Source organism: Electrona antarctica (genome assembly GCF_951216825.1).
Source record: "Electrona antarctica genome assembly, chromosome: 11".
Lineage (NCBI taxonomy): Eukaryota > Metazoa > Chordata > Actinopteri > Myctophiformes > Myctophidae > Electrona > Electrona antarctica.
Window position 1 is genome coordinate 52,369,534 of NC_136792.1, and position 144,179 is coordinate 52,513,712.

The window sequence follows — 144,179 nt, forward strand, 5'->3', positions numbered from 1 at the left end:
CTCCCGATCCCGACGGCCTTTATACTGCATGTCTTCCCCCCCCCATCTCTCTCCCCATGTCCTGTCAGCCTACTGTCTGTCCCTCCATAAAAAAATAAAATAAAGGCGAAAGCCACAAAAAAAACATAAAAAAAAAAAAGAATGTTAGGGAACCACTATAGCCTCTAGGTCTGGGTGTACTGGTATGTGTGTGCGTGTGTGCGTGTGTGCGTGCGTGCGTGCGTGCGTGCGTGCGTGCGTGCGTGCGTGCGTGCGTGTGGTAAGTAGGAGGAGGAAAGGGCTTAGTCTCCGTGGTGCAGGGGCTTGGGGGACAAAGCGCTCCATTCTCCTGTAATGGGTGGAGGAGGACGGGGAGGTAACGTGAGAGCTGCTCTCCACGCCAAGGAGAGGGATAAAGGAACCATGCATGCACCACCGCTCTGGAAGACCACGCTTTGTTGGGCCTGCCTCCATCCACTGTATCCACCAATCTCTCTCTCTCCCTCTCTCCCTCTTTCCCTCTCTCTCTCTCTCTCTCTCTCTCATTCTCTGAGGTTCTGGCCAGGTAAGCCGATAGGAACATGGACTGAGTCCACTCTCATGGGCGCCGCCGAACAACCGCTTTTATTCACACAAGACGACAGAGGAGCAGGAAGAGCAGTGTCCAATTAAGAGCAAGTCTGGAGGAGGAACTGAGACGACACAGGGGAGTGAGAGTGAGAGAGGGGGAGAGAGAGAGAGAGAGAGAGCAAGAGGGGGGGAGAAGAGAGAGAGCAAGAGGGGGGGAGAAGAGAGAGAGAGGGGAGGGGAGGGAGGGAGGAGAGAGAGAGAGAGGGAGGAGAGGGGGGGGAGAAGAGAGAGAGAGGGAGGGAGGAGAGAGTGAGGGAGGGAGGGAGGGAGGAGAGAGAGAGGAGGGAGGAGAGAGAGGGAGGGAGGAGAGGGGGGGAGGAGAGAGAGAGGGAGGGAGGGAGGGAGGAGAGAGAGGGAGGGAGGGAGGGAGGGAGGAGAGAGAGGGAGGGAGGGAGGAGAGAGAGGAGGGAGGGAGGAGAGAGAGGAGGAGAGAGAGGGGGGAGAAGAGAGAGAGAGGGAGGGAGGAAAGAGAGTGAGGGAGGGAGGGAGGGAGAGAGAGGGAGGGAGGGAGGGAGGAGAGAGAGGGAGGGAGGGAGGAGGAGAGAGAGGGGAGGGAGGGAGGGAGGAGAGAGAGGGGAGGGAGCACTCTTGAGAGCTGCTGCTGGACATCATTGCTTGCATGGTATCTGATGACAGAAAGAAGCACCTTGCCATGTGGAAACCCCCTGCCTGCCCCTCCCCTCCACACACTATACACAGTCACTGACTCACTATACACACATATGGCTCCATTTATTATTATTGTTGTCACTGCTGTTGTATCCTATACTGGCTCACCTGCCAGTGAGGAGCCCCCACCGGGACGACGTACTGTTGTATCCTACTGACTCACCTGCCAGTGAGGAGCCCCCACCGGGAGGACGTACTGTTGTATCCTATACTGACTCACCTGCCAGTGAGGAGCCCCCACCGGGAGGACGTACTGTTGTATCCTATACTGACTCACCTGCCAGTGAGGAGCCCCCACCGGGAGGACGTACTGTTGTATCCTATACTGACTCACCTGCCAGTGAGGAGCCCCCACCGGGAGGACATACTGTTGTATCCTACTGGCTCACCTGCCAGTGAGGAGCCCCCACCGGGAGGACATTACTGTTGTATCCTACTGGCTCACCTGCCAGTGAGGAGCGCCCACTGGGAAGATGTAGAGCATTCGACCTACTCCTCCCATTCGACAACTCCGTGCTGACAGACAGGTGCCGTCCCGGCCAGTATGTGCAGTGACAATATTGAAAAATACACAGGGAAGACACTTGAATATTATAACCACACCAGGGGGTCTAGTAATGTTAACGCCATATACAAAACAGAAAAAGTACAAAAAAAACGCGGCACTCTTTAAATTAAATTAAATGGCTCAGCTTTATAATCGATTATGTCACATCACTGCATCTGTAGCAGTGGCTCAGAGCCTATACCTGATGGCCTCAAAAGTATAATATCTCCCCCAGTCCATAGGGATATCCCTTTGGTCTAGTGGTTAAGATGTTGGACTTTCACGCGGGAGGCCCCGAGTTCGAATCCCGGGTGTTACACATCAATGCGGAATCGAGCGTGGCATCGCGAACCGTGATGCATTGCAGAATCAATGACCTTGCACACCTCTTAAAACATTGCATCTCTACAGCTACAATGTTCCCTTCTCTCTTCTTACACAGCTGGTTCCCTTCAACACAACCCTCTCTAATTAGGCTGCTATGTACTCCATCCAATGTCTGCAGTGCACACAGGCATGTGAACTGACACACGTATGTCCCCTTGGTTCCGTCTATATACCAGTTCAGGGCTGATGTCACATGTCTGCTCTTCAACCAGGCGGAATTCTCACATGTCTCTCCCCTTCTCCACTCCCTCCATTGGCTGCCGGTTGCTGAGTACAAAACTCTGATGCTGACCTTCAAAGCAACCAAAAAAGGTATGGCACCCCCATATCTTCAAAGTGTGATCAGAACCCTACCACCCGCCCTGTGTGCTCAGATCAGCCAACCCAGTCCCAGTCCCAGTCCCAGTCCCTGTGACTGGGAGGCGGGCAGAACATTCACTAAAACCGGGGACAACGCTCGCACACGTCCCAGACTCTTCTCCCTTCTTGCTCCAAAACTATGGAATGATCTTCCCATTGCAATCAGAACTGCAGACTCACTCCCAATATTCCGCCGTAGTCTGAAAATCGATCTCGATCAGACTCCATCTTAGCCCGCAGCACTATACTTGCACTACGGCCGGCCTTTTGCAGGGTCGTTACAATACTGACCTGGCTCCACATACCAACCTTAGAGTATATATGAATAGAGACGGCACCCGAGTTCTCCTCCCATCCACTTGCATTAAGTTGCTCAAAAGCGCATGAGGCGATTTCACTGTGCATTCTGGGTAGGAACAGAGTGCATTCTGGGATGGATTGGGCCCAAACACATGACGTGCTGCCGCTGACTATCATTGCAGGCATTCAGCGTTCACGTGTCATCGTGAACGTGCACAATGATAGTCAACGGACCAGCGCGTTCATGTGTTTGGGCCCACGCTGCAATATCAAATTCGGCCACTATGTCCATTTCGCCTCAGGGTTTCATCCGGGTGCCGTCTCTATTCATATATACTCTAAGATACCAACCATCCCTCCCTGTCAACGCTCACCCTGACCACATCTTTAACTGTCAATGTTTCACTGGAGAGCCACGGTAAAAACATCCACTGCTTTCATACCTCAGACCCCAAATGATTTACTTCATTTCGTATTTAGCATTCCATGTTCTTCAACCGAGTCGTAGTACGGCCCCGAGTTGGAACTGCTCTGTTCCCCCCTCTCCACACCAAGGGCAGTATTATGCGTGTCTTAAGTACCAGGTCTTATTACTTAACTTAATACCTGGAGGCGTGATCAATGCCATTTGGCTATTCTGAGTGGCCAAACAGCATTGACCACGCCTCCAGGTCTTAAGTTAAGTCATACGACCTGGTACTTAAGACACGCATAATACTGCCCAATATCTCTTCGCCAAAATAGCCGATCGACAAGCCCACAATGCATCGCAGCTAATGTTAAATTGACAATAAATAGGAATAAAACTTTTTGTTGAATAAACATTAAATGTTTATTCAGTATAGGTCAAATTTTGACCTATACTCTTTCTAATAAACATTTTAATAAGTTATTTTGTACCATTTGGAACCGAAATAAGGAACCGTTATAGGAACCGGAATCGATAAGCAGATTCACAAAAATCCCAACATGTGTGTGTGTGTGTGTGTGTGTGTGTGTGTGTGTGTGTGTGTGTGTGTGTGTGTGTGTGTGTGTGTGTGTGTGTGTGTGTGTCTCTCTCTCCCTTGTGGCTCTGAAAGCGCCTCCGTGTTGTGCTGTTGTCTTTGACATGAGGAAAGGAATTCTCCGGGCCAACAGGCTGGTACTGATCCAGTCTGTAATGCCAGCAGCAGCGAGACATGCTCAGTGCCGCTGCGCTCAACTGGATTTAGGGCACGGAACAGTTCTTAGCGGAGCTAATCACTGGATTAGAATCATAAGGTCTGCTTGTGTCCTTCACAAAAAAAACAAGAGTTTGAGCAGGAGAATATGGGCTGAGGAACAAGCACAAGTCATCAAAATGCACTCACTGCTGTCATTAGCAGGCAACAGTGCAGCACTATCTCTCTCTCTCTCTGTTTCTGGCACAACAGCACCACTTTTGCCCCTATTGGTACTCATAGTCACACACATAGTCAGGTTAACACGGACATTGCTGTTCCTTGGAGTGGTTGCACCACTCAAAAAAAATAATCACTTTTGATACAGTATCTCATTTGGAGATTGAAAATAGCTATTGAAGCTTCTGTTCTTGTAAGATCCTCTCTCTCTCTCTCTCTCTCTCTCTCTCTCTCTCTCTCTCTCTCTCTCTCTCTCTCTCTCTCTCTCTCTCTCTCTCTCTCTCTCTCTCTCTCTCTCTCTCTCTCTCTCTCTCTCTCTCTCTCTCTCTCTCTCTCTCTCTCTCTCTCTCCGTTTGCCGTGCGCTTTGAATAATCAAATGTCCTCATGATGAGGCTTTGCTATCAGAGCGCCTAGCGGTACGGAAGCAGCGGGCTGTCATGCAAAGCCGCTCCGCTAAACCGTACGATGCAAATCATCACACCATGGAATGGAGAGTAAAAGAAAAAATACAGTCACATACAGTATAGAGTGCAGAGGAAAGCAGTGTTGCCAGATTGCGTGAGAGAAATAAGTAGTCGGGTCCAATTTGAAAATAGACGATCTACAAGCTCACAACGCAATGAGACGCGTTCAGGGACGGATTAACCCCCCCTGGGCCGGTAATATTTGCAGGGCCCATTTTCGTGTTTTATCATCTTTTTAACCTAAATTTAACAAAATCAACAGCCAATGAAGGGCCCCAGGGGCCCTTCATTGTGTCAAACCTAGTACCTCACGGTCTAATTCCCCCGAAGGCCCCCTGAGAGCCAAGGGCCCCTGGGCCACGGCCCAATGGCTAATTTGTCCCTGGACGCGTTGTGAGCTTGTAGATCGGCCTATTTTCAAAACAATCGTGGAGAAAAAAAAGACAAAAATGTGGAATATTCTTTGAAACATTTTAAGAACAACCCTAATCTTGTATGGGGGTTCCTTCCTGGCACAAAATATTTAGGATGTAGGGTCCTTAGTTGTGACAAAGACATTAATATTCTGGAGGTCCTTGACGTGAAAATGTGTGAGAATCACTGGCGTAAACGACATTAGGAAACATGAAGCCCAAATAAGCAACACTTTAGGAATAAGCCCAAAAAAACCTATACCAGCTACCAATATTTACAATCTAATACTTTACAGAAGAAGAAGCCCAAAGGCGCTTATAATAAGCACACATGGCAACACTGGAGGAAAGAGAAAGCAGAGGTAGAGAGATGTGCGTGCGTGCGTGCGTGCGTGCGCGAAGGGGGATTTTTTTTTCACAGGTGGAAATTAAGCATGCTTGAGCTCACCGTTTGAATAACAGACACGGCGGTTCCCTTCGGGGGATTAATAGATAAAATATTTATCGCTGCGAAGCGAAGCCCGCGTATACAGTAGGGCCTTTAGTTTGACAGATTAGGCTGTTGATCCAGAGAGGGCGTGTCGTCACCACGCAGTGTGCCAAAGCGTCGGCCTGATAAAAGGTGTGGATTGTTTCCATGTAAGAACATCCTCCTCCTGGCCTGTGATTTGTCATTTTGTTGATGGAGTAAACTTTAGTCATTGAGCAACAACACCGGTTTTCACCTGTGTGTTGTTGTATGATAATAGAGCAGGGGTGCCCAAAAGGTAGATCACGTCACAAAGGCTGTGCAGGTAGATCACATGACATGTCCCTAAAACATATATCATTTAAATAAAATAATATATAATTTGGCATCTGACACTTGAATTAATTAAGGTGACTTGATTGATTGACATCAAAAAGGGCAAACATCACAAAAAATAAAACTATTTCCATTTCCCCCCCTTTATTTCCAATTCCAAGTGTGTTTGTCATGTTATGTAACTCCAGCTCAGCTTTTCCAAAGCCCCCTCAGGTAACAATTTTCAGCAATGAGATCATATCTTTTTGGTGGGTAGATCTTGTTGAGATGGTCATTTTGAAAGTAGCTCTCAAGTACAAAAAGTCTGGGCACCCCTGTAATAGAGCGTCGAAGTCTGACGTCAATATCGGTATAGAGAGAGGGTTCACGGGTTCATGTACTTTTTATTTGCATTGTAATCCCCATAGGGGGATTTTTAGACCGCCTCATGATATAAGAACTGTGTTTGAAAAATAAACATGTCATCCCGCCCGGTTTCACTCATCATCAGAATCAACTGCTGAATTAGTTAAATTTTCGCTAGAAACAGACCGATTCATATACGAGTGACTGACTGTCGCAAACGATACAGAGACACCTCCCTGACAATAACACCGAGACAGCTTGTTTATTTTTGTACCACAATGCTTATATGAAACGATTTTTAAGATGACCCCATGTTATTCTCCATAGAGAAATTACTTCCGTGAGCCAAGGGGATGAGCAAGTGACGTCAGGACCGTGAACCAGGGGATGAGCGAGTGATGTCAGGACTTCGGTGCTCTTTAACCAGACATAATAACCAGACAGTGGCCTTGTGGTTAAAGTGTCCGCCCCGGAAACTGGGAGGTCGGGGGTTCGATTCCCGGCCGGGTCATACCAAAGACTGGGACCCAATGCCTCCCTGCTTGGCACTCAGCATCAATGGGTTGGATTGGGGGGTCAAATCAACTAATCAAATGATTCCCGAGCTGGCTGCGGCTCATACCGCTACTTGGCTGCGGCTCATACCGCTACTTGGCTGCGGCTCATCGCTCCAAGAGATGGGGAGAACAAATTTCACTGCGGTAACGTGTGACAAATCGTACGACTTTGATAATGGTTGAGGGGTTAGGATGTCACAAAAAAGGTGTATTTTCAATTGGGCCTTTTGACTCATTCAGCTTTCAGGAAGAAACCAAAAATACACACACAGGGAAGACATATTTTAATTTTCTATAACCACACCTGGGGGTCGATTAGAGTAATGTTAATTCCGTAGACACTTAAAAAAAATCACGGCACTCCATCTTTAACCAATTACAGTAAACCATACTGTACTTAGTTGACTGGGTTCCCCCAAGGCCAGGGCTCTATATCAGGTCTGCTAGTATTTTTGCTTAAAAGATGTGGTGTCGAGGGAAACAATTAAACAAACCTCAACACCAATCCCAAGACAGCTGCTCTACAAGCTCACGACGCATCACGTTGTGATTTACCTACATGGCGTCGTACGACACCGTGTCGAGCGAATCGATGCAACGTGTTTCGGAAAAACGGCTATTTTCGGCGCGCCATGAAAATCTGACATTGGAGACATCGGTGACCTTCGGAGACACGGTGACCTTCGGAGACACGGTGACCTTCGGAGACACGGTGACCTTCGGGACTTTCGGTTGTAAAATGCAGATTCTAACGAAGTCCCGGACGGAGCCTCAACAAACTGGGTTGTTTTCACACACAGACAGCACCACCTTGTTTATCACACGGACTGAGCCTTTATCTGGACGATCAGGACCTACCATTAAACTACAGTGTGTGTGTGTGTGTGTGTGTGTGTGTGTGTGTGTGTGTGTGTGTGTGTGTGTGTGTGTGTGTTACATGTACAAGCGAGTGCGGTAAACAGGAGGTGGTGTGCAAGATCTCATTCCCAGGGCTGGTCTGCTTCTCCAGGGACACAGAGATAAAGAAACAGCCTGTTCCACAACCAAGCTGGAAACAATGGCTCAGGCAACTGTGTGTGTGTGTGTGTGTGTGTGTGTGTGTGTGTGTGTGTGTGTGTGTGTGTGTGTGCGCGCGCACGCGCTCGATGGCTAATATTTCATTTTGTTGATTCCCGACGTCTTCATTACCACTAATTGCAGATTTCCTCTGAATTCCTTCCTTTTTTATGCACACTATGGGCTCTATTTTCCTCCATGCTAAACCCTTTATCTCTAAACTACTTTGCCTTTTTTTTTTTTTTTTTTTTTTTTACAATTTTGAAAAACATTTTTGAATACTTAAAATAATAGACAATCTACAAGCTCACAACGTGTCAATGTAGATTGGCTATTTTAACTATTCAAAAATGTTTTTCAAAATAGTAAAAAAGAAAAAGAAAAGGCCAAGTAGTTTAGGGATTAGGGGTTTAGCATGGACGGATTAGGGGTTTAGCATGGACGGATTAGGGGTTTAGCATAGACGCAGTAGGCCGTCATGTACTGCAAGCAGACGGACACAAACCGATGGATACCGGAGAACTCGCCAGTCTTCCAACTCGCCGCAGCGACAATTCTTCATCAATGTCTTCATCGTTATATGCTAACATGCGGTCTTCATCAGTGTAGTGCAGTATATGTCAAACCCACAGATGTTATGGTTCATTTCCAAAGTCATCACATTATTTTGTGCAATATTAAATGGTCAGCTAGGTAATGATAAAGGTAATTGAGTATGTGAATACCAATGATAGTAGGCCTACCAATTCAGGATATTGTTTCGGTACTTTGGTGTTTAAACTTTTAGCATTCCTACTTCATCTAGTGTAAACTCTAAACAACTATCCTCTCTCTCTCTCTCAATTCAGTGCAATTTAAATGAAGGTGAAGTCAAACTAAAATGCACTAAACCCGCGGCGAGTCGGAAAACCGGCGAGTTCTCCGGATACCAAACTGATTTTTTGTGATTGGGCTCAGTGAGACTCACTGGGATATGATGCAAGTTCGTAAAGTTTGTTCAATGCTGACGTTACAAATTCAAATGAGAAAATTCTATAAAAAAAATTCTATAAAAATCTATTTGATAATGGTCTGCACAATATGGACACAATTGCACGCACACACACACACACACACACACACACACACACACACACACACACACACACACACACACACACACACACACACACACACACACACACACACACACACACACACACACACACACACACACACAATGAATATGGGTTAGGGTAATTGACCATTTAAGTGTAAATCTACACATAAATGTTATTTTAGAATATATTTGATTTGATATAAGTCAATTCTTATTTTGAATTACGCGGACCATACGCTTAAAACACTTCCTAGGACTTGAGGAAAATATTTTATTTTGAAGGCCGATGGGAAGTCAAATGTACCATTATATCATTTCTGATTGGGCGGGCAGGATCTTTAGAGAAATTTAGACCAACCTGAACACCGTTTGCCATCAGTGCCGATAACCGACAGGGTGCTGATGGAAATTGTGTTACTGTTGGTCATAGAAGGAGAAGATAGATGGATACATAAACTGACATGATGTTATCATAGTCAGTCTGTATTTCAGGGTTTATGGGGAATTGACCCGCCAAAACATTTCGGTCGCGCCACTATGTGGCGCGTGCAGGGACGCACCCCGCCCCCCCCATAGTCCTGTCCACCCTAGTGGGGCAGGCTAGAACCGGCCATAACAAGCTAACTTTGTTTTATGGTCAAGGAAAATCACAGCTCGTTCAATAAACAAACTTAATTAGCCTATATACTGGGTTAAAGCTGCATTGAGGACAGCAACAGGTTAGTGAGCAGCAGGTAAAGTCGCCGGTTTTTCTACAAATGTATTTTTCTTCTCGGACATTTTAGATTATATGTTCAAAAATACAGATGCTTTGAGTTAATGGCCCAAGAAGAATGAAGACGAGGAAGAAAGAGGGCAAAGAGAAAACGGTAAGGAAACAGGACGGAGGCGTACGAGTGCAGGAATTTAAGATTGCGACACATTACAAGTTTACACCAGGTATTAAAGGCCGAGACAGAGTCCGTTCTTGCCTTACGGAGGGGAGTCAAACTCACACAAAAAAACGCAAGCTTATTTTCAGTCCTTACAGAGTGCCTGCGTGAGTTGCGGATCACGTAACTGACGCAAGGGGAGACATTTCTCTCACCCTCCGTTGCGCTGGGGCTTATTGCGTGGATTACGTTCGACTCTGGAAGGTACTGTGTACGGTATAAATTCATTTGAGCAAGACAGAGGATGAGGAAAGGCCACGGGGAGTAGGAGGAGGTAGGTGTTCCTCTCACTGTAAGAGGAAACAGATGCCATTATCCCTCGTTATCCCTGGGACAATAGACTGCTGACATGACTACACAGGAGAGGAGGAAAAGAAAGAGGTTAAACGAAATAGGCTGAAGCAGTTGCAGGTTTTCAACCCTTTTCAACATCACGGTCCATTATTTATTCGGCATTTGAGCCACGGACCACCATTGTTTTGATGAGATTTAGCCTCTCAGACCCTCATACTAATATTATATTATATTTTGTTGTCGTACATTAACATTTTGTCCACAATTCCATGCTGTATTGATGTGGTACCATAGGAGAGATAACAGGCAAACGTTGATAATTATTATTCTACATTTTCCAATTGTGTGGACTTCTTGTAAATCAAGTAATGCAGATGTTTAACAATAATTTAACTCTTGAGAGTGTAAAGGTAAACCAAATGGACCCTTTTCATGTATAAGGGTCCATTTGGTTACCAACTCTCCATGATTTAGCTGGGGAGTGGGGACCACCTGAAGGTGGAACCAGCTCAAGGACCACTTGTGACAAACTGACATGTTGAACCATACAACACAGTATGGCAGCCCCTAGTACCCCCCTTCACATTCAGTAGATCCTGTGATCTTTTGTGGTCAGATGTAATTTCCTGGGTTCTAGTAGGACTATAGTAAATAATAAAAATAATAATTCGCTATAAAATGGTGTACAAAAAATACATATTTAGCCCCATGTTCGAATGTCCCCACCCCCCTGTCAAATATAGCTAAAATCTCTAAAACGAAAGAAAAAACATGAACCTTGGTTGAAAAAAACTAAAGTTGTCCTTTAAGAACTTGGTTAAAGGATCAATTGGTCTAAGAACGAGTTGCCTGAAATGTTCAGTTGACTTAACAGCAAAGCCATTGCATAAAGAAATTAAATAGAAGATATTAAATCAAATCACATTAAGTGAACGATGAAACCGAATAGTGTGGACGGGTCAGAGTAGGAGGGCACACTGAGGTAAGTGATAAACAAAATGACAGAATGAATCAGAGATGCTTCATGGCGGGCTGAACGGAGATAGAAAGACTTAACCCATTTTGGACTGAGGTCGATTAAAAAAAAAAGGCTTCTAAATCCTAACATTTTTCTGAAAACCCCATGTTTCTATGTCAATAGTGCTCAACCTTTTTCATGTCAAGGACCCCCAGAATGATCTCTATTGGGCCACGAACCCCCATCTCAAAATATGTAGTTCCAGGGACCCCCCAGAACTTCCAGAAGCCAATATTTGAGTTAAAAATGTTCGCTCTGAAATATATATTCAAAGATTTGTGCCACATTTTCACGACTTTTCAAAAAATAGCAGACCTACAAGCTCGTAGCGCGCCACTCGGTGGTGCGCTATGAGCTTGTAGATCTGCTATTTTTCAATAGCTAAAGTAGAACAGAATGCTTAAAACACCAAAAGGGGTTCTCCTCCCAGAAAGACTTCAACTGTCGACAATAAGCTTCTGAGCCGACACACACAAGTTTGGGGGATAACCAGCGCATATGCACATAGACTTTGCCTAGCATGTTATAGGTGCAAAAGCTGGGACTGAACCCAAAATAATTGGGTTCAGCGCCGGTTGCTGGGAGAGAGTGCGCTGAATGGAAAAACGTGTCAGTGGAACACAAGGATGGAGCCTGGGTGAATAAACAGCGTGGGTGACTCACCCTTCTAGTGACGAGGGGAGGGGGAGGGGGGAGGAATGGTGACAACACATGCCAAACTGCATAAACTTCCCCTGATGCGCACGCACGCGCACACACACAATACAACTCATACAGTACGATGCCAAGCTGTGAGTTCAATAAACTTTTGGACAATATACCCATAATTTGTTTTAGTCAGGCCGTGTGAGAGTGTGTGTATACGTGCGTCTATTTGTGTGTGTGTGTGCGTGCAGTATGTGAGTATGTGAGAGAGAGAGAGAGAGAGAGAGAATGGTGTGTGCGTGCATGAGAGCATGCTTTGAGATGAACCCCTTACATTTAGTTGACCATCTACTCCATATACAGCAGTGGTTCCCAAACTTTTCATGTCAAGGAATAGAGGGTATGCGTGTGACATCATCATCAAACCAGGAAGTTATGCAGGAATGCCTAATGAGTGTCAACTACTTTCTGGCCTTGGCAGCCCATGAATCCAAAGTCCTATCTGATTTCATTAAACAACATTTAACAATGTTTAACTCACTTTGCCTATTGCTTTGCCACTCGATTTGCCACTCGATGTGCCATTCACTTTAAGCATGCGCATACCCTCTATTGACACTAATCAAACCCGCGGACCCCCCATTTGTAAAGACATGCCAGGGACCCCCCATAAGAGAAGATTTTTTACGGCTCTAGCAGTGATTCTCAACCCGTTCAATTTCAAGGACCCCCCAGTTTGACATGCATTAGTCAACGGACCCCCATTTAATGGCATTTCTATCTCTGGGACCCCCCAATTTATATTGTAAAATCAATGTTAATTTAACTCTGAGTGCACAAATGAAACGGGTCCATTTGGTTCCATTTGTACACTCTCAGAGTTACAGACCCATAAGGGTCCATTTGGGCCCAAGCTAATCATTTAGCTTTTTATGCAAAAAAAATAAATGAATACAAGAAACTGGCGATTATCTCAAATACTTGCTGATTAGGTGATTATGTAATTATTGTACGAGGCCTGTACTGTATGTAGACTTACTAGACTAGATCACCCCACGAGAGGAACTCATGTTGAGGGAAGTTAGTTATAGTCCTGTTTGCAACAACAGCTGAAAGAGATCAGCTCGACTGATATGATCTAAGGTACTGTACTTACTGTAACTGACTTGTAACCTGGCTTAAGAATCTGAATAATTTTATTTTCCTCCACTTCTTTGGTAGCCTGGCTAATAAGCCAGACTCAGCCAATTGTTTTTTTTTTGCCAACGGCAGATTGGTGTCTGGCTTACACCGGGGCTCCACCGGGCGCGTCAGTGTCGCGTCTCCGTCACCGTCAGGGAATGTTCCCTTTTTAATCAATGAAGGGTGGCTCCACTGCCCGCGTTGCGTGACATTAACGCGTGCATTAAAATTGAACCGGTGCGTTTTTTGACGCACGCGACGGAGACGCAACGCGTCCGGTGGAGCCCTGGCGTTATTAGCCATGCAGGCTACTTCTTTGGAACATTTTAAGGTCAAAACAAAACAAAAAAAACAATAACATTAACTTAAAAAGCAGATGACCTGCATAAAATATACACCACGGTTAAGCCCTATAACCACACCAAAGGGTCACAATGCAACTCCTTGGGTCCAAACGGTTGCAAGGAGTTAACGCTAAAACCGTCTCGACCCTTGTGGTGTGGTTTGGGGCCATTGCATTCCATGCGTTGAATCACTAGGGTCAACGTGGGTCAACGTGCAACAGGACATACCACACCGCAGGGACAACGCTAAAACCGTCTTGACCCTTTGGTGTGGTTAGGGCAGTAGAGTAGAGTGGCTCATAAGAGGATCAGTCTAAAATGTATGAATTTGAGACACTATCTAGAAATCTACAGCCGTTTCGACCGAAAATCTACCGATAATTCCCAGTAGGTTACTTATTAAGCCGATCTTATCTAGCCGGTCGGCTCGTCTGGAGCCTACTGGCTGCGATTGGCGTTGATGACACGTTAACCGATCTTATCGGTCTATTCAGGTCTACTGGACATGCTGGGAGCCTACTGAAAACGACAAGCCTCCTCATACCCTCCCCTAAACTTAACCGCAAGCATGTCGCAGCGCGGCCCTAATATTAACGCATGTTCGCCAACCTTAACCCTGTGTGGGGGCCTTAACAGTATATATATATCCTATGATATTTAGTCGCGCACACATACACGCACACACAGATTTAACCCATTTTGGGGCGGGAACCCCTTTTGGTGTTAACATTATGTTATGCTTTAGCTATTGAAAAATAGCAGATCTACAAGCTCATAGCTCATAGCTCATTTTTTATTAAACGTGAAATGAAATGAAATGTTTGAATATATTCTTTCAGAGCAAACATTTTTAACTCAAGTCTTTGCTTCTGGAGGGTCCCTGGGACAACATATTTTCAGATGGGGGGGGGGGGGGGGGGGTCGGTGGCCAATTTAGAATTGTTGGGGTCTTTGACATGAAATAGTTTGAGAACCACTGACATAGAAACAGAGGGTTTTTCAGAAAACTGTCAGGATGTAGAAGACATTTTTAGAATCTGATCTCAGGTCAGAATGGGTTAAGGAAGGAGGGTAGTGTGTGGTGAGTAGGTGGGCAGGGCAGGTATAGGACTAAGGGTGGTGTTTCCTGGAAGCACGTACGGCCAGTTTGGAGAGGTTTACAAAGCAGCTCTGCTTATTATCCTCCTCAGGCTCCAGGACCCATGCATGGAATGGAAATCTGTTAATCTAATAATTTTAGTGGCTAATTGGCTGGCAAAAAAACGCAAAGCGCCTGCTGACTCAAACCACCACATGACCTGGAGCCATGGGATAAAACACTGGATTGCCGTGAGGAAATTGCAATTACATACATATTTGGGGTTGAAACAAAGCATGGACAGGTAAATGGAAATGGGTTGTGGGGGATTGTGATCAGTGCTGGAAACATGTACTCAAGTACTGTACCTAAGTACAGTTTTGAGGTACTTTTACTTTACTGGAGTATTTTCAATCTTCAATACTTTTACTTCTTCTACTCTCCACTATACATCTCAGAGGCCAATATTGTACTCCAACTAGAATTATCTGAAAACTTCAGTTACTATAAGTTACTTTGTAGATTTTGATTGTAAATCCAATCCAATCACCCTCGTAATTCAGGGCAGGCTTATAGCCTGCATGGGCAGCATTCCTTTTCGGGTATGTGATCCGGTCGGGAGCGGATGATATCGCTACGTCATGTTGTAGTCATTGTTTTGTAGTCATCAGGATGATATCGCTACGTCATGTTGTAGTCATTGTTTTGTAGTCATCAGGATGATATCGCTACGTCATGTTGTAGTCATTGTTTTGTAGTCATCAGGATGATATCGCTACGTCATGTTGTAGTCATTGTTTTGTAGTCATCAGGATGATATCGCTACGTCATGTTGTAGTCATTGTTTTGTAGTCATCAGGATGATATCGCTACGTCATGTTGTAGTCATTGTTTTGTAGTCATCAGGATGATATCGCTACGTCATGTTGTAGTCATTGTTTTGTAGTCATCAGGATGATATCGCTACGTCATGTTGTAGTCATTGTTTTGTAGTCATCAGGATGATATCGCTACGTCATGTTGTAGTCATTGTTTTGTAGTCATCAGGATGATATCGCTACGTCATGTTGTAGTCATTGTTTTGTAGTCATCAGGATGATATCGCTACGTCATGTTGTAGTCATTGTTTTGTAGTCATCAGGATGATATCGCTACGTCATGTTGTAGTCATTGTTTTGTAGTCATCAGGATGATATCGCTACGTCATGTTGTAGTCATTGTTTTGTAGTCATCAGGATGATATCCCTACGTCATGTTGTAGTCATTGTTTTGTAGTCATCAGGATGATATCGCTACGTCATGTTGTAGTCATTGTTTTGTAGTCATCAGGATGATATCGCTACGTCATGTTGTAGTCATTGTTTTGTAGTCATCAGGATGATATCGCTACGTCATGTTGTAGTATAACAACATAGTATATACCGGTAGTCAACAATCATCCGGAACTTCCTTTTCCCTCAAACTGATTTTTCTCAATAAAAGCCGCAGGCTATGAGAGCTTTTATTGTTATTCTTCCGGTTTGAGGGAAAGGGAAGTTCCGGATGAGTCGATCTACCTGCCTGATGACTACAAAACAATACTACAACATGACGTATCGATATCATCCACTCCCGACCGGTTCACACGGCAATTTCGTAACACAGACCAGGCTTTCCCCCGAGGTGGAAAGCCTGGTGACGCGAGGTTAGGGCAGGCTAGTCTGACAATTCCTTTCCTCACCATCAGCTCATGTGGTACACATGTATTTGTGATTACAGCACCAGTAAAATGAACAATTCTGATTATAATGAAACTGGGCAAATACATTCTAATAATGATGATAATAATAATAATAATAATAATAATAATAATAAGTATTTAAAACAAATACAATACATGTACATGCTTCCATTTGTACATGAGAACTTGAAAAAGGTAAAAGTTTGATCTTTTTAGCTGTACACTAAATGGAACAGCACCTTAATTAGTATCATCGGTAACACCTGGCTGTGAAGGAAGTCGGAAGAGGCCCCGGCCCCCGGATGTAGGACATGTCATTTCCAAAATGACATATACAGTATGTGCATAGAGCCTAAACTGGACCGCAGCAATTAAGTAAGCCCATTTATGATTTCTAGTCTTTAAATTGCATGTTTTGAGGCATTTGTGCAGCTAAACATAAACAACCATGGCCTGTTAGGAACTCCTAAGAGCCTCCTCTCTCACATAAAGCACACGTCTGTTCTCCCATGTGTGAACAGACACACTGCCCTCTCCAGCATTCAGACAGGAGACATTAAGATGTGGGCATTTAAAAAGACTAATTGAACAGAACACACGTTCCAATTAATCCAACTGTGTGAGAATTGAAACCATGGTGATTAATAATAGGGCTAAACGGGGGTGGAGGACACTGCACCAAGCAGGCTGGGATACTTTAAAGCAGTCGTTCTCAAAGTGGGGTCCGGTCCGGTGACCCGCAGGGTTCCATGACGGGGTTTCACATGGACCGTTACAGGGCTGTGTAACTCTTGAGTGTACAAATGGATCGCATTGCATAGAAAAGAGTGGTTTAAACACGTGTGTGTGTGTGTGTGTGTGTGTTGGGAGGCGTCTTATTGCTAGTAAAACTGGAATGAGGAATGTCCATTTACATTATTTGTGTGTCAATTTGCCTCTCAGCCTCACACTCTCTCTCTCTCTCCCTACCTTGGTGTCAACAATGGAGCAGGCGATCTGTTTAACATAGGCCAGGTCAGCATTCTGAGGCAGCAGGACGGACTCCCTGGTCAGGCCGATCTGGATGATGAAGGAGACCCCCGCCGGGGTGGGGTTCACGGGGACCATGGCGGACCCTCCGGGGCCCGGCCCCAAGCCCAACAAGTCCACGTGAGGAAAGCCCCCCTGGGTGGTGGGGGTAGAAGGCATGGACATCGGAGTCCCGTGGGGCATCACCACCGAGCCCGGGGGAGAGGGGCCCCCGGGCGGGAAGAACACCTGGGTCAAGGGTCCCGAGGGCATGCAGGGGCTGGCGTTGGCCATTGAGTGTCCGGTCTGGTGTTCTATAGCCCCCCAAAAAACTGGAGTTTATAGCTCACTGCCGGGCACGCAACGCTGTCAGGTATACACGCACACCAGTGCAAAGTCTGGAGTCCAAAACAAGACCTGCACACATACACAAATTCTCTCAGTGAGCAAGAGAAGAGAGTAAGGGTGTGGACAGGTTGTATGTCCAGACACACAGACACACACGCACGCACAAGCACAAGCACACAGGCAAGGAGTCCGGATTCCTCTGTATGTCCTATGTTCACCCCCTCCTGGAAGCCGACAGATCCCAATCCAGGAGGCAGTGACTCCTGTGTTCCTCTCTCCCTCTTCACACTTGTGCAGTAGTCATTGCCCCGGCATGGCACGGCACGGCACGGCACGGCAGGAGCAATGTGTGTGAACGACTCCTGAGGGCAATGAGACAGACTGTGGGGAAAGGAAGACAGAGAGAAGAGAAGAGCAGCCCGCCCGCCTCCTGCTTCCCTCCTGCACCCACCTCCTCTTGTCCAGAGAGAGTTGAAACTTTCTCAGCCAGAAGCAGAGAAACAAACAAAAACAATGTGCCACCTAAACTTCTTCTGTTGTTGTTGTCCTCCTCCTCCTCCTCCTCCTCCTCCAGCCCCCAGACAGACAACGTTACAAGATGGCCTCCCTTTGAGCAGGAAACTGTGAGAATGAAGGCGTGCGAGAGAGAGAGAGACTGCAGTTGTTTTCTTTTCAACGTATCTCCTTCAGCCCTGTTTCAGTTTCAGCCCCAGATCAGTGTATTCTGTAGGAAAGAGAGGCAGAGCTGTGTGTGTGTGTGTGTGTGTGTGAGAGAGGTACCTCCCCCTCCGCCCTCCGCCCTCATGCTCTCTCATCTGTGAACTTGCCATACAGCCAAAGAGGAAGTGAAGTGACTGACACGGTTCGCCGTCCAATAGAATGACACAACAAGTCATTCCTCCAACAGCAACAGGAAAGGGTTCGGTGATGTCATGAACCCTCCCCTCCACCTCTCCTAAACTAATCCCTCCTCCCCTTCCCCTTCCTCTTCCTCTCTCTCTCTCTCTCTCTCTCTCTCTCTGCTTTATGCTGGGGTAATTTGGCATGTTTACCCACCCTCCTCTGTAACAGTGAGTCAGGCTCTTCTTACATTGCCTGAGGCCTCCTAAGGGCCCACACCTCCACACTCAAAAATCTCTCTTGTCTGTGTCTCAGATTCCATCACACATAATTCCACACACACACACACACACACACCACTGCCTATAGTGGAATACCAACACGCTTGCCTTAAAGAGTAGCCTCTGCTGTAAAATCCGGCGGGACGGGGGAGGCATACTATGGTCCGACGGAGCATTGGTTCGATATGCGTCCGCACCTCGGACTAGCGCCTGCTCCCGTGCTTGCGGTTATGGTTAGGTTAGGGGTTAGGGGTATCGGATCAATGAATCGTCGGACCAAACACATGTAACCGTGGGACGGTATAGAGAGTATGCGCATGCTTAAAGTGAATGGCACATCGAGTGGCAAATTGAGTGGCAAAGCAACATGCAAAGTGAGTTTAATGCAATCAGATAGGACTTTTCTGTGTGTATGTATGGGCTGTCAAGGCCAGAAAGTACCCCCTGGAATCCCCTTAAGGACCCCTGCGGGTCTGGAGTCCAAAACAAGACCTGCACACATACACAAATTCTCTCAGTGAGCAAGAGAAGACAGTAAGGGTGTGGACAGGTTGTATGTCCACACACACACACACACACACACACACACACACACACACACACACACACACACACACACACACACACACACACACACACACACACACACACACACACACACACACACACACACACACACACACACACACACACACACACACACACACACACACGTAAAATAGGGCTAAAGTGATGCTTTATTAATACATTTTACTGGGAGGGGGGTGGGGACCCCCTGGAATCCCCTCAAGGACCCCTGTGGGTCCTCAGACCCCACTTTGGCCCCTTTTCAAACCACCAAGGTTGAACCAGTCCGGTTCTTTTTCCCCCGCCTAAATATTGAACCAGTTCAGAGTGCGCTTCCACCGAAAATGAAAACCAACCGTGTGTTACCGTGAAAGGTTCCAAGAATGTAAGAGTTAACGGAACCAGTTCTAGGAACACCAAAGTCCTTTTGGTGTAAAAAGGGGGCCATTGAGAACTATGAATGTCTTCTGTCCATCAAAATGTTCCACCTTTTTTCTCTCAAGCAGACACGCCTCTCCTAGGTTACAGAATAGGTGCCACACCTACTGTTTAAGTCTATTCATGCAGTGTCTCGGTGAGAAAGGCTGCTGGAATTGGGGAACTCCGCTTTAATAGCGTTGGACAGAGGGAGTGGATATGGCTCCAGGCTGTCCGTGTTGTTACGACACTTTTTAACGCTGTTACTCACATGTTTACTTTAAGTAAAAGTACCAATACAATATAGAAATACTCTCTGTTACACATTAAAGTTCTTGTATTCACATTTTGCTTGAGTAAAAGTACAAAAGTATTGGCATTAAATAGTACTTAAAGGGGCATTCCACTAATTTTCAACATTTTACTATGTCATTAATATACCTTAGAGCTGTTGTGTGGAAATAATAATAAAAAGTCCCCCCCATTCTGAGTTTCCTAGAACTAGAGGTCTGAAAAAAAAGATTCTTTTCATAATTACAGTTCTGGGAAACACAGAATGGGGGGACTTTTTTATTATTTCCACACAACAGCTCTAAGGTATATTAATGACATAGTACAATGTTGAAAATGGGTGGTTTTCCCCTTTAGCCCATTTTGACCTGAGATCAGATTCTAAAAATGTCTTCTCTATATCAGTCGTTCTTTGATTTTTCAAAAATAGCAGATCTACAAGCTCATAGCGCGGCACTCGGTGGCGCGCTATGAGCTTGTAGATCTGCTATTTTTCAATAGCTAAAGCTTAACATAATGCTAACACCAAAAGGGGTTCTCGCCCAAAATGGGTTTGAAAGTACAAAAGAAAATATATACTCATTACGCAGAAAGTCCCATTTCAGGTTTAAACATGTATAACAATCTTTTGAAAAGAGCAGATCTACAACAAGCCCACGTGTCACAGAGCGACTCATTGTGAGCTTGTAGATCGGCTGTTATCAAATAGCTGAAGTACAAAATAGGCTTAGTTGGTTAATATAAGGTATGATTTGGTCTTAGGCCTCACTCACACGGTCGCAACAGATTGCTGTATGCTTGTTGTATACAAAGGGTGTGACACAGCTTGCCCCAATGCATTTCCAATGGGAGTCACATGGTTTGACACAACATTTGTGACTAAATTTGACTGAGGGACTGCCATTGGATTTTTTAGAATTTTCGTTTTTTCATATCATATGAAAGCAGGGAACCATAGCTTCAAATTGACATATTGGTTGTTCAGTTTGACCCACCAGTTTTGGAGATATGGCTTATAGAGTAATGTCTTGCAGAAAACAGCGAGTTGAGAAAACAGGCTTGAAAGGTTCACTTCTGTGGTCTCTAACATTACACCTAGCTACATGTTTAAGCATTTATTTCATATTTACATGTCGATATCAGCTTATTTCAGACATGCTCTAGTATGTGAAGAGTCTGCCTGTGCTATTATTAACTCATTAACCTCTGGTGAAAAGCTGGAATGTGCGCGATGGCAGTCTCTCAGTCAAATCTGGTTTGTTGTTGTATGAGGGGGAGGGGCGCAGTCGAAACAGCCGAAAGCCATACAACAGCTTGTAGTCCAAAATGTGGACTACAAACCATGTGACTTCCATTGGAAATGCATTGGGGCGGCCATGACACTCACAACATTCATACAACAAGTATGTATCAATGTTTCAAAGGTCTGAGTGAGGCCTTAACAATCAAATTAAGTAATCTGTAAAGTAACTAGTAAAGCTATCAGATAATTGTAGTGGAGTAAAAAGTACAATGTTTACCTCTGAGATGGAGTAGAAGTATAAAGTATAAATTGGAAATACTTGAGTAAAAGTAAAAAATATAATTATACCTACATATTTTCAGATGGGGGTCCGGAGCCAAATACAGATCATTCTGGGGGTCCTTGACATGAAAAAGGTTGAGCACCACTGACATAGAAACATATAGGATTTTCAGAAAACTGTCAGGATATAGAAGACATTTGTAGAATTGTCCTCATGGTCTAACTGGGTTATATTAACCCATCCTGGGCGGGAACCCCTGTTGGTGTTTTAAAGCATTATTTTAGCTATTGAAAAATAGCAGATCTACAAGCTCATAGGTCTGCTATTTTTGAAAAATCTTGAAAATGTGACGCAAATCTTTGAATATATATTCTTTCAGAGCAAACTCAATTTATTTGCTTCTTGGGAAGGTCCCTGCATGGAACAGCACGTTTTCAAATTGGGGTCGCTGGCCAAAAGCCAAATACACATAATTCTGGGGGTCCTTGACATGAAATATTGAGCACCACTGATATAGAAACATGAGGTATTTCAGAAAACCGTCATGATTTTAATAGAAGACATTTTTTAAATGTCAACATCAGGTCAAAATGGGTTAAAGGTATTCATATTCCAATGTGGGGCTGTAGAACAGGGTTGTTCTACAGTAATGAATACTATATTTAAATGGGTAGTTTTACCAGTGTACTGTACTTACTATTCCATTAAGGCATTTCTACATTACCTCATCAGTATCCTCCATGTTTTGGAAGGAGAGAGAGAAAGATGCAACTGATAAGTGTTCGTCAACTAAAACTAAGACGAGAAATGTTCGTCGACTACCTTTTTCCACTGACGAAAACTAAATGGAAACTACATCAAAACTAAGCTATGATGACTAAAACTAAGACTAAATACACTGACAATTTAGTCAACAAATAAAAACTAGACTAAAATGTTAGGAAGGCACCAGTGGAGTGGAAGAGATCCAGTATAAGTCATTTTACAATTAGTTGTATGCTGAAAATAGACGATCTACAAGCCTGCAACGCGTTGTGGGCTTGTAGATCGGCTATTTTCAGCAAGTGAAAATACGACGGCATCAAGGCCCGCCAAAACACATTTTCGACTAAATCAACTGCAGATCTAGTCGACTAAAATAATATATTTAGTCGACTAAAACTAAACTAGCACTAAAACATTCCAGGTGACTAAAATGTGACTAAGACTAAATGAAAACCATTCAAGAGACTATGACTAAAACTACAATCAAAATTTGCTGCCGAAAAACACTGACTGATGAGAGTACAAATCATGCATTAAAAAACTAAATAAAATCTCCTCTCTCTCTCATTAGCAGGCAACAGTGCAGCACTATCTCTCTCTCTCTCTGTTTCTGGCACAACAGCGCCACTTTTGGTACTCATTGGTACTGGTGCTCATTAACATCACACACACACACACACACACACACAGTTGAACGTCGTGGTTGCACCACTCAAAAAAGAACACACACACACAACAGGCTTGTTCACTGTACAAAATCCTTCTTCGTTTTTGCGTGTGTGTTTTGCTCCTTTTAATAATGACAATACAGCAGGGGACCCGTAGAGTAAACAAAGAGAGGGGAACTGTCATTTGATACAAGCTAGAATGAAGTCCAAAAAAATATATATAATAAAACAAAACTAAATAAAAAGCAGGTCTCTTATCCCTTGAAGTTAGAGGAAATATTTGAATACAGCTTAATATGATGTACAAAATATCACACAGTGATAAGTTGCTATTAAAAAAATAAAAACACAAAGAAATGAGTCCTTTATCTTGGCCTCCGACTGGTTACTTTTGTCTTTTTTTTTACTTTTTCAGTTTTTTTTTAACCCATTTTCTTAACTTTTTCAGGTTTTTTTTCATTGTTTTCTTTTTTTTACAAGTTATAGTTTTGCCATTGTCAATCACAAGCAGTTTCTATGCCTAGCAAGGAAGAATGGTTCACTTATGATACTACAGTATTCTTACATTTTAATAATAATAATCATAATCATAACCATAATTCAGAATCAAAGAAAAAACAAATAGAAACATGAAAATGGACATTTACAGCACAACATGGCCTATCCAGTCTCTCTTCATCTACAGCCTCTTTTCTCACGGTTCGCCTCTTCTTTCTTTTTTTAGTGTCATTGATTTGTCTATTCTCAGAAAGGGAACATAGTTTATAATATATATATATAATTATTATTTAAAAAAAAAAAAAAAAACATCAATTAATTTGCAGTAAAGTGAAAATAAACATGAGCCACATACAGCCCATGCCAGATACCCTTGTGGCATTTTTATTAACACCAGATAAGAAATATCTGCGAAACATTTCTTGCACCCTGTTTTCTAAGGCCTGCTTTCTACTTGGTCGCGTGTCCCAGTGTCTCGCACATGAATTAAGACCATGTGGACATCAACCAGTGGTCCTTGAGGGGGTTCCAGGTGGTCCCCCATGCAGCTAAATGATGGAGAGTTGGTGACCTGAGATCAGATTCTAAAAATGGCTTCTACATCCTGACTGTTTTCTGAAAAAACTGTTTCTATGTCAGTGGTTCTTCGATTTTTCAAAAATAGCAGACCTACAAGCTCGTAGCGCGCCACTCGGTGGCGCGCTATGAGCTTGTAGATCTGCTATTTTTCAATAGCTAAAGCATAACATGATGCTAACACCAAAAGGGGTTCCCGCCCAAAATGGGTTAACTCTTGAGAGCGTAAAATGAAACCAAATGGACCCATGAAGGGTCCATTTGGTTTCATTTTACGCTCTCGAGAGTTACATTATTGTTAAACATCTACATGACTTTACAAGAAGTCTACACAATTCTGAGAATGTAGAATTGTTATTTTGATAAACGTTTGCCAAAAGCATGGAATTGTAGGGGGAAAAAAAATTGAGTTTTGGGTCTGAGAGGCTTAATCTCATCAAACGGTGTTCCATGGCTCAAATGCTGAATAAATAATGGACCTTGAAATTAAAAAAAGGGTTGAAAACCACTGAATTCGCCAGATCCACAGGCCTCCCAGGGCCTGTGGATCTGGTCTAAAGGCCTATTCATAGTCTGGATTTTCGGTGATGAGGTGACCACCGCTCCGGTGATGAGCTGACCACCGGTGCTGAAATAACATTGAGCGGGTGGTGAGTAAAAACAGAGAGAAGGGCTGGAGCGGTGGTTTGCTCTTCACCGCGGCTCGTGACGTCATGTTGTAGTTCGGTGGTCACCTGACCACCGTAAATCCAGACTAAGTATGAGCCTTAACTGTTGTTCAAGACAGGACGTGCGACCGCGCAGAAATCAGGTGCGACAATAATGACATGTCTTTTACCATCAATGAGATCTCGCTCCTAACTTAAATAATCTGAATCCCATCTACGGTATTAAACTAAATGTAGTGCAACATAATAGCCAAGACAGTATAGGCTACTTTTTACTGTGAGTATCATAACAGCATATAGCGTTGATGACAAAGCTAAAATATGTAGAACTTTATTGGATCTGGTGTAAGATTGCACCAACGGTACACTGTGTACTCCCACCCTGCTTTGAGGAGAAGAAAACAAAAAAAACGTAAAAGTTAAAACTGACAAGAGAACACCAGTGTCCCCAATAAGGAGGGAGTGGGGTTCGCTCTCTAGGCTACTTTGGAAACCTTAACCCATTTAGGCCTGACCTCGAAATTAAAAAAGAAAATCTTCTAAATCCTCCAGTTTTCTGAAATAAATATTTTCACAATTTTTCAAAAATAGCAGACCTACAAGCTCGTAGCGCGCCACTCGGTGGCGCGCTATGAGCTTGTAGATCTGCTATTTTTCAATAGCTAAATTATAACATAATGTTTAAAACACCAAAAGGGGTTCCCGTCCCAAAATGGGTTAGTGACCCTGTGGCCTCGTATTGTTGAGAGGTTAAAAGTTGCTCCTTGGCTAAACTGATCCAATCCATGCGATCGATCGGAGCTCTGGACTGTATGTAAGATCAACCGTTACGGGGTGGCAAATTGTACCTATAAGCTCACTCAGATCCCTTTTCCACCGGTATAAGTTCCCAATGGGAACCGGTTCAGTTCTTTGTGGTTCTTATAGTCCATGAAGCCAGAGCTCCAAAATTGAAATTATTGAATTGAATGGGCAAAAAACCATACCGATATTAGATTGTTATCACCATGAAACTTCCCCAGTTGATTACTTACACGAAGACAATGCTTTATTGTATTACAAATTAAAAAATATATATATATATGCAAATGAGGCATTATATAGGAAAATATGCAAAAAAATAGAAAATATGAAAAAGCTACTACTGTGGAAGGGTTATCATATATTAATTTACTTATATTGATCCTATAAACAATTTCATATTAGGTATAGTTTTTTTTTTGCCCACTCAATTCATAATTAACGTTCCAATTTTGGAGGTCTGGCTCATGGACTAGGAACCAAAAAGAACCAAGCGGTGGAAAAGGGGTCACAGTGATCAGTCCATTGGTGCCAGGGAGGTGGGTGAGACAGCATCGGTGCCAGGGAGGTGGGTGAGACAACATCGGTGCCAGGGAGGTGGGTGAGACAGCATCGGTGCCAGGGAGGTGGGTGAGACAGCATCGGTGCCAGGGAGGTGGGTGAGACAACATCGGTGCCAGGGAGGTGGGTGAGACAGCATCGGTGCCAGGGAGGTGGGTGAGACAGCATCGGTGCCAGGGAGGTGGGTGAGACAACATCGGTGCCAGGGAGGTGGGTGAGACAGCATCGGTGCCAGGGAGGTGGGTGAGACAACATCGGTGCCAGGGAGGTGGGTGAGACACAACATCGGTGTCAGGGAGGTGGGTGAGACACAACATCGGTGCCAGGGAGGTGGGTGAGACATCGGTGCCAGGGAGGTGGGTGAGACAACATCGGTGCCAGGGAGGTGGGTGAGACAACATCGGTGCCAGGGAGGTGGGTGAGACAGCATCGGTGCCAGGGAGGTGGGTGAGACAACATCGGTGCCAGGGAGGTGGGTGAGACAGCATCGGTGCCAGGGAGGTGGGTGAGACAACATCGGTGCCAGGGAGGTGGGTGAGACACAACATCGGTGCCAGGGAGGTGGGTGAGACACAACATCGGTGCCAGGGAGGTGGGTGAGACATCGGTGCCAGGGAGGTGGGTGAGACAACATCGGTGCCAGGGAGGTGGGTGAGACAACATCGGTGCCAGGGAGGTGGGTGAGACACAACATCGGTGCCAGGGAGGTGGGTGAGACATCGGTGCCAGGGAGGTGGGTGAGACAACATCGGTGCCAGGGAGGTGGGTGAGACAACATCGGTGCCAGGGAGGTGGGTGAGACAACATCGGTGCCAGGGAGGTGGGTGAGACAACATCGGTGCCAGGGAGGTGGGTGAGACAGCATCAGTGCCAGGGAGGTGGGTGAGACAGCATCGGTGCCATGGAGGTGGGTGAGACAGCATCGGTGCCAGGGAGGTGGGTGAGACAGCATCGGTGCCAGGGAGGTGGGTGAGACAGCATCGGTGCCAGGGAGGTGAGACAAGTTACTGACTGAAATCCTTGCTACTACTCCGTCTAGCCCAGTAGGTCCGGGGACCACCGGTGGGCCTCGAGGGGCTTCCAGCCAGGTGGTGGTGGTCCATAACCTGACTCCGCCAGATGGGGCAGCAGAGAGTACACTGGGTTCCCCCCCCCCTGCTCCCATCTGAGAACTCTCAGGCCTAGTTCACACCTACACAACAAATGTTTGGTCCGTGTGTGATGCCTGATTGCTTTTTGATTGCTGCTCCAATTCATTTTCAATGGGAGTCACATGGTTTGACCAAACATTTTTGTTTGATGAGGGGGGAGCAATCATTAATCAGCGATCAAACACAAATGTTTGATCAAACCATGTGACTCCCATTGGAAAAGCATTGTGGTGGCCCAAAAAAACAAAAAAACGACCAAACATTGCTTGATTGGTGTTTGGTACGTGTGAATGAGGCCTCAGGCAGACTTGATGCTCCGGCCACCAAACGGCCTGGCCAATCAGTGGCAGCTAGAGGCGGGATCAAGGCAGCACTGTGTATGCCGTGTATTGCCTACTCTCTGCTGCCCCATCTGGCGGAGTCAGGTTAGGTGGTCCACTCCCCAGCTAAATGATGAGAGTTGGTAACCAAATGGACCCTTATAGATCTTTAACTCTCGAGAGCGTAAAATGGAACCAAATGGACCCGTTTCATTAACAGCAGCGGCAGCAGCATTCTTACTTGTCATCTTATAACAACATGACAACGCTACCTCGGTGACTTCGTAGTGCATACTCTGTCGGAGTCATTTAATACACTGTAGTGGTCCCCAAAGTGGACGTCCTTGAGGGAGTTCCAGGGGGTCCCCAGCTAAATGATAGTTTGGGACCTGAGTAACTCTGAGTGTACAAATGGATTCCATTTGTACACTCTGAGTTAAATGTACATTGATTTTACTATATAAATTGGGGTCCCAGAGATAGAAATCCCATTAAATGGGGGTCTGTAGAGACTAATATGCATGTCAAACTGGGGGTCGTTGAAATTAAACGGGTTGAGAATCACGGCTAGAGCCATACAAATCTTCTCTTATGGGGGTCTGTGGCATCTTTTCAAATGGGGGGGTCTGCGGGCCAATTAGTGCCAATGTGGGGGTCCTTGACATGAAAATGTTTGGGGAACCACTGATTTAATAATAAGTAAAAGGGGGGGTGAATTTATCGTGGGTTCCATTCTCTTGCCCTGGAGGCAGAGCAAATATCAAACATTCTTGATGTTGATCGGGCCGATCCCGATCGCGCTTTGAGCGGTCGGGCACCCCCCGAGCGTCAAAAATGCCCGATTATCGGCTAGTGTAAGGCCACCTTTATTCTTATGTAGTGTCTGATTTTGATGCTACATTATCGGTAACCTATTTTTGCCGGATCCCGGAGCCCACTTTGGGAACCACGCTTATAAATCCTGATTATCGCCAACTCCACAATCAATTAGCCACCAGCACTGAAATGATAAAGGCTGACTTCATACACACATCTCCGAAATGATAACTCGGCACCACCATTGTCATTATGAAATGTACGTCGACTTGTATCTCAGTCATGAAATTGTTTGATTACGAGGTGAATAATAGCCTAATGATAAAATAAAATGAACAAAAAGACATTCACTCAATATGATCTATAGCTCAGTGAGTGTGAAAAACATACTTGACACACACACACATCCCTGATTCTGACTCAAGACTAACAAGGTTTTAGCACCGAGATTTGACTAGTGCACAACACTCACACACACACACACACACACACACACACACACACACACACACACACACACACACACACACACACACACACACACACACACACACACACACACACACACACACACACACACACACACACACACACACACACGGTAAAAAGTGCCAACTTGCAAAATCTTCAGCGTGTGCCGAGACTAGAGTGACTTTCTACCGTTCTAGTCGAGAGAGTTGAACTGTTCTCCTATGATAGCTACCTCACAATTTGCAGTGGTTCTCAAACCTTTTCATTTCAAGGACCCCCCCCATTAACCCATTTTGGGCGGGAACCCCTTTTGGTGTTAGCATTATGTTATGCTTTAGCTATTGAAAAATAGCAGATCTACAAGCTCATAGCGCGCCACCGAGTGGCGCGCTACGAGCTTGTAGGTCTGCTATTTTTTGAAAAATCGAAGAACGACTGACATAGAAACATAGCTTTTTCAGAAAACTGTCAGGATGTAGAAGACATTTTTAGAATCTGATCTCAGGTCAAAATGGATTAACCCCCTCAAGGAATCCTGAGGGTCCCCCGGACCCCACTTTGAGAACCACTGTCCTATATTGATTAATACTGCATGAGTGAACGGCAGTCTAAAGTTTAAAGTACTGAAACTAACAGTGCTTCCTCAATTAGTGGAGATTGTGTTCCCCCGGCTCGCACCCACCGGTACATAAGATACATACATACTGTACATACACACACACACACACACACACACACACACACACACTGTGGCACGCACACAAGACAAGCAAGACATGTGAACGACACCAACTCTCGAAACAGGAGACCGCATTACACAAGACGTACAAATAGCGTGACTTTAGTGTCCTGGAAATGAGGTTGAAATTAAAGCTATTTGTTGTTAGGTGACTGGGCTAGTTTTTATGTCTCTCCGGCACCCAAACCAAACCCACGGCGATCTCTAGAGCCCCCCCCCCCCCCCCCGGCTGCTACTTCCCCAGAATCCCCACATACACTCCTCCGGGGTCTTTGGAATGAAAACAAATGGCTCTTTTCCGACTATGAGAGGGGGGGGGTTGTTAGCCAAGAACCTCCCATAACCTGTTTTAACTTTCCATTGTGACCAGAACCACCCACTGGTACGTCCTAAGAAAAGAGAATCAAACTCATAAAAAAAGAAAGAAAAAAAGCATACATTTTAAATTATGGGTTAGAACTCTGGGTTTAGTAAAAACCTCCTGAGCAGGGCCCCCAAAAATGGGTTTCCGAGACCCTTAACTGAAGCCAAGTCGTAGCCGTTTATATGGACACAAATCCCAGAGAACCTGGGAATAAGTTGTTTCACAGCACGGCAATGGTTCGCTTGGTTCCTGTTGTAGTGAAAAAGAGCCCAAATTGTTCTCCTCCGTCTGTGTGCAGCGGCTGGTTGGATGGATGGATGGATGGATGGTCTCCCGACTGGCCCTTATGACGGCACCGTCATCAGGCCGTGTCCACAATCATGTTAGCAACAAAGTGAATGAAGCGTTGTGTCTACAGTACTGCGTCAACATTAACCCATTTTAGACCTGACCGATTCTTTAAAAACATCTTCTAAATCATGACAGTTTTCTGAAAAAAACTCAGTTTTTATGTCAGTGGTTCTCAAACTAATTCATGTCAAGGACCCCTAGAATTATGTGTAATTGGCCGCTGACCCCCCCATCTGAAAATATGTTGTTCCAGGAACTCCCCAGAAGCAAAGATTTGCGCGACATTGTCGCGCAAAAATTTTGCGCGACAAATTCATAGCGCGGCACCGAGTGCCGCACTATGAATTTGTAGGTCTGCTATGAGCTTGTAGATCTTGTAGATTTTTCAATAGCTAAAGTATAACATAATGCTTTAAAACACCAAAAGGGGTTCCCGCCCAAAATGGGTTAATTAAGAGTATGTGTGAACGTCGTGTGGAGGCCTGTCACAATTATTACATCATCGCAAATTGTTTTGCATAATCGTCATATAATCGTTTTGTGTTTTGAAAAAAGGTTCAACATGGAAACAAGCTTACACGTGTTGTAAGCTTGTAGATCTGCTATTTATTTATTTTTAAACTGAAGAAATGTATTATAAAATTATAATCTGCCCTGTGCGATTTGTGATTATGAAGCCTAAAAAAAACGGAGAAAAAAAATGAAAATTTGTATTCACATGTTCCAATGTCAATGCCAAAAAACACAATGAAATCGTTAATCGCAATTATTGGTGTGACAATTAATCGCCATCTGTAATCGTGACGATTATATGTGCGCTGTGCATATGAACGTGTGTGTGTGTACAAACGCACACACGGGTCTCCTTCTGCATGCCCTGTGAGTGTGTGAGCCGCTCCGAGCACACGACAAACGCATTCAGTACATACACACAGTGTCTCGTAACCGTTGGCGGGCAGACCGGGGGGGGGGGGGGGTCCAATCGAACGTGACTCATTGTAGTGTAGAAAAGTGTTAATCCCAGACGTCAGAGAGTTGAAAACAGAGCAGCCGAGGAAGGTTGAAGTTAATATAAAAAAAGCGGTGTGATTAGTATCGCAGCGAGTCACTGAGGCATCATGGGAGCAGCCAAGGAATCCAGAGAATTGTCGGCGTCCGTCCTGTGGTGGTGAACCCAGCCAGTGGGGTGCAGGACAACGTGTGTGTGTGTGTGTGTGTGTGTGTGTGTGTGTGGATGAGGTTTGTCCATTGAAGTCTTCAGTCTTTTGGCCCAAGTATAGGATGGTTGTAGGACTCTGTGTAGTAAAAACAAAACAAAGAAAATACAAAAGGTAAATAACTGCTGCTTTGCTTTACAATTCCACTTGTTTAAAGGACCACTTCACCACTTTTCAACATCTCTTCATATAATTGGTCCTCACTAATGTTCATGATAAAACACCACCATAATTGTCTCCACCAGGCCGAAGGCATGGGGAGAGAGTATGTTTTGCACTCCGTCCGTGTGTGTGTGTGTGTGTGTGTGTCCGTCCGTGTGTCCTTCCGTCCGTCCGTTACCAGCTAATCTCCGGCACCGTTAACCCGGTCGATGCCAAACTTTGCACACACACTCCCTGGATGCCAACGATGAACCTCTGCCCCACATTTTCCAGAACGGCCTGTTATAGCGCCACCATGAGGCAGCTTTTCACATGTTTTACCTAAAACTGCACCGATCTGCGTGAAACGTTGCATGCACACTCCCTAGAGGCCAAGGACAAACCGTTGACCTGCATTTTCCGCATCTGCCTTTTATAGCGCCACCAGGAGGCCAACTTTTGTAAAACACATTTTTTGATATTACTCCTCCAGATTCTGTCCAAAAATCTCACAAATCGTTACACACTATCTCTATGGTCATGTGCTCAAGTCGGATCTGTCCGATATTTCATATTCCATCCTAATTGGCTATAATTAGCTTTCACAGTTTGCAAGATTGCCCCGTTTTGAACAAAAGCCTCAAATCATGAACGCAGCATGCAATTTACGTGAAATCTTTCACACATTTTCTTACTAGGCTGAGGAATATATCCCACCCTTTTCACATTGGCCTGTTATAGCACCACCAACAGGTTGATTTTTGCAAAACACATTTTTGGAACAAAATGCCTCAAAAACATGTTTATATTAATCCTAAACATTTTGCCAAACATCTCACACAGTCCTATCCTCCTGGTGGAGACCTGTGCCCAGAAGGGCACTTTTTCTAGTTTCCTACTCAGTCTGTGTCTCATAGGAGGGCTTTGGGCAGTTCGGACACCCGTCCACCAGTGACATCATCATTGTCTCCACCAGGCCGAAGGCATGGGGAGAGAGTATGTTTTGCACTCCGTCCGTGTGTGTGTGTGTGTGTGTGTGTGTGTGTCCGTCCTTCCGTCCGTCCGTTACCAGCTAATCTCCGGCACCGTTAACCCGGTCGATGCCAAACTTTGCACACACACTCCCTGGATGCCAACGATGAACCTCTGCCCCACATTTTCCAGAACGGCCTGTTATAGCGCCACCATGAGGCAGCTTTTCACATGTTTTACCTAAAACTGCACCGATCTGGTGAAACGTTGCATGCACACTCCCTAGAGGCCAAGGACAAACCTTTGACCTGCATTTTCCGCATCTGCCTTTTATAGCGCCACCAGGAGGCCGACTTTTGTAAAACACATTTTTTGATATTACTCCTCCAGATTCTGTCCAAAAATCTCACAAATCGTTACACAGTATCTCTATGGTCATGTGAGCAAGTCGGATCTGTCCGATATTTCATATTCCATCCTAATTGCCTATAATTGGCTTTCACAGTTTGCAAGATTGCCCCGTTTTGAACAAAAGCCTCAAATCATGAACGCAGCGTGCAATTTACGTGAAATCTTTCACACATTTTCTTACTAGGCTGAGGAATATATCCCACCCTTTTCACATTGGCCTGTTATAGCGCCACCAACAGGTTGATTTTTGCAAAACACATTTTGCCTCAAATCATCCAATTGCCATCAAAGGCGTATGAAGAAATGGCACCCTTTTCACATTGGCCTATTATAGCGCCACGAGGAGGCCACAACCTGACCTGCCCTGGTGGAGACCTGTGCCCCGAGGGGCACTTTTTCTAGTTAGGCAGATGTTTTTTTTAAACAAGATTTGTTTTAAAATATATTTAGATTTTTATTATCATGAGAACGATGGCTTCAACTTTTGCATTGCAACTTTTCAGGAAAAGAAAGCCTGCCGTTTCTATTAGCTTGGATTCACCATCGATGATGTCACTGGTGGACGGGTTTCTGAACTGCCCACAGCCTTCCTATGAGACTGAGTAGGAAAAAATGGTGGTATTTTACCCTAAACATTAGTTAGGACCAAATATAGGAAGAGAAGTTGAAAAGTGGTGAAGTGGTCCTTTAATCTGTATCCTGACTGCGTTCGATATCCTGTTTGGATGAAATTGGTATGCCGGCGTGAAAAAAATATTTTCTGTATGCCAACGACCTACCTCCAACCCTATTGGTCCGACAGTCATTAGACCAACGACCTACCTCCAACCCTATTGGTCCGACAGTCATTAGACCAACGACCTACCTCCAACCCTATTGGTCCGACAGTCATTAGACCAACGACCTACCTCCAACCCTATTGGTCCGACAGTCATTAGACCAACGACCTACCTCCAACCCTATTGGTCCGACAGTCATTAGACCAACGACCTACCTCCAACCCTATTGGTCCGACAGTCATTAGACCAACGACCTACCTCCAACCCTATTGGTCCGACAGTCATTAGACCAACGACCTACCTCCAACCCTATTGGTCCGACAGTCATTAGACCAACGACCTACCTCCAACCCTATTGGTCCGACTGTCATTAGACCAACGACCTACCTCCAACCCTATTGGTCCGACAGTCATTAGACCAACGACCTACCTCCAACCCTATTGGTCCGACAGTCATTAGACCAACGACCTACCTCCAACCCTATTGGTCCGACAGTCATTAGACCAACGACCTACCTCCAACCCTATTGGTCCGACAGTCATTAGACCAACGACCTACCTCCAACCCTATTGGTCCGACAGTCATTAGACCAACGACCTACCTCCAACCCTATTGGTCCGACAGTCATTAGACCAACGACCTACCTCCAACCCTATTGGTCCGACAGTCATTAGACCAACGACCTACCTCCAACCCTATTGGTCCGACAGTCATTAGACCAACGACCTACCTCCAACCCTATTGGTCCGACAGTCATTAGACCAACGACCTACCTCCAACCCTATTGGTCCGACTGTCATTAGACCAACGACCTACCTCCAACCCTATTGGTCCGACTGTCATTAGACCAACGACCTACCTCCAACCCTATTGGTCCGACTGTCATTAGACCAACGACCTACCTCCAACCCTATTGGTCCGACTGTCATTAGACCAACGACCTACCTCCAACCCTATTGGTCCGACAGTCATTAGACCAACGACCTACCTCCAACCCTATTGGTCCGACAGTCATTAGACCAACGACCTACCTCCAACCCTATTGGTCCGACTGTCATTAGACCAACGACCTACCTCCAACCCTATTGGTCCGACTGTCATTAGACCAACGACCTACCTCAAACCCTATTGGTCCGACAGTCATTAGACCAACGACCTACCTCAAACCCTATTGGTCCGACAGTCATTAGACCAACGACCTCCAACCCTATTGGTCCGACTGTCATTAGACCAACGACCTACCTCCAACCCTAACCCTAACCTAACCTCAAAGGTATTCACACTTTAACCCATTTTGGGCGGGAAGTCACCTCTTCACCGCAAAACCATGACTATAGGGCCTTGCAAACGGGGAGCGAGGAACGCACGCGTTGTTGCCTGGATCAACGACAGGTCTGGCTCAAGAGGGGCGCGACAACGCAAGCGTAAAAAAAAAGAAAAAGCTAAACCGAATTCAGGTCTGGTGAGTCGCGGGCATGTGCACGAAACGAGCACGCGCGCAACAAATTCACGGGACCGCGCTCACGTAAATACACCGCGACTTCTCCGAGCAAAAAAACGCAGGCCTCATTGAAAATGAACTATAGGCTGCGTTTTATCGCTCCCCGTTTTCAAGGCCCTTATATTCATAAGGGCCACTTTCAACTGCATCTCACCAGAGCGGTGTGTGTGTGCGTGCGTGTGGTCAGACGAAGATCTTGGCGAGTGCGTCGGCTCCGGCGCTGGCGATGAAGGGCTGCGAGGAGTGGAAGGCCACGTCGTGGATGGCCTCGTCGTGCTTCTTCCTGTGGGCCGTGATCTCCTGCACACACGTCCTGTTGTCCAGCATCCACAGGCGCACCGAGCAGTCGTGGCCTGCAGGGGGGGCAAGAGTGCCAGGGTGAAGATGATGGGGGAGGGCAGATACAGAGATCAGCATGGAACCATAGAGTTATAAAGGATGGAGGGACCCTCCAACCCACGAACAATGGTTGAATAAAGTAAAAGAAATTAGAGACATGGAAGAAATTACTTATTTGGTGAGGCTACAAAATGAGCAATTTATTAAGAAATGGACGCCCTTCGCACGCATCGAGATTTAACATTACAAAGATGTATTTCTATTTTCCCTCCTTCCTCTGTGTGTTGCGCTGCGTGATGACGCTGAAAACGGGACTCGGCGCTGATTGGTTGTTCGTTAGACCCACGCCCACCACCGATTCTCATTGGATAATACATTTTTGTACCGAAGAAATTATAGGTTCACAGTGCAACACCAGACCAAGAGACGGAGTCCACTCAGAGAGTGGGCGGGGTCTTTGGGCTGGATCCAGGCTACTCCAGAGGGCCACTGTAGTTCCACACTCACTCCAGAGGGCCACTGTTATTTATGTAGTTCCACACTCACTCCAGAGGGCCACTGTTATTTATGTAGTTCCACACTCACTCCAGAGGGCCACTGTTATTTATGTAGTTCCACACTCACTCCAGAGGGCCACTGTTATTTATGTAGTTCCACACTCACTCCAGAGGGCCACTGTTATTTATGTAGTTCCACACTCACTCCAGAGGGCCACTGTTATTTATGTAGTTCCACACTCACTCCAGAGGGCCACTGTTATTTATGTAGTTCCACACTCACTCCAGAGGGCCACTGTTATTTAGTTCCACACTCACTCCAGACTGAGGGCCACATTGTGTATACTGGCGTAGCAAAAATAGCTGATCTACAACACTGAGACACGTTTTGAGCTTGTAGATCAGCTATTTTTGTTCTTATTTGAATTAAAATCCTGAATAATGTTTTGCTATTTTTCAATTGGAATCCTGAAAAGTAACCTTTTCATTTAATTTCAAATGCATTTAGTTATAGTTATTACTTTATGAACTAAATACAAATACATTGGACATTAAAAAATACAATAACATTTTAATACTACTCATTAAGCTACATAAATAGACTGAAGTAATTAAAGCGGGTCATGTTTGCATGTTTGGAATTGTAACATCTGAAATCTAAATTATATCAGTATTGTGATATTAACCGTTTCCGTCCGTAGGACGGCTCCACACGTCCTAGGGAACCCAATCGGCGCGTACAAAGGACGTGTGTACACGTCCTAGCGCGTCCTCAATGATGTCAGGCGAGAGAAGAATATTCTGAATTTTTTCCTTTTTTAATTTTTGACTGAGACTCTCAGGCACCCGTCGCTTCGCTCTGCCTTCATATTAGCTTACCGTTCGATTAGCTGTTAGCGCGGCAGAAAGAATGCCTCGTCTCTCCTAATCCAGGGCTTCATTTCTGACTTTCTGACATGCCTCTTGTTCAAAATATGAATGCTTTGGAGCTTCTAGCGATATAATAGACTCGACTCGAGACCAAGTAAAGCTAACAAAATATTTCTCCGGTTTTCTTCCGGATTGTTTTAAAAAAAAGAAAGAAACAAGTTCAGATCAGCAAGTTTCCTATTACTGTGTGGAAGCCAGTCAGAACAATTTAGGCATTTAGCAGACTTAATCCAGAGCGATGTAGGGTCTGTTGTGAGACAGGTAGCCTGGAACTCACCTATGCTTTTTATGGCATAGGCAGCTCCCGGCAGGATCCGCCGGGAGAAACTATGCGCAGCTGCTAGACATGAGACTAATTAGAGCGACAGAGAGAGAGAGAGGAGTGTGTGGTGTGTATGTGTGCGTGTGTGTCAATTTAACAAAGGTGCAGACGATCAGAAATCAGCAGAGAGTGAGTGATGTTTGCGCTACTCTATGCCAAATTGAAGTGGAAGTTTTTTTTCTCCCTGCAGGAAATAAAAACGTCTGGGTTTCCGAGGCTATGAGACAGGTGACTTACTGCCAGAGATGAGGTAAGTGCCTTTAGGGTCTGTTGTGAGACAGGTGACTGCGTCGAGGTGGGCCACCATTGAATGAACCACTTTTCCTGCATGGGGAAACAACACATGAAAGCGGTTCAGGATTAGGATTAGGACTGAAACTCTCCATTCTTTTCTGAGCGATGACCTCTTCGAATAATTGTTTAACCCAGTCTAAATCCTCCAATTTTCTGAAATAAATATTTTCACGATTTTTCAAAAATAGCAGACCTACAAGCTCGTAGCGCGCCACTCGGTGGCGCGCTATGAGCTTGTAGATCTGCTATTTTTCAATAGCTAAATTATAACAATGTTTAAAACACCAAAAGGGGTTCCCGCCCAGAATGGGTTAAAGGTATATTCAGTGATTTCACTTAATTCAAATATCACTTCTTTTTTTGTTTTGTTGTGATAATTCTCCCAACTATAGAGTGTGCTGACCATATAAGATAAGGTGTTCCTCCCTGTCCCCAGTGAGACCCTGGGATCAAAAAACTTTTTGTTTCGTTTTTTGGCTAGGTGGCCAAGTCTTCATCCAATCAGGGCCCCCCCCCCCCCCCCCCCCACTGTAGAGCGTGTGCATGTGCACATCTTGTTAACGGGGCGGACTGTTTTTTTTTCCAAATCACCCAAATCACTGAATTTAAATCGAAAAAGCATATATTCTTTTTTAAATATACTTTTATATATCGTGCCTGAAGAAGGTCAATAGACCGAAATATTGCAATAAATGATTGTGCACAGATTTGAGTGTGACTCCAGCACCTCACCTAAACCTTTCAGCAGATGGCCTAAAAATGTAATATATATATATTTTTTTTTTACATATATCAATGAATCAATATTTGTATTTTTGCCTTATCTGATTAACCAAAACAGATAACATTCCCGATCTACAAGCTCATAAAATGTTTTTATTTTGAAAAATCAATAACTGTTGCACCGCTAATCCAACCCTAACCCACGCCGAACGCACCCCTAATCCACCCCTAAGGGTCGATTCATACTCCTATTTCACCGCTGTTTCGGCGCTGTAGTGCCGAAATGATTTCGGCTCGTCAGAAATTTTCAGTAGCACCGAAGAGCCGACTTTAGGACGGTACCCGCCCCCCCGAACCTCAAATTACGTCACATTGTAGGCTCTACAGAGCCGAACCGACTTTTATTCGGCTCTAAAAATAGGAGTATGAATCGGCCCTTACCCACCTCGAACCCACCCCGAACCCAACCCTAACTCACCCCTAATCCAACCCTAACCCACCCCTAAACCCAGGAACAAACTGATGAAAGGCCATGGACCTTAGAGAAACACGGATGAGCAGCGTGCACACCAACACACACCTTATAGAAACACGGATAAGCAGCAGCGTGCACACCAACACACACCTGTCTTGTTGTCGAGGAAACGGATGGTGCGGTTCTCATGTGCTGTGATGGAGACGGCCTCTAATGGATGGCTGACCACTTGGTTTATCAGCTCGCTGCCTACAGACCCCCACACACACACACACACACACACACACACACACACACATGAGCCCTGAAATCAACAACAATACCAGATATTTGAGGACCATGACGGGCATTCAATGTGTCCAGAACCTACCGTCCTTGGTCTGCGTGTCGAGGACCATGATGCTCTGCTCCGTGTTGAGGTCATACAGCAGCGTCTCGCCGCCATCGTACGACACCACCACCTGGCTGGGGTCAGTGGTGACGAAGGCCACCGAGGTGGGCGTGCCATGCTCTAGGAGAGGAACACAGAGAGACCAGGGGTCAGGACACGACACCGTGTAGACCAGAGAGAGAGACACACACGGGATGGAGGCCCTAAGGCAGGGTTCCCCAATAAATTTTCCTCAAGGGCCATATTTTTACCAGGCTGGGGGCCGAGTCCGTGCGCGCAAAATATTTGGGTATTTTATTTTTTCATTTTTAAGCTTAGAATAGGATGTAGAACTGTGGTTCTCAACCAGTGGTCCTTGTCCTTGAGGGGGTCCCAGCTAAATGATGGAGAGTTGGTAAACAAATGGACCCTTATAGATCCATAACTCTGAGTGTGTAAAATTAATTCATTTTCAAGGGCAAGACCCCATTTGAAAAGATTCTCATCATTTTAATTTGAAGGATGCCCAGTTTGACATGCATAGGCTGCTGCTACTGAACCCCATGTAATGCCATTTATATCTGGGACCTCAATTTATTATAACTTTTAATTATTTATTTATATATCGTAAGATCATTGTCAACTTAACTCTGAGAGAGCACAAATGGAACCAAATTATGGACCTGTTATGGTTCCACTCTCCATTTGAGTGCCAAAAGCCCTTGAACATGATTAAGGATTACTGTCATTATGGTAATCTCACACACGGTGCTTTAAAAGTCAATCAATATCACTTTGCATCTTTGTGACAGGCCGAAAAATTGTTGGAAATATTCAACATTTTCCCCTTAGGCACAAGATCGGTATCGATCGTGAGAAACATAATCGGGTTCCATCCCAAAAAACCTGATCGGAAGCACCTCTAAGTTTTTAAGTCAACGAAATCAGCACGGCACACACAGTGTTGTTTTTGGCTGCAAATTTCTATTTTAGTTTTAGTCATAGTCTCTTGAATAGTTTATTTAGTTTTAGTCACCCGGAATGTTTTAGTGTTAGTCTAGTTTTAGTCGACTAAATGTCATAAGATTTTGGTCGACTAAATCTACAGTTGGCTTAGTCGACTAAAACGTATTTTGGTGGGCCTTGATGCCGTTGTAATGGCTGATTTTACACTTGCTGAAAATAGCTGATCTACAAGCTCACAACCGCTTGTAGATCGGCTATTTTCAGCATGCAACCAAGTGTAAAATGACTTATACTGGATCTCTTGTTCACTAGTCCCTTCCTAACATTTTAGTCTAGTTGTTATTTGTTGACGAAATTGTCAGCATATCTAGTCTTTTTCATTCAGTTTCCATTTAGTTTTCGTCAGTGGAAAAAGGTAGTCGACGAACATTTTTAGTCTTAGTTTTAGTCGACGAAATCAACACTGGACGACACACCACCACCACACAGACACCTGGTACCTTTCTCCTTGTTGAACACAGACACACCACCACCACACAGACACCTGGTACCTTTCTCCTTGTTGAACACAGACACACCACCACACAGACACCTGGTACCTTTCTCCTTGTTGAACACAGACACACCACCACACAGACACCTGGTACCATTCTCCTTGTTGAACACAGACACACCACCACACAGACACCTGGTACCTTTCTCCTTGTTGAACACAGACACACCACCACCACACAGACACCTGGTACCTTTCTCCTTGTTGAACACAGACACACCACCACCACACAGACACCTGGTACCTTTCTCCTTGTTGAACACAGACACACCACCACACAGACACCTGGTACCTTTCTCCTTGTTGAACACAGACACACCACCACACAGACACCTGGTACCATTCTCCTTGTTGAACACAGACACACCACCACACAGACACCTGGTACCTTTCTCCTTGTTGAACACAGACACACCACCACACAGACACCTGGTACCTTTCTCCTTGTTGAACACATACACACCACCACACAGACACCTGGTACCTTTCTCCTTGTTGAACACAGACACACCACCACACAGACACCTGGTACCTTTCTCCTTGTTGAACACAGACACACCACCACACAGACACCTGGTACCTTTCTCCTTGTTGAACAGACTGTTAGCGAAAACCCTGCTCGAAGGCCATTTGTTAAGGAAATTATGAGGTCCCATCATTGGTGATCAGCAGAGGCGAAGGCAACTTCACAAGGAGTCCGGCATATCGTCAATTCGTTCTTTATTCATCGTTCCCATCATCTCAGTACAGCAGAATGGTTTAACAGTCCAACAGCACTCTCCCACCGCTCTCCTCATCAATGACATCCAACCCCCTTTTATTTCCCAACCACACACCCCCAAATTGACAGTCAGTGACAGGTGTTTTATTCAAATACAACAGGACATGGACAGATAATAACAGGTGGTGTTACAGCATCTCCGTTCATGGTGTTGTTCATGGTGTTTGCTGACAGACAGGAACCTACTCTAAATGGGATAACAGAGATGCTATACAAAATGTTCATATAAGGATCTGCGCTAAAGATAAGGGTGACACACAAATAAGTATACCTTTGCTGACAGTATGGAGGAGTCAAGTCAGCTGTTAGATTGACAGGAAGACTGCTCTAAATGGGAGATAGTTGGAGGCAAGCAGGAAACAACTAATTTGAGAACACACCCAAGTAGGTAGAGGCAATAGTGACAGCTGTCAGGTGACAGCTGTCGGTCAGTCCGAATGCGTATTTGTGATAGTCCATCCTATTTGACTGAATGGAATACAATTATAGTTCTTATTGAATAGTAGAATTGGCATTCTAAAACTGCCACTACAATCCACCGCTTTATATATGAAAATTGATACCTTATTAATTTACATGGCCCAGGAGATTTTTAGAATGACAAATATTGATGATTAAAACTGTATGGCTAGATTCATGTTTGATGACAGTGGTCAGATAAAGAAGGTTTCGCTATTAAGAAATTTAAAAATTACTGGACACATCTAGAATCAAGAAAAACACATCTATAGTTAAATTAGAAGATAGTAAACACATCTAGTTAAATTTAGGAAGAAATTTAAGAAGATAGTAGAGCTTGTAGATCTGCTATTTATATATTTTTTTCTTTCCCTATACTATTTTTTAACTTTGTAATTCCACACTACAAAATACCTATAATAGTTAGTTTAAGACCCAAATGAACTGAAATGATTTAACTCAAATTAAAATAATTGAAATGGATTATATTAGGATAGAATTTAAACACTCAACAATTAAAATAATGTAATACTTTAAAACTTTAACCTGGTAAAACTTTAACATTAGGATATTCTCCATTGAACAAAACTATGGCCACTGTTAGTCCCCTCTCAGGCTGTTTTTCACACCCGAAAATAAATAAATAAATAGACTGATAATGACCACGTCCTGTATTTTAGGCTCTCTGCTACTTTTAACTCAGTTACACACAAACGCACAAATACCTTTCCTCCCCCCCCCCATTCTGCCAGCTGGACAGAGAAAGAGAGAGAAAGGAAGGCTGTCAATCAGACATTTGTTTTTTTTCCAATATCGAATTAATTCAAATTAAACTGTTACTGATGTGACCAAGGTGAGGTCTCTTTGTCTTAATATTATCTCCATTCGTTCAACATTTTCTGTATTATATTACTTAAGTTAGCGTTCAACCAAAGAATATTTCATATTTATACCAGTGACTTTCTGATAAGGGACGTTCAACCCGAAACTGCTTTATATCATGTATTACTATACTGATAAAGGACGTTCAACCTTGAAGAGAAAGGAACTATTTAACTTTCGTAAGCTCACTAGATTCGATTTTTTGCAGATCTCACCCCGAAAATAAATCCTTTCTCTCTGTTTTCTATACTAAAGGCCTAGTGCTACCTAGTAAATACCAGAATTGACAGGAGATAAAATAATATTAGACGTTTAACCTTGTTAAACCCTCATAAATGATTGATTTCACACTATTGATTTTAACACCTTGAAACACTCACGATTTGAATAATTACTTAGATCCATGTTAATTTATTTGCAAAACTATAAATGTATTCCTTTTAACTAACCCACACATAGGCTGTACCAATGACCCCTCCCCCTCTTGCCATTTTGGCCACGGGGTGTTCAATGAGGAGTCCTTTTAGTACAGTATATGTGCGTGGAAATGAATTCCAATATCTTATCATCCTATTTTAGGATTTTCTAACATTGTTGTTCTTGCCTATACTTTTACAAATTTTAGATTGGAGTCTAGTTAGATTAAAATTTAGATTAGATTTTTAGTAGTTTATCAAAACTCTTGTAGTTCACTACTTGCACATGTAAGACTAAATAGATTAAATCACATAGGGTAAATTACAAACTAAAGATCTAGTTATTCTCAATTGTATTTACCAATTACAAACTAAAGATCTAGTTATTTTCAATTGTATTTACCCTGTCGTAGTTTGTTTTCTTTAGCCAAAATTGATTTGCTGGCCCGTCGTTGCTGTGCGCCGTAATACAGCCGCATGGTTCAGTGGACACCAACGTTTCATATGACCTGTCTGGCCGCAGTAATAGCACAAGTCGTTGACAGGAATGGTGTTGGCTGCGCTGGCTTCATCCTCTCCCATGTGGCGTGCGTGGTTTAGTTGCCGTCTTCTTCTGTCCTTCCTTTCCTGGAGTACAGCATCAACCCTGGCTCGGGTTTGTACTTGTCCTCTCACTGGTCGGCTGTAATATGGTCCTGGGTTGCCAGGCTGGTTACGCCAGGCTTCCCACGGCGGTGGGTGTTGTCTTGGTCTTGGGGTAGGCTTGCTGATGTGGTCTAGCTGGAAGCCGCTCAGTTGATTGGTCATTTCTTTTCCTCTGTGTTTGGTCATTTGAAAGTCTGGTTCTGGCTGGTCTCTGTTGTGGTTGCGGTCGGCATAATAGTTGTTGTTTGGTAGGGACACTTGGAGTTGTGTGTCCCTTCCTTGGTCGTTGTAGTAGCTATCATCTTCATCGTTGACAGGAATGGTTGTTTCGGCGTAGTTGGCTTGGTCCGGGTGGTTGGTTGTGTTGGCGTGTAGTAGTAACGCCGCAGTTTGAAGTTCTTGTTCCAGGAGTGTCACACGTGATACTGCCTGGTCGATTAGCTTTTTCTGGTCCTCCAGTTGGAGTTGAAGAATCGCCTCCCTTTGCTGTGCGTCGCTCATTTCTTGTCGAAGTTTCTTTCGGCTCTGCCTTGCCCCCATCTTTAAAATCGTCGGGTTTTTTTTTCCCAAGTACTCATCTATGGTGAAGACGAAATATCGGCCCTGCGTCACTGCGTCATTTGTTAATGACCCGTCTGGCCAACGCTGATCCAAATACCCTGCTCACATAGCGTCATTTGTTAGCGAAAACCCTGCTCGAAGGCCATTTGTTAAGGAAATTATGAGGTCCCATCATTGGTGATCAGCAGAGGCGAAGGCAACTTCACAAGGAGTCCGGCATATCGTCAATTCGTTCTTTATTCATCGTTCCCATCATCTCAGTACAGCAGAATGGTTTAACAGTCCAACAGCACTCTCCCACCGCTCTCCTCATCAATGACATCCAACCCCCTTTTATTTCCCAACCACACACCCCCAAATTGACAGTCAGTGACAGGTGTTTTATTCAAATACAACAGGACATGGACAGATAATAACAGGTGGTGTTACAGCATCTCCGTTCATGGTGTTGTTCATGGTGTTTGCTGACAGACAGGAACCTACTCTAAATGGGATAACAGAGATGCTATACAAAATGTTCATATAAGGATCTGCGCTAAAGATAAGGGTGACACACAAATAAGTATACCTTTGCTGACAGTATGGAGGAGTCAAGTCAGCTGTTAGATTGACAGGAAGACTGCTCTAAATGGGAGATAGTTGGAGGCAAGCAGGAAACAACTAATTTGAGAACACACCCAAGTAGGTAGAGGCAATAGTGACAGCTGTCAGGTGACAGCTGTCGGTCAGTCCGAATGCGTATTTGACTGAATGGATGATAGTCCATCCTATTTGACTGAATGGAATACAATTATAGTTCTTATTGAATAGTAGAATTGGCATTCTAAAACTGCCACTACAAGACACACCACCACCACACAGACACCTGGTACCTTTCTCCTTGTTGAACACAGACACACCACCACCACACAGACACCTGGTACCTTTCCCCTTGTTGAACACAGACACACCACACCACACAGACACCTGGTACCTTTCTCCTTGTTGAACACAGACACACCACCACACAGACACCTGGTACCTTTCTCCTTGTTGAACACAGACACACCACCACACAGACACCTGGTACCTTTCTCCTTGTTGAACACAGACACACCACCACACAGACACCTGGTACCTTTCTCCTTGTTGAACACAGACACACCACCACCACACAGACACCTGGTACCTTTCTCCTTGTTGAACACAGACACCACCACACAGACACCTGGTACCTTTCTCCTTGTTGAACACAGACACACCACCACACAGACACCTGGTACCTTTCTCCTTGTTGAACACAGACACACCACCACACAGACACCTGGTACCTTTCTCCTTGTTGAACACAGACAGACAAGGAGCCGAGTTCTGGGGGTCCCAGATGCGGACGGTGCCGTCGGCCGCGCAGGAGGCCAGTCGATGGTGGGCTCCCGAGTACGCCAGTCCCCACACACCGTCCTCATGGCCCACCAGGGTGCTGCTTTCAATGCCGGGGTCTGGACACAGACATGTGAGCACGCGCACACACACACGCACACACAAAACAACAAACATTCAACGTGTACACAAAACAAACAAATTAGCAACATTAACTCGTTGTATACTAATGAGATCATGTAAACCAAGTGGTTCCCAAACTTTTCAGGTCGAGACCCGGAAGAGAGATTATAGAGACTTTTGCCCCGGGACCCAAACTAGTGAAAATAGCAGATCTACAATTTTCACTACTTCCTAATCATTTGTTTTCACATTTATGGAATTTCTTAAGAGTTATTTATTCATAAAAATTTAAAATAAGCGTCTGGGAACCAGAGATGTAAAGTACCAGAATGTTCATGGGGAAGGTTAACCCATTTAGGCCTGACCTCAAAATTCAAAATAAAAAATTCTAAATCCTCCAGTTTTCTGAAATAAATATTTTCACGATTTTTCTAAAATAGCAGACCTACAAGCTCGTAGCGTGCTATTTTTCAATAGCTAAAGCATAACATAATGCTAACACCAAAAGGGTGTTAGCATTATGTTACCAAGTAAAATGTTAGCAAGTAAAAAAATCTTCTAAATCCTCCAGTTTTATGAAATAAATATTTTCACGATTTTTCTAAAATAGCAGAACTACAAGCTCGTAGCGCGCCACCGAGTGGCGCGCTACGAGCTTGTAGATCTGCTATTTTTCAATAGCTAAAGCATAACATAATGCTAACACCAAAAGGGGTTCCCGCCCAAAATGGGTTTAAAAAAATGAACTAGCTAAAACGTGATGGTTAAACGGCAGGACGGACACAGAACTGACCGTAGTTGTCGTAAGGATCCACGTTGAGGTCTGGGAGCTTCCAACACCTGATGGTTCCGTCCAGACCGCCACTGTAGCACGACTCTCCGTCGTCTCCCATCGCCAGAGAGAGGACAGCCCCACTGGAGACACACCACAGAACAATGCACGTGTGTGTGTGTGTGTGTGTTAATAGAACAGTTAATAGAACTAATCCATTTAGTAGTTTATAAAAAAAAATAGAATATGTTTTCTTTATTACACTCTTTTTGCAGGATACTGTCAACAAATTACAAAATAACACTCAAGTGGTCATTGGAAATCAGGGCATCAGTGTGTCTGATTGTGTGTGTGTGATTGTGTGTGTGTGTGTGTGTGTGTGTGTGTGTGTGTGTGTGTGTGTGATTGTGTGTGCTTGTGTGTGTGTGCTTGTGTGTGATTGTGTGTGTTTGTGTGTGTGTGTTGTGTGTGTGATTGTGTGTGTGTGTTGTGTGTGTGATTGTGTGTGTGTTTGTGTGTGTGTGTGTGAGCTTGTGTGTGATTGTGTGTGTTGTGTGTGTGTTGTGTGTGTGTTGTGTGTGTGTGTGTGTGCGTTCTCTCTGTGTTGAGTCTCTGCTCACCTGTGAGCTCTGAAGGTGTAGATGGGTTCAACGTCCAGCGCAGCATTCCTGCAGGAAGACCAAATCAAATCAAACTTTAGTTATAAAAGCACATTTAACCCATTTTGACCTGAGATCAGATTCTATAAATGTCTTCTACATCCTGACAGTTTTCTGAAAAAGCTATGTTTCTATGTCAGTCGTTCTTCGATTTTTCAAAAATAGTAGACCTACAAGCTCGTAGCGCGCCACTCGGTGGCGCGCTATGAGCTTGTAGATCTGCTATTTTTCAATAGCTAAAGCATAACGTAATGCTAACACCAAAAGGGGTTCCCGCCCAAAATTGGGTTAAAAACGAAGTGCTGTACAAGCAAAAAAAGAAAAAGAAAAATAAGATCAATAAATCAATATCAAGCGGGTACACATATGGATATAATAAGACACTAAGATAAGAGGTGATCAAATAAAAGGTTGGAATTAAACTAGGCTGTGATTAAAAAGCCAGGTCGGAAGAAAATGTCTCAATGGACTGGTGGGCGGATCTGATGTGAAGAGGAAGGCTATTCCAGAGCCTAGGCCGGGGCAGCCACAGCAAAAAGCACAGTCTCTCCCTCCCCATGGTTTTAAGTAGGGCTGTTTTGGGGGTCAATAGTGAGAGGTGCGCTGACCCGCAGGGCTCTGACCGGCTTATGGTGTTCAAGAAGTTCTGCCAAGTAAAAAAGGGGGCCAAGTCCATTGAGGGATTTAAAAGCCCTTTAGGTTTCCATCAGCCCTGCTGCCACTGCCGTTGAGTTAACTAACCACTTTCAACCTGGCAAACCCTCCCATTTTGGGCATGTCATTAACCCATTCTGACCCGAGATCAGATTCTAAAAATGTCTTCTACATCCTGACCGTTTTCTGAAAAAGCTGTTTCTATGTCAGTGGTTCTTCGATTTTTCAAAAATAGCAGACCTACAAGCTCGTAGCGCGCCACTCGGTGGCGACAAAGTCTTATGCAACGATTATAACAAACTATTCTTTAGTTTTTGACTCACAGAGGCTAAATCTCATCAAATGTTGTGGGTTATGGGTCGACGGAAACTAAAATAAAACTGCATGAAAACTAAGCTATGATGACTAACAATAAGACTAAATATTCGGACAATTTCGTCAAATAAAAAGTCTAAGACTAAAATGTTAGGAATGGACTAGTGGACAAGAGATCCAGTATAAGCCATTTTACACTTGGTTGCATGCTGAAAATAGCAGATCTACAAGCTCTTGTAGATCGGCTATTTTAGTCATTACGACGGCATCAAGGCCCCCCAAAATACATTGTAGTCGACTAAATCAACTGTAGATTTAGTCGACTAAAATCATATGACATTTAGTGGACTAAAACTAGACTAACACAAAAACATTCCAGGTGACTAAAATGTGACTGAAACTAAATGAAAACTATTGAAAGAGACTATGACTAAAACTAAATTTGCTGCCAAAAACAACACTGCATGGGCCCCAAAGCGGTCTCTCTGCTCCTCACTTCTTGGAGTGCATGGCCTTGTTGAGGTTCCACAGCTTGAGCGTGTGTGTGTGTGAGCGTGTGCGTGTGTGCGCGTGCGTGTGTGTGCGAGCGTGTGTGCGTGTGTGTGTGTGTGTGTGTTTACTTCTTGGAGTGCATGGCCTTGTTGAGGTTCCACAGCTTGAGCGTGCGCGCGCGCGCGTGTGTGTGTGTGTGTGTGTGTGTTTACTTCTTGGAGTGCATGGCCTTGTTGAGGTTCCACAGTGTGTGTGTGTGTGCGTGCGTGTGTGTGTGTGTGTTTACTTCTTGGAGTGCATGGCCTTGTTGAGGTTCCACAGTGTGTGTGTGTGTGTGTGTGTGTGTGTTTACTTCTTGGAGTGCATGGCCTTGTTGAGGTTCCACAGTGTGTGTGTGTGTGTGTGCTTACTTCTTGGAGTGCATGGCCTTGTTGAGGTTCCACAGCTTGAGCGTTCCGTCCTCGGAGGCCGTGAGCAGCACGGGCTCCTCGGGGTGAAAGGTCACCGCGCGGATGGCGTCAAAGTGGCTCCGCAGCGTGAAGCGAGGGTTCCACGTCTTCTTGAACTCCTCACGGTTGTCCTGCATCTGACACACACGCGGGCGCACGCACACGCGGGCACCACACACACACACACACACACACACACACACACACACACACATTATGATGCAACACGAACAACACATTATAGGGCACAGGGGGCAATTGAACTGCTTTTTTATGTTTTATCAAATAATCGACTTTCAATCCTTGAATCAGTTTATTTCACCTTGATTCGTTGATGTGTATATGTGTGTGTGTACACACACACACACACATCAACGGAGATATATAGAATAATTCAAAAACAAAAGGGGAAAAAGAATATTTTTTGTTATTCTAATTAATCATGAAAAGTAATCAATAGAATAATCAAAGAAGATCAAATGAACATCTGCAGCCCTAACAAATGCGTCCACCCGCACCCATGGAGAGATCATTGTTATTTTTTGTAAAGATTTGTTGCCTTTATTGATAGTATCAAGTGAAGATGGACAGGAAAGAGGGAGAGAGAGAGAAGGGAAGGGGAGAGACATAGCAGCAAAGGCCACCATGAACGGGACTCGAACACGCGACGCGCTGTCAGGCCAGAGCCCTATATGTGGCATGCCTGGACCATTAGGCCAACGGGCGCGTCCGGAGAGGTCATCGTTTACTCACATCCATGGAGAGGTCATTGTCATTGTTGACGGTGAGGTCAGCCAGCTCGCCCAGGTTCATGTCGGCTCCGGCCACAGCGTCCATGATGAAGACGTCAGAGGAGAAGCCCAGAGCGCCACCTGCAGGTCATACAGAGAAGGGGGGGGCACACAGACTCAGAGATTGTTGGCTTAACCCATTTTGACCCGAGATCAGATTCTAAAAATGTCTTCTAAATCCTGACAGTTTTCTGAAAAAGCTATGTTTCTATGTCAGTGGTTCTTCGATTTTTCAAAAATAGCAGACCTACAAGCTCGTAGCGCGCCACTCGGTGGCGCGCTATGAGCTTGTAGATCTGCTATTTTTCAATAGCTAAAGCATAACATAATGCGAACACCAAAAGGGGTTCTCGCCCAAAATGGATTAAGTTCCAACCACAGGAACTCCTGGTGTCCCTATTCTCATCATTCGACCGCAGTCGAGATCATGGATTTCACAATGCCACCACGCCAGACTTCCCGGTCACTTCATTGCCATCCCCCAGTTCCCCTCCGACACAGGGGTAAGGGGTTGACACTATGGCAGGTAAATACAATGTTGGGGCATGTGGAGTTTGCTTTGGAGTTGCCCAAACTGCAAGTGCACATTTGAGTGAGGACTGAGGAGTCTGCTATAAACGCAACACGAGACATATAGCAATAAACACAACACGAAATCACAACATTGGTATCGGTGTTCGGTATCGGCTAACACAGAAATTGTGGTATCGGATCGGGTATCGGACATCCCTAACTAATAAAATGACGAAAAATGTTCGTCGACTACTAGGGAAAAAACCCTGACGAAAACTAAATGGAAACTAAATGAAAACTAGGCTGTGATGAATAAAACTAAGACTAAATATACTGACAATTTTGTCAACAAATAAAAACTAGACTAAAATGTTAGGAAGGGACTAGTGGACAAGAGATCCAGTATAAGTCATTTTACACTTGGTTGCATGCTGAAAATAGCAGATCTACAAGCTTGTATAGATCGGCTTTTTTCAGCAAGCGTAAAATCAGTCATTACGACGGCATCGAGGCCCTCCAAAATACATTTTAGTCGACTAAATCAACTGTAGAATTAGTAGACCAAAATCTTATGAGTCGACTAAAACTAGACTAACACTAAAACATTCCAGCTGACTAAAATGTGACTTAAAACTAAATGAAAACTATTCAAGAGACTACGACTAAAACTACAATTTGCTGTCAAAATCAACACTGGAACCTTGAGCAACCCTGCTCAACAATAGTCTCCTTTAAATGAACAAAGAGCTAATGAAAAGACAAAACAATAAATGCTAAAGGAGAGTCAACATGTGATCTACAACCACGTGACTAGGAGACAGGTGACACTTTCTAGTACCTATTCAGTATTTTAGCCGTGACGTGATCGCCCCCTCCAGAGATACTTCCGGGTCCTACTTTTGTGTCCCCATAGAGCTATACTGTGACACTCCGTCGGACTAAATATGAGACGAAAACAACCACGAAAGTCTCATTTTACCGCTTTCCTCGCAACAAAGCTGCTGCTCTCCCAAATCTGGCTGTGACAGGCCGCCTGCCCCACACGGAATACTATCGCCATTTTATTTAATTGTGTCAACTAAATCCTCATTAATTGCAAACTAGATTAAACATACTCAACCCTGCACACATTCTAAATATGCACCCGAAATATTGTAGAGCAAATGGACTGTTACCACCTTCAATAATAATAATAGTCTTTATTGTCTCCACATCATATATTTTCTTTGTCATGGACAAAACATTAATAATTCTACTCGAGTTGGAAGCATTAAGACCCATTTTAACCCTCAATGGCTTCCTTTCTGGAAAATAAAAAGATAAAAAGATTCACGATTCAATTCAATTTAGATATTCTATTTACAACGAGATGCGGACGGGAGCTGGTGCCACTTGGACCCGGACGTAACGTAGCACTACAAAATTACGTCGGACTTAAATACTGAATTCTAGTACCAGTTGCCGTGCAATCTTAAATCGTCCTATGGTCCACAAATAAACAAACCGTCTCTGCGATATTGTTGGGGAGGTCTGTCTGTATCGTCTGTATCGTAAACAAGTGTAATGCTTTATGGCGTCGTCCACTCACAGTTAACAGTTCTTGTATCGAGTCGTGCTTGAAATGTACTGTAATTCTGCGGGGGATTCTTCTTACCTTCCCCGGAACGAGCCGGTCCCGATACAGAGGGGGGCGGGGACGGTTTGGGAGGGAAGTCCGACATCAGACCCTGTAACTTGTTCCTGCGGTTTTCTGAAACCGGCAACGAGAGAGAGACAGAGAGAGAGAGAGAGAGAGAGAGAGAGAGAGAGAGAGAGAGAGAGAGAGAGAGAGAGAGAGAGAAAGAGAGAGAGAGAAAGAGAGAGAAAGAGAGGGAGAGAGAGAGAGAGAGAGAGAAAGAGAGGGAGTCGGGAGAGAAACAGAGAGGGGTGTGTGTGTGTGTGTGTGTGTGTGAGAGAGAGAGAGAGAGAAACAGAGAGATTTTGAGAGAGAGAGAGAGAGAGAAACACACAGTCATGCAGAGAGATAGAGTGGGGACAGACAGATGGAAGAGAGACCAAGAGAAACGGACCCGTAGGGAAGACAAAGGCACAGGAGGCAAATTATGGTACCATTTATACTGCAAAAGGAACAGAAATACATGTGGAGAATGCCTGGAGTATGTCAACTATGATAAGGAAAAGGAGCAGATAGATAGCGAAAAGGGAGGTGAAAGACGGTAAAATGTGCCTCAGAGTTTGTTTTTTTAGCATCATGTACGTACGGGGGAAAAGCCTCATTCATTAATACTGCATCTCGCCCATTGGTGTCACTCGCCGACTTTCACGTTTTAACAGGTTTTGACCCGAGATCAGATTCTAAAAAAAGTCTTCTACATCCTGACAGTTTTCTGAAAAAGCTATGTTTCTATGTCAGTCAAATAGCAGATCTACAAGCTCGTAGCGCTGGCCGTGTTTTGAGGGTGGGACGCCGGGTGGGGCATGGGAGGGCGATCTCCCACACTACGTTATGACTACTATGGTTTGGCCAGGGCAGCCATTTTGGGCGGCGAGAAATGTGTTCCTCCAGGGACATGCACATCAAAGGGGGCTTCTTCGGCCCCTTCCCCCTTTTACCCATCTATACAACGACTGCCCTTTTACCCGTCTGTAAGACAACTGCCCTTTTACCCGTCTGTGAGACAACTGCCCTTTTACCCGTCTGTGAGACAACTGCCCTTTTACCCGTCTGTGAGACAACTGCCCTTTTACCCGTCTGTGAGACAACTGCCCTTTTACCCGTCTGTAAGACAACTGCCCTTTTACCCGTCTGTAAGACAACTGCCCTTTTACCCGTCTGTGAGACAACTGCCCTTTTACCCGTCTGTGAGACAACTGCCCTTTTACCCGTCTGTAAGACAACTGCCCTTTTACCCGTCTGTAAGACAACTGCCCTTTTACCCGTCTGTAAGACAACTGCCCTTTTACCCGTCTGTGAGACAACTGCCCTTTCCAGACCACGAATGCAGCATTTATACTACATGGTGGAAGAAATGCAAATCCCACTCCTTTTCATGCTTTTTTTCCGAAGTCTCCACGAACTTGAACACAGTATTTTGCGTTTTTGTTTGTTTAGAAATCCATGTCGTTACACACCGCATCCCCACTAGCTAAAGAGTGCTGGGTTGCGCCCCGAAAATAGCTGGTCTACAAGCTCTCAAAAAGTGGGAATTGGCTATATTGGGAGAAAGGGTGGGGGGGGGGGGGGTGGGGGGGGTACAATAATATCATTAGCCGTTAGCTTGAAAATCAGCCGCCGTCAGCGAGTAACACCATCGTGCAAGGAAGTATCTATCCGAGGCCGAGGACAGAACAACATGCACAGTGTCCTTTGAGCATGATCTCTGACCAAAAGAGACTCAGAGAGAGAGAGAGAGAGAGAGAGAGAGACAGAAAGAAAGAGGAGTGGAATCACGGCTGAAGAGCGACAGGCATCGACAAAGAGTTCATGAAACAGGCAAACAGAGAGACGAGAGTGCTTGGGAATGACAACAGTTTTATTTGACAATAAAGAGGAGATGCCAAGGACAATAGCGAGAGAAAAAGATGGGGGGGGGAGGAGGGCTAGAGGGAGGGGGGAGGGGGACAGATATATACACTGGTGGCAGTGATGGAGAAGAAGAGGCAGTGGGTTGGTGCCAAAGTGCTGGCAGGCAGTTGGCGTTTTTTTTTTTTTTTTTTTAACTACTTTTTTTTTTTTTTTTTTAACTACAACGGCAACAGCGTACCTAACTCCCGTCCGTCCCCTGAGATCCGGGCCTCTCCCGCACCCTCCCCCTCCTCCCCCGAGCCCAGGAAGTCAAACTCGCTGAGCGCGTCCTCCGAGTCGTCCTCCTCCTCGTCCTCGTCGTCGTCGGGGTCCAGCTCTGTGGTCATGGGCTCCGAACCCATCTGGGGGACAGACAAGCGAGAGAGGGGACAGACAGAGAGGGACACACGGAGACAGAGACGGAGATCATTGAGGAGAACAGAGGGAGTCGTGGACATAAATGGATCTCTTTCTCCCCCAGTGGTGGGAAAAGTATTCACATTTTTTTACTTAACCCATTTAGGCCTGACCTTGATATTTAAAACAATTCTTCTAAATCCTCCAGTTTTCTGAAATAAATATTTTCACGATTTTTCAAAAATAGCAGACCTACAAGCTCGTAGCGCGCCACTCGGTGGCGCGCTATGAGCTTGTAGATCTGCTATTTTTCAATAGCTAAATTATAACATAATGTTTAAAACACCAAAAGGGGTTCCCGCCCAAAATGGGTTAAACCATTTAGACCTAAGTTCGATTCTATAAATGTCTTCTAAATCCTGAAAGTTTTCTGAAAAACCCATGTTTCTATGTCATGTTCTCAAACATGTTCATGTCAAGAACACCCAAAAATGTGTAATATGAAATTGGCTGTCAACCCCCCCATCTGAAAATATGTAGTTCCAGTGACTCCCCAGAAGCAAAGATTTGAGTTAAAAACGTTCGCTCTGAAAGAGCACCAAACACCAAAAGGGGTTCCCGCCCAAAAATAAAAGTTTTAAATAAAAGTAACAAGACCGCAATGTAGAAATACTCCCGTTACAAGTAAATGACTGGAATTCCAAATTGAGTTGAGCAAAAAGTAGCCTCGTTACGCTGCTGGGTGGCACCATTGTGGAATTTTAACCCATTAGGACCTGAGGCCGATTCTAAAAATAAATGTCTTCTAAATCCGAACAGTTTTCTACTAGTGGTGCTCAACCTTTTCCGTACGCATTTGGCCGCCAGCGTTACGTGGATTACAGACAGAGACTCGGTGCATTTATAGTTAAGAGAAAACCCTTCTCAAGACGAGCGTCAGCTTGTATCGTACGAGTCTTGTTCGTTTCATGACGGCACGCATACCTTGACACGGGACTTTTTGTTCTTGCGTGGACCGTCGATGCAGTCCGTGGCCATGCCTTGGAAGTCGTCTTCTTCGTCGCTGTCGTCTTCGTCGTCGTCCTCGCAGCCGTGCAAGAAGGGGATCTTGTCGAGAACCGAGCCTCCCAGACGCTCCTTAGAGCTCTCCTTCCCCGCATTCCTAAATGTGCGCACACACACACACACACACACACACACACACACACACACACACACACACACACACACACACACACACACACACACACACACACACACACACACACACACACACACACACACACACACACACACACACACACACACACACACACACACACACACACACACACACACACACACACACGGGAAGCGAACGCAGCTCGTAAATTGCAATAACAATTAGAATAAATTACGTACTTTAAGGTTTTTTATAAGTTATCTTTTTTATTTTTTTAAAGTGTTTTTTTAAGATTTTCTTTTTAAGTTAAGTATTTTTTTAAGTTCTTTTTTTAGTGTGTGTGTATGTGTGCGTGCGTGTGTTTTTTTTTTGTTTAAGTTTTCTTTTTAAGTTTTTTTTTAAGTTAAGTTATTTTTGTGTGTGATACAGCTGCGCTCTCTGGTGGCGGGCCGGTGGTGTTACAGCGTGACACACACACACACACACACAGACAGTTTAGGCTAGCTTCTATAGTTAGTGCTCACTGCGTTCGCAATTAACCACTCTGCTACAGTACATGCTCATGGAATAAAACAAAAATAGAATCTCATGACTGAAAATGTAACATTGAGGTATTATCATTCTATGGGATGTTCTATAGGCCAGGGGTTCCCAAACCTTTTCATGTCACGGACCCCCAAAATGATACCACTCATTAGCTCTGCGGACCCCCCCCGTTTGAAAATATATGCCAAGGACCCCCCATAAGAGAAGATTTTTGCGGCCCTATTAATTTCAAGGACCCTCAGTTTGACATGCATTAGTCTACGGACATTTATGGCATTTATATCTCTGGGACCCCCAATTTATATTGTAAAAAAATCTATGTTAATATAACTCTGAGAGTGTACAAATAACGGGTCCATTTGGTTCCATTTGTACACTCTCAGAGACTGTTACAGACCCATAAGGGTTCATTCGGTTCCAAACTATCATTTAGCTGGGGACCCACTGGAAGCGGAACTGCCTTTGGGAACCACTGCGTTAACCCATTTTGGGCGGGAACCCCTTTTGGTGTTAGCATTATGTTATGCTTTAGCTATTGAAAAATAGCAGACCTACAAGCTCATAGCGCGCCACCGAGTGCCGCGCTATGAGCTTGTAGGTCTATTTTTGAAAAAATCGAAGAACGACTGACATAGAAACGTAGCTTTTTCAGAAAACTGTCATTTTCAAACAGATTTTTTTTAGAATCTGATGTCATGTCAAAATGGGTTAATCGATCTGTGCCCCCTTCATGAAAATGAGTTGCTTTGTTGCCACCAGTCTGTACAGCGTTACGGAATGTCAGATTTATGACCGCGGCGTCATAAAGTACGCAGTACTCGCGCAGTGTTTAATGTCAACGGCCGTGCAGCTGCCCCACATGCCTACATGCCCACATACCCCAATCTATGTCAAAGACATGCCATCATAGAACTTCTAAGTAAAAAGGGGAACGCCACACACGTTTGCACGAGAGAGTGCGCGCACGTTCATGAACTGAACTTTATTTGCCCTATATAAAGATCTTCGAGCGTAGTAGATCTCAGGTTCACGACGCATCTCACAACGGGTAAGGGCTAGTATATTTAAAAACAAAAAAACAGCTTTATGTTAATTCAATTAACACTGACTCCTGAACATGAGTTAATTGACTGTAGAACACTTTCTCTCCCGTTCGTGCGAGTTATGTTTTCATTGTTTAATCCGCGTTTTTAATTTAAGTTTTAAGTCATACAGGCTTTCCGCAAGACGTCATCGCAAAAAGGTCCGTCGCTCTGGCGTGCAAAGGGTTGTGGGAAATTGAGTCCCGATGCATTACAATGGCGGCGGTGGTGCCGCGCAGCGTGTGCCTTCCTGCTCCGCTCCGTTGTTGTGAGGTCGCCACTTTGGAATATCTTTTAACGCTACGACAAGCGACTGCACCGTTCTAAAGTGGATTTTCATGACAAGCAACTCGGCGGTCGGCGCTGTGGCTCTTTGAAGGTTAGCGAAAACACGGCAGGGAGATCTGGATCACGATTGTTTAATCACGGCATTAACCCATTTAGGCCCGACGTCGAAATAAAAAAAATGTCTTAAACCTTATGTTTAGGACCCCAAAAAGTATATGTATTTGGCCGCAAACCCCCATGTGAAAATATGTTGTTCCAGGGGGGACCCCCCAGAAGCAAAGATTTGAGTTAAAATGTTCAATCTGTAACAATATTATATTCAAAGATTTGAGGCACATTTTCACGATTTTTCAAAAATAGCAGACCTACAAGTTCATAGCGCGGCACTCGGTGCCGCGCTATGAGCTTGTAGATCTGCTATTTTTCAATAGCTAAAGTACAACATAATGCTAAAAACACCAAAACGGGTTCCCGCCCAAATTGGGTTAAAACTGTTAACCAAGATGAAGTCGTTTCTAGGTTTGTAAATATTCAATATATTTCCACTGAGTCTCACCTCTTAATCTGCTCCTCTATCTGTCTGACCAGCAGGGACTCCCCCACCCCTGCCAGGGCCTCGGGCTCTGGTGGGGGGTCGCTGGGCGGGGGCCCGTTGGCCTCAGGGCTGCTCCGGCCCAGTAAGGAGCGCACACGCTTGGAACGCATGTCCAGGATGGTGTCCGAGTAGCCCACCTCCTCCAGGTACCTACGTAGGCAGGCACACACACACACACACACACACACACACAGACGCGTGCACAGACATACACACAGACACAGACACAGACACAGACACACACACACACACACAGAGACATACACACACGTTTGTTTAGTATTACTATACTTGTGAGGACATCGACATTTTAGGACAGCGATTTTAGTAACCTCATTTCCTTTTAGGACTCCCCATTCATTCATGCGCCCAGTCGATTTACAGCCATGCGATCTGTTCTCGTATCAATAAACTTCGTCTTTTGGACAATACTTCGTCCTGGGCGACGGGCGTTACTAATAGAAAGGACAAAGAACTTCGTCCTGGGCGTTCGGAGTGTTAAAATGCAATCCTTAACACGCCAGAAACGTAGTAGCCGTAGAATTACTTTTGTCTGGCAGTCCGCCAGAACCGTAGTCTACGTTTACTAGGCTTTATATTCTTTAGTCCATGTTTTGATCGGATCGAGTCGATAGCTGCCGCACGTTAGCATCGCAGTGTTAAGTGGGACAGCGGCCATTTTTGAAGATGCGCGCGCAGCCGCGCATTCCACTTGCACTCTATGTGCTGCTTTCAATGGCCTGTATCTCCAAATCGGCGCAATGAATGTCGTTGCTGGTGAAAACAAGGTTTTTCCAACGGCCGACAGCAGGCGCTGTGATACTCGCGGTCGGGTTTTTTCTGCACCGAGCGAGAGAACAACAACCGGTCAAGACACCACACACAGCATTATGTCATTGTAACACCCGGTTACGGCTTCTTTTCTCTGAATTGAGGCGTTTGATAAGAACAATCGTCGTTGCCTAGCGGTTACAATATTAACAGTTTGACTCCATAAAACGCTTTTCCTGCATTTTAATCAAATATTCTACTCTGCCGAGATTGTTTTATTACCTTTGAAGCATACGCTGAAGTATTTGCAGCTTTCAACCACGAACATTTTGTTTGTTATGATGAGACGAGCCAGCGCCCATGACAATGCGAAACGAAACCACAGTGCAGAGCAAGTTGTAGTCCAAACAAACCCCCCGTTCACTTGCATTGGGCTCAATTTCCCAGAAGCCCTAGCAGCCCAGATGATGACTTGATTTCCGGTTTCGTCATCATAACGCGACGGCCTCGTCATCAGGTCCCGGATAAATGCGCTGTTTCTTTTTAATTATTTTAAAACAGAGAATTAAACGCATTAAACAAATAGCGGGAATGTCGTATTATGCAGCGGCGGAACACTGGAGTAAACAATTAGCGGCTGAAGGCCGTGGCAGGGAAGAGACTACAGACTGAATCAATGCTGCCAGTAAATCAGTTGGAACTTTAGTACAGATTTTTTTTCTAGGATTTCTAATCCTAACCCTAAAGCCAAAAATTGCTGATATCAATCAAATCCAACTATACCTGTGGGGAAACTTGTCCCTGTGCACAATGTATAGTATTATAAGTACATCATGTAGATAATAAATAAATAAAATCACACCCGTGTGAAGTGAGGGGCGCTCTTATCATCGTACATCATCATTTTTTTTTAAATTATTTATAATTATTTGCAACCCAGTTTTTTCACCCAGTGCCAATTATCTAATGTAATCCTGGGCGCTACACTTCCTCTGCCAACCTGGGGGGGCAGCGGACTGACCTCATGCCTCCTTCTATGCATGAGGAGTCAAAGCGGCTTCTTTTCACCTGACAGGGGGGAATTTCCCTGGCCGGACGTAGCGCGTGGAAGGAACACGTTATTCTGACCAGTTCCTTTCCCCCCCCAGAGACCAGGATTACTGCATGTTTTTGTGAGGGTACCTACCCTAGGGGACACGGGGAGAACATGCAAACTCCAAACAGAAAGGCCCTTTCGCCAATCCCGCCTCGGGTATGGGCACTGATGACACGGAGGAGGAAACACGCCCCCAGCGCCCACAGTGTCCCCAGCGGAAATCGAACCCAGGACCTTCTAGCTGTGAGGAGACAGCACTACCGACTGTGCCACCGTGCCCCCTCGTACATCATGACGTAACATGTCTATTTGCTCAGACACATAATTCTCCATTCATTGTCAATGGGAATGTAATCTTCTTGTAGGAAAGAAATAGCCGATTTGCTCATCCACATATGACGTAAATTCTCCATTCACTGTCAATGGGAATTTAATGTTTGTGTAAGATGAAAATCTACACTAATAGCTGAATAAAGGAGGGGCTAAAAAAAAAGGAAGGCTTACTTGCGTAGTAGCTGACGGCCCTCTTTCCATGACATCTGATTGGCTGGCTCAGAATCGGACTCAGCAGGCCCATTGGGTACTACGGGGACAAGGAAGAAGTGCTCGTGGTATATACAATATAAAAAGTTGAATTATACAAAAAATATACAAAATGCAATCAATATCTGGGCTTTTATTTGGATGAGCACATGCATTTTATAAAAGCAACAACTTTATGGACGGAATCAGCAAAAGGTAGCTAAAACAAAGAACCTGGGAGATATTGGATTGGATAAGTCGACTAAAATGTATTTTGGTGGGCCTTGATGCTGTCGTAATGACAGATTTTACACTTGCTGAAAATAGTCGATCTAAAAGCGACGCGTTGTGAGCTTGTAGATCTGCTATTTTTAGCATGTAACCAAGTGTAAATGACTTGATACTGGATCTCTTGTCCACTAGTCCCTCCCTAACATTTTAGTCTAGTTTTGTATTTGTTGACAAAATTGTCAATATATTTAGTCTTAGTTTTAGTCATCATAGCTTAGTTTTCATTTAGTTTTCGTCAGTGAAAAAAGGTAGTCGACAAACATTTTTCGTCTTAGTTTTAGTCGACGAAAACAACACTGTGTCATACATACCTTGTTCTGCCTCCAGCTCGGGCTTCTTGTCTCCAGGACTCTGGTCGCCTCCACTTTTCAACTTCTGATGCTTGGCCCTGCAAGGCACACAAATCACCACACGGGGGCAGCGTTACAAGATAATTCCTCTAAAAACAGGAAGAAAACATCCAAAGCATTTCCATCCATCCATCCAGACTGAATGCTGTGTGTGTGTGTGTGTGTGTGTGTGTGTGTGTGTGTGTGTGTGTGTGTGTGTGTGTGTGTGTGTCTAACCTCTCTTGTTTGAGAGCATATTCCAGCATCTTGATCCGTCTAACCAGGTCCTGCTTCATGTTTTCCTGCCCTTTCCTCTCGCCTTGAAGGAACGCCACCTGAGCCTGGAAACACACACACACACACACACACACACACACACACACACACACACACAGCTGTTAATTAAGGCACATATCCGCTGAATGCACACGTGCACGTTAACCCAGTTTAGAGCATCACAGCTGCACCGACGCTGTGATGAAAGCAGACGCCGGTTAATTTAGTGCTGGTGCAAACTAAATGGATTTAATTTATTATAAAAAGCAAACAAAATCAATTTAAATATTACCAAAAAAAAAACGGGCTATTTTCAATCGTTTTGTACACCAAATTATAAAATAGGACACACGTGGTTAATCGCACTAATGGATTTAGTCGATTCAAACCAAGCTTCTTGATTATTATTATCGGAAGAATTATCGAAAGAGGATCACTAGGAAAAGAATAGGTCATTGTGGCCCCAGTTAAAGTTTCATGCTCACCATCGAGTTGTTCATTTGATTCATGTCAAGTTGTCAACAAAGTTTCACTTAAAGAGAGGGTAGGATATTTAAGGTCGAATTCTCCGAAACCAAAAGCAATAAGTAGAGGGTGGCTGTTTATTTTTAAACTCCTGACCGAGCTCTCACCACACACACACACACACACACACACACACACACATCTGCAGCGGAGAGGATAAACACATCCTCTGGCCTCGCTCGCTCACATACCTACTCTCAAGTCACATCCTTCCTCTCTCTCTTTGCTTCCTTGCTCCCAATTTCCTTCCTTTTCCCTTTTCTGTGAGCTGATGGAGACGGAAAAGAAAGCTGTGTGTGTGTGTGTGTGTGTGTGTGTGTGTGTGAGTGTGTGTGTGTGTGAGAGTGTGTGTGAGTGTGTGTGTCAGTCACTGGTCGAAATTCTGACCCACGCAGAGAAGGGACGTAGAGAGGAAGAAGGATGCAATTTGAAGTCGACATGAAGAAACTAGGCCTTAAAGCTGTTACACACGCGTGATTTCTTTCTACGAACGCTTTAAGACATAGACCCGCCCTTTGGCGACGCCCCGCGCGGCCCGCCTGCCTCTGATTGGCCGCGAACCCTCTTATTATTATGCTGCTGCTGTCAGAAGAAGAGTAGAGGAAGTAGGGAGAGAAGTAGGGAGAAGCTTAGCGATAATAATATTAAAACGTTAGCGATAATAATATTAAAACGCCAACATTTATCTGTCGCCGCATGACATAATCATAATCGTGACATGATTCATGACGGTGAACTATGGCTTACGTTTACGTCCTGTGTGCATGTGTAGGGTTAGGGTTACGTTTACGTCCTGTGTGCATGTGTAGGCAAAAGTGTGTGTTTATGTAAGTGTGCTCATGATATCATTTTCTGTAGTGTGTGTGTTGCTGCAGAAGCTTTGATTGCACTGCTTTTCTGATTCATGACTGTCACACTTTGTCCTAGTGTGAAGGTAGTGTGGGCCCAAAAATGGCACTGAACCAGCTCAAAAATAGTAAGAACCGAGTCTTTTATTCACCTTGCAGAGTTCACATGAAATGGTCGTTCCAACAAACAGCATACAAAAAGAAGTATATACAGCCCACTGGCCAGGTTGGCTCTATCTAGGTCTGCTCTGCACCCTGTGCAATCCTACATTGATCGCCCGGGCAGTGGCAGGTGCTCCTTATAAAGGCTAGGCCCCTCCCATGGACCAAACCAACCCTGGATTGATTCCACAATCATACCAGTGCATTCCCAATGTCCAGAGACATCACAATTCATAACATACATTTTAGTGTCACATAATACTATAAATGATCCACATAATATGATTAAAGAGTTCTCTAAACAAAACAAACCCTCCCACTGTTGGCATGTTCCCCATACCCCACAGTAGTTGCTCCCTTCAATGAAGTCAACAATCAATTATCAATCAACAAATACACAATAAATAATGTCAAACAAATCTCATTCTCTGCTAATTCAAACCCTGTTTGTTAACTTCAGTCTCAGTGGCAGGGTGAACTGCCACAATGACGGTGAACTTATGTTATGAGTCTTTATGACAAAGTCAATAACAGTATCCATAATACACACTATTTATTAGAACACCCAACATTGTGATCAAATCACAATTCAATCAAAGCAAACCGCGTAAACAATATTAGTAAATACGGACACACGCTAATCACCACAAACACTTTATTTATTAGAACACCCAGATTGAATCACAATTCATTCAATCAAAGCAAACCGCATAAACAATATTCGTTTGCCTTTAATTCTGGAGCGTCATCTGTGCCTTTCGAATACTACGCCTATCGCCTGTCATCATCTGTCACAGGGCGCCGCCATCTCTGACTGTTTCTGACATTGACAACAACGAGCTCTGGCCAATCAGACGCGCGGGGCGTCACCAAGGGCGGGTCTATGTCTTAAAGCGTTCGTAGAAAGAAATCACGCGTTACACACATTATTTAATCTTTTTTTTCTTTTTTAAAGATTTTTTTGCGGCTTACGCCTTTTTTTTTTTATTATTGGTTTTTGAAGGGACAGACAGTAGGCTGACAGGAAACGGGAGAGAGATGGGGGAAGACATGCAGTAAAGGCCGTGTCGGGCTCGGGAGTCGAACCCGCGGCACACTGCGACTAGATTACCAGTCGGGTGCCCAGACGGTTACGCCACCGCCTGGGCACATTATTTAATCTTTACGCCGTTACAGTTAACTGTGTACAGGTCTGTGTGAGTGTACGAATGAACAACCGAGGGTCCGTGGCGTGGACTAATTCTTATCAAACTGGGGGTCCTGAGAATGACTGGCCTAGATGTCTCTCCTCCTGTGAGGCTGTGACCTGCTTGAAGGATCTGTTCGGACATGGATCCTTGGAAGGTTCACAGTAAGAAAGAAATAGCCAGCACTCCGACACGGGACCACGCGCTTACGTGAATACGCTTGCGTTGGTCGCACCGCGACTGCTCCCCAGCGCTCCGCGCAAAAACGCAGGTCTCGTTGAAAATGAACTATAGGCGCGTTGTATCGCATCACGTTTGAATCTTCGTGAGCCGTGCGTGCACCCGGTAAATCGTCGCTGTAGGGAGGAAACCTGCATTTTTTAAGTTTTTGATTTTTTTTCTTCCATAAATCAATGCTATTGAACACCCTGTGTTGGTAAAAAAAATCAGACCCGTCTGAACTGAGTGGTGCTGTACAGCTCTCCTCCTTGGCCTGTGTGTGTGTGTGTGTGTGTGTGTGTGTGTGTGTGTGTGTGTGTGTGTGTGTGTGGACATAGGGGCCTCCTATGTCCAGCTTTTAGTGTGTGTGCCAACACAAAACTTTGTCCGAACACACTCACATTAAACACCGTTGACAATGACTGGACAATTTTGTGAGTGTTTGTGTAAACACAAACGTTGCATGACACAAACCTTGCAGACAAACGTGCGGACGCAAATTCTTATTGGCCGGAATGAGATGATGTATGATGATATTAGAGCGCCCCTCACTTCACACGGGTGTGATTTTTCTTTCTGGAGGGACAGACAGTAGGCTGACAGGAAAGAGATGGGGGGGAAGACATGCAGTAAAGGCCGTCAGGATCGGGAGTCGAACCCGCGGCACACTGCCAGAATGGATTATTACCAGCCAAGGTGCCTGGACCACTGAGCCATGGCCCAGGCCGTGATTTTTCTTTTCTAATGGATCCTTGAAGGACCCTTGAAGGTGGTATATTATTGTGTGCAATTCAATTATCCAGTTAACACCTCAAACCTGCTACCAGCCATGATGTGACATCTGAGAACAGAAGCAGACTAAACCAGTGTATGGACTAAGTTATTTAACCAATTTAGACCTGAGGCCTAAATTGGTTAAATAACTTAGAACGAAAAAAAGGCTTCTAAATCCTAACAGTTTTCTGAAAACCCTATGTTTAACTTTCTAAGTCAGTGGTGCCCAACCTTTTTCACATCGAGGAACCCCCAGAATTATCTGTATTTGGCTGCGCCCCCCCCCCCCCCCCCCCCCACCATCTGGACCCCCCCCCTCACCCCCCTGTTCGCTCTGAAAGAATATATATTCACAGATTTGAGTCACATTTTCAAGATCTTTCAAAAAAATAGCAGACCTACAAGCTACGAGCTTGTAGATCTGCTATTTTTCCAACAGCTAAAGTATAACATAATGCTTAGTTAAAAACACCAAAAGAGGTTCCCGAGGTTCTTGAACAGGATAAGAAGCCAAGAGAAGAGATTAGAACAGTGACTTGTTTGTAGCGGGTCCGGCGGCATGGACCATGGTTGCCCTCTTCTGGTCGGGGTGAGAGACAAAGAAACGCCAGGAACCACAGTGAGTCCAGTTAAAAAACAAAAAAAGTAGGTTAATGAGGACGATACGGAACCCTCGCTCCAGATAAAGCTTTTCATCTGGGTCTGAACTCTGTCAGTGGAAGGGACAATGATTGGGCAGATGCCATCGTCGCCTCCTCCTCCATCTCTGCTCGTCTAACTGTGTGTCCGTCTCCCTGCCTTTGCCAGCTCCCTCTGCCAAGCGGAGCTGGATGCTTCCACTCGGCTCATTTCACAGTCCATTTCCCCCCTGCATGCCTCTGTGTGTTTGTGTGTGCGTGTGCACGTGGCTGTGTGCGTGCATGCGCGCGTGTGTGCACGCGTGTGTGTGTGCGTTTCCACTCCCATACTCGCATGCAGTCCCGTAAAAATGGAGCAGCCTAAAAAGTGCCATCTCACGGGACAAGCACTCGCTCGGTCTACATGAGCACAGTCAATCATCCAGGACAGCGCTGCCCAAAAAGGTAGATCGTGATCTACCAGTAGATCACAAAAGCCGTGCAGGTAAGACCACATGACGTGCCCCTAAAATATAGATAATTTAAATACCGGTATATTTATATATATTTTTGAGGGGCGCTAGCCCCTCCTATATACTGGTTTAATGTTTGTTTAAAAAAAGCCATTGACAATGAAGGGAAAATTTACGTCATCTTGTCGTCCCTAGCACAAACATTAAATGCCATTAACAATAAAGAGAATTTAATGTTTGTTTTGTCACCGTTTGTTTGACATCACCATTACATCACCTAATCAACATGAGTTAGACTTTAATAGGGCCCCTCACTTCACACGGGTGTGATTTTGAAATGGCATCTGCCATCAAAAAAGGGCCTGTCAGTGTCAGCTCAAACCAACAAAGCAATACTTTTTCCAATGGTGTTGCACACAAACGCCAGTTTGAAGTTATATACAAGAAAACCCTTCCAAGGGAAGGGACTAGTGATCCTAGAGATCCAGTATAAGTCATTTTACACTTTGTTTGCATGCTGAAAATAGCCGATCTACAAGCTCACAACACGTCGCAGCGCGACGTGTTGTGAGGTTGTAGATCGGCTATTTTCAGCACGTATAAAATCAGCCATTACGACGGCATCAAGCCATCAAGGCCTGCCAAAACACATTTTAGTCGACTACCGGTAAATCACATGTAGATTTAGTTGACTAAAATCTTATGATATTTAGTCGACTAAAACCAGGCTAACACTAAAACATTCCGGGTGACTAAAATGTGACTAAAACTAAATGAAAGCCATTTCAAGAGACTACGACTAAAACTAAAATAGAAATTTGCTGCCAAAAACAACACCGATCGCAAGTGCGTTTTGTCTTTATATGCGACACCATCGCCGGCGCTATTCCATCATTTTATGATGAATTCCTGTTCTGTTCTTTGACTATATAGAAGTGTCTATCTGTACGTCTCTAAATGTTTTGATGAATTGTAAACAAGTGTAATGCTTAATTGGGTCGTCCACTCACAGTTAACAGTCTTTGTATCGAGTTTGTGCTTGAAATGTACTGTAATTCTGCAAACTGTTAATAAATATTTCAATCAATCAAAAAAAACAAAGTCCCCTCAGGTACATTTGTTTTGTGGGCACCACTGATCCAGGACAACACACACACACACACACACACACACACACACTACAGTCATGTAACCAACACCACATAGGCTACTGAAGGGACGGCAAAATAAGCTTAGCGATAGCAAACCTCACTCCTGCCAATCCCTGCTTAATGCAGCACGGTGTTACACGCTAATCTGAGCGCCCCGACGGAGAGCGAGAGAGATCCCCATCAAAGTGGGCATGTGACATGTCAATGATGATGTGTGCCCGTCTGATCCAAAAGCTCTTTGGATAGAAATAGCTTTACTAATGTCTACCCTTAACACATTCTGGGCGGGAACCCCTTTTTGGTGTTTTAAGCATTATGTTTATGATTTAGCTATTGAAAAATAGCAGATCCACAAGCTCATAGCGCGGCACCGAGTGCCGCGCTACGAGCTTGTAGGTCTGCTATTTTTGAAAAATCGTGAAAATACGGTGCAAATCTTTGAATATATTCTTTCAGAGCGAACGTTTTTAACTCAGATTTTTGCTTCTGGGGAGGTTCCTGGAACAACAATACATATTTTCAGATGGGGGTCGGCGGCCAATTACATATAGTTTTTGGGGTCCTTGACGTGAAACATTGAGCACCACCGATACAGAAACATGAGGTATTTCAGAAAACTGTCATGATTTAGAAGACATTTGTAGAATGGTCCTCAGGTCTAAATGGGTTAAACTGAGGTCATCTTGAATGACAAGCATCCTAAAAGTAAAACATGATGAACACGCCACCACAACAACAGTGGGCTTTTGAAGACAGCCTCGAGATCTAATGATGGCGTTCCGTTCACTACTAGGAACATGTTTCTCACGGATTAAAGTTTCAGCTACCTAGTACCCACCTACGGGAATTGCAAATAAGGCCAATAAAAGAACCACAACCGCAACGGTGTTATTCAGTACGAGCACAACGAGAGAAAGGGCCTTTTAACCCATTTAGGCCCGACGTCGAAATTTAAAGAATGTCTTCAAAATCCTGACAGTTTTCTGGAAAAACCTTATGTTTCTGTATCAGTGGTTCTCAATATTTCATGTCAAGGACACCAAAGATTATATGTAATATGCCTCAGACCCCCTATCTGAAAATATGCTGTTCTAGGGACCTCCCCAGAAGCAAATATGAGTTAAAATGTTCACTCTGTAATAAATATATATTCAAAGATTTGAGGCACATTGCCACGAATAGCAGACGTACAAGCAGACCTACAAGTTGTAGATCTGCTATTTTTCAATAGCTAATTTATAACTTTAAAACACCAAAAGGGGTTCCCACCCAAAATGGGTTAAGGAAGATGAAATAAAGTACGCTTATGTCACTTTAATAAGAATATGTGTGTGAAGAGAAGGGCTGCTTGGGGCCAAGTATATCACACTGGCATAGATTCAAAGAAACAGCAGCGAAGGTGGAATGTATCTATCTAGCTTGACAGTGGGACAAGCTATAACTTGCCTTCTCACTCACTCATTCCCCACCACACACACACACACACACACAAATGACATTGTCACGCTGCGTTCCGTGTTCCTTGAGAGACAAGTTCCCACCAGCCCTTTCCTACACTCTGGCACCCAATAATATCACAACTTTGACATGGCTTCCTTGGCTTCAGTTCATTGGTCAAACGAGACAGCAAGTCGCACACAACATCACACACACAGGCGGGCCTACTACTGTACATACCCGCTTGCACACGCAACACTGAGCACACACACGCACAGAAAATGAGCATAGGTCAAATACAGTAAGTAATGGCTGCCTTTGTCAGATATGTTGAGGCATGACTGACTAGTGTGTGTCGTAACTGTCGTTCCGTTTGTAGTTGTACCAACGCCCTCGATCCTCACCCATTCCATCAGGGATCACAACAACAATTTAAGTGGTCGTGTTCAAATAAGTGTTCAATATTTCTAAAGTCTCAAATGACTGCTGATGAATGGGGTCATCTCTATCCTGATTGGATGAGATGATGGATAAATAAAACACCTGAAAATTAATTTAGTCGAACTGGAAAGATGGAGAGACCTCTAGTCATGCTGAAAATAGCAGATCTACAAGCTCACAACGCGTCGCTTGTGAGCTCGTAGATCGGCTATTTTCAGCGAGTGTGATCAAGGCCCGCCAAAATACATTTTAGTCGACTAAATCAACTGTAGATTTAGTCGACTAAAATCTTATGATATTTAGTCGACTAAAACACTAAAACATGCCAGGTGACTAAAACTAAATAAAAACTAGAAAAAGTGCCCTTCTGGGCACAGGTCTCCACCAGGAGGATAGGACTGTGTGAGATGTTTGGCAAAATGTTTAGGATTAATATAAACATGTTTTTGAGGCATTTTGTTCCAAAAATGTTTTGCAAAAATCAACCTGTTGGTGGCGCTATAACAGGCCAATGTGAAAAGGGTGGGATATATTCCTCAGGCTAGTAAGAAAATGTGTGAAAGATTTCACGTAAATTGCATGCTGCGTTCATGATTTGAGGCTTTTGTTCAAATGGTTTGTCCTTGGCCTCTAGGGAGTGTGCATGCAACGTTTCACGCAGATCCGTGCAGTTTTAGGTAAAACATGTGAAAAGCTGCCTCATGGTGGCGCTATAACAGGCCGTTCTGGAAAATGTGGGGCAGAGGTTCATCGTTGGCATCCAGGGAGTGTGTGTGCAAAGTTTGGCATCGACCGGGTTAACGGTGCCGGAGATTAGCTGGTAACGGACGGACGGAAGGACACACGGACGGACACACACACACACACGGACGGAGTGCAAAACATACTCTCTCCCCATGCCTTCGGCCTGGTGGAGACAACTATTGAAGAGACTATGACTAAAACTTTCTGCCAAAAACAACACTGGACCAATGCCATATCACACTATTATGAAAAATAATTCAATAGAATAATCTATATTTCCAGTCTTGCAGTCATACGTTGGTCCACATACAGTAGCCTAACCTTTCAGAGACACATTTAGCCCATTCCAACAGAACAGAACCACTCTCTCTCTCTCTCCCCTGCTTATCAGAACAGGGTCAAGGGCGGCTTTCCTTTCCTCCACATCTCTTCTGCTGGCCTCCCTTCATCCTTTCATCTCTCCACAGCCCAGGAGAGAGAATCCATGAGCCAGCAAGTAGAGCACTCAACTTTTCTGGGACATCATTTTTTTTTTGGAAATCCGAGTGCGTATTAGAGAGAGAGCGAGTGCGGGCGAGAGCGAGAGACTGCCTGTGTAGAGCAGGGGTGCCCAAAAGGTAGATCGTGATCTACCAGTAGATCACACAGGCTGTGCAGGTAGACCACATGACATGCCCCTAAAATATACAATTTAAATAAATAAAAAACTATTTTTGGCATCTGCCACTTGAATTAAGGTGACTTCATTGGATTGACATAAAAAAGGACAGCTCAAACCCACAATGCAATAGTTGTCAAAAGCGTTTTGCACAAACATCAGTAGTACAAAAAAAGAAAAAAAGTGCATTTGTCTAATACGTAACTACTTTCAGCAATTGGTTATACATATTAGATCTGGTTGAGCTGGTAATTTTGAAAGTAGCTCTCAAGTCTAAAAAGTGTGGGCACCCCTGGTGTAGAGGCTGTCTGTGTATGTTTGGATGAACCTCTACTACTGTATGTCAATAGACATGAGAAGCAATCCATTAGAGATAGAGAGATCTTTATTTGTCATTGCTTGCATGAAACAACGAAATTCAGTTTAGAGCTTTCACCACGGGCATAAAAATACATAACCATACTGTACATGTGTACAATAACCCAAGTGCAATAGTGCTGGTGCAATGTAATAGTGCAAAGTCCAAAGTTCAGTGCAATACCAAGTCCATTTTCAGTACCCTTTTAATACTATAGAGAGTATGCGCATGCTTAAAGCGAATGGCACATCGAGTGGCAAATCGAGTGGCAAAGCAACAGGCAAAGTTTAACATTGTTTAATGCAATCAGATATGACTTTTCTGTGTGGATGTATGGGCTGTCAAGGCCAGTAAGTAGTTTTTTGCCACTCAGTAGGCGTTCCTGCATAACTTCCTGGTTTGATGATGATGTCACGCGCATACCCTCTATAGTGGGGGCTCGGGGGGGCAGGTTGTTCATTCAGCAGCCTGACAGCCTGTGGGTAAAGGCTGTTGGTCAGTCTGTTGGTTCTGGACCGGATGGATCGATATCTTCTACCTAATAGAGTAGTGCTATGACGACCTTTTCAAAGCTTTAATAGTTGGATAAAAGAAAACATGGTCACACACACACACACACACACACACACACACACACACACACACACACACACACACACACACACACACACACACACACACACACACACACACACACACACACACACACACACACACACACACACACACACACACACACACACACACACACACACACACACACACACACACACACACACACACACACACACACACACACACACACACACACACACACACACACACACACACCTGTAAGGGTACAGTACATGAGGATGTCATTAGAGTTGTTACGATACCGATTACTCGGGCCGATACCGATACTGGCATGGGTTACTCGGGCCGATACCAACCTCAAGTACTCGTACTCGGAACCGGCCCCCGATACTTTGACCCGAGTACCAAAACATCCAATTGACACTAGGCTGAACGAATGCAACGGGAGAAAGTCTGACCCAACCAACACTGCAGCAAATCGCCAAAAACAGCCGATCTACAAGCATGAATATGACAACAGACAAGTGTAGATGGTAGATCCATCTGCATCTATGAGGAAAAGGGGGTAAAACAAGTGGTTACTCAACAAAAATAAAGTACTCGTATCCGTACTCGGTATCGGCAGACGGCAAGTACTTAAAATTAAGTACTCGTACTCTGAAAACAATGGTATGAGGACAACTCTAGATGTCATGTCGTACATGGTTGCTGAGAGCACATGCAGGAGTCAGGACTATTAATTATTAGACACAACAAGTACCCAGAGGCCCGCTTGGCCACACTCAACAGGAAGTGATGTCATCTGGGTCAACAGTATTCTATGCTATGATACTATCATACTACTGATGTCACTAATGGCATCTAAATGAGTCTCAATAACCACATGTTTGCCTTTTAACCACAAGAACCCTATAGCGTCGCTATTCTGGGTGGAAAATATCAGGTGTTCCACCTGGTACAAGTTTATGCATTAAGAGGTGTTTTGGTTTTATCGAGTGGTGCAGCCACTCCAAGGAACAGCAATAGCGACTTTAAGCAACGACGGATACGGCAGTCGGATACGACAACCGGAAATGGATCAGTGCTCGATACATAAACCTGCTCTCCGTCGCAGCCCTTTCTACTACGGGAGAAGCTACACTTACACGTAGTGTCTACAACGCCATGTCATAACCATGTTTATTGAAATGATAGCCGTCATACATTTACACGGATTGCTCCATCACCTCTCTTATGCTGTGTTGGCATGCTCTGAATGAAGAAATAACACTACCATGTCATATTAACCATGTTTATTAAAACGGTTTTAGAATAACACAGATTGCTCCAGCACCTTCCTCTTTCCACTGCTGATCATGTCCAGCGCATGTAAGAATTAAGCAATATCGGCAAGTTAGCTGATGTGGTGTTTTAAAAAAAAAAGTTTGACACATGCTGCATAGACGCGTCACCACCATGGGAACCAATGTCGTCGTCACCGACGGCTGCTTGCTTAACGCTTTTGACAGCTACGGCGTCACAGCTCCCGTACTTCCGCCTAGCGGAGCCGTCCTGAAAACAGTTGTTGCTTAAAGTCCCTAATGTCCCTATGGCGGCACCCTGGGCGCGTTCCTGTGGGTCCGGAAGTTCCGGGGACAACCCACACGGAGTTGCACCGCTCAGTTTACACGGGTGTGATTTTTTATTCAAGAGAAAGAGACCAATGTCTGTCTTCTAATGTGGTTCTATCATCATAATGGTGAGTGGCACTGGTAACACACAAAAAGCATTTGGCTAGCACATAATATATATAAAAATCACACCCGTGTGAACTGAGTGGTGCAAGGTCTTATATAGCCTGATCAGCTGTGGTCTGACGTAATGTCAGTGACCATGGTAACCCTGCTCACCTGTGCACGGACACGTACACAGGTGCACGGACACAGGTACACAAACATACAGACAAAGCTGGTTGTTGGAGTGGTTTGCACCACTCAAAAATCACACATGTGTGAAGTGAGGGGCGCTCTTATCATTATACATCATCTCATGAACAACTGAATTTATGTGGTTTGCCGATTTGCTCGTCTACATATGCCGTAAATCTTCCCGTCATTGTCGATGGCATTTCATGTTTGTGTTGCCACACATTTACGTCATATTTAAGGCACATATGACATTATGACCTAATTTCTCCTTTCATTGTCAATGGTAAATATGAGACGTGTGGGGACAAAAGCTATATATAGGAGGGGCTAGCGGCCCCCTCAAAAAAGCACTCCTCAGACTCTATAGAGCGTCGCAGTCCCGCCTCCTACCCTGGACCAGGAAATGAAATCCAATGCATTATTCTCATAGACATTTCTTAAAGTATTTATTTAAAGACGGTTACGCCGCGGACAAAGCCAACTCGAGTCGTGACAACTCATGACAACACAAACAATATTTTGGACCAAACAAATAATTACAAAGAAGAAAAAAAACAAAAAAAGTGTTGTAACCTGCCGTTTTTTTCTTCTTTGTAATTATTTGTTTGGTCCAAAATATTGTTTGTGTTGTCATGAGTTGTCATGACTCGAGTTGGCTTTGTCCGCGGCGTAACCGTCTTTAAATAAATACGTTAAGAAATGTCTATGGGAATAATGCATTGGGATTCATTTCCTGGGCCATGGTAGGGGGCGGGACTGCGACGCTCTATATTGTCAGCATATAATATATCGAACAGGATTAGCGTAAAAACAAACATTTCTTAAACCAGTGGTTCCCAAAGTGGGGTCCGGGGACCCCCAGGCGTCCTTGAGGGAGTTCCAGGGGTCCCCAGCTAAATGATAGTTTGGAACCAAATGGACCCTTATGGGTCTGTAACTCTCCCAGAGTTAAATTAACATTGATTTTACAATATAAATCGGGGTCCCAATGATAGAAATGTCATTAAATGGGGGTCCGTAGCCTAATGCATGTGAAACTGGGGGGTCCTTGAAATTAAACGGGTTGAGAATCACTGCTAGAGCCGTAAAAATCTTCTCTTATGGGGGTCCCTGGCATATCTTTTCAAATGGGGGGGGGGTCTGCGGGCTCTGCGTGTCAATTTGGGGGTCCTTGACATGAAAAGGTTTGGGAACCGCTGTCTTAAACGACCTCAGAGTTGACTGTGCAGCCAGTGTGCACTGCGGTACTGTCTGGGGTAGTGGGGTTTTGTGTGTGTGCGTGTGTGTGACTGCGCGTGTAAGACTGGCCCTCTGGCCACCTGTCACTCTTGCTGTCGTCCCACCTGACCTACAGAGGGGTGTGGCTTCCATGCCTAGCCTGTCACTGGAGACATTTGACCACAGGTGTTAGTTTTTAACAACCTGATCTACACTAGTAATAAAAAGAAGGGGGAAAAAAAGGAAATGCCACATGCACTAGTGCAATTCAATTGCACTCACTGTAGGTGCATCATATTATATGCTCTGTCACACTGTACACTCAGTACAGTGTAACATAACTGCGATGTGACCTACATTCCTATAAAGACACATACAACTACACAGAATCCAACAGTGACAGGCCAAGAGAATGATCTGAGAAGAGGAGAGTACTGCCGAAGCAGACAACCCAACAACAACAGCCCAGGTTAGAGAAGCAGTGCTTCTAGGCGCAAGGCTCGATGATACATGATAAAATGAAGAAATGCCAGCACTCAATATATGTCCCTTTCAAATGTATTTATTTACCTCCGACGAGCAGACAATGTATGCATTTTGGCCTAGTAGGTCGGCGTTTCGGCCGACCAGGCCGAAACGCTTACCATGTGAAAAGGACATATATTGAGTGCTGCCATTTTTTCATTCTATCAAGAGAATGATCTCCCATTAGTGTAAAAACCTTTTTTTTTGCTGCCTTTGCATTCACTTTCTTGGGTGACCAAAGGTCACCCAATTCAAAGGGGAACCAGCAAAAAGCAGCACCGTCAGCAACATGTTTTGATTCTCTTGGTGATTGACTGACCTCTTTGATCTAAGGGACAAACAGAACAAACACCCACCAACACACATGCTTAACCCATTTTGACCTGAGATCAGATTCTAAAAATGTCTTCTACACGCTGACAGTTTTCTGAAAAAGCTATGTTTCTATGTCAACAAGCTGTTTACAAGCTGTTTACAAGCTCGCAGCGCGCCACTCGGTGGCGCGCTATGAGCTTGTAGATCTGCTATTTTTCAATAGCTAAAGCATAACATAATGCTAACACCAAAAGGGGTTCCTGCCCAATATGTCCTGTATTGTGGCGCACACGGGTTCAGTTTATGTAGGAGCAAAGCATCAATATTTTTGATTAGAAGGTTCCAGTCCACAGTGTGTATTCTACAAATTAAACCCTAAGAATAGATACGCATTAATGTTCTAAACAATCCCAGAGTGTCTCTTTAGGAGTCTCGCATGCATATTTAATGCCTATATTGCCTAAAGCTACACGTGAGCTATAAACAGAGTGGTCATAGCGAGTGTGTGAACTGTGAACCCACTAGGCAGCATGCATATTATATTAGCAACATAGGACTGTGTGTGCTTGTGCGTCGTGTGTCAACAGTATATCTGACAGTATGCCCAGTGTTATGTCAACATGGCTGAACAATGAATGCATTTCTCTTTATTTTAGGACATGGTGACTGATAATTCGCACACACACGCACACAGAGCTTCCAACATCCCGCTCGTCTGATAATTCGCACGCACGCGCACACACACACACACACACACACACACACACACACACACACACACACACACACACACACACACACACACACACACACACACACACACACACACACACACACACACACACACACACACACACACACACACACACACACACACACACACACACACACACACACACACACACACAGAGAGAGCTTCCAACATCCCGCTCGTCCACATGTTCGTATATGAAAGCAGGGAGCTTGTACAGCACAGTCACTTTGTTATTGTGCATCCATATTTTATCACGCTTCTATATATAACTACCGTACATGGCTTCGAGTTGAAGGCAGAGAACGAGGCACAGACAAATCAGCCAGTGATGATATGATTCTTTTAGAGCTAATTCAATGTTTACGGAAATCCAAAAGATAATATTGCAGTAAAGCCAACTGTGGTTACCAGAGAGACAGAGGGTTGAGGTAATTGGAATAATTATAAAAAACAAAACACACACACACACACACTTATGAGAGAGGGATTTTGTGTCTGTGTGCAATGCATAACCTTTGTTTATCCAAGGAAGGTGTGATTATCATGCCTTGCTTTTCTCTTGCAACGCCCTGCACACACCTGCTGGGAGTCACCTAACTGTAGCAAAACTACAGTCTCTTCTTAGTCTTAGTAGCAGCTCTACTTGAGCCACTGGCTATTAAATGCCTTGCTCAGAGGCATGTAATCACTGTTTTGAAAGCAGAGTGCATCACTCATTCACTCTGCACAGATTCAGGAATTTGAGCCTAATGCTCTTGTCTTGTGGCGAACAACCCAGCCTCAGTCTCCCGCTGCGTTGTTTGGCTACAACAACCCTGTGTGTGGTATGGTACACAATACATCATTATGTTAGTTGTAGTGTGTAGAAATTATGTTTCGATACTAACTTATATTCAGAATTCTCGTAACCGACGAGTGACGACTAGTTAGGATATATCAGATTCATGCTCAGTTCTTAAGGCCTGGACAGGATGACTCAAAAATAAACAACAGATTCTTGACTCTTCCATCATCAGTGTGAAAAGCTGTATCAACTGAAGCATTCGTTCACTGGTCCAGGTGTGATCTGGATCTCACATTGACACAACAGAACAGACCTCAGCAGTCAGCACACACTGACTTAACAGAGACTTCAATATTGTCCCAGTGGGCTTCAACAATCTTAAAATGATCTTTACACATTGGACAAACCATGCGTTCTCAACTTCTCACATTGGTCAAAAATAATAAATCTGGTAACACATCTAAATCAAATGATGTATATTTGTTATTATATTTACGTATTTGATATAACCTTGTCATAGAAGGCTATCTGTACAACTACAAATGTTAGCTACCTAGCATCATGTTATTCTGAACCAGCCTAGAGACTGAAAGGGAGCAAACCTTGCAGGAAGATTCACTTGGTTTCATGGTTTGTGGGATAAATGAACATCATTTTATTCTCCTGCGTGTTGCAGCGTAAAACGGGGACAAATTGACTTAAAGAAATTACCCTGAGCTCGTCTCTCTCGGCCTCCCAGCGGTATTTCTCGGCCTGGAAACGTCCCCACTCGTACTGGATGAAGTGCAGGATCCCGGGCAGCGACAGGCCCGCTTCCCCGTCCTGCGGTTCCCGATTCAGCGACGATCCGGCAGACATGGCCCCGGCCGCCGCTGCCGCCGCCGCGGCCGCCGCCGTAGCCGCCTGACCGAGCGCCGCTTTCGGCCCGTTGGGGTTGTTGCTGCGCCCCACGCCGCCGTTACCTCCTCCTCCTCCAGAGTTCTGGTTCGGTCCGCCGGCCGCCCCGCACGATCTGTCCGCCTCCATTTTGCCGTTCGAGCTGTGTCGGCCCAGGACAAGGAGGTGGAAGCAAGGCAGAGAGAATAATAACAACAAACAACGACGTCCCCGTCAGTCTGCCTGCCTTCAGAGCCAGCCAGCAGCACTTCCTTCCTTCCTTCCACTCTAAAGCCTAACCCCCTTTCTTCCAACGCTCCTTACGTACAACATCACTATTCCCTGGCACAATACGACACTTCCGTTCCCAGCCTTCAAGGTAAAGCGCCATCAATATAATAATAATAATAATAATAATAATAATAATAATAATAATAATAATAATAATAATAATAATAATAATAATAAACATTACTAGTAGTAGAATTACACTTAATTTGTTTAGCGCTTAACAAAAAATTAGAACGTGCTTTACATGATGAAAAAAAAGAAAGAAATAATTAAACTTTTTCATATAAATAAATTATAAATTATCAAACAATACATGCAGTTTCGCTTCTCGAAGAAAGCAAGCATTGCTTCATTCATAGGGCATTGGTACACGTGTAAAATAAATTGCTGTGCAGTTTGCCAGTTTCTTAAGAGAATACAATTCTTCAGTACAATTAAGTATGTTCGGGGGAAAAAATCATTAAGAAATCATGTGTGTGGATGTGGAAACTGGAAATATTAGCTGAGATTCTTATTTATAATGTATTTGTCCAGGATTTGGATTTGCTGCCATTTAGTGATCAAGATGTTTCAGATTTCATTTTGTAAGCCGTTGATTGATTGATTGATTGATTGATTGATTGATTGATTGATTGATTGATTGATTGATTGAAGTAACAGTTTTGGACGACACCATAAAAGCATTATAGGCCTACACTTGTTTACAAATAGGGTCCACCATTTTCAATTCATCAGACTACAATGAAATATTTGCAGCTGCATATATTTGACGTAGTTTCGTTTTAGTAGTAGGCTATTATCTTATTACAAACGTACAGTATAATTTGTATAAAGTGTAATAGTTTCCAGCAACGTCTCGTCATAGAGAGCCCCTAGCTCTCTCTCTATTCAATTTCCATCAAGTAAAAAAAGTAAAAACATATATATATATATATATATATATATATATATATATATATATATATATATAGTCACAGACAGTCCAATTCATAAACATTCAAAAAATATTTTAATGTAACGGTCTAAGAAGTACGAATTATTATAAATTAGCCTTTATTTTGAATACCTTACCTTACACAGGAAGTCAGTGAACAGCATTAATCAATTTAGATAATTTGTTAATGTTATTATTAACTGTTGTAAATGTTAATAAAAATACACAGAAACATATTTTGTGTTATATATTTTCGTTTAAATAATCAATGTATTGTTTTAATGTGCAAATTAATCGTTTTTGTTTACTTTAGCGGGTACTTTTACTCTGAAGAGCTCGGCCACCGGAAAAACTTATATTTTCTAGCCTAATATTTGCTGCCTTGACACTGACCGGCTGACTTGACATTTATTACGCTAAAGGTGCAGATTTATTTATTCTACCAATTCTGCGTTTTATTTATAGGTATCAAATGCTGTTAATTTCATTAAATCGTGTTGAGTGTGACGTTCGAAAATAAGGATTATTCCACACAAACATGCGTAGGTATCTGTGTTTTTTCACTGGCGCTGTCCACAGGATTCCTCCTGTACATTATATCCTACTGTAGATTGCAGATGGACCAAACGGCTATGGAAATGGAAACATAAATATTAGGTTATCATCGATCGTGCCACTGTCATACATGGGTCGGAACTGCCGACTGATTAACGACAAAAAGAAAGGTGAGTTAATATGAACAACAACAACAACAACAATGTATTGTCAATAAATTGTTTTTTGTGGCATTTTTACTGGTCTAGAACACCCTGTAACATCCAGTGCGTGTAGCCCCTTAGCCCAAACACCTACAAAACTGGACACAGGACAGGAGGCTCTTATTGCCACGGAGATTATGCAGACTTCAGAAAAGTTGTTGCTATGCTTTTGAGTGCAATTCAAAGTCAAGAGTAATACTTATCCAATATCAGAGCATGTTGATGTTCAGTGATAGTATTTAAAGGTTTATATTGGGAACTATTTGGATGTTGATTGAAAGAAATATATATATTATGGTAAATGGGTTATTGCCTATTTTTAAATGTCCTTGTGCTTGTGCTCTGGATTTACACAGCTCTCTCAAGAGAGATATACAAACACTGTAACACACACAGCTCTCCAGCTCTACACCGATGGGGACCTGACTGCCAGCAATATAAACTTCTGCTAGAGCTCAGACTCGGAGAGTCTTCATTCCTCGTTTGTAGCACTGAGACAGTTGGGGGTAACCATCAGGTGCCATGCGTGTGAGCTTCTGCCAAGGCCTGTTAACAGCAGCCATTGTACTCAACCTCCTGATTCTCTACTATGTTTCTCGAGCCCAGCAGCAGATGATGGAGAAGAGAAAAGACCTCACCAGGGGCTCTAGGAGAGCTGCCCTACCGGTCTCTGGACTGGGTGGAGGCCTTGGTGGTCTTGTGGGTGCCGGCGGTGGGTTACCAGGGGGAGGAGTGGTCGGGGTGGAGGGGAACGGCCACGCACCTCGCGTGACCGTTCTCATCCGGGAGTTTGAAGACTTTGAGAATTACGTCGGGGACGTGGCACGTTCGTTCCTCCGCCAGAGGCCCGAGCTTCCCTTCCTGGCTGTGGCGGATGCCTACCCCTACCCTCCCCTGTTCCTCCCAGAGGGGGCTCGACTTCTAGTGCTATCCCCCAGCCCGGATCAACCGCCTCAGGCTCACAGGCCGGAATTCCATGTCCAGACCGAGTTTGTGCTGCTGGTTCCCGACGGGGTGGAACTGGAGCAGGGCCGGGCGGTGGAAAGGCTGATAAGGGAGCTGGAAGGCGAGGGCGGGGGGGCCGTGAGGCTGGTGGCGGCTCCGGTGCTCGCTCGAAGCGCCGTGCAGTGCCTACACCTGCGGGTCAGCCTGAGGGAGTGGACGGCCACGTATACCCCAGCGGCGTCTGGGAGCAGCGGGAGTGTGTGTACGGCCTTACAAGGGGACGCGGTGGTCCTCATCCGCACCGAGGATCTCTTCAACCTCTCTGTCCCTCTGGGGCGGCCTCTTTTCTCTTCACTGTTCATCCAGACCTCGCTAAGGGGCTGGAAGGTTAAGCTGCTGGAGAGCCCCTGTTTCTCCGCTAACCACCGGCCTCTCTTCAGCTCGGCCCACAACCAATGGAAGGCCGACACTCGTTTGAAGGAGGCTACGGGGAAGCTCATGAGAAGCTTTGGCCTTAAGCGGCTTCTGTTGCCTGATGGGAAGGAACAGTGGCATGGCTGCAGTAAGGAGACCCCCCGTTGCTTTGGCACAGTGCGAGACGACACCCCAGACTACCTCTATCTGGAGCGCTGGACCCCACCCTGTTGCCTACGGGCGCTCAGAGAGACCACAAAATATGTCATTAACATCTTGGAAAGCTCTGGCGTACGCTACTGGCTGGAGGGGGGCACCCTGCTGGGCGCCGCACGCCATCAGGACATCATCCCCTGGGACTACGACGTCGACCTGGGCATCTACTTGGAGGATGTGCCCAACTGTGATCACTTGAAGAACCTGGACTCGGGCTCTCTGGTGGACGCCAATGGCTACGTGTGGGAGCGCGCGGTGGAAGGGGACTTCTACAGGGTGCAGTACAGCGAGGCCAACCACCTTCACGTGGACCTGTGGCCGTTCTATCCGCGCAACGGCGTCATGACCAAAGACACGTGGACCGAGCACAAACAGGACGTGGAGTTTCCGGAGCACTTCTTGCAGCCACTCGTGCCCATGCCCTTCGCCGGGATCAGCGCCTACAGCCCAAACAACCACCGCGCCTTCCTGGAGCTCAAATTCGGAGAGGGGGTGATCGAGAACCCCCAGTACCCCAACCCTGCCAAGAAGAGGCTGGACAGGAGCAGGCTATGAGAGCAGGCTATCTGCATGGGCAGACTTGAGCCGTCAGGCGCGGCCAAAGGAAGCTGACGCCCAACGTCTTTCCGGCTTTTTAGACAGCTGGTGGATGGAAAAGAAGCTCCACCTCCGCGGCTGACTGCCGCAACGGACAGATTCCCGGAAATGCTCTCCTCCGCGGCAGTCAGCCGCGGGGGTGGAGCTTCTTTTCCATCCACCAGCTGTCTAAAAACTAAAGTGTGCTTAGGCCCTATCGGAGCAGGCAGAGGGCAGCTTTTTTTTCATTTTTAATTGTGTCCTGTGTTGTTTTGTTGTTTTTTTTGTACTGAACAATTCAACAGATCCCAGACTGGTCGCACAATTTCGAATTCAGCCCAAAAGATTCTAGTGCGCTGCCAGAAATGATGAATGGGTTTACTGAAAGTGACACCAAATACTCTACTGTACAGTATCAATTCACCTAACAATGCATCAAATTCACGGTTGAATGTATCTGTTTATTACCGTATCAGTAATTGTGGTGAAATATGGCACTGCATGGGTTTATTAGTTCTCTCTCAGTGTGATATTATTCATTCACAAGGAGGAAAATGTATTTTAAGTCATGAATCATAAAAGAACAATCAAACATTTTAGAAAAATAGTAAAAACAAAGTGCAACGCCGTTGCCGAGGAAGTTCAGATGTGCTCCAGAAACGGATATCCAGACGTTCATTTAGTTCATAGTTCAGTTATATTTAGTAGCTGCTCAAAGTCCTATACTTCTTGCATCCAAAATAAACATAATGAACACAGTCCAAAACTAGTTTCACCTCTGCCACTGGCAACACCTGCGCCTGATTAGGGCCAGGGTTAAATGCCCTCCCTGGCTGTAACCATGGTGACCTTGATTGGCAATGCAGTGATTTCAAATGAAACATGGCTGAAATGGCTCTTACAGTACGTTTTAACAGCGGGAGACCTTAGAGACCAACGGCGAGCGTCGCTTGAATTTCATTGGCTATCGCCCAATCACCCACTATCGCCGGGCGACGTCGCCCCAAAAGATGAATTATTTGTATCTTTTCGGTCGACGTTCCTCCGCCCACTTTTCGACCACCGCCTGTTCGCCTGCTATCGCCTGCTATCGCCAGTAGTTGCCAGGTCCCATTGACAAATAATGCACTTCCGGAAAATTTGTCTGACTGTCGCCCGCTTTTAAAACGTAGTGTAACACAAAGACTGGGCCTAATGATAATAACCGTGTGGCTTCTATTTTATATCTTGGACGTCATGTTGATATTAACACTGTGATGTCATAATTTTGACATATTTATTTCCAAGTGGATATAAATACAAAGGTGTTGTGTAAGTGATATTTGTTGGTTAAAACAAAATGTTTCAGTTCAAAGTTTAAAGCTCGATATTCTCATAGTAACCATTGCTAAAGTCGGTTTGTTCAGTAACAGGGCTGTCGTTTTTTTTTGTCTATTTATTTTGTATCACTTCTGATTGGATGAAATTGGTGTCCCGACCTGAAAATGGATTTTCTGTTCACTAAGGAGCTTGAAGAGATGGAGACCCCTGATACTGAACAAACACTCCATATAGCAATGATTACTACGAGAATATAGAGCTATTTGACACTTATTTTAACACAAACATATCACTTATATATACCTCCTTTTATAAAGGCTTTCATATTTCATATTTACTTCCTTGGCCTATTGGCAGCGTGCAATAAATTTGGTACGACCGGTTCAGTTGTTTGCAAAATAATCCCCAGATAGACAGTCAGACACACCTACATGAACAACACACGCACGCACGCAAACACTGGGTCACCCCTAGCTCTGGTCCATAGCCCTAATGCTAATTCTACCCTGCATTAAGGTAAAACGTTCTTTATATTCCCTCTACAGAAGAGGTCTGCATTTCATGCGAGAGCTAGACGCCATCGGTCCCATAGCCTTAATCCATCCATCTTCAACCGCTTATCCGTAGTCGGGTCGCGGGGGCAACAGCTCCACCAGAGTTTTCCAGACTTCCCTCTCCAGAGCAACATTTGTGACTTCCTCCTAGGGGATCCCGAGGCCAGTGAGTCGATGTGTTTCCTCCAACTGCGCTTTGGTCTGCCCCGGGGTCTTCTCCCATTGCCTTAATGCAGGGTAGAATTAGCATTAGGGCTATGGACCAGAGCTAGGTCACCCCATAAACCATGTGCACGCAGACACCGGGTCACCCCATAAATAAACCATGCCATAATAAGGGTGTAAAAGCTGTGAAGTAGATTAAACACTCGCTATGAACGATCTCATACTGTACTGTAGATGCATAGGCATCCCATTGAAAGCTGCATTATTATGCGTTGTATTTAGCATTATGTGATATGGTACGATAATATGTTAACTATCTCTTATGTTGAAGCGTTTACATTTTTTTTTTTTTTTTTTTTATGAAGTATGTGTTTTTTTGCACTGACTCACTTTCTAATTTCAGGTTTACACTATTCATGAATGCATTTTTTTTCCTGAACATTGATGCCACTTGGATCCTGGTGGACAGCAAAAAGAGGATCATGCTAATCCTAAACATCAGGCACTGTTTGCAAGTACACTGACTGTATAAGTGTCCATTTAACTGTGATGGAATGAATTGGCTGTTAACACCAAGCACCATAACTACAACCTGAGAACCCATGGGGTGAAGGAAGAAAAAAGAGATGTTCTTTTTAGCTTTGAATCTGTCTTTACTTGAGAGTAGGGATGGGAATTATCGATTAAGTCATTAATTGATAATTGACACGTTTTTGATAACCTTCAAAACGTATCAAACCTCGATCGATTAACCGGTTAGTTGATGAGCACCGTTTTATTTATTTATTTATTTTTAATCTGAGAATCTTCATTTCCCTCAATGTCACAAAAATCTACACTTTGCTGATATACAGAAAGAATACCAAAGGCCTAGCCCACCAAAGGCCCCTATTATATTCCTTAAAAATCTAATATTTATTTGACCATTTGAGATGCAGAATTTGTGATTTAATTTCTTAACAGTGATTAAGCAATTAACGATTTAACTTAATAACATCCCTACTTGAGAGATTACCATAACTGTTGTAGTTGTGCTCTGCCATCCACTTAGTGAGTTAGAATGCTTTTTAGAACTATATCTTTATTATAGTTCTAGTTCTCATGCTTGGTGTGAATGGCTCTTAACAGTCCGTTATTGCAGTTTGAGAGTTAAATTAACACTGGGTATTTTTGCTATGCAATGGGACTGGGGTCAGGGACGTGCACACATAGACATCAAAGGGGGCTTCACCGCCCCTGCCCTTTTACCCGTCTGTAAGGCCTCACTCAGACCTTTACTGCATTGCTGTATGCTTGTTGGATGAATGTTGTGTAGTGTCATGGCCGCCCCAATGCATTTCCAATGGGAGTCACATGGTTTGACACAACATTTGTGTTGTATGAGGGGGAGGGGCGCAGTCGAAACACAGCCGAAAGCCATACAACAGCTTGTAGTCCAAAATGTGGACTACAAACCATGTGACTTCCATTGGAAATGCATTGGGGCGGCCATGACACTACACAACATTCATCCAACAAGCATACAGCAATGCAGTAAAGGTCTGAGTGAGGCCTAAAACAACTGCCCTCTCCAGACCATGAATGCAGCGTTTACTACGGTGAAAGAAATGCAAATGCCACTCCATTCCATGCCATACCGGAAGGCACCATTTCAGGAGAATTCCTTTTTTTCCCGAAGTCTCCTGAACTTGAACGCAGTATTTTGCGTTGAACACAATTTGTTTCGAAATCGCCACCCGCATCTCCACTAGCTAAAGATTGCTGGGTTTCTCCCTCACAATAAATCTTACTTTAAAAGTCAAGTAAAATTGGATCCATTGGCTGTCTATTGTGTGTCTTATGTAAATGGTGATACTACTGCGCATGTGTGCTGTATTGGCTGAAATGTCTGAATTCAGTGGATCATTCTTTAGAGAAAGGAAAAAAGAGAGAAATATATATGCATAAATGACAATACCAGCACTTCCTGGAAAGTTTAACATGTTGTTGTTTTAATATGTTATAATTGTACTGTATACGTGTGTATGATGTACTGAGGTGTCTCTATTTCATTAACTATGAAAATAAAGGAGTTCAATCAATGGCCTGTCATACTTTTCGAAGATTGTCTGTGAAGTGAATACTTTTGGTCTTTTTGAAGATTGTCTGTGAAGTGAATACTTTTGGTCACTAGGTGGCAGCAGAAGACTGATGATGCTATTGTAAATTGTAAATGTACAAGTCTTAAAGTTGGACTATAGTTTTACATCACTTCATGTAATGGTGAGTTATGATAATTTATGAACCATGTGGGTGATCCTTGGTCACGGGAACAATGTGTGACAGGCGACAGCACAGGACTGAAGATTAATCATCTTCCACAGATGGGGCCATGTGAGAAATACCCATATACGCAAAATAAATAGCTTACGTAGATAGTAGTACTGATTAATTTGTTGATGGTGCAGACATAATTTACATTGGTTGCATCATTACTTGACCCTAAATGTATTATGGAAAATATAATTTATATCGCTGACTAAGGTCAAGGTAAACTTTATTGTCCATGAGGGAATTTTGTCTTGGGCTTTCACTGCTGCTGCAGCCACACATAAAACATCAGTGACAAACAAAAATACATAACAGAGACACAACATTACACAAGTGCACACCGTGTGGTTAATCTAACCTTTCACAGTCACTACTATGCATTAAACATTAAACTCGTTAAACATTTTAGTTGACGCTGGTACAAAGGACTTTTTAAACCTGATGTACTTCCACTTTGGTTCTTTGTACCTTCTCCCAGAGGGCAGAAGTACAACATCTCCATTTAAAACATGGGTAACATCACTGACAATTTTTTTTAGCCTGTTTTAATGTAGCCTGCTCATATAAATAGACTGCAGAGAGGGGAGTTGTCTTACCCCTATGATCTTCCCTGCAGTCTGCACCAATCTGAACTATTTGGACCTCAGTTGCACTGAGGCCCCTTTTCCACCAGTTGGTTCCCAATGGGAACCGGTTCAGTTCTTTTTGGTTTTTAGTCCATGAGCCAGAGCTCCAAAATTGGAACGTTAAGTGTGCAAAACCATACCTATATTAGATTGTTATCACCATGAAACTTCCAAAGTTGAGTACTTACACGAACACAATGATTTATTGTATTACAAATTTTACATTTTTAAATATGCAAATGAGGCATTATGTAGGAAAATATGCAAAATAATAGAAAATATGAAAAAGCTATACTGTGGAAGGGTTATCATGTATTCATTTACTTGTATTGATCCTATAAACAATTTAATATAGGTCTAGTTTTTCCCACCAATTTTGGAGCTCTGGCTCATGGACTAAGAACCAAAAAGAACTGAACCGGTTCCCATTGGGAACCAACCGGTGGAAAGGGGGTCTCAGAGATTACAGAACCAAAACTGTGATGCCAAACCTGAGCAGGCTTTCCAAGACTTCAGGCTTCACAGTTGCAACTTTCATGATTCTTAATCTTTTGAGATTACATTTGTTGGGAATTCTGATATAAAGTTAGAAGAGAACTCTGGATTGAGATATAAATCTGAGGTGATGGCCGGCCTATGGGGTGACTCTTATTTCTATTCAGTGGCAGGAATGGGCTCTGAAACTACTCTTAAATCTCAGAATTCTGTGATAAAAAAAATCACAATGACCAGATTCATGCTCTGTGCTCAGCTATAGGAACTGCTTGTGAGAACTCAATTCAGGCTTTTATTTTGTATTTTATTTTATTCAGTGGTGTAAATGGTCTGCCATAAAAGACTGCACCATTAGGGAGGTGAAGTGAGAAGTTATATTTGGATTGGAAGAGTCAGTAACTCAATATGACGCAATGATGCCATGACACAGACATGTCACCAACATGACTCAGTCTCAAGTGCTTGATGGAACACTTCAACTTCATGTGACCAGCCTGTGGCATGTCAGCCATCTATGGCAGGGGTTCTCAACCTTTTTGGCAGGGGAATGCTTTGGCCATGTAGGGGACCCCCGGAAATGCTTTGGCCATGTAGGGGACCCCCGGAAATGCTTTGGCCATGTAGGGGACCCCCGGAAATGCTTTGGCCATGTAGGGGACCCCGGGAAATGCTTCGGCCATGTAGGGGACCCCCGGACATGCTTCGGCCATGTAGGGGACCCCCGGAAATGCTTCGGCCATATAGGGGACCCCCGGAAAAGCTTTGGCCATGTAGGGGACCCCCGGACATGCTTTGGCCATGTAGGGGACCCCGGAAAAGCTTTGGCCATGTAGGGGACCCCCGGAAATGCTTTGGCCATGTAGGGGACCCCCGTAAATGCTTCGGCCATGTAGGGGACCCCCGGACATGCTTTGGCCATGTAGGGGACCCCGGGAAATGCTTTGGCCATGTAGGGGACCCCCGGACATGCTTTGGCCATGTAGGGGACCCCGGGAAATGCTTTGGCCATGTAGGGGACCCCCGGACATGCTTTGGACATGTAGGGGACCCCGGGAAATGCTTCGACCATGTAGGGGACCCCCGGACATGCTTTGGACATGTAGGGGACCCCCGGAAATGCTTTGGCCATGTAGGGGACCCCCGGAAATGCTTTGGCCATGTAGGGGACCCCCGGACATGCTTTGGCCATGTCACGCGATCTCAATGAATTCAAGGCTTCATGGGGCGTGTAATTGATAGGAAAGAAGTCCTTTTTAAGTGGTGCAACCACTTCCTTAAGTGACTATGTGTGTGTGTGGGTGGGTGTGTGTGTGGGTGCATCTGAGCACGAAAACAGCATGGTTGTAACTCTGTCATTTCTCAACCGTTTCGGATGCGGGGCGGCTCGCCGGAATCGGGCCGTGGGTCTGGAACCCCCCCCCCCCGGGACCCCCACACGGAGTTGCACCACTTACTTCACATTTTTTTAAAGAAGGATAATATTGTGCTTGCGTACACAAATACGCATGAATATGTGTGCTTTCTCTTTCTCCAGTTGTTCAACCTTGTTCTTTGTGATTCTGAGCTCAGACTGTTGCTCAAAGTTCAAACAAGTTATCACTGTCCCTCAGCCTCAGCTCTACCACAGTGCTCCCTAAGACATGGACCAATGTCTCTGACATTTGCCAACTCTGTCCAGATGTGCCTGGGGCGCTGCTGCTGGTCAGTCTGTCTGTCTGTCTGTCTGTCTGTCTGTCTGTCTGTCTGTCTGTCTGTCTGTCTGTCTGTCTGTTGGCCGCTTGTCTCTGTTGTTTCAACCGCCGTCTCTCCCTGGGCCCAAGGGCCCAGACAGGCAGAACAGCAGCAGTGCTATGTGAGCTCAAGGGCCCAGACAGGCAGAACAGCAGCAGCGCTATGTGAGCTGCAACGCGTTTCATGACGAGAGGAACACAAAGCCAGGGTCCTTCTTTAAATATAGCCTATAAAGCGTCGCAGTCCCGCCCCCTACCAGGGCCCAGGAAATTATTCTCCGTTCATTTTCCTCATAGACTTTTCAGAAAGTCTTTATTTAAAGACGTTTACGCCGCGGACAAAGCCAACTCTTGTCGTGACAAATCATGACAACACTTTTTTTGTTGTTTATTGTCATGATTTGTCACGACTCAAGTTGGCTTCGTACGACGCTTAAAAGGTCTTTAAATAAATACTTTTTGAAATGTCTATGGGAAAAATGCATTGGGATTAATTTCCTGGGCCTGACGTCGTCATGACAGGGGGCGGGACTGTGACGCTCTATACTACTTGGTGAGAAGCCGTGTGAGAATGGAGCACATGTCTTTTTGGAAATGTACAGTAAATATACAGTCAAGGACTCCTGATAACAGATCCAAGTGTGTCAGGCGTGCTGGCAAGTCTGATAATGTATTGTGTATTCACGGTGAGGCTCTATTAATACAGTGACCATCCTTGCTTGCTTCGACAGTCAGACAAGACACGGTATCACAATGCAGCTGCAAGCATGCAGTAACTGTATAATTGTGACCGAAAATAAAACCTATAACACATTTCTAAATGTCGACGTCACCTGGTCTGGGTAGTGGTGACAAGCAATGCCATCAGAAGACAAAAAGTGTGTCCTCTACCTCCATGCAGGAGAGCAGCTGCTCTGCATTTGCGAGGCCAGAGCTGGTCTACGTGGGTCAGCCTTCTTCACCCCTCGAGACGGCAAAGGAAACTAGAGGGTGGCAAAAAAGGTCACACAACTCACACTTTGGGAGCTACGTAGATCTGCTATTTTTCGCAAGGGTCCACATTTACAGTCATGGTGCAATGTAGATCTGCAAATCTTTCATTTTATCATTTACATTGCACTTACTGTATATCAGTGTGTACAGCATTGGTAGTATCACCGAATAATAACCAAGATGTGTCAGGAAAACACTTGACACAGACGTGGCTCTATACAGCATGCACATTTTCAGCTTGATCATTTCTCCATTGATGACTGAAAATGAGTGGACTACTAACAATGTGCATAGAAAGTTTGGCGCCAATGGGTTCAGCGGTTTGCAAGATTAGCTCTGGACACCCACACACACACACACACACTCCGACCCTCTCATACTTGGCTAGCCTCTTGGAGAGCCAATGGTATGTTCATCTGCCTATAAATGCACAAAATATGTGTGTGTGTCTGACCGTGACCAGTGTCTGACTCTGACCGTAACCAGAACCGTCTGACTGATCGACTTTAAACTTGTGTATTGCCAGAGACTGCAGAGGGAGGGATGTGCCTTGTGGGAAGTTAGTTGGATTGGCGGTTGTCCAGCAATTTGCCACAAGAGATGGAGATCCATCAATATGATTTCACGATACTACTGACTTTGCCTCCAAGTGCTATGATAATGGGTACTGCTCCAAGTACACTGACACGTTGACAACTGGTACAAAAAGGGTAGATAGGAAGGAACAATGGGTATCGTATGAGAGCCCGTCTAAGGCCTCACTCAGACCTTTAATGCATTGCTGTATGCTTGTTGGATGAATGTTGTGTAGTGTCATGGCCGCCCCAATGCATTTCCAATGGGAGTCACATGGTTTGACACAACATTTGTGTTGTATGAGGGGGAGGGGCGCAGTCGAAACACAGCCGAAAGCCATGCAACAGCTTGTAGTCCAAAATGTGGACTACAAACCATGTGACTTCCATTGGAAATGCATTGGGGCGGCCATGACACTACACAACATTCATCCAACAAGCATACAGCAATGCAGTAAAGGTCTGAGTGAGGCCTAGATCAAAATGGCATGTCCTAATTCACACACACACACACACACACACACACACTATTACACGTACATGCTAATTACAAGCAATATCATAATCAGTCACCAAAAGTTAATTGGCGTTTCTATGCTCCCATGACGCAAGAGTCTGTAATAAACAGTCACAGAGCAGCAAATACAAAAATTACTTTTTTATTTTCTGAACTTCAAGGAGAGTACATTCAGTCTAGCCAGAATAAGACTTGTATAAGATGAATAAGATGAGAACTTGTATAGCCTACTAGGACTGGAGTTATGGTCACATACTGTACACATCCCTTGATCAAAATCACTCACTCCATGACAGATGCAATCGATTCAAGCATTATTGCTTGCATCAGCTTATACACCTGAAACCTTTTTGGTATTTCACCCCGATTAACATGGAGCGAATAGTAAGATCACCGATTAGCTAGTCGATCATTTTAAAATAAACAATCACTATGTCCCCAATTAAATCATACTTTAAACAATGCCCCATTATATGGGTTGAATAAATGACAAAACTAGACTTTCAAGAGAGCATATATTTTGCAATGTGTGATAGTGCTTAGTCTATTTCACTTTGGTGATTCAGATATTTGACAGATTAAAGGCTCATTCATACTCCAGTTTGTGGTGATAGTTTATCACCGCGGTGTAGTTTTTTTAAGGGTTAGAGAACTACAACATTACGTCATTCGCCGCGGTGATCAGCTATCACCGCGGACCCCGACACATCTCTCTGTTTTTACTATCAGTCCTTTCACTCTGGAGCCATCACCCCGTTCACCGATTGGTCTACAAGTTGGGTGGGCGGTTTTGCAGGCATGGGGGTTTTGCATCTGAACCAGAGGGAGGCGGAGTCAATGCTTAAGGACATCACCGCGAGTATGATGGCCTCGACTCATTATGAAGGTGACGGTGATAGGTGAAGGTGACAACTTATCACCTAAAACTGGAGTATGAATGAGCCTTAACACATCCCAAGTTCACAAACGGTCTCTAAACAGACTTCGAGAGACGTCTGAACAAAAGCATACAGTACCATCCAGACACACCACGTATACCGGGCGGCACATGAGCAAAAAGTCAAAATCTCAACAGAAAAAAAAAAAGTTATCCCCCAAGCTATGGCTAAAACATGACAAAAATATTATTTTAAACATTTTTTTTTCTCCAAAAGAAATAAAACAAAAATTGTGTTAGTGACAATCATTTGAGACAAAGCGATAACATGATGTACAGAGAGGGTCTGGTAAACTCCAAACAACTCACTGTCTCATTTGTTTTGGATAGTTTCATTGCAGAAATAAATATAAAATAAATGTATGTCAAATTACTACAAATAACGATAAAATAACTGGAACTGGTAAAGCTGGCTTTTCATATTTACCTCTGAATTCATGACATTCTCACCCTTTCACCTCCAAGGATGTTTACGCCTTGGCAAAAATCCATTTTGCAGTGAAATGTTGTTCAAAGAAACATTTGCACTGAAGCATAAATTAGCCTTAAAAGTCCTCTGTTGACAGCCCAACAGTCACAACCTGACCTATGTCCCCAAGCTACTGTCACTACTGTGACAATAGAGGTAGCCTTGTAGTGGAGGGAATATTGTTTCATATAAACTGTACATAGAAATTAGAGTTGGGCAGTTACCCAAATGTTTTAACCGTTAAACAAAAGTCTCCAAATTTGACCTGACACGGACCAAACTGGCTGCCATTTACACTGGCAGCCAAATCCAGCCTGAATCAGATCTGAGCCACATTCAGATTGGAATCTGATTTGTTTAAATGAGTCATGTGACATGTTGGACTCATTTAAACCAATCGGATTTCAATCTCGCTGTGGCACAGATCTGATTCAGGCTAGATTTGGCTGCCAGTGTAAATGGGGCCTTAGTCAACCCAGAACTTCATTGCATTGCATAAACCAAGAGCTGACATTTGCTTTTAATTAGTTGCAGTTTTGAATGGAATTCATTCTGCTCGACAGACTTTATTAGAAAACACTGAAGTCCTTGGTCAACAAGCGACTGTCTGCCTCTACCAAAGAGATATTTGCGATCGTTGAGGGATTTAGACGTAACACACACACTGTGGGCAGAGTTCTTTAAATGCTGTTGCCGACCGACGACGTCATCAGGATTCCATTATTAGTGCAGGATACCATCCGTGACTCACTGGCCCCAATGGGAACCGGTTCAGTTCTTTTTGGTTCTTAGTCCATGAGCCAGAGCTCCAAAATTGGAACGTTAATTATGAATTGAGTGGGCAAAACCATACCTATATTAAATTGTTATCACCGTGAAACTTCCCCAATTGAGTACTTGCAAAGACAATGATTTATTCTATTACAAATTTTACATTTTTAAATATGCAAATGAGGCATTATGTAGGAAAATATGCAAAATAATCGAAAATATGAAAAAGCTACTACTGTGGAAGGGTTATCATGTATTAATTTACTTAAATAATTTACGTATTGATCATATAAACATATTTAATATAGGTCTAGTTTTTCCCACCAATTTTGGAGCTCTGGCTCATGGACTAAAAACCAAAAAGAACTGAACCGGTTCCCATTGGGAACAAACCGGTGGAAAAGGGGCCACTGTGAAACTAGCCTGGTTAATAAACCAGACCGAATCAGCCGTTGGCAAAAAAAAGTTGCCTACCAGCGGATTACGGTCTGGCGAGGCTCAGTAGCACGCCTCTTTCCTACAGCAGAGAACAGGTCGGACCAATCGGGACACGGTATGCAATATAGGCGGGCTTTGGTACAGTGACGTTCAATGCTTGAGACCTTTGACTGACAGTAGCTCTGACCAATTGCGTCGAAGAGAAAATGTTCCCCGGGAAATGAAATCCAAGTGGAGCCAGCCCAGACTGATATACCGCGACAGTGTTGTGTGATATTAGTCTGGCTTATTAGCCAGGCTACTGTGAAACCACCCAACCCATGTGTTCATTCTTATTGCGGACTGTGCTTTTAAACCCTTTGTGCTTGGAAATCTGGGACTTAATGTAGGGCAACAGCAGCAGGTTAGAAAAAAAGAAGGGGGGAAAAAAAAAACATTTCCATGGAAAATATCTTACAATGGTGTGGTAACAGCTTAATGATCTACTTCCTACTCGCTGGGTCTGTGTGAGTTTTGGTCTCAGAAGGGTTGAAAAACAGACATGGATTGGACAGTCTTTCAGCAACACAACGCCTGCCTGTTCACAGTACCGAGGTCACTTTTCATGGATGGGTTTGGTTTACATCTTTAGCCCTTGAGAAGAAAAAAAAACCAGGTCCTTTTGTTCAACTTCAAAAAGATTTGAACTTCATTTGGTGTGTCGCAAGATATAAAATAAATTGTGAATATGTTGACTGCTTCTTCATCACCCACTCTCAGAGAGGCATTGTAGTTCATTATATTAGCAATAACATTGGCATACATGGAGTAACAGACTGATCAAAGCCTTCAAGGCTAGCAAAAAAGAAAAAGAAATAATCTGAAACAATACAATGCCAAATATGAAGACTAATTATTCCATATCAGAGACTTAAAAGCCACTGCCTCTCAGCCTTTTCTTCGGGGCAGATTGAAGAGAGAGAGAGAGAGAGAACTAAGGTTTGTGGCAGGGTCGGTCAAGGATGCGTTGGTGGTTGGTTGGTTCATCGGCAAACTTAAGTCCATTGTCTTTCCTACATGATAGATTCTCTGTCATCGCGGTGAGCCGAGGCCTCCGCCTCGCGCCTTTTCCGAATGAGCGGCGAGTCTTCGAGTGCGGCCGACGCAGGCGTGTCCTCCAACCTCACCTCGCTCAGCTCCGTCCCGTCCTTTGCCGCGCTTTTGTCCACAAAGTGCTGCAGAATGCCGGCTCCGAAAGCGTCGCCTTCCACGTTGAGCACCGTGCAGGTACGGTCACTGCGGGAGGAACAGACAAAGAGCACCATTCAGTTCTCCAGATTCATTACTCGTGTTGCGTGTGGCTGGTTTGCAGTGGTGGAAAGTAACTAAGTACTTTTACTTAAGTACTGTACTTAAGTACAATTGAGGTATTTGTACTTTACTTGAGTATTTCCATTTTCCAGTACTTTTACTTACTCCATTACAACTCAGAGACAACATTTGTACTTTTACTTCACTACAATTATTTATATTAGAAAACACACATTAACCACTTCAATGCTATACATTTTGCTATACATGCTATACATTTTGGCAATTTGAAAATAGCCGATCTACAAGCTCACAATGCGTAGCAACGCGACGCATTGTGAGCTTGTAGATCGGCTATTTTCAATAGATTTTGTACACATTTTGAACTGTGGGACAATATGAGTACTTTTAGTACATTTTGATGCTGATACTTTTGTACTTTTACTCAAGTACATTTTCAATTCCGTACTTTTACTTGTAACGAAGTAGTTCTAAATTGCAGTATTGGTACTTTTACTTAAACAATTGAGTACTTTTTCCACCACTGCTGGTTTGTCTCACACACTGAGCAATCACAACCTTTTAGGGCTGCAACGGTTAAATCTCACCAATCCGTATTATTACAAGAATAATAAAATGAAATAACTGGACATTGGGAGATGGTGTTCAATACTCACACGAGCCAGTCGACAGCCAGGATGAGAGAGATGTCATTGGTGGGCAGTCCTACTGCCTCCAGGATTATAGCCAGAGTCAACACACCCCCTGCAGGGATTCCCGCCGCTCCCACACTGGAGGCTGTGGCCGTCACTCTGGAAGAAGGAGAGGGACACGGTTAGCTACGTAGCTACTGTACATAGAGGCTGTGGCCGTCACTCTGACAGAAGGAGAGGGACACGGTTAGCTACGTAGCTACTGTACATAGAGGCTGTGGCCGTCACTCTGGCAGAAGGAGAGGGACACGGTTAGCTACGTAGCTACTGTACATAGAGGCTGTGGCCGTCACTCTGACAGAAGGAGAGGGACACGGTTAGCTACGTAGCTACTGTACATAGAGGCTGTGGCCGTCACTCTGACAGAAGGAGAGGGACACGGTTAGCTACGTAGCTACTGTACATAGAGGCTGTGGCCGTCACTCTGACAGAAGGAGAGGGACACGGTTAGCTACGTAGCTACTGTACATAGAGGCTGTGGCCGTCACTCTGACAGAAGGAGAGGGACACGGTTAGCTACGTAGCTACTGTACATAGAGGCTGTGGCCGTCACTCTGACAGAAGGAGAGGGACACGGTTAGCTACGTAGCGCTCATGAACACGCACAGGGACACGCAGAGAGTGTTAAGAGAGGAAGGGGCTGACATCCCGTAAGAGGGCACTTTTGGACAAAAATAGCGAAAACAGCAGATCTACAAGCTCACAACGTGTCGTGCTGCGACGCGTTGTGAGCTTGTAGATCTGCTATTTTCGGGGCTCAACCCATGCACTCTTTAGCTAGTGGAGATGCGGTGTACGACCTGGATTTCTAAACAAATTTGTTCAACGCAAAATACTGCGGGGGGGGGGGGGGGGTGGGAGGAATTCTCCTGAATGCTGCCTTCCGGCATGGCATGGAAAGGAGTGGTATTTCCATTTCTTTCACCATTAGTAAACGCTGCATTCGTGGTCTGGAGAGGGCAGTCGTTTTACAGATGGGTAAAAGGGCAGGGGCCGACGCCCCCCCTGTGATGTCTATGTGTGCATGTCCCTGAGCACGCATGTTCAGTATGAAGTGGATTCACGAGAGAGGGCTCAGGTTACCAGGTATTTTACAATGGCTGGGAGGCGTATGTAGACCCGACGCGCAGCGGAGGGTCTTCTATCCTCTCAGCCATTGGAAAATACCTTGTAAGCTGGGGCCTCGAGTGGCTTATTGCTTTTCTAAAACGGTTACATATAGCAATATTAACCTCATAAAACTATTAAATTCACAAAAGTAGCTACGCTTTGCGCCACCAGAGCGAGCCGCACACTTCCTTGTTTTGCTCGGCAAGTAGACTATGTGACGGGAGAATAGCGCTTGATGTCTTTACGGGGCCGCCTGGAGCCACACATTCACAGTCATACGAGTGCGGGCGGTGCTTACACGCACAGCCAGCGCGCGTGTAAGGCAATCAAGTGCTCACCCTTCCCCAGTTCAGCTGCAGGATGATACAAAGTGATTGAAGGTGTGGAGTATCGGTGAAATTTACAACGGTCACGTGACAGTAACCAGCCAATCAGAATCAAGTATTGGGACTAACCGTTTTAGAAATCATGCATATATTCACTGGTTGTACTGTTGCTGCTAAGGCCTCACTCACAACTTTCGATCTAGCATACAACATTGATGCATGCTTGTTGTATGAATGTTGTAAGTGTCATGGCCGCCCCAATGCATTTCCAATGGAAGTCACATGGTTTGATACAACATTTTGGACTACAAGCTGTTGTATGGCTTTCGGCTGTGTTTCGACTGACCCCCTCCCCCTCATACAGCACAAATGTTGTGTCAAACCATGTGACTCCCATTGGAAATGCATTGCGAGCTTGCATCAGCTATACATCTCATACAACAAGCATACATCAATCTGTTGCGACCGTGTGAGTCGCCCCTAAGACTTCACTCAGACCTTTACTGCATTGCTGTATGCTTGTTGGATGAATGTTGTGTAGTGTCATGGCCGCCCCAATGCATTTCCAATGGAAGTCACATGGTTTGTAGTCCACATTTTGGACTACAAGCTGTTGTATGGCTTTCGGCTGTGTTTCGACTGCCCCCCTCCCCCTCATACAACACAAATGTTGTGTCAAACCATGTGACTCCCATTGGAAATGCATTGCGAGCTTGCATCAGCTATACATCTCATACAACAAGCATACATCAATCTGTTGCGACCGTGTGAGTCGCCCCTAAGACTTCAACAGCTGCTGTTGCTGCCGAGACTTCAGCAGCAGCTGTTACAACAATAACCTCTGTGTGTGTGGCATGTGTGTGTGTGTGTGTGTGTGCGTGTGCGCGTACGTACAGTATGGTGAAAATTTGGATGAAGTTGAGAGGGATGTCGTTGAGCTGGGCGATGAACACGGCGGCCACACACTGGAAGAGAGCGGCTCCGTCCATGTTGACCGTGGCGCCGATGGGCAGGATGAAACGGCTGATGTGTTTGGACACGCCGTTCTTCTCCTCCACGCACTTCATCATCAGGGGCAGGGTGGCAGAGCTACGGGGGGAAAAACAAAGACGTTAAACCATTTAGGCCTGAGATCAGATTCTAAAAATGTCTTCTACATCCTGACAGTTTTCTGAAAAAGCTATGTTTCTATGTCAGTCGTTCTTCGATTTTTCAAAAATAGCAGACCGACAAGCTCATAGCGCGCCACTCGGTGGCGCGCTATGAGCTTGTAGATCTGCTATTTTTCAATAGCTAAAGCATAACATAATGCTAACACCAAAAGGGGTTCCCGCCCAGAATGGGTTAACCCATTCAGACCTATGAGCTCGATTCTACAAATGTCTTCTAAAATCATGACGGTTTTCTGAAAATCCTATGTTTCTATGTGTCAGTGGTTTTCAAACTATTTCATGTCAAGGACTCCCAGAATTTATCTATAATTGACCGCCGACCCCCCCCCCCCCCCCCCCCCCCCCCATCTGAAAATATGTTGTTCCAGGGTCCCCCCAGAGGCTAAGATTTTAGTTAAAAAAAGTTATAAAAAAAATAATATATATATATATATATATATATATATATATATATATATATATATATATATATATACATACACACACACACACACACACACACACACACACACACACACACACACACACACACACACACATATTCAAAGATTAGCGCCACATTTTCACGATTTTTCAAAAATAGCAGATCTACAAGCTCGTAGCGCGGTACTCGGTGCCGCGCTATGAGCTTGTAGATCTGCTATTTTTCCATAGCTAAAGTATAACATAATGCTTAAAACACCAAAAGGCGTTCCCTTCCAGAATGGGTTAAGAAGATGAACAGTAAAAGACAGAGGCAGTATGTGTAGGGCTGGGTTATATCACAGCATTCTGTGCCAATGATAATGAATTACATTTTTAATGAATTACATTTTTATAGCGCTTTTCCAAGAGCTCAAAGCGCTTTACAATGGTTCCTTCATTCATACTTTGGGAGGTGAAGCAGTCGACGCCAGTGTCCTCACTTCCCACATCAATGGTGGCGAGCTCACACCGACCGACTCATTGGAGGCAATGTAGGGTTCAGTGTCTTGCCCAAGGACACTTCCGACATGTTGACAGGAGGGGTTGGGATTCGAACCACCGACCCAGGGATCATTGGACGACCTGCTTTACCTCCTGAGCCACAGCCGCCCAATAGACTGTGTGCTTCCACGTATGCCACCATCTTAAAATCTGCGACTATAGCCATGCACACTTGCACAGTCGACCTTGCGGCAGTTGACAGCTGTTCGAAACGTATAGCTAGGGCGAGCAGACTGATTACTCAGTAAGGATGTGTGTAGATGGCTAATCTAAATTTACATTTCGTTGCTGTCGGGAGGAAACCTCATAACTCCATTTTTGAGGTTTTTGAATTTTTGGCATAAATCAGTGCTATTGAACACCCTTTACGTCTGTGTGTTGCTTCGAAAATATTGAACCAATGGAAAGTGCTTTGGACAAAACCTCTTAACTCCATTGGACCTTCAAAAATGTCTGCTAAAGCAACTAACTCCACCACCTCTCCCCCTCTCATGGAAGTAATTGACAACATATAAAGTTACAACACCAACTTTGATGAGGCTGTATTGCTTTGTTTTAAAAATACATGTTTTTCTTTATTTCCTGAAAAATTAACATTTTGGAGTTATGAGGTTTCCTCCCGACAGCAGAGATTTGACAGACATGTTCTTTCGTTCCTCAATTTCTGTCATTCTACTAATTACCCCTGAACAGTGCACTACTACACTATACGACCCCTGAACAGTGCACTACTACACTATACGACCCCTGAACAGTGCACTACACTATAGAGCGTCACAGTCCCGCCCCCTTTCATGACGACGCCAGGCCCAGGAAATGAATCCCAATGCATTTTTCCTCAGACATTTCAAAACGTATTTATTTAAAGACCTTTTAAGCGTCGTACAAAGCCAACTGGAGTTGTGACAAATCATGACAACAAACACAATATTTTGGACCAAACAAATAATTACAAATTAGAAAAACAAGAAAAAAAGTGTTGTAACCTGCCTTTTTTTCTTCTTTCCAATTATTTGTTCAGCCCGAAATTTTTTGTTTGTTGTCATGATTTCTCACAACTCGAGTTGGCTTTGTACGAGGCTTAAAAGGTCTTTAAATAAATACGTTTTGAAATGTCTACGAGGAAAATGAACGGGGAATCATTTCCTGGGCCCTGGTAGGGGGACAGGACTGCGACGCTCTACACGACCCCTGTCACTGCCAATCCTCACTGTTGTACTGGGTAGACAACCTTCTCATTTAACCGGTTTCATAACACGTGGGGAAGCAGCAACAACCTCCCACTTCCACTCCTTGCCAAACAGATGCAATGCCCCCACCAACCAGTAGGAGTCACTAGTGCATTAGTAGCATATAGGAACAATACCAGCTTGGAACCCAGGTGTATATTTGGAGGGAGGTAAACAAAAAGGTAAAGTATTTCCTAAAACATGGCGTTTTTTTTCCCACTGGGACGTACATCTCTTTTTTTTAATCTTAACCCATTTTGACCTGAGATCAGATTCTAAAAATGTCTTCTACATCCTGACAGTTTTCTGAAAAAGCTATGTTTCTATGTCAGTCGTTCTTCGATTTTTCAAAAATAGCAGACCTACAAGCTCGTAGCGCGCCACTCGGTGGCACGCTATGAGCTTGTAGATCTGCTATTTTTCAATAGCTAAAGCATAACATAATGCTAACACCAAAAGGGGTTCCCGCCCAGAATGGGTTAATTTGATGCCATCTTTTAAGTTTTTTTTGTTCAGATCTATGATTATGCACCAGTGTGTATCTGTAACAGTCTGTTCAGTCTTTTTACTGTTTTTATGTCCTACTAACTGTCCATTTGTGTTATTGTGGTTTGCTGTTGTATGTGAAATGTGATCACATGAACTCTACACAGAAAAATTTGCGTAACCTCAGAAGACCCTCAAGCATATATAAAGGTTTGAATGAAAATCTCTACAACACTGAATCTCTGCAATTGGTAAAATATTCAGTACTTGAGGATCAAATCCCAGCCAGGTATAGAAAATGTTCCCATGTTACCGAGGCACAGTAGATAAAGCTCAAACACGTGTGGTTTCAATTCAAACATAGCAAAAATCTGACTTCTGGACTGGAGACAACAAACATGTAGACGAGAGGAAAAAGTTACCTAGAGCATGTTCCAAAGGCAGTTGCCAGAGCAGTGAATATCCCCCACAAGAAGGAATAGGGGTTCTTCCTGGTGATGATGAAGTAGATCCCGGGCAGTACCAAGATGCCGTGAATGGCGTGGCCAATGACACAGCAGGCTATGTATTTTCCCAGACTGGAAAACAGCGTGGCGACGTCCTCCATCTCGACGATTTTACCCGCAACGAGGAACATGATACCCAGAGGGGCGTACCTGGGAAGAGACGGAGAACCGGAAGGAAGAGAATTAAGGAGAGTGCAACGTACAGTGCGTCAAGTGTTAAAGGCTTGTTCATTATTATCCTAATAGTATAGAGCGTCGCAGTCCCGCCCCCTACCAGGGCCCAGGAAATTATTCCCCGTTCATTTTCCTCATAGACATTTCAAAAAGTATTTATTTAAAGACCTTTTAAGCCTCGTACAAAGCCAACTCGAGTTGTGACAAATCATGACAACAAACACGATTTTTCGGGCCGAACAAATAATTAGAAAGAAGAAGAAAACGGCAGGTTACAACACTTTTTTTGTTGTTTTTCTTCTTTGTAATTATTTGTTTGGTCCAAAATATTGTGTTTGTTGTCATGATTTGTCACAACTCGAGTTGGCTTTGTACAACGCTTATAAGGTCTTTAAATAAATACTTTTTGAAATGCATTGGGAATTATTTCCTGGGCCTGATGTCGTCTATTGAAAAAAGGACCATACCAGTGTCATGACATAAAACTGTCAACATTGGACAAATAGTTTGAGGCATTTTCTAAAAAATTGCCATATTACTGCCATTTTTGTCAACGTTAGCTTAAAGTCATTGTATGTATAATTAAAAGCCAGTTAAATCTGGTTTACCTGGCTTTTAATTATACAATGACTTTAACCCATTTAGGCCCGACATCGACATTTAAAAACTGTCTTCTAAATCATGACAGTTTTCTGAAATATAATGTTTTTATATCAGTGGTTCTCAATATTTCATGTCAAGAACCCCAAAAAGTATATGTAATTGACCGCCAACCCTCATCTGAAAATATGTTGTTCCAGGGACCTCCCCAGAAGCAAAGATTTGAATTAAAAACGTTGACTCTAACAATATATATTCAAAGATTTGAGGGACATTCACGATTTTTCAAAAATAGCAGATCTACAAGCTCGTAGCGCGGCACTCGGTGCCGCGCTATGAGCTTGTAGATCTGCTATTTTTCCAACAGCTAAAGTATAACATAATGCTTAAAACACCAAAAGGGGTTCCCGCCCCGGGAATGGGTTAAGTTAGAGTACCGTGATATAGTCATTTTAGACCTACAACTAGCAACTTCAAAGTCTTGTACAGTGTTTTTAGTTTAACACGGCGGTATAATCTCTGCCAGTGGTGGCTGTGACTGTATACCATGTTTATACAGTAAGTCGAGTAGAAGACGGAACGGCATGGGGGCTTACCACATGATCCAAGACACCAGTATCATGGTGGCTTCATTGAATGAGTTGAAGAACTTGATGAGGATCTCTCCTTCTTCTCCGAGTTTCCTCAAGGCCACACCAAACACAATGGCAAACACCACCAGACCCAGAATGTTCATGCCGTCTTGGTCCGTCCCAATGGGCACCTGGACACATACACATTCAGTTACAGGACAAGCAGAACAAAGCACGCCAAAACACGGCTAATATAATAATGTATCGTCAACGTCATTATTATATAATTAAGCAATATTACACGAGAGGGGGTGGTTTAACGTCATTAACGCACGTCTGCGATGCTGCAGGAAGTTCCGAAAGCAACGCAGAAGTGCATCCATGACAGAGCAGCTGATTTCTATGTTTTGATTAGGCGTTCCATCATGCTGGTTTGAAGCGCGTCTAGAATGCCGTTTCAACCAATCAGATTCCTTCCTCGAAACGACCCGTTGTATAATGTACAATATTTATATACAAAAGGGTTTTTTCTTCTCTTTTCTTTGTTTTGTTAAAATGAGCGTTAATCATCTTTATATTCTGATAGTAACCATTGCTATAGTGTGTTGGGACACAGTTCGGTCTCCCCAGCGCTTTCAGTGAACTGAAAATGCTAAGTGAAATTAGAAGTGATATCTTCAACCAGTTCACTTCCGTATCAAACACGTGAACCGACCAATCAGTTAAGAGTCTCTATGGCAGCGTCAAAAAAAGACACAATGTCCTGCCGTCGTCCTCCCCAAACACTGACAATTGTGTTTGTTCCGATGACGGACCAAAACCGGAGGCACCGCAACGGTGTCTCCGGTTTGGCCCAGCATTGGAGCAAACACAATGCACTCACAGGGTCTTTTGCGGTCTTGTGGGATATTGTTATATTCTAACAAAAGGTCAAGGCCTTTTGTAGGTCGGTTTAATAGCCTGCAGTATTCCTACTCGTGACGTGTACCTTCTCAACAGTGATGTTGGGCCGACCGTCTGTGCCGTTCCTGGTGACCAGCTTGTAACTCGTGGCATACTACCAAAACAAAACAAGGGATTGAAAGTTTAGCATAGTCAAATCTTGTTTACATTGCTTTACATTATTTGTCAAAATGGTCAAGATATACAATATGAAATTGTCAAAATGTCACAACGTACCGACTGGAAGGCAGCAGACACCAAGTTGGAGGGAAAGAGGTTTCTGCAGAGGAGGAGAAAAAACAAGCCCAAATTGATTAAATCAATTAATTACCAGCTGCATTATTATTATCTGTGGGTCTGCTGCTGACGTTATGCCACTTTTTAGCTGCGCTCCGCTGTTATGCTCAAATTAGTGACCCTAAAGAATTCTGAGGCAACATGGCTGGAGACGAGGCAGCCAATCAGAACTGCTCGACTAGCCATGCCGTGCAGAAGACGATGGGATGTTATGGGTTGTTGCCAGTGGTGGCAACTGTCGTGACAGAAATAAGCTAAAGCAGCCTCCAAAAACCAAACCAGGCAAGCAACTGAAATATGCGGACTAGGCAACTGGAAATATGCGGACTAGGCAACCCAAAATGTCGACTAGGTGTCGGTCTCTCGCAATTTGCGGTGTTGCAAGTTTCAGAGCAAGGCATAGACCAGACTGCATGCTTTGCAAGCAGCTGGTAAAAAGAGGTACATTCAGTTTGTGAACCCTTCATGTGCTGGACTTTGGGAATCAACGGTGGTTCACGAGATCTGAATCACAAGGTTTATCATGTGGAAATAACTGAGAGAATTCTACTATTAATCCTCTCTTGGTTTGACCTCCTCGATGGTACTGACTTGGATTAATAAGATCCCTAAAGACCTGCCTCCTGCCCATAGAGACCCCAATTACTAGACCGACTCCTGCTGATCTGTTTACTTTAGAATTAGAATTACACACACACACACACACACACACACACACACACACACACACACACACACACACACACACACACACACACACACACACACACACACACACACACACACACACACACACACACACACACACACACACACACACACACACACACACACACACACACACACACACACACACACACACACACACACACACACAAAAGCCTCAAGAACTCAATGAATGGAACGTACGCCCATCCCCACCGTACCAGTACAATAGTTTCTAGTAATGATGGATTAAACAGGCCCCCCCAAGTGCCCGTGTGTCCAAATCGCTGTTCAAATCGGGGCCGCAGACCAGCCATGGACGGCAGTGACTCGGGGGTAGACTTCCTACCTAAACATTTAGGAATTCATGTTTTTATTTCCCCCCCCAAAAAAGATCTGTTTGCATGTTGTGTACACTTTCCATAATATAACTGGAACAAAGTGCTGTGCAAGTGCACAGACTACAGTGTCTGAGTATGTGTCTCCACCCATTCCACGTCCCCGTTATGCTGAGTCACAACTACCTGGCATATCCAATGTCACACCAAAATAAAAACATCCATGGCGTTTTCCAGGAACATTCAGTGGCAGACTGCGGTATGCTAGCTAGCTATAGCTGAACAACCACCAATAACCACAAGCCACAGTGTTTAACAGGAGCATTCAACGACTGTATACCACTCACTGAAGTAAAAAAACAAACAACTACACAAATAGATTCACTCTACCTCTTCCCGGAAGCATTGCCTATGCCAAGCGTTCCCTCTTTAACGCTGAGCTATACCTTTTAGGCTTTAATACACATTATCTGTGGAAACACTCACTCAACATTTGATTTGGTGACTGACTAATAATGCATAGATGGGAATACGGGAATAATGACCGTTTAGGGTCTATTAACCCATTTTGACCTGAGATCAGATTCTAAAAAGGTCTTCTACATCCTGACAGTTTTCTGAAAAAGCTATGTTTATATGTCAGTCGTTCTTCGATTTTCAAAAATAGCAGACCTACAAGCTTGTAGATCTGCTATTTTTCAATGGCTAAAGCATAACATAATGCTTACACCAAAAGGGGTTCCCGCCCAAAATGGGTTAAATGAAATGGTTGAGGAATGCATTGAATAGGCTGCTCTAACGACACTCTGTACACACACCATCACAACCGTTCCCAATGTGACAAGGTATGAGTGTTGTGTGTGTGTGTGTGTGTGTTTAATGCAAATCTCTTTGACGACATACAGTCATCAAGTTACACCTCCCCTGGCAGACACGTGCACATGCTGTACTGTACAGTGTGTACACTAGTATATGCCAACCCAGGCCAGTACCCGAGCTCCCGTCTTCAAAAGGAGAAGTTGCCCATTTTCATGCCTGCATATTTTTTCCCCTCGTTATTTATTTTCTCTCTTGCTGAACTGAACTCATTCAATAATAATACCAGGGCAGGGCCGAGGTTGTTGCGTTGAGGGAGGAGGGTCCACCACATTTTCCCCCTACTCCTGAGAACACTGGCTTGACATGCATGTATAGCAGTAATAGCACAATAAGCACATACTATCCCATACACAACAACACACCTAAAAGTGTGAACTTGCCAAGTTCTGTTGATAAGCTTTTTAATGCATTAATATAATAGGTTGAAATGATCATCTATTAATCATGCTTTTGTTTGGCTGGGCCTAGAGCTTCTCTGGTTTCTAAACTCGCTACTGCCCTTTGGTAATGAATGGGCCATTTAATTATCTGTGTGTTGGGAGGGGGGGGGGGGGGGGGGCATACCAGCTGCATTACACACAGGTCGAACTGGATCAACCGGCAGTCAAGTGCGTACCTATCACATACTTGCAATGTCACTGTCACAACGTGTACGACCAAAACATTGGCGAAATAAAGAAATGAGACGTGGCAATTTGGCCACACACACACACACACAAACACACACACATATATACTGTATATATTTATATATGTATGGCCTCATATATTCAACTTCCTCAGTCTCTATTCACACTGTGCCTGTGATCATGTCCCTTGTTCTTTATCTTTACATAACATTGATATAATGGAGGTAGGAAGAGATGGCTGATATGGCATGAATGAGAATGATGCAACAACACCTATACTTGCATGATAGCACTTGCATACAGTGTTGCGCTGTTATCGTGACGTGGTGGTATCATTTCAAACTACCACACCGTAGTGTGTGGAGGTAGAATACCATGACAGTACAGTAGTGTTATCAGTGCATATAGTAACACCTTTATGTATAGCCAGGGGGTTATGTAACAAAAACATAGCCAGGGGGTTATGGTTTCAAGCCTCACTTGGGTCCCTAAAAGAAAAAGTGTCCCATTGTAATTTGTGTTACTGTACAGCTCGTTTTAAATATCTGTCAAATGACACATGGGCTACATGCGCATTGTGTTAAGTCCTGTTAAGGAACCAATCCAGGCCAGCCGTTGCTGTCAATGTGACTTTTATCTAGGAAGTATTGCTCGTTCAACAATCACCAAGATTGCCGTGTCGACAGCAGCATGGACCCCAGCAGAAGAACAAACAGAAGGCAGGCGATGGGAGATAATATGAAAACTAAACAAGGATTTGTGGGCAGGGCTTCAAACAACAAGCCCTACATCCTTCTTTATAAAGTGACACAACCCACCACATACATGCCACGTGTTTGAGGAGAGAGAGCTTTCATTCTGAGGCAGATAAAGTGCCACATGTGTAGGAGAGGATACAGTAGTTATATGGTGTGTGTGTGTGTGTGTGGTTAAGTCATTACGTTGTGTGCTGCTGTGCATCATGGGGATGTAGTTAAGAGGAAAATGAAGAATGTGTTTGTAGGCGCTTACAGAGAGGACTCTTAAGTTTCCACTGCGATACACACCGCTTCATGGTCACAAAACCATGCAGCGGTTTTGGCTTTGTTGCCAAAACATACTAAAAACTGATTGAGAGGGCCAACGCTCACAAGACAACGCCACCGTCCACTTAGACGAGGACAGTGTGTCCTCGTCCTGTGACAGTGTGTGTGTGTGTGTGTGTGTGTCTGTCTGTCTGTCTTGATAAGCGGGTGGCAGTGGGTCGACTGCACGGACCCAAAATGACTTTCCCAATTGGTTTTAGAATAGTATGCGGCACCACTTGCATCTAGCTCAAAGCACATGAGCCAAAAGACACTCAAAACATTCAGAGCAATGCTAAGTTCCTTCAAATACAGACAGACCCAAGTCTAGTCTTGTATAAAAAATAAACTGTGGACAGTAATTATTACACATCAGCGTGCCTTTGAGGGCTGTACTTTTCTCACCATTTCATAACTAGGTTTCTGAAATGTCTGTCAGAACAGATAACCTTTATCAACCAAAACTCACAACCACATGTTGCCTAATGACGTGTTGTCAATCTTGGGTCAAATACTGGGTGAAATGTATCCGACTTGCAAAAGAGTAAACAATATCAAGTATTAAACATTAAGGATTAATCATTATGTCATGTTAAACCGTCTAGTTTTTTTTATGTTTTTTTTTTGTGGCTTTCTCCTTTATTTTATATTTTTATAGAGGGACAGACAAGTAGGCTGACAGGAAATGGGGAGAGAGATGGGAGGGTGACATGCAGTAAAGGCCGTCGGGATCGGGAGTCGAACCCGCGGCTTCATGTTTTGGAAACGTTGGGTGGAAGGGAATGCTACAGGATGGCCATTTCACCAAGTACCACCTCAGAAAATATGTGGCTCTCCGGGTACCACCATTGTGACGTTAAAATACGTCAAACAAATACAGCAGCGTACACCTAAACCTATCCCATCCTATTCACACAGGAGGGAGATTTGAAGGGCACTAACTGACTCCGAGATGTCCACCACTGCAGTTTTTACGTGCAGCTGGTACTGGGAAAAAAATATTCTCTTTACGCTTTTAAAGTTCCATTTTAAGACACTGCGTTGCCACCGTTTCGTTTGTTGTGGTCCATGATCGCATCGTCGGCAGAGCTCGGCACAATGCCAACAACAAACCTCCATGGCAATCAGTCCATTCGATTTAGAGACATCTTGTTGTGTGCAATTGGAAGTTTTGGCCTAATCTAGAGAAAGGCGGATGGATCACCTAAATCAGTATGGTTCATCTTAGTGCACAGCAAATTCCATGGCAATCCATCAAGTAGTACAATGTGTGGAAATTGATATTTTGGCCTAATGGTGGGTCTCTGGGAAAAGCCATCGAGTGACTCACCAAAATCAATAGGGGGGGCATCGTCAACTGGCGATCATGAAGGTGCATAATCAATTCCATGGCATTGGCAAGCCAGTCCGTAGTACTTTGAGATACAGTATGTTGCCTGGGACTAAATGGTGGGACGGATGGCCAAACAGATTAAGGACTTTTCACTTATGTCCGTGAAAAATGAAATCAATTTATTACAAGATGCGTTTATATCAGCAAGATGACATCTTCCATCGTCATTTACTGGCCTAAACAAATGTTAAGGTCCATAGACTTGGCTGGCAATGGGGAAATTATAATTAGGCTCTAAAACAAACATTAAATTCCATAGACTGCTGCATGACGTAATTTCGGAAAGCCATGCATTGGAAGGGCTAGCGCGCCCCTCAAAAATTAACTGAGGAATGCTCAATGTATACGGACAGATGTGAAGCTCAGTTAGGGGTAAATTGTTTTGTTTGTTTGTTTGATTGTTGTCTGTGTCATGTCCATTATGACCCATACCCTATGAGCAGGGTTACTACTCAGTCGAGTTTGAATTTAACGCTGAGGAAGGCCTGCATGCCGGTTTTGTTGTTCTCAGGGTTACTACTCAACCGCATGGTAGAGCAACTTTCTCAGTAAATAACCTGTGCAAGACTTATGTTATGGAGTAAATGAGACCCTCAGCACACACACAACAATGCCCTACAGTGTTGGAGGCCAGTGCTAAATCTACACAAGGCTGCTTTCTAATCTACCTGAAGCCGGGCACACAGGTCAGGCTCTTTATGTTCAGCTCTGGCAGTGGAACAGGCTTTTCTTTCCCCAGGAATCATCTGATAGAAGTAGAGTAGTAGGCTATAGGCTCATTAGACGTATTAAACTAATCAAATGGCTAGCCAAGGATATTATCGCTAGAGCAGCTAGTCTCTGTGGCTCACTGGGCAAATGTTCAAGTTGGAGAACAATGCAACAAGTGAACATACAGTACAGTACAGTGTGTATTATCTTCATGGCGTGTTTGCACCTGCAAGTAAGACAATGTGAAGTCGAGTACTATATCTGTGCTACGTCTTTGTGGTGGCCACAAATCGATACAGGTGTACACCATGTTTAATACTGTACCATCTTCGCTCATTGCATGGAGAAATATGCTCTCAATCACAAATGTAAAGTCCCCTTCAAAACGACCCAAGTAGTAGTGTCATGTGTGCAGGTTTGTGGACAAAATATGTACGGCAATGTGTTTAAAATGACCCAACTCAACAGTGTCAACATGTCAGCCGTATGGACACCATATTCCCCCCATGAAGTAAGTGAGCCCTTCACAACGTTGGAAGAAAGCTAGCGCTACTCTGGACAGGACATCTGTTCTGGTGTGGAATGTTTCCGTTCGGTTAGTGCTTTGGGCAACGTCGTGCCTGGCTGAGCTGTTGCACAAGAAAACTAACTCGCACAAAGAGCTGCTTTAATCCGCGGTTAGATTTGTGAGATTTGTGTTTGGCTTTGAAATGCTACCTCCAGGGAATGTCAGATCAGTGGTGCCCAAACGTGTTCATGTCAAGGACCCCCAAATTGACACCAATTAGACCCCCATTTGAAAAGATATGCCAGGGACCCCCATACCAGTTTAATTTCAAGGACCCCCAGTTTGACATGCATTAGTCTACGGACCCCCATTTAATGGCATTTCTATCTCTGGGACGCCCATTTCTTTTGTAAAATCAATGTTAATTTTACTCTGAGAGTGTACAAATGGCCCGTTTGGTTCAATTTTTTTGGTTCCATTTTTACACTCTCAGAGTTACAGACCCATTTGGTTCCTAACTATCATTTAGCTGGGGACCCCCTGGAACTCCCTCAAGGACCCCTGGGGGGTCCCCGGACCCCACTTTGGGAACCACTGGTCTACTCTGTCTCCCAGTGTAGACAGGAAGGAAGGTTAATAGATCTTTCCTGACAACATACATTTAAAAGTGGTGGTCGCGGGTTCGAATCCCAATGACCCTTGCCCTGCGTCACTGCGTGTCACTCCCCATCTCCCTGTCAGTCTACTGCCCTATCAATAAAAGGCATAACCAAAAATAAACAAACAATGTTTTGGCCATTTAACCCATTTTGGGCGGGAACCCCTTTTGGTGTTTTAAACATTGTTATAATTTAGCTATTGAAAAATAGCTACTTTTTTTAAATCGTGAAAAATGTGGCACTTTGCTTCTGGGGGGGTTCCTGGAACAATATTATTTTGAGATGGGGGTCGGAGGCCAATTACATATAATTTTTGGGGTCCTTGACATGAAAAATTGAGCACCACTGATATAGAAACATAGGTATTTCAGAAAACTGTCAGGATTTTTAAGACATTTTTTAAAGTTTCGACGTCAGGCCAAAATGGGTTAAAATACAGTTTAACGCTAACCTGTTTGTTATTATATTACACAACACACGACTATTTACAACTGAATAAGCTTGCAATGCACAGATGAAACACATACTGTACAAGTAAGTGTACAGTCATGTTGTGTCTCTTAGCCATTCTCTAGTGTACTGCGTATGTCAGTCATCACTCACACCAGACTACAAAAGTTTGCTCAAGCCAATTTATTTAACGCAAAAAATATGGACTGAATCACTGCCTCCAAAAATATGGACTGAATGTGCTTCCTTCCTTGACATCTGCTTTTGACATAACAGTGGGCTGTCCTGTCCCAGCGAGAGACCAGAGGCGCTGAGCAGCCACGGTCTCTCTCTCTACTCTATACAGCCTCACACACGTACTCGTCGTGTTGTGTATCATGTCTTAGTTGAAACATATATATTGGGTCTAATAGAACAAGAGAGATATTTAATATGAACAGTGAACACAAAACTGAACCGAAATTATTTCTGAACTGACTCCGCTATAGCGATGAGTCAGTGGCACGGGCCGGTGTGACGTCACATCCAATGCTAGTAGTGGAGTGTCTGTCGCAACTCGGAAGAATTACAACCTTGACGTGCTCAGCTGATGCAACTACGATCTGTCCTTACAGCACGCACACGCACACACACTGTCACACACACACACACACACACACACACACACACACACTGTCACACACACACGTGTGTACACGAAACGCGTGATATTAAACTACTTTTTCCTATGTCTGTCAACTTGATTAAACCGTCGGAATGTTGACTAAAACAGACTGAGACATTATGAAATAAGGTCCTACTACTGACTTAAAAGTTCTGAAATCTCTAGACTCAAAACTATAGTGGCTTCCTCATGATCGTACCCATCGTTCTTTTTGCTCAAGCATGATCTAGTAATTCGGGCAAAACACTTTCTATGCATAGCCTATACATAAACGGACAGGACCATTTATCACGCTAGTTTCACTACCTGCCTTTGACATATTAATGCCATTCATGTTGTGTTGAGGGGGGTTTCGCCACGTGTTAAAACTAGAATTAATCATTGTCTCAGGGATGGGGGGGCAGGTAGGTGGCTTACTGGCTCAGCCTTTGTTGTTCCATGATTGATTTATGATTGAAGTAGTGCCCAAATAAATCATCCAGCTGGTCACATTTGAAATGCCCTGCCCTGCACACGGAGACACACATTAAAACCTGGTAGCTGACCACTGTGACCAGTACAACCACAGTCTTATACTGTTGGCCACTAAAGCAGCTCCAGCTAATTATAATGATAAATGATAAAACATGTACCTGATCAGGTCCAAGAAGGAGTCGATCACCTCCTTGGCCACGGGGATGTCCCCGTCCAGCCCTGCAATCTTGGGCTTGGCGCCGGTGACCGTCCCGGGGCTGATGATGAGAGCCATCACCACGCCGATGGCCGAGGCGATGAGCGTGGTGACCAGGAAGAAGAGCATGGCCCAGCCGCCCAGCTTGCCCAGCGCCTTGGGGTCGATGCTGGCCGCGCCGGACACCAGGCTGCACACCACCAGCGGGATGATGATCATCTTGAGCAGGCGGATGAGCAGCTCCCCGGGAAAGCCCACGTAGATGATCTGCGTCCGGCTCAGCTCCGCGTTGCGCACGCCGAGTCCGATGAGAACGCCGATGATCACCCCCAGCACGGTGAGGATGACCAGCAGGTTGGCCATCACTATCCTCCGGACCCGCTGGGACAGCGGCAACTTGGCGCCGCCGGCGGCTTTGCTGTCCTTATTGCCGCTGTGGAGCCCGTTGGCCTGCGCCGACGGTTCCTCGAGGAGCGCGTCGCCGTTCGTCGCCTTCCCGTCCTCCATGTCGATCTTATCGGCCATTCCGTGCGCCCTTATAGCTGGCTGGCTGGAAGAAGGGAAAGGTGTCCAAGAAAGAAGAAACGGAGAACAAAACTAGGAAGCGGGCGCCGGGGAAACTTCAGTTGCAACGTGGATGTTATCGGTTATAGTCTAGACGAAGGATCGGATGTCAACGGCAGTTAACTAGTAAAAATTAAAAACCACTCTCCACGTATCGTGGGACAAACGTGTGTGTTGCTGCTGCTGCCGCGCCCTCTCTCTGAGCTAAGCTTCACCCTGATGCACTGCCACTAATCTCACGGACTCTATCTAAAGGCAACCCCCCTGTGGTGACGTCAAGGAAAGGGGAGGGACTCGCCATGTGTGACTACAGTCTATGCCGGTGACTACCTACTAGTAGGCCTATAGTATAGGATCATTATGATGATGACATCATGACAATGCATGAATCGACTGTATAAGCCCTATAGAGTCGAGTCATGCATTGTCATGATGTCATCATCATAATGATCCATCATCATTCTCATAAACCATTGACTGACTGACTGACTGACTGACTGACTGACTGACTGATTGTGTTATTTTGATTGATCATTATCATGTTAATCTCTGATGAATTGAAAATGGAGGACGCTCGTGTATAAATAAGTGCTTTTCGTGGTTTCGTCCTCGTAGCAGTTTTTGTATTGACAATTTGTCTTTAAATATGTAATCATACTGTGAATAAAAATGTAAATCAATCAATTCAATGATGACACACATTTGAGACCGGGTTCTACAAAGAGCATCATTCCAAACTCTTATAGGCTATCCTCCAAATTATACTCTTTCTAAAGCTATACATTCATTGACTCTTTGCCTTTGTAATGCAGCACAAAAAGACAGTAACCTACACATGATATTATAGTAGGATATAGATATAAGTCAAAAAGACAGTAGCATTACTTTTACAAACACATGTTTTGTATGTTCTTTACAGTCCGTTCTCCACTCTCCAGATGTGCGAACACTAATGTGTTAGGCACATTTTAAAATCTTGCCATCGATGCTTTCATCACTGTAATTACAATCAGAGCGCAAGCAAAGCGCGCAAGTACTAGTTTTCGTCCATGTCGCCGTTTGATGCGTATGCGCCGTGCCAGCGTATGACGTAATGCTTGATATGGCAGTGGTGTCAGATTACATACATGTATACATACATGTATACATAGGGGCATTACCTTTAATCCTCCCGACACTAAAACATATCGTCATTACGTCACCATAGAAAACCAATTACACCCTGGCATTGGGTCCTTTAATCCACATCTTTATTACGTCATCATTGAGAGCTAGTTATACCAGTTATACCCTGACGTCATACGCTGGCACGGCGCATACGCATCAAACGGCGACGCAAAGTAACCACAGTATACCGCTAATCAATTTACAAATTACATATACATATACATAGAGGCATTTCCTTTCCACCTTTCACCTTTCCTTTAATCCACCCGACACTGATCGACATATACGTCACCATCAAAAGCCGATTAATCCACATCTTTATTACGTCATCATTGAGAGCTAGTTATACCAGTTATACCTGACGTCATATGCTGCTACGATACATACGCATCAAACAGGGCATACACAAAGTAACCACAGTATACCGCTAATCAACTTACAAATTACATAGAGGCATTTCCTTTAATCCACCCGACACTGATCGACATATACGTCACCATCGAAAGCCGTCTCTTACCATACTTAACAATACTACTTTTTTACCTCCAAAAACTAGGTACGTAGCAAATAGCTAAACCTAATAATTCAATATTTCAAACGTTCTTTCACAGAGAAGCTGAGATTTGACAGTTTGTAGCGGTCGACAGTACTTGCACGCTCTGCTTGCACTTGTGTGCAACAAGCAAGTAGGCACTCGACAGAGTGCAGTTCTAGTTTGGGAATGTTATTGCTTTTGTTAGAGCTTAATTCATGCATGTCCTTTTTGTAAATTGATAGTTTTTTACTTGAAAGGCGGCCAAGGCCTAACCAGGGACTGGGGTCGCAAATTGATTAGCCTCGGCTATAAACCCCATAATACATGTTTTTTTTGTATTGTCCCTGTCAAATAAACATAAAAAAAAGAATATACCCTGTGCTCCAGCACATATTTTAAACAACCATATGCCTAAATGTATTGTGTGTTAAGTCAGTCTAGTATCATTCTTATCTCTACTCTACTCTTCCTGTGCCTATCCCGTGCTTTAGCTGTTGTTGCTACGACACCTGCATTTCTTCACTGGGATCAATACAGGTTTTTATCGCTCAACAAGTTTCAATGCCACATCTTGTGTGCTAGTGGAACTTTTGACCTAACAGCAACAATAGAGTAAAGGCTATGCAGGGCTCACCCCAGTGGTGTAGCGCGGTCAAAAAAAAACAAAAACAAAACATTTTTTTAAAAACTTGACAAAATAAAAGTGTTCTTTGTGCCTCAACACAATACCTCTCATTTGCTGTGCATTTTTGGAGGGGAATATTTGTGAAACATTTTATTTCCATAGGGTTGGGAGGGGATCCGATTTGTATAAGCTTGCCTTGGTGTGACTGTATTAAGAAATATAGAGCCCCGCTCTCCGCTGGCCGCTGCGTGGCCCGCGCTGCGTGGCATGGGACCGGACCTTAGTCTTTTTCAAAAATGATTAGTGGACCTTCAGCATTTGTAGTTGAGGACCCCTGGTGTAGCCTATGTGCATAATGTAGACAATTGCAGGATACTGTGTGCAAACATATATACTCATTAGCTGTAACGTTTTGTCAGAGCTTTGTGGTAACTTTAACTTGCAGTGATTTTTGTTTAGCAAATACCAGGTGGTAGAGTATAAAACAGGGGAATTAAGCCACCCCCCCCTCTCCTCTCCACACTTCCATTCATAAGATTGATCGCTCTGTGACCCCCTTTCCACCGGTTGGTTCCCAATGGGAACCGGTTCAGTTCTTTTTGGTTCTTAGCCAGAGCTCCAAAATTGGTGGGAAAAACTAGACCTATATTAAATTGTTTATAGGATCAATACAAGTAAATTAATACATGATAACCCTTCCACAGTAGTAGCTTTTTCATATTTTCTATTATTTTGCATATTTTCCTACATAATGCCTCATTTGCATATTTAATATTTATTTTGGGCGGGAACCCCTTTTGAAAAATAGCAGATCTACAAGCTCATAGCGCGCCACCGAGTGGTGCGCTACGAGCTTGTAGGTCTGCTATTTTTGAAAAATCGTGAAAATATTTATTTCAGAAAACTGGAGGATTTAGAAGATTTGTTTTTTTAATTTTGAGGTCAGGCCTAAATGGGTTAAAACTTAAAAATGTAAATTTTGTAATACAATAAATCATTGTCTTTGTGTAAGTAATCAACTGGGGAAGTTTCATGGTGATAACAATCTAATATAGGTATAGTTTTGCCCACTCAATGCATAATTAAAGTTCCAATTTTGGAGCTCTGGCTCATAGACTAAGAAACAAAAAGAACTGAACCGGTTCCCATTGGGAACCAACCGGTGGAAAAGGGCCCTGAGTGTCTTCTGTGTTTTAGTAAGCTCTGTGAATGTGGAGGTGGGGCTTTGAGTTTGGCCACGACTACGATGACCCGTAACCTTGACTGACCTGATTGACCAAAATTGTGTATTGCGTCCTTCCATCCGCCCTGAGTCAGTTTTGTTGCAGCCCGCACTGGACAATTGGTGTCTTGGGTGGTTAACCACTGTCTATTGTTTACTAAAGTTCCCACAACAAGCAAGCAGGCCAAAAGCCAAGCAAAGCAAAGTTCTTTGTTTACCCAGGGTAAGTGGACTAAGCTCGAGATGCTTGTTTACAGCCACGCCCTGCTCATAGAACATTTCATGGTTGGGGTTCAATGCCTTGCTCAAGGGCACTTCAGCGGTGGTAATTTTAACGTGCCGGTCCGGGGATTCGAACTGGCGACCTTCCGGTATCAAGACCGCTCCACAAACCGTTCGGCCACCGCTGCCTCCAGGCAGCAGCAGCAGCAGCAGCAGGGGGAGGGAGGGGAGAATTCAGCATGAGAGAGGCTGTCCTGTTCAGCATGAGAGAGGCTGTCCTGTTCAGCATGAGAGAGGCTGTCCTGTTCAGCATGAGAGAGGCTGTCCTGTTCAGCATGAGAGAGGCTGTCCTGTTCAGCATGAGAGAGGCTGTCCTGTTCAGCATGAGAGAGGCTGTCCTGTTCAGCATGAGAGAGGCTGTCCTGCCAAGGCAGTGGTGGAAAAAGTACTCACATGTTATACTTTTTTTTTTTTGTGCAGGAACCCGTTTTGGTGTTAGCATTACGTTATACTTTAGCTATTGAAAAATAGCAGATCTACAAGCTCATAGCGCGCCACCGAGTGGCGCGCTATGAGCTTGTAGGTCTGCTATTTTTGAAAAAATCGAAGAACGACATAGAAACATAGCTTTTTCAGAAAACTGTCAGGATGTAGAAGACATTTTTAGAATCTGATCTCAGGTCAAAATGGGTTACAGCTGCTATAAGCAATAATATGTCAACATTTTAACACTAACCCTAACCCTTTATTTTTTATTTTTTATTTTTTTGGTATTCAGACAGCCAGCAAATGCAATGGGGTAAAAACGCTCCCAAAAATGTGACATTCTCTGTGACACATCTAGGGGCCGCAATCTGCATTCAAAGATTTTCCTAGGAGCTTTGTCATTGGTTGACCTGCCTGTCTACTTCCTGATTGGTTAGTCATTTCGACTAATGACAAAGCTTCTAGGAACATCTTTATTTATTTATTTGACAAGGACAATGCACATTAATCAACATGTCAGTTTTCACATCCATGTAAATGGGCCAGAGTTAGCCAGAGGCTCATTTACATCTGTAGTCCTTGAGCAGGCTCTTAAAAATGATGATAAAACTATCCATACAAAAAACACATACAGTATACAATGCAGGAACAATTAAACATTGTACAGCTAGGGGGACAGAACGAAATGACATCAGTGATAAATAGAGCTGATAATTACTCATGATTACAGATTTGATCTGTTTTTAGCCATGAATTTGAAAGTCAGATAGTTGGAGGTCTCTCTTACTTAGGGAGAAAACCCGAAATCCGAAAAGCTACTGACAACCTCACTAGGCAAGCACTGGACTGGAATCCACAGGGCAAAATAAAGGTGCTGAGGCCAAAACAGACCTGGAGAAGATCAGTGGAGAGTGAGGCAAAGACGACCGGACTATCGTGGGCCCAGCTGAAGAAAACTGCTCAAAACAGAGTCCGATGGCGGGGTGTGATTGCGGCCCTATGCTCCACCTAGGAGCCTACAGGAATAAGTCAAAAGTCTAAAAGAGAAGACTGTTTTACCAAACACACTACATCTGGTTGGCACTTCACAGTCTCCTCTGGTAGTTGCCCTTGTTGCTCTGTCACCACTGTCCCTTCGACCTATGAACTGTTTCAGTGGTGGAGGTGCAAGTCCATTTAAGATCTTAAAAATGAAACATCTGTTTAAAGCTGTCAAAATTTAAATAAATTGTACTTTGTGCAGATTGTGGCCCTTCGATGTGTCCCAGAGACTACATTTTTTTGGGGAGCGTTTTACTCATTGCTGCATGGCTGTCTGAATACCAAAAAATTAAATAATTTTTGACATATTATTGCTTATAGCTACTTTAAGTAAAAGTATCAATACTGCAATTCATGTAGAACTACTCTGTTACAAGTAAAAGTACGTAAAGCCAAAATTTACTTGAGTAAAAGTACAAAAGTATTGCTATCAAAATGTACTTAAAGTACCAAAAGTAGAAAGTACTCATTATGCAGAATGTCCTGTTTCAAGATTAAACAACTTTTGAAAATAGCTGATGTACAAGCTCACAATGGGTCGTGTTGCAACGCATTGTGAGCTTGTAGATCAGCTATTTTCAAAAGTTGTTTAATCTTGAAACAGGACATTCTGCATAATGAGTACTTTCTACTTTTGGTACTGAAATGGCTGAAATGTATATAGGGCTGAAGTGGTGTATGTATTTTTTGTAATAATAATAATATTAAATAATCAAAATCTACAAAGAAACTATAGTAACTAAAGTTTTTCAAATAAATGTAGTGGAGTAGAAGTAAAAGTACTGGAACTTGGAGATACTGAAGTAAAGTACAAATACCTCAAAATTGTACTTAAGTACAGTACGTAAGTAAGTAAATGTACTTAGTTACTTTACACCACTGCCTGCAGGTACAGAGAACAATGGCCTTTGATTATTTTGAGTTTTTCTTCCCCAAATCATCCGTGTCTAGTCGTTTATTGTGGTGAGTATAGCCCTAAGTCAAAGTTGTACGATTAGTCACACACTCCGTTCTTGTTCTCCGCATTTGACCCATCTCTTGGAGCGGTGAACTGCAGCGTGCGCCGCGCTCGGGACTCATTAGTAGATTTGACCCCCTAATCCAACCCATTGATGCTGAGTGCCAAGCAGGGAGACATTGGGTCCCATTCCCAGTCTTTTGTATGTGACCCGGCCGGGGATCGAACCCCCGACCTCCCAGTTTCAGGGCGGACACTCTAACCACAAGGCCACTGTCTGGTTAAGCAAAATCAGCAAATAACAGCAGGATTCATCCTGCAGGGAGCATGCTGTGCACAACAAGCTCCATAACAATCCAACCAGGAGTTTATAACCGTATATATATCTTGTACGGGACGGTCTGACCGATAGACGTCAAATATACTGTATGTCTGTGAAATGGAGCTCGAGACTGTCAGCTGGGGACGCTGCCACTGTCCTCTGATGTTGCATCCAGGCATCCTCCTGTGTCTGTGTTTGTTTGCTCTCCTCACAAGTGCCAATTCAACGTGGAATGCCGATATTGTTGAATGTGTAACATCAAAGGAAAGTGCATCTAAAAGGTCAAGCATAGCAATAACACGGAGGAAACATCTGCGAGCTTGTCTGACAGCAGTAAGGGCTGTCTATTGAGGGTCTGTCCTCAAGATTCTGTATACAACTTTTATTGTCTGTCTCACAAGTAACAGAATGTTTTCTTTTAGAGCAATGCACATTTAAAAACACATGCGCAACTTGCTGACAAAAAAGTGTTAAAGGGGAAAACCACCCATTTTCAACATTTTACTATGTCATTAATATACCTTAGAGCTGTTGTGTGGAAATAATCAAAAAGCCCCTCCATTTTGTGTTTTCCTAGAACTGTAATTATGAAAAAAATCACACCCGTGTGAACTGAGTGGTGTAAGGTCTTATATAGCCTGATCAGCTCTGATCTGACGTAATGTCTGACGTAATGAAATCACACCCGGGTGAACTGGGTGACCGTAGCAACCATGCTCATTTTTTGGTACGAACAGACAGACAGACAGACAGACACGTAAACTAACAAAGCCAGTCGTAGGAGTGGTTAATCTTGATGACATCATCAAGATGTGTTTCACCATGTTAAGGATTTTTGAGTGGTGCAAACCACTCCAACAACTGGCTTTGTACCCGTGTACCCATGTTTGTTCGTACCAAAAAAACGAGCATGGTTGCTATGGTTAGCAACCAAAAAAACGAGCATGGTTGCTATGGTTAGTATGTGACGTCACTGACATCACAGATATCATGTAGGCCTGAGTGACCTACCTTCAAATGACACTGTTGAGACTGAATTCATGCGGAGAGTACTTATGACACAGATGCTTTCCTGGTTCTAATGTACAGTAACTATAACAATAAATGTGTAGTTGCACGACTCAGTTCACACGGGTGTGATTTTTTTCAGACCTCTAGTTCTAGGAAACACAGAATGGGGGAACTTTTTTATTATTTCCACACAACAGCTCTATGGTACATAGTAAAATGTTGAAAATGAGTGGAATGCCCCTTTAAAAGGGTCAGAATGTGAGTGAGTGATATTATTGAAAACAAAAAGGGTCAGAATGACTTGACGTGCCCGTTTTTAGTTGAGGCCTGAGGGAATAAAATATCTTTTGTACATGATGTGGGACTCAGTGATCTCTGGAAGGATTGGTGGAGGTTGTAAGCGAGATAATGCTTGATTTGTACATATATTTGCATTGGTGCACGTCGTTTCTCACACCTGAAATGGCAGACCTACAAGCTAGTTTGTAGATCTACAAATTCCCGTGCAATGCACTGGTGTGCCGCTGTCAATGTATAAATCAGCCTTTTTACTCTACCTCTGGAGGAAGACAAAGGGTTGAAATCTTGCAGCCAATCACGGGACAGCAATTACACCACCTCCCTCAGCACGTACACTCGTACAGTGTTTTCTCAAAATAGTACCATGTGTGGGTTTTCAACAATGATGTGCATGTGCACAGAATGCACAGCATGCATTGCTGTATCACCTGCTTTATGCATGTGCACAGCATGCATTGCTGTATCACCTGCTTTACGCATGTGATATGCCAGCAAAGACATGGTGACGAGGAGAGTGAGAAGGAGATAAACAATCTGAAAGGCTATATTGCATTCATGCTGGCCCTATGGGTCCTATAGCCAATGGTATAATGGCATTACAGTGGCACCATAATATGGTGCCACTGGGTTAACTATAATGTACAATGTAGTATAATATTATTATACTACATTGTACATTATAGTTAACCCATTTTGACCTGAGATCAGATTCTAAAAATGTCTTCTACATCGTGACAGTTTTCTGAAAAAGATATGTTTCTATGTCAGTATTTTTCAAAAATAGCAGACCTACAATCTCGTAGCTTGTAGATCTGCAATTTTTCAATAGCTAAAGCATAACATATTGCTAACACCAAAAGGGGTTCCCGCCCAAAATGGGGCAGGACATACACAGTTACACACACACAACAACTCACACACACTACACATCTATAATTGAGAAGAGCACACTTTGAGCTCGCTTCGGTTGGCCAAGTCATAGACCGTGACGTGCGGAAGTGCCGTTTACGCCTGTGCTTTGTGGCCGTGATACGTCACTCACTTTTCAAGCCAGCTTGTGAAGTTCCAGCACCGAATAAACACGGTCAGTGGACACATTGCCGTCTGTATTCGTTCGATGAATTGAACAAGGTGGACCCTCTTGTAAACAAGTGTAATGCTTAATTGGGTTGTCCACTCACAGTTAACAGTCTTTGTATTGAGTTTGTGATTGAAATGTACTGTAATTCTGTAAAAAACTGTTAATAAATATTTCAATCAATCAATCAATCAATCAATCAATCAATCAATCAATCAATCAATCAATCAATCAATCAATCAATCAATCAATCAATCAATCAATCAATCAATCAATCAATCAATGTGTGTGTGTGTGTGTGTGTGTGTGTGTGTGTGTGTGTGTGTGTGTGTGTGTGTGTGTGTGTGTGTGTCTCACTCGGACACACAATATTCACAGAGAAAAAACACGGACTTGTGGCGTAGATTGAGCACGCCGCAAACTTCTAGTTATTTACATTATAAACAATCCCACAAACACAGTCACTTTTTTTAATTTTAACTATGGAATCTAGCATTTCCCGTTAGTGTGTGTGTTGGTTGGTTGGTCACCCCAGACAAGCCCCCATAGGCCTATATGGTGCCCAAGTCATCGTGACATCACGTGACATCAGCCCACATATGGTGCCCACTGCCCAAGTCATCGTGACATCACGTGACATCATCAGGGATGGATATTGCTGTCGCAATATTGGCCAGCAACTCTACTGTACACCTGACCTCAAACCCTTAGATCTCCATAAATGGATATATATCAGAACCTGTTCTGACATTCCATATGTTGATCCTTCCTCTCCCTTTTGACTAATACCTGTCAATACCATTCAAACTCTAGACGGGCGGCCCGCCCCAAAGTTATTAGTTATTAGTGCCATGAGGCAGCCGGCGAAAATTAAAGGTTCTTGTTGTCTGGTGATATAGAGCAGTGGTTCCCAAACTTTTTCCTGTCAAGGACCCCCAAATCAACATTAATTTATTAGGCCACAGACCCCCCATTTGAAAACATATGCCAGTGACCCCGATAAGGGAGGATTTCTACGGCTCTAGCAGTGATTCCGAAACATTAATTTCATGGACCCCCCCCAGTTTCACACGCATTATGGTACGGACCCCCGATTTAATGGCATTTCCCCAATTTATATTGTAAAACCACTGTTAATTTAACTATGAGAGTGTATAAATGGACCCATTAGGGTCCATTTGGTTCTATTTCTACACTCTCAGAGTTACAGACCCATAAGGGTCCATTTTGTTCCTTATATCTCCAATTGAGCTATAGGTACCCCCTGGAACTCCCTCAAGTACCCCCAGGGGTCTCCGGACCCCACTTTGGGAACCCATGATATAGGGGCCTCTAACAGTTAAAAGGCTCTGCGTAGGTAGGGGTTCCCAATAGGCGGAGGTTAGCTTACGCTAAAACAACAATGAAGGCCCTTATTAAAATGTACTCGTCGGTGGACATTTGTGGGAAAAGTGTCTTTGACACCAAAGAATGTCCACATGGTGAGGTTTCAGTGCTGCTGGAGACCGTCCTCTCTGCCCTGAGCCTGTTATCTCAAGCCTGTGCTTTTGTTCTGTCCGACTGTGTGTGATGTTTGCTGGAAGCAGTGTGTTTCTGTCAAACGCTGCGTTGCTTTGTGAAAGAGTACGCGGTTTCACCAGCTTAAACCAGCAGGCAGAAGAGAGCTGTGGGAGTTTTTACAGGTGGGGGGGGGGGGGGGGGAGGGGGGCTCTATGAAACACACACACACACACACACACACACACACACACACACACACACACACACACACACACACACACACACACACACGCAGATGGGTTTGTTGCGTAAACGTGAAGCGGGGTCTCCCCTGAGCGTATGAAAACATGCAGAGGATCTGTCTGCCTCTGACGCCTTTGTGTCAACACGCACGCACGCACGCACGCACGCACGCACGCATAGACATTACGCAACATAACTCTGTAGTATATGAGATGATATTCTTGGATTAATGATGAGAATGTGGACATCAATGTGGACTCAATGAATATATGCCTTGATAAATCGCCCCGTTCTTATTTAAACATGATGACCAGTGCACGTTTGTCTTCAGACATCATGTTACTCAAACACAAGTTAAACCCTTTGTTCTCAAAGTGAGGAGGTTCAAGGTTCAAGGTGTTTATTGTCACACAGATGTACAGGTACAGCATTGTGAAAAACTTAGGTTGGGTGATGCTCCACAATACACATAAGTAAAATAGTAAATAATTAAATAACAATACTAAGAAAAAAAGTTTAAAGAACTCAGATCAGTATACAAGGCCGTAATACCATGGAATGTTCAATGTTCATTTAGGCTTGTTAAGCAGTCTTACCCGCGGGCCGGCCGGCGCCCATTAGCATCTGTTTATTGACAAGAACCGCTGCCAAAAAGGTCTAACCGGACGTACTGTACGCCCGGAAGTACAGGACGCAGGGCAACAGGAAATACCAGTATACTGTAGGCTGGACAACATGTACAGTAGTCCCTCAGGGCAGACTTCTGCATCAGTCTTATAATATCACAGAGCAGTAGTGCTGTCGCCTCACAGCTAGAAGGTCCTGGGTTTCGATTCCCGCTGGGGGCGTGTTCTCTCCTCCATGTCACCAGTGCCCATACCCAAGGCAGGGTTGGCGAAAGGGCCTTTCTGTGTGGAGTTTGCATGTTTTCCCCTTTAAAAAAAAAAAATATTTATTTACCCAGGGAAGTAGCTGAGCACAGGTGCTCATTTTCAGCAACGCCCTGCACATAGAAACACACACACACACACACACACTCACATGTTCTACCCATGTCCCCTAGGGTAGGTACCCTCACATGTTCTCCCCGTGTCCCCTAGGGTAGGTACCCTCACAAAAAACATGCAGAAATCCTAGTCTCTAGTCTAAACTACCTCCCCCTGGCCAGTCGGGGCGCCTGATGGAGGGGAAAGGAACTGGTCGGAATAACATGTTCCTTCCACGCACTACGTCCAACTAGGGAAACTCCCCCCCTGTCAGGTGAAAAGAAGCAGCTTGGACTCCTCATGCATAGAAGGAAGTATGAGGTCAGTCCGCTGCCCCCCCAGGTTGGCAGAGGAAGTGTCGTGTCCAAGATTACATTAGATAATTGACACAAAATCGAGGGATAAAATTGAAATGAAATATTACAGAGCAGTGGTTCTGAAATATTTTAATTTAAAGGACCCCCATTGTTGAGGGCGAAAAGGAGGGAGGAGCCAAGTCCAGACACTATGCGTGATGTCATCAGTATCACCCTACTTTGTGTAATTCCTCCTCCTCTTCAGTCTTCAGTTCCAAATTTGCATTTCCACTTTGTTTACAATGTCCACCGTTGTTGATTTTCCAAGCTGGCATGGAATGGAAACAAGACTGGTTTTTACCTAGCATCAGTATTATAATGACTCAAATAAGTAATTTGCATATCAGCGCCCCCACCACCTCAGGACATTCTCCAGAACCACCACAAAAGGCTCTGGTCAGGCTCTGCCAGTGGGCCTAATGAGGTCAACTCCTTTCACCTGGGTCAGGCTCTGCCAGTTATCAGTAAAGCAACCTCCTGCTGCCTCCTGCATTATGTGCACATTCTAAACAGGTGGTACGCATGGACCGTTGAGTGATAGTCAACGAGCACTTCCAAACTCCAGCACTCCTGCAAGGAATTTCTTGACAGGAAGTAGCTCATAAAATGTCTACGGTGGATTTTTATGAAACAAACACTTTACAGATTGAAAGAGGATAATTCAAGCTTTCCCTACAGCTGCAATGTTGGTGATTTTGACGTTGTTTAATATAATTAGAGAGGACTTTTCTGTTTGGATGAATGGGCTAGCTGTCTATGGGAAGTGTCACCTAGGTATCACCTTGCTGGCAAGATGGCTGCGGTCTGAATATGGAGAATTGGTGTGAACTCGGCCCCAGACTTTTTTTTTTCTCCCTGGAAATAAAAACGTCTGGGTTTCCGAGGCTATAGACAATATGATATTAAATATTAAAAACAGTTTTAAAATACATTATTACGTTATTTCTGCTTTAACCCATTTTGGGCAGGAACCCCTTTTGGTGTTTTAAACACCAAAAGATGTTATAATTTAGCTATTGAAAAATAGCAGATCTACAAGCTCATAGCGCGCCACCGAGTGGCGCGCTACGAGCTTGTAGGTCTGCTATTTTTGAAAAAATGTGAAAATATTTATTTCAGAAAACTGGAGGATTTAGAATTTTGAGGTCAGGCCTAAAACATTTGAGTACTTTTTCCCACCAACTGGGTCATTATCCACTGGTGATTATTATCCAGCTGACAAACAGCACAGACAGAAAGGAGAGACCTCCGAAAATGGGACACAGGAACAAGTGTGCTTCCATGTGCAGCAGTGTCAGGTGTGATGGAGTCAACAGGTGAGAGGCGGGAGCATTGTCTGTCGACGACTCGACGCTGAAAGAGGTGGGAGCCAATGAAAGGAAACCAGATAGCCGAATTTAATCACACTATCTGGGAATGCCTCGACCCCTTTCCTCTCGCTTGTTGTGTCTGCAGGCTATAGAGCCACCGAGGGAAATGCAACACTTAGAGTTCTACACAAAGACTCTACACAGAGGCCATGGTTCAGAGAAAACACTCGCAAATGATATTATTAGGGATGTCTCGATACACTTTTTTCGCTTCCGATCCGATTCCGATACCTCAATTTCTGTGTTAGCCGATACCGAATACAGATACCAGTGTCGTGATCTCATGTTGTGTTTATAGCTATATCTCGTGTTGTGTTTATACTCAAATGTGCACTTGCAGTTTGGGCAACTCCAAAGCAAACTCCACATGTCCCAACATTTTATTTACCTGCCATAGTGTCAACCCCTTACCCCTGTGTCGGATCTGTGGTTAGACTGGCATATTCACCGATACCGATATGACCCGATATGACAAATAAGGGCCGATCCGATACTTTCCCAGATACCGATACAGTATCGGGACATCTCTAGATATTTACAATTTACAATTTAGGCATTAATAATACAGAGAGATTTACAGTAACTTAGTAAGCAAGAACAACACAAGGTATAACAGTAGAATATCTGTACAATTATGAAACTATACACTATAGAATGCTATGTCTGTGCTGTGTTTAATTTGGGGTCAATAGGGTTGTCTTATACGGATCAGTACAAGTATCTTGGATTGACCTTAGATGAGCACATGACATTTAATGATGCTGTCGATGTCCTAGCTCAGTCAGCGGGCAGGGCACTGGGCTCTGTCATGAACAAAGTTAAACATTGTGGACGTTTAGGATTCAATGCTTATACACAACTTTACGAATCAGGCGTATGTCCGGTGTCTGACTATGCTTCTAGTGTTTGTGGTTTCCGGGAATATGCGAGCCACTAACAACGTGCACCATAGAGCTATTCGATCCTTTCTGGGAGTCCATAAACTGACTCCATTGCTAGCAATTAACGGAGGGAGGGATGGGAACCTCCAAGCATCAGACACAAATGTGAAATGATACGACTATGGAATAGACTTGTGAAGATGTCTGAGGAGAGACTCACCAAAAATATCTTTAATTGGGATCTTAGAGGTGGTCACCCCTGGACAAATGAACTGAGAAGTTGACTTTATTCAAATGATTTGTTTTTTATTTTTCAAAATAGATTACAATGTAATGTTCAACAAATTAGAAATACAATGTTCTCCAGATACAAAGAGAACTGGTGTAGGGACCTATGGTACAAACCTAAGTTGCGAACCTACTGCCTTATAAAGGACACATTGTAGAACCTTATGTGAAGTATAATTTAAACTAAAGACAACAATCTCTCTGTGCTCAAATAAGGCCAGGAACATTACCATTAGCACTGGAGACTGGCAGGTTTAATGCCACCCCTGAAGAGGAGAGATATTGTCTGTTCTGTGATCTTGATGAAATTGAAAACGAAGTTCACTTTTTGTTTTACTGCTCTAAATACGATGACATAAGGGATATTCTGGTTAATAAGATGTCTTCTATATGTGGGGATTTCCTAGATTTAAATGACTATGTAAAAATGGAGATATGTTTTGCCAAAGGGACTTTTGTTGTAGCAGATTTTATCTGTCAAGCTTGGGAAAGAAGACAGAGTACTCTGTATACATGTCTGAGGTGTAATATAATGAATTATGTAATGTAAACATGCTGTACATGCATAGATTATGTAAAACATGCTGTAATTGCAACTGTGAAATGGTGTCTTATAAACCCATGAGGGTCAATCAATCAATCAATCAATCAATCAATCAATCAATCAATCAATCAATCAATCAATCAAAATCGACATAATATGCTACTTAAATGACATATTTTAGCCTTTGCATAGGCCTGCAAGGTCGTCAAGGCTATAGGGCTGAGTGCTACTAAAAGTGCTGCAGGTTAATTGGCAAATGGCAACATTGATTTTCTGATTCCTTACACAATACCCTTTCCAAAAATATATAGTTTTGCAACTCTTCAAAAAAATCCGACAAACGTTAAAATCAAAGGATAAGGAACCTGACTATAAGGTGGCGTTTGAAGAGGTGAGTTTTCACTTTTCAGACTACGGCAGAAGATCGGGAGTGAGTCTGCAGTTCTAATTGCAATGGGGATTTCATTCCATAGTTTGGGAGCCAGAAGGGAGAAGAGTCTGGGACGTGTGTGGGGCGTCGTTCCGGATCTTTTAGTGAACGTTCTGCCAGCTTCCAGCTGTTATAATGTATTCACTGATGCTGTACATTTCACACTGGTTCCCTACATCAGGGGTTCTCAACCCGTGGGTCGCGACCCCTCGGGGGGTCGCCAAATTGTTTTGAGGGGTCCCCAAATTATTTAATAGTTCACACAGTACATGCATAGTATTTATTCATGGTGTATTGTCTCTATTATTATGGTTATTGTAGCAGGACATTTATATTGGGGTCCCGAGACATTGCCAAAGCATTTCCGGGGGTCCCCGGCCAAAAAGGTTGAGAACCCCTGCCCTACATCACAAATTGACTTTAATGGAGAGTCGAAAATTAATCTCTACAACGCTATCCGGAGTTGAACTGGTTTGCTCCCAGAGAATGTCTGACCGCGTCACCGCAACAGCGGTGGCCCGCAGGTGACAAGTACTAGTAAGCCCCTAAACCCTGTCTGATCCCCTAGAGCTCCATGTGAACATAGGAGGGGACTCCGTGAAGCATTTACACATTGACAGTGCTTCCAGATCTCTCAGTGTGCCCTTAGGCCATGTGGTTCCCAAACCTTTTCATGTCAAGGACCCCCATAATGATACTCATTATAGCCCCGCGGACCCCCGTTTGAAAATACATGCCAAGGACCCCCATAAGAGAAGATCTTTACGGCTCTAGGGCCCCCGGTTTGACCTGAATTATAGGCTACGGTCCCCTATTTAATGGCATTTCTATCTCTGGGACCCTAATACATTATTGTAAAATCAAAGTTGTTTAACTCCGAGAACCAAATGGAGCTGTTAGGGTCCATTTGGTTCCATGTGTACACGCTCTGAGTTACAGACCCATAAGGGTCCATTTGGTTCCTAACTATCATTTAGCTGGGGACCCCCTGGAACTCCCTCAAGGACCCCTGGGGGTCCCCGGACCCCACTTTGGGAACCACTGCCTTAGGTTATATTGGCATGCGACCCTTTGGTACCAATATGGAGCCGACTGATTTGTTTGAGCCTAATGACATGACGACACATCTGGCGTACTCCACACTCCATATTTTGGCGTATAGCTACATTACAACTTGATATGGTTATATGGCTCAATCATAGTGACATGACCACCCACACTGTCCTCCCATAAGCCAAAGGTTCTCAAACATTTTCATGTTAAGGACCCCCAAATTAATACTTATATCAGGATGCAGACCACCACCTGAAAAGCTTTTGTGCCAGATACCCAGGGGCAGTATTATGCGTGTCTTAAGTACCAGGTCTTATGACTTAACTTAAGACCTGGAGTCAATGCTGTTTGGCCACTCAGAATAGCCAAATGGCATTGATCACGTCTCCAGGTCTTAAGTTAAGTAATAAGACCTGGTACTTAAGACACGCATAATAGAGATACCCCTAGTTGTATTAGATTTAGTGCATCTCAGCTAATTAGTGCACAGCTTGTCAGAGTGAGGACCTGGGTTTGAGGCTGACCCACCTTGTCTCAAAAATATATCTTTATCTAATATATCTAACTATTATATATTCTGCCAAGGGGCTAACTTCTATAGCTGGTGAAATAACAGTGGCATTAAACTGATCCTCCTTTTGCTGGAACCTCCTCACTTCTGAGGATCCCGGGACACCACTTTGAAAACCACTGAAATAAAACGGGATGTATTTAGTAAAGGAATTTGGGTTGCTGAGGCAGGACTTTCCACTACACGCACGCACGCACGCACGCACGCTCGCTCGCACGCACGCTCGCTCGCACGCACGCACACACGCACACACAAACTTGGTTATCAATTATTGGCTTGCTTTCACACACAACTTGGTTGTTAATGATTGGCTTGCTTCATCTCTATAATAATTGATTGAATTTGAGACTAGTTTATTTGTCTTACCACAATTTTGCTTCTATGATTAAGCTGCAGTTTATTGCACATCATTGCTACAAATGTATTTTTTTAATTCCTCAAAGAGAACAATTTATGTGTCATGAACATATTGCAACCCACCCTTCCGATTTGCTGACATTTCTGCTTTTTAAGTGGTGCAACCACTTCCTTAAGTAGCTTTGTGTGTCTGCCTGCCTGGCTGGCTGTCTGGGTCTGAGCACGGAAATTGCATTTGGTTGGTTTTCAAAACCAAGTGTCACTGTTGTGCAGCCTAACACACACATACATATTAACTGTATATATGATGATTTCAGGTGTATCAGTACAGTACAGTACAGTACAGTACAGTACAGTACAGTACAGTACAGTACAGACCCCCTGGGGACCCACGGGGACCCCCACACGGTAACTCTGTCATTTCTCGACCGTTTCGGACGGCGGGCGGCTCGCCGGAACCGGGCCGGCACCCTGGGCACGTTCCTGCGGGTCTGGAAGTTCCGGGCACCCCCAGGCGGAGTTGCACCACTTACTTCACACGGGTGTGATTTTTCTTTCCTTGGAAGGCTTGCTAGGGTTGAAGCAGAGGTAGGCTCTCATAAGCCTAAATAAAAGTCGGGCCTTCGAATCTTTGGGACTTAGGATATTAATGTAATATAATTATGTAAAATATGATAAAAGGTAAAAGTAAAATATAATTTAAAATATAACTTTGTTTCAGTGATTCTGGCATTTCTGGATTTGTTTCCAAAACGATTTGTATCTTGGATTCAACTTTCAAGACACATTTTACTGTGAATGCATGACGTCAAATACATAAGTTATCACACATTTAGCAGCTACAGTACAATTAGAGCCACTGGTTATTGCACAGACATCATGCAAATGCAATGCAATAGCCTAAATATGATCTTTTGAGGATACTCAACTCATGTCCGTTTCTCTAAGTATAGAGTGTTTAAGTGTTTAAGACAGAGAGATGTGTTCATTAGCATGACTAGACCTGTACGTGCCCGTCGGCTACCGGCCTACTTGAGAACGATGCAACTTGGGAACCTAATAATACCCGTTGTCAACTTGTCATAGCACCCGTTTTAACTGTCTGTCTGCGTCCCACATGGAGATGCAGATCTCTGTATCGGCCTGTGTCTGAAGAGGGCAAATTGACTGACTGTGAAAAGTGGACTGGTTAAGTAGGCTAATAAATTGCACAGGTGAGGGGATTTAGGCTGATTAGGCCCACTGGCAGAGCCTGAGCAGAGCCTTTTGTGGTGGTTCTGGAGAACCGTGGGTCCGACCGACTCGATACCGGGCACTGCACTCCCTGCAGGGGTGTGGAACGCGTGTGTTGAATATGAAGTCGGTGGGGCAAAAGGTTCTCGGGTTACGTGCATTACAACCGTACACACACGCAGACACGCAGAGATGTGACGCATTTATAGTAGGATGTAGAAAACTTTATGTCCCTCCATTTGCCCATGTGTTAGCGCTTAAAAATAATGATGTTTTCTGCCTGTACTACCTGTACTGTTTCCCAGCAGCTCAGGTATTTTTATTGGATCTACAATATTGTCGCTGTTGTGTAGAAGTGTTGTACAGTATGTTCAAAGCGGTTACTTTCAGAAAATTAAAAAATATATATGCGTGTTCCAATCCAGCTATTATTTTGTCACAAGCTGTTGTTAATACTTATTGGTTCAACATTAATAAACCCTACTCGGCCCAAAATATAAATCTGCAAGCTGACATCTCGACACGTTGAGAGTAGAAAACAGCCTATACAATTGATTGCAGTTTGGCTATTTTTGCTACTAGTGTGTTCTCAGTCTAGTAACTAGAGCATTTCATTACTATATATATATATATATATACGCACGCACGCACGCACGCACGCACGCACGCACGCACGCACGCACGCACGCACGCACACACACAGATACCGTAGATGTGCATGAGCCATGACTACAACTTCCCTGTTTTGATCCCAGCTATTAAAGACCTGTGTTGCAACTTAAGTCTTTCCTCACTCCTTTTCCTGTCTTATTTGTCATTCATTATTTGTCATACAGTAAAATCCACATCAGCGCAAACTGGTCAAATAATAAGCCATTACGTTAGTCAATTATTAATAGCTGGTTCCTTCTTAACAACAGGACTAACATTTACGGTACATGCCAGCTGGCTGCGTGTAGCTTGCTCTGCACACTGTACTCTGTAGGACGTCGCGCCCTGTTGCCTGACAATGTTCAAATATGGTAATCACTCTGATCTTGTACTTTTTAGGTCATTCTGGATAAGAGTGTCTGTAACTGAATAATAATCACAGATTAGTCCTTTGGTGAGTAGTGTTCAGTGTATGATGAATTTAACAAGGTGGACCCTTTTGTGGACCCTTGTGTAGTGCTTTATTCGTCCTCACAGTTAACAGTTTTTTGTATTGAGTTGTGCTTGAAATGTACTGTAATTCTGCAAACTGTTAATAAATACTTCAATCAATCAATCAATCAATCAATCAATCAATCAATCAATCAATCAATCAGGTTAACCTTTTTGTACGGCAGAGATATACCGATTATCATAATAACACAGGTAACAGAACAGAACCTCCAAATATGCTTGGATATTGTAAGGAGTCTCTTACCCTCTGTTGTTATGTCATTAACAATTATATTTATAGGACACCCCCCCCCCCCCCCCCCCCCCCCCCCCCCCCCCTCGTTACAATCTCAGACACCTTCTTCGGATAAAAATTGAAGCTGAGTGCAACTGGAATTAATTTTTACGGTTTACAGTGTCTAGGTATTTAGCAGATGATCTTATCCAGTGCAACTTACTTAACTGCCTGCGAATCAGACAGAGTAAGCATAGAGTAAGCCAAATGACAGGGTCAATAGTTACAAACTTACAGGGCAAACTGCAAAGACAACGACGCAGTACCTTCCCATAGTTTATTTTGTATTTGTTTTATTACATTTTCCTCTCTCTCTCCCTCTCCCCCCCCCCCCCCCCTCTCTCTGATAGGTAGGGCCAGAGCCATAGAGTAAGACAGAGTTACGAAAACTCTGTTCACTTCATGGGGCTTCAGTCGAATGGCGGCTAGACTTCTATTGAGAATGGGGACAACAAATAGGGACAAGTCCTGGACCGGAAGTAGGCAGAAATGCATTGGACCCAGGCAACAGCCCAGCTTTAATGATCTTAAATCCCTTTGTTTTAGATTGTTTTGTAGTAATCGTACAACATAAACATCATTACAGAGACTTTAGTTGTCACTGTACAATACTACTAAAACAGTTGGCATGTTGCACACATGCCTAAAATTGCTCTTATTTGTATGTATTTCAAACTCCAGTTTGCCCCCCGTTTAGGCTGCATGAACAGCGCTCGGGCGCTCGGTTTCTTCCTCCTCAACGTCGCAACTCTTCTATTAGATCAGGGGTTCTCAACGTTTTTGGCCGGGGACCCCCGGAAATGCTTTGGCAATGTCTCGGGACCCCCGCCCCGCCCCCTCCCGACCCCCAATATAAATTGACTGCTACAATAACCTTAAACCATTTTGGGCGGGAACCCCTTTTGGTGTTTTAAGCATTGTTATAATTTAGCTATTGAAAAATAGCAGATCTACAAGCTCATAGCGCGCCACCGAGTGGCGCGCTACGAGCTTGTAGGTCTGCTATTTTTGAAAAATCGTGAAAATAAAATTTTAAAACAAATCTTTTTTTTTTCTTTTTTTTTTAATAATTTGGGGACCCCCTAAAATAATTTGGCGACCCCCCGAGGGGTCGCGACCCACGGGTTGAGAACCCCTGTTCTATTAGAGGGCTCTGGGGTTATCCAATAAAGGTCACACACTATCACTCAGTGGCCCAGCCGCACTGCGGCCAGTCGAAACACACGCTGTCATTGTCTCCATACACAGAGGTCCATCAGCTCTCACCCTGTGGTACTGAGTGTGTGTGTGTGTGTGTGTGTGTGTGTGTGTGTGTGTGTGTGACTGTGTGTGTGTGTGTGTGTGTGTGTGTGTGTGTGTGTGTGTGTGTGTGTTGGGGGGGGGGGGGGTGTAGTACAATACAGGCCCTTTCATGTGCATGCATATTAATTACAACCTTCATGAGGCAAATGTGCACTCGTGCAACTCCTTTTGTGTGTATCTATTTATGGCTTCGGTTATCAGTCCGCGTGCACGCTCAGTGTGTTTGTGTATATTTGCCTCCTTGATTGCATGACCCTCATCAAGCAGAGGTCAATCAATACGAAAATAAATCGATGAGCAGAGAGTCCCGTTTTTGCTGTTTCTCTGTCTGTCTGTCTGTCTGTCTGTCTGTCTGTCTGTCTGTCTGTCTCTCTGTCTGTCTCTCTGTCTCTCTGTCTGTCTGTCTCTGTCTGTCTCTTTGTCTGTCCGCGATGCGACGCGCTGTGAGCTTCCCATCGGCCACAGTGTTCCCACTTCTTCTTTATTCACCGATAGTAGCCTATAGGGACACTATAGGGTTAATGTTAAAATAGACACTGACCAGGGGAGAGTGACTGACCGCAGTGACCGGTGATTCTCCAGAGTTCATTTACCTCACTGCAAGGAGATGCCTAACTACCAGCCCCCTGTTCTTTGCCAGGAATGCAATAATTAAGGGCATGAGCTCCGTGCCACTTTTAATGCCAACGTTCTTCGTCTTCATCTGCATGCAGGGGTCCTCTCTCCTTCCTTGGCCTTCCGTAACATGTGGGGGTCCCCCCAGGGAAAGGTCAGCACCCCAGTGTGCGGTGTTGTAGGGGACGTAACATGTGGGGGTCCCCCCCAGGGAAAGGTCAGCACCCCAGTGTGCGGTGTTGTAGGGGACGTAACATGTGGGGGTCCCAGGGAAAGGTCAGTGTGCGGTGGTGGTGTAGACGCGGACGCTTGCCATTCCAGATATGCATAACTCAGCTCAACTCAACTCCAGCTTGGATATTCTCAGCTGGGCCTTACAGTTATACAGCCTGCCACTTGGTGACACACATCCAGAGGATCAGGGTTCAGAAAGAGACAGCTAGAGAGAGAGAGAGAGAGAGAGAGAGAGAGAGAGAGAGAGAGAGAGAGAGAGAGAGAGAGAGGGAGGGAGAGGGAGAGGGTATTTAATGTACCATCGTCCAGGGCTTGTTATCATTTACCCAACTTTGAGACCCCAGTTGAGAATTGGTATATATTATGTGTGCTATCTTAAGACTGCAGGAATAGCAGTCCAGAGAACATCCTAAATGCAGCATATTACACAAAAATAGCAGTAAAAAATTAAATATATAAAAATGGCAGCACAAAAGGCTACTAGAACAATTTGTGCTTCACCAGGAATGCAATGAGGGCATGAGCGCCACGGCCACGCCACATGAGCGCCGCGGCCGCGCCACAATGGCCTCCCATAACCCAACTCACCCCCTCCACGCCGCCCACCCCATATACTGTAATCATGTTACAGATCACATCACTTTGTTTTGAGATCAGAAGTCTCGTGGACTTGTGGGGGAAAGGGTCCCTGCATGAGCCTCCTCTGCAACAACAGATCGAGGCATTTGCCAAAATGTGTCTAAACCGTGCGCCAGGAGGGTTCACTTCACGGCCGGGGTCCTGAAAAATCATTACATAAATCCAGTGGTGGAAAGTAACTAAGTACTTTTACTTAAGTACTGTACTTAAGTACAATTTTGAGGTATTTGTACTTTATTTGAGTATTTCCAGTTTCCAGTACTTTTACTTCTACTCCACTACATCTCAGAGCCAAAATGTTTACTTTTACTCCAATACAATTATTTGAAAACTTTAGTTACTAGTTACTTTGGAGATTTTAATTTTGATTAGAAAACATACAAAACCACTTCAACCACTTCAAATTTCGACCATTTGAAAATAGCAGATCTACTAGTAGATCTGCTATTTTCAATAGATTTTGTACACATTTTGAACTTGTGAAATGGCACATTCTGCACAATGAGTACTTTTACTTTTAGTATTTTAAGTACATGTTGATGCCGATACTTTTGTACTTTTACTCAAGTACATTTTCAATTCCGTACTTTTACGAAGTAGTTCTAAATTGCAGTATTGGTACTTTTACTTAAGTAAAACAATTGAGTACTTTTTCCACCACTGCATAAATCAGACAGCAGCTAGATGGATGGAAGCCTAGAGATGTGGGTACACAGAACATTAAAAACACATAGAGAACAGTAACCTTCCCACAGCGAGTCTCCAGGGAACACACAGCAGCAACCGCAGGGGGAGAGGACGGCTTTCCGATTGGCTGAGACGAACACGCCCGCCTCACCACACCCACTTTTCCCGCCTCCTCCTCCATGCCACCTCCCTCCCCTGCTGTTCTGCTCTGGATGTCATATGATACTCTATATGGTCGGAAAACTGACATCAGCATTTCTTCCGTGCGAGCCAAGGCCTACACGAAGTGCCTCTATTTCATTTTCTTCTCTCTCCCCTCTTGCCTTCACCCCCCGGCCCTTCTCTCTCTCTCTCTCTCTCTCTCTTTATTCACTCCTACTCTCTTCTCTCCAAGTTTTTAGAGAGAACTTAGAGAAAATGCCTAAATGTTCTTGCATCGCCATTTCTCATGGCCTCATATTCTCGTCACCTCACCCCAGACGCCCACTAAAGCATTGAGAACAGTTCCACGGTGGGCTATATATACGCTATACAGAGCACTCCTTTCATGCTGTTGAGGTTTACGATGGAAGGTTAATTCCTCCAGATCTCATCTTTTCGTCAATGTTTGAGTGATAATATCACTCAAAGTAACTCATCTTCATGGCTCAGCGGTCCAGGCACCTTGGCTGGTAATCCAGTCTGGCAGTGTGCCGCGGGTTCGACTCCCGATCCCAACGGCCTTTACTGCATGTCTTCCCCCCCCATCTCTCTCCCCATTTCCTGTCAGCCTACTGTCTGTCCCTCCATTAAAAAAAAAGAAGGCGAAAGCCACCAAAAAAAAAAAAGTAACTCATCTTAATGCTGCCATGACAATTACTGTTGCCAAAATAAAAAAGTTAGCTGTGTTGCTGTCTTTGCTGGGGCTGGGGGTGCAGGGCATGGCTTTAAATACCTCCGAAACCAGTACAAACAACTAATTTAGTATCAGGTTCAGAGAGGGCATATCTGGCATGTTATGAATGGAAACTGTGTTTGCACACTGGCATGGTGGCGCACGCAGGGACATTTCAGGGATGTTCTAGGAGAGTGGTTCTCAGCCTGTGGACCGACAAACAGGGTATATGCAAGTGATTGGCAAAACACTAACATTTGAATGATAATAATATCATAATTTACAAAAATAATAATACAAAGTCACCGCATTTTGACCTGAGATCAGATTCAAAAAATGTCTTCTAGATCCTGACAGTTTTCTGAAAAAGCTGTTTCTATGTCAGTCGTTCTTCGATTTTTCAAAAATAGCAGACCTACAAGCTCGTAGCGCGCCACACGTTGGCGCACTATGAGCTTGTAGATCTGCTATTTTTCAATAGCTAAAGCATAGCATAATGCTAACACCAAAAGGGGTTCCCGGCGGGAACCCCTTTTGGTATTCCCGCCCAAAATGGATTATTAAAACCTTGAGAAGAAAAGGGTCCCGCACACTGTCTTCACTTATCTATATTTAACCTTTATTTAACCTTTATTTAACCAGTAAAACACATTGAGACCGTGTCTCTTTTACAAGTGGGAACTGGCCAAGAGGCAGAAATAAAATGACACTTCAATGCTACATCGTCCATGTTACATTTTGGACCAGCAAATACAACATCCATAAATTATACACCTCAAAGTACCACATCACCCAAATCCTACTTTTTTGGGTAGCAGGGCAAAATACACAAGATAGTTCATAGACTGATGGTTGAGAACCACATCAGTCCCGCCCCCTCGAGAGACCCGGAAAATAAATCCCGTCATTTTCCTCATAGACTTTTCAGAAAGTATTTATTTAAAGACGTTTACGCCGCGGACAAAGCCAACTCTTGTCGTGACAAATCATGACAATAAACACAATGTTTTGGGCCAAACAAAGAATTAGAAAGTAGAAAAAAACGGCAGGTTACAACACTTTTTTTTTGTTTTTCTTCTTTGTTTGGTCCAAAATATTGTGTTTGTTGTCATGATTTGTCCCGACTCGAGTTGGCTTCGTAGGCTACGACGCTTAAAAGGTCTTTAAATAAATACTTTTTGAAATGTCTATGGGAAAAATGCATTGGGATTCAATTCCTGGGCCTGGCGTCGTCATGAAAGGGGGTGGGACTGCGACGCTCTATAGACTTATCAGACGATGTCACACTGATAAGAAACGGCATGCGCGCGCATAAAGGCAGCAGAAGAACACCACCTCTCATAAGATGCAATGGAAAAGTTCTAACTGCACTCACGTGTAAAAAATGCCCCATCAAACTTTCAGAAGCTGTTTTTCTCCCAGTGTGGAGGAAGAATGATTAGTGATCTCTCGCCCTTGAAATATATAATCCTTGGTTTCCGTTGTGTTTGAACAATAATAGCAATTCAAAACAGTTGTCCTCAAAACCACACCTCCAGTCGCTGTCATAAGAACGGGAGGTGCGCTCATGAACACGGCAGCAGAGCCTGTTTGTCCACGGCTGCACGCGCACCTACAGCCCATCAAGTATAATGTATGCTTCGTCCCGCGATGGTGTCGCGCACGCAGACCTCTACGCTCACAACAGTCGCATTTGCGATGCGATGTGAGCTTGTATATCAGCTGTTCTCTGTGCGCAATACTGTTGGGCTTTGAAGTATAAATGTCTCCTAGGGTGCACCTCACTAGCCAACTCACAAGAGGAGGTTGAATGGACTGAAACCAGCGCTCCCCAAAACAACAGGTTTGGAGATCTGTTGGGAATTGATTACATGAAACAGTCACCCGTGCGCCCAGTCCCAATGTTTGTAAACAAATAATTGGTCTATACCACAAACCATTAAGCCAACATTTCCAATTAGACACAAAATATATCTAAATGTATTTGAGCAGGTTGCCATCAAAGTGAATGCACTCAGCAACAATGGACCTTAGAGATGACCGTTGTGACCATTCCACTTTCCTTTAGCTGCCTGCCCCATATTGGTTATTCTATTCCCATGGGAAGATATGGCTTCAGCCTGCAGCATTGATTGGTTAGCTGCCATGTAGTAACCCTTGGGATTATATTATATGACATTATTATTGTTATTATATGTCAGAATTATAGGTTATTATACTCTTGGCGATTATTTTATACCGGTAGATTACCTTTTTAATAAATCGTTAAAAAAAAAGAAAGAAATAAAATCTGTATCTTAAAATGTTTTTTATTTTTATTTTATGAATCGACCTGACGTTAATTTTCGTAATCACGTTTTCACCAAAACTAAGGGCGGGGCTGTTACGGGTGTGAGTGTGGTGTGATTGTGTGGCCGAGTGTGTGTGTGTGTGTGTGTGTGTGTGTGTGTGTGTGTGTGTGTGTGTGTGTAGGGTTTTTGTGTGGATTGGTGTGTGTTTGAGTGTTCACTTCCAAGTGTTGAACGCCATCTGATTATTTTATCTCCCTTGCTTCTGGAGAAAACTATAGCCAAATTCCAATACCCAAAATCTCAGCCACTTGCTCACTCACACTCGGTCACTCCAGCATGGCAAATTATAGTGAAAATGGTGACCTGTCGAAATATGTTACCATCTTGTGGACTTCATACAACTTACATAGAGGTCTTTAAATATGTGGCCCTGAATACCGCTAGGTTGAACTCTTTGAATGAACAAACTGCAACGATTAACATTCAGACACTGACGTTATGTGAATCTCTACAGTCTACACGATTGTCACATATTTCAGCAGGTCACCAATTTCACTGTAACACCACCATGCTGGAGTGAGCGAGAGTGAGCGAGTACGTGGCCGAGATTTGGGGTATTGGAATTTGGCTTATGTAAGATCTGTGAACGCCTGTGGTCTCTCTGGCCTCATTCACACGTAGCAAACACCAATCAAGCAAATGTTTGGTCGTTCTTTTGTTTTTTTTGGGCTACCACAATGCTTTTCCAATGGGAGTCACATGGTTTGATCAAACATTTGTCTTTGATTGCTGATTGCTGGTGGTGTTCTGCCCCTCCCCCCTCATCAAACAAAAATGTTTGGTCAAACCATGTGACTCCCATTGGAAAAGCATTGTGGTCGTGGTGGCCCAAAAAAACAAAAAAACGACCAAACATTTGCTTGATTGGTGTTTGGTACGTGTGAATGAGGCCTCTGGCAGCACTTGCAGTAGTGCTGTCCACCCACAAACACACTTTGTGTCATTTCAGTTAATTAGTATGTTTTGCCTTAATGCGTTAACCTTTAGTCATTTTTGCTATACTGTATGTCTGAGCACTGGGCCACGTACGGAAGCCTGCTTTTTGTATTCAGCCATATTTTGTTAGATTAAGTTAGAGTAGACAGTATTAGGGTTTTGTTGTGACTTTATTTTGTGTTTGTCAGGTTAGTTGCGAACGAAGTGAGCACTAACTATAGAAGCTGGCCAAAACTGTCTGTGTGTCTGTGTGTCTCTGTGTGTGTCACGCTGTAACACCACCCGCCCGCCACCAGAGGGCAACTGAAATAGGAACGAGAGAAGAAATTGGAACACTACAGAGGTATCTGTGTGTGTGTGTGTGTGTGTGTGTGTGTGTGTGTGTGTGTGTGTGTGTGTGTGTGTGTGTGTGTGTGTGTGTGTGTGTGTGTCAGACTGCCACAACAGCTTCGTTCGCTTCCCGCGTTTACGCGTCTTACTTGTATACAGTAAAACTCAAGGTTAGTGTTACGTACTCGAGGATTGTATATTTATATGTATTATATATGAGACCGTGACTATATTTCTATATATTGGGTGTTACGTACTCGAGGATTGTATATTTATATGTATTATATATGAGACCGTGACTATATTTCTATATATTGTATATATTGTATATTATACAAGGGGTATTTATATATACAATATATAGAAATATAGTCACGGTCTCATATATAATACATATAAATATACAATCCTCGAGTACGTAACACATGTTACAGAGCCTGAGAGCCATAGAGTAAGACAGAGTTACGCAAACTCCGTTCAGTCCATCTACATAGACTTCTATTGGTTTGTCCCTAATTGAAGGCTCCACATAGGAGACAACCAGAAGTTTACGGAATGCATTGGAGTCTATGGGCTCGCACGAGTATATGAACCACGTGACCAGGCTGTTTTCTGCCCCCTCAATATCGCAACTCTTCTATTAGATGGCTCTGGGTTTACAGTATAGTATGCTTTTGTTTATTTTCCTGAGTTCATGTAAATATCTTAAGTTATTCATCAAAATGGGTTTCACTCCCAATTTATGTTGCATCCCCTTTCTCCCCTCGAGGGAGACGTAACATATGGGGACCCGTCCGGGATAATTTATGGACTCATTTTCATCCAATTGGTGGGTGGAACCTGTTTGTACTAGTTAGCAGGGGTTTTTGTTCGGCCTGGTTTGATTGATTGATTGAAATATTTTTTAACAGTTTGCAGAATTACAGTACATTTCAAGCACAATCTCAATACAAAGACTGTTAACTGTGAGTGGACGACCCAATTAAGCATTACACTTGTTTACAAGAGGGTCCACCATGTTCAATTCATCAAAGAGATGAGGTTTGTGGTTCTGCTGACGCGGCCCGTTCAACCGTCTGGGCACCGAGGCTGCTGAGCCAGTCTGACGGTTAGCTCAACCGTCTGGGCCCCTAGAAGCTGCTGAGCCAGCCTGACGGTTAGCTCAACCGTCTGGGCCCCTAGAGGCTGCTGAGCCAGCCTGACGGTTAGCTCAACCGTCTGGGCCCCTAGAGGCTGCTGAGCCAGCCTGACGGTTAGCTCAACCGTCTGGGCCTCTAGAGGCTGCTGAGCCAGCCTGACGGTTAGCTCAACCGTCTGGGCCCCTAGAGGCTGCTGAGCCAGCCTGACGGTTAGCTCAACCGTCTGGGCCCCTAGAGGCTGCTGAGCCAGCCTGACGGTTAGCTCAACCGTCTGGGCCCCTAGAGGCTGCTGAGCCAGCCTGACTGTTAGCTCAACCGTCTGGGCCCCTAGAGGCTGCTGAGCCAGCCTGACGGTTAGCTCAACCGTCTGGGCCCCTAGAGGCTGCTGAGCCAGCCTGACGGTTAGCTCAACCGTCTGGGCCCCTAGAGGCTGCTGAGCCATCCTGACGGTTAGCTCAACCGTCTGGGCCCCTAGAGGCTGCTGAGCCATCCTGACGGTTAGCTCAACCGTCTGGGCCCCTAGAGGCTGCTGAGCCATCCTGACGGTTAGCTCACCGTCTGGGCCCCTAGAGGCTGCTGAGCCATCCTGACGGTTAGCTCACCGTCTGGGCCCCTAGAGGCTGCTGAGCCAGCCTGACGGTTAGCTCAACCGTCTGGGCCCCTAGAGGCTGCTGAGCCAGCCTGACGGCGTGCCGCGGGTTCGACTCCCGATCCCGACGGCCTTTGCCGCGTGTCTTCCCCCCCCCCCCCCCCCCCCCATCTCTCTCCCCATTTCCTGTCAGATTACTTTCAACCTATCAATAAAGCCCCAAAAATATCCTAAGAAAATAAAGAAAACAATAGTGTGTTTCATTAGGACTGTTTTATTGTCCCATTTGGGACACAATTTACGTTTTGTGCAATAACTCCACGAGTATTCAAGCTACAGTTACACTGTACAATACAATTGGTATTGCTAGATTCAGTAGAACCACACCTTTGTTACAAACCCTCATGTGTGTTGCTATGACAATCCACCACAAAGTAAGTGGGCGTGTTCTCTCCTCATGAGTGCCCATACCTGAGGCAGGGTTGGTGAAAGGGCCTTTCTGTGTGGAGTTTGCATGTTCTCCCCATGTCCCCTAGGGTAGGTACCCTCACATGTTCTCCCCATGTCCCCTAGGGTAGGTTCCCTCACATGTT

At 44.1% G+C, this 144,179-nt stretch overlaps 4 protein-coding genes across 7 annotated transcripts in view; 1 reads left to right on the top strand and 3 right to left on the bottom strand.

The window, feature by feature from the left end:
* prkd2 (protein kinase D2) overlaps positions 1-18,335 on the bottom strand; it is a 77,714-nt gene extending 59,379 nt beyond the window's left edge. Inside the window, exon 1 of one of the 2 annotated variants that reach the window (XM_079514208.1) lies at positions 17,174-18,335. In XM_079514208.1, the coding sequence (XP_079370334.1) occupies positions 17,174-17,506 (333 nt within the window). In that variant the 5' untranslated portion in view covers positions 17,507-18,335. The remainder of the gene's footprint in view (positions 1-17,173) is intronic. The other variant, XM_079514207.1, reaches the window with a different exon arrangement.
* A 12,479-nt stretch (positions 18,336-30,814) lies between these two features.
* Positions 30,815-78,373, bottom strand: strn4 (striatin, calmodulin binding protein 4). Of its 2 annotated transcripts, none has more exons than XM_079515052.1 (18): positions 77,858-78,373; positions 61,435-61,538; positions 61,180-61,256; positions 60,560-60,638; positions 58,150-58,338; positions 55,500-55,677; positions 54,358-54,520; positions 52,248-52,343; positions 50,043-50,161; positions 49,251-49,420; positions 47,341-47,388; positions 46,742-46,863; positions 45,777-45,944; positions 39,204-39,344; positions 38,984-39,082; positions 37,579-37,665; positions 35,408-35,606; positions 30,815-31,526 (listed from the first exon to the last, which is right to left on the bottom strand). In XM_079515052.1, the coding sequence occupies exons 1-17, from the start codon at positions 78,170-78,172 to the stop codon at positions 35,437-35,439; spliced, it is 2,325 nt and encodes a 774-aa protein (XP_079371178.1). In that variant the 5' UTR covers positions 78,173-78,373; the 3' UTR covers positions 30,815-31,526; positions 35,408-35,436. The 2 variants fall into 2 exon arrangements, with proteins under 2 accessions (XP_079371178.1, XP_079371177.1); XM_079515051.1 differs by having other exon boundaries at positions 49,251-49,426.
* A 1,275-nt stretch (positions 78,374-79,648) lies between these two features.
* On the top strand, positions 79,649-86,276 carry fkrp (fukutin related protein). Its single transcript, XM_079515090.1, has 2 exons — positions 79,649-79,972; positions 80,362-86,276. The coding sequence occupies exon 2, from the start codon at positions 80,528-80,530 to the stop codon at positions 82,133-82,135; it is 1,608 nt and encodes a 535-aa protein (XP_079371216.1). The 5' UTR covers positions 79,649-79,972; positions 80,362-80,527; the 3' UTR covers positions 82,136-86,276.
* A 5,295-nt stretch (positions 86,277-91,571) lies between these two features.
* On the bottom strand, positions 91,572-113,955 carry slc1a5 (solute carrier family 1 member 5). Of its 2 annotated transcripts, XM_079513917.1 has the most exons (10): positions 113,072-113,955; positions 104,380-104,422; positions 104,189-104,257; positions 103,225-103,391; positions 101,771-102,004; positions 98,390-98,584; positions 96,024-96,158; positions 94,359-95,331; positions 92,393-94,028; positions 91,572-92,026 (listed from the first exon to the last, which is right to left on the bottom strand). In XM_079513917.1, the coding sequence occupies exons 1-8, from the start codon at positions 113,632-113,634 to the stop codon at positions 95,109-95,111; spliced, it is 1,629 nt and encodes a 542-aa protein (XP_079370043.1). In that variant the 5' UTR covers positions 113,635-113,955; the 3' UTR covers positions 91,572-92,026; positions 92,393-94,028; positions 94,359-95,108. The 2 variants fall into 2 exon arrangements, with proteins under 2 accessions (XP_079370043.1, XP_079370042.1); XM_079513916.1 differs by having other exon boundaries at positions 92,393-95,331.
* Positions 113,956-144,179: the final 30,224 nt, after the last annotated feature.

Bases quoted from the DNA above. Each gene is read 5' to 3' on its own strand.
- slc1a5 (XM_079513917.1), bottom strand. From the start codon at position 113,634: ATGGCCGATAAGATCGACATGGAGGACGGGAAGGCGACGAACGGCGAC. The intron at 98,585-101,770 runs GTAACTTTTTCC...TTCCCCCCGTAG, and splicing joins GCCTTTGGAACATGCTCTAG to CTCTGCCACCCTGCCCCTGA. The intron at 96,159-98,389 runs GTACGTACGCGC...TCCTTCTTCCAG, and splicing joins ATCCAAATTTTCACCATACT to AGTGACGGCCACAGCCTCCA.
- fkrp (XM_079515090.1), top strand. From the start codon at position 80,528: ATGCGTGTGAGCTTCTGCCAAGGCCTGTTAACAGCAGCCATTGTACTC.
- strn4 (XM_079515051.1), bottom strand. From the start codon at position 78,172: ATGGAGGCGGACAGATCGTGCGGGGCGGCCGGCGGACCGAACCAGAAC. The intron at 61,257-61,434 runs GTTAGACACACA...TGTGCCTTGCAG, and splicing joins TATGCTCTCAAACAAGAGAG to GGCCAAGCATCAGAAGTTGA. The intron at 54,521-55,499 runs GTATGCGTGCCG...TCTGTCCCCCAG, and splicing joins ACAAAAAGTCCCGTGTCAAG to ATGGGTTCGGAGCCCATGAC.